Source organism: Dama dama, chromosome 12, assembly GCF_033118175.1.
Source record: "Dama dama isolate Ldn47 chromosome 12, ASM3311817v1, whole genome shotgun sequence".
Classification (NCBI taxonomy): Eukaryota; Metazoa; Chordata; class Mammalia; order Artiodactyla; family Cervidae; genus Dama; species Dama dama.
Genome location: NC_083692.1, coordinates 33,439,116 through 33,583,294, shown reverse-complemented (window position 1 = coordinate 33,583,294; position 144,179 = coordinate 33,439,116). Strand labels below are relative to the sequence as shown.

At 37.0% G+C, this 144,179-nt stretch overlaps 2 protein-coding genes and 1 non-coding gene across 5 annotated transcripts; 1 reads left to right on the top strand and 2 right to left on the bottom strand.

Annotated features, from left to right (window-relative positions):
* Window positions 1–55,769: 55,769 nt before the first annotated feature.
* EXOC5 (exocyst complex component 5) lies at window positions 55,770–108,327 on the bottom strand. Its single transcript, XM_061156970.1, has 18 exons — window positions 108,189–108,327; window positions 93,179–93,273; window positions 92,400–92,547; window positions 91,056–91,250; window positions 85,468–85,532; window positions 83,174–83,202; window positions 82,040–82,149; window positions 81,261–81,305; window positions 81,016–81,156; window positions 79,927–80,009; window positions 78,730–78,939; window positions 77,320–77,467; window positions 67,691–67,799; window positions 62,835–62,955; window positions 60,860–60,946; window positions 58,950–59,058; window positions 58,538–58,753; window positions 55,770–57,974 (listed from the first exon to the last, which is right to left on the bottom strand). Exons 1-18 carry the CDS (start codon window positions 108,213–108,215, stop codon window positions 57,786–57,788), a joined length of 2,127 nt encoding a protein of 708 aa, XP_061012953.1. The 5' UTR covers window positions 108,216–108,327; the 3' UTR covers window positions 55,770–57,785.
* A 243-nt stretch (window positions 108,328–108,570) lies between these two features.
* Window positions 108,571–133,495, top strand: AP5M1 (adaptor related protein complex 5 subunit mu 1). Of its 3 annotated transcripts, XM_061156971.1 has the most exons (10): window positions 108,571–108,934; window positions 114,842–115,487; window positions 118,841–119,068; window positions 119,636–119,775; window positions 120,501–120,586; window positions 120,679–120,797; window positions 122,578–122,622; window positions 123,825–123,921; window positions 126,950–127,028; window positions 130,232–133,495. In XM_061156971.1, the coding sequence occupies exons 1-10, from the start codon at window positions 108,861–108,863 to the stop codon at window positions 130,248–130,250; spliced, it is 1,533 nt and encodes a 510-aa protein (XP_061012954.1). In that variant the 5' UTR covers window positions 108,571–108,860; the 3' UTR covers window positions 130,251–133,495. The 3 variants fall into 3 exon arrangements, with proteins under 3 accessions (XP_061012954.1, XP_061012955.1, XP_061012956.1); XM_061156972.1 differs by lacking the exon at window positions 122,578–122,622 and having other exon boundaries at window positions 108,578–108,934; XM_061156973.1 differs by lacking the exon at window positions 122,578–122,622 and having other exon boundaries at window positions 108,580–108,934; window positions 126,950–133,495.
* Window positions 133,496–133,924: 429 nt separating this feature from the next.
* LOC133067545 (small nucleolar RNA SNORA72) lies at window positions 133,925–134,056 on the bottom strand. Its single transcript, XR_009695328.1, has one exon. It is a non-coding gene; the product is annotated as a small nucleolar RNA SNORA72 (small nucleolar RNA).
* Window positions 134,057–144,179: the final 10,123 nt, after the last annotated feature.

Genomic DNA, 144,179 nt, shown 5'->3' with positions numbered 1-144,179 from the left:
AAAAAAGCAAGAAAGGGAGGAATAGAAAGAAGGAAACAACAGAAAGTTTCTGGGAAACTTTGTTCAGGAGGTAGAGGGTACAAAAAAACAAGAAAGGGAGGGACCCAGAGAGCAGAGCTGTTGGTACCTAATTCATCTAGGCTGGGAGACCTTCGTTACTGCACACAGCTACCTGTTCTTTAGAGTCGCCTCAATGTCACGGGTTTCAGCTCATCATGGTCAGTGTTTGAGCTCCCTTACAGTCTAACAACGATCATGTTCCTTGATCCTGGAGAGATCATAAAATGCACGTGTGGCATGATGACTAATGACACCACACAGGAGAGAAACTCTGGGACCCAGGAGGAGAGTCCGAGAGAAGTGCAGAGGTGGGGAGGAGCACTGCACTCTGGGGAAGTTGAGGGAGTCTCCACCGAGGAGGGTGGAAAAGCTAGGCCAGGAGAGGTGACGACAAAGGGCGAGAAAAGATGAGGGAACAGGGACCTTGTCAGCCTCACGAAGGATGGCACCTAAGGACAACTTGATAATTGTGAAAATGAAACAAGGACATTAACAATGGCTAACATGGGGCACTTACTTTGAGCCAAGAATTGTGCTAAGTGTCTGACAATATATTAACATCTATTAATGTATGTTTATAAGAATACATATATATATATATATTCATGTATAGAATACAACTATTATTGTCACCACTTTACAAGAAGGAGCTGAGTCAGAGGGGTGAGCCTATTTGCCTGTGATCACTCTGTATGAATGGTAGAACCGGGAGATGAGGCCATGGGCGCAGGACCCAGGCAGTCTGGCCGACAAAGATTGTCCAGGAAGAGTGTAGAAGACAGCTATGTTGCAAAATACAAAACTTGCAGGCCTCAGGGATTACCCTGGGAAGCTGGGAGGAGCAGGAGAAGCCACTCCCAGAAAACAGAGATAAGAGGACGTGGATGAAAAGGATGAGGTCAGAGTTACTGAGCGTCCACCTGACCTCACACCCCATGTTCCTTCCACTACCTTTGACACAGAGACAGAACTTATTAGAATTCCCCTCCTACTCTGCAGGTTGAGGACATTTATCAGTCACGTGCCCCATTTATCTAGAGAGAGACACACACAAAGAAAGCAGGTTACTACCATGGAGCTGCCCAGAAGGAGGTCCCATCTCCTTGCACAGCAGAGCCAGCCCGGCCTCACACATGAGCGCTGAGACGTTTGAGGCCAAGCTTCTTTTTCCCTTGAATCCCTTTAGCTGGCCATAGCTCTCTTCTGCAGCGTGGTCCTGCTCTCTCCTCCAGTAACAAGCTTACAAACGTCACCAGACAAAGGAATTTTTGTGGCTAGTACCAGCCAACCTTTCGAGTAAGATTTATCTTCAAAAATTTGCAAAACTTGTGGAATGGCGCCATGGAGTTTGGGGATGGTGAAACTTGAGCAAGCATCTCTAGTAGACGCCATGACATGCCAGTCCACGTCCTCCTTCAGGACTGAAAAACTGAGTCCCCCAGTTGCTGGGGCACAGCGCCCTCTCTGGGAATATTCTGGCTGAAGAGAGCTTTACTGGGAAGCATATATCATGGGTTCGAAGGCCCTGTCCCCACCCAGGAGCACCTTGCTCTGGAGCTCTCTGGAGGCCAACTGAGACCTCAGTTGAGTCTGTATCACAGCTCAGCGTCACCCTCTGCCTAACCCTTGCCCTTCCCTTCCTCAGTTGTTAATCCCAAGAGCTCTCCTAATAAATGTCCTGCCTGCTAATTTCAGTTCCAGATTCCACTTTCCAGGGAACTCCACTGGGAAAGGATCTGATCAGGTCACCTTTAGAGAAGATATACTCTAGTTGCCTCTCTACTCATTGTCTTCCTGTGAAAAGTTAGTGCATTTCCAAAGTATGTTTCAAACGAAATATTTGAGAGCTGGAGGAAAACCTAACCGCTAGCCTATCTCATAAGGAACCATACACCACTTTCCTTTTTCTCCATGTCCCTGGTTCTCTTGCCTTTTCATTCTATTTCATTCTGTGAACTGCTCTAGGGCAGTGCCAACTCTGTACACCTCGTGGCCCCTTGGTACATGCGGAGATCATGAAGTGCTCAATACCAGAACTAATGCCTGTCTTCTTCTCTTATCCTTAAGTGCCCAGTGCATTCATATCTTACTCCTGCTACTTTCCCAGCAGTTCCTCACAAATAAATTACAGGTTAAAGTGCTTTAGGGGTGAATCATATGATAATCATTTATGTACACATTTAATCACTAGACTCAGACTTTGTATGTCACTGATTTAGAAATCTTGGGACAGAGATTAATGTGTAGTAGACCCTGATGCTGGGAAAGATTGAAGGCAGGAAGAGAAGGGGACGACAAAGGATGAGATGGTTGGATAGCATCACCGACTCAATGGACATGAGTTGAAGCAAGCTCTGAGAGCTGGTGATGGACACGGAAGCCTGGCGTGCTGCAGTCCGTGGGGTCACAAAGAGTCAGACAAGACTGAGCAACTGAACTGAACTGAAGGTTGACTGGTGGCCCTAAACAGATGTGCCCACATCCAAATCCCCAGAACCTACAAATATTACCTTATTTGAAAAAAGGATCTGTGCAGATGTAATTAAGCTAAAGATATAGAGATGAGATGGTCCTGGATTACCAGGGTGGACTCTAAATCTAATGACAAGTGTCCTCATAAGAGACCAAAAATGAGAAGATACACAGAGACAGAAGAGGAGAGCTGACATAATGGGGAGGGTGACGGCAGAGACTGGAATGATGACAGCTGTAAACCAAAATGACTGGGGCTACCAGAAGCTGGAAAAGGCTAGGGACAGACTCTCCCTAGAACCTTCAAAGGAAGGCTTCTTGATTTCAGAACTCTGGCCTCCAGAACTGTGAGAGAATAAATTTCTGTGGCTTTATGCCACCAACCTTGTGGTGATTTGTTACAGCATGCCTGGAAAATTAGTACATTATGCGTGGGAACTGGAAAATCCAGAGAGGTTCCAGCAGTGCTATAAAATCTCTGTGTTGGGACATGGATATCTACTCCAGCCACTCCCAGACAACACCCTGTGTCTCTCCCTCTGCAGATGACCTCAGCAGCATGTTCACAGGGAGGGCATTGAGGTCACCCCGTCAATTTGCAGCTGCCTCTGATGCTTGCAGCATAGCACTGTCCAAGCCAGGGGGTTAAAGAAAGGCCAGAGCACCAGATATGCCAGAGGAAGGAGATGGAGCTTCATTTGGGTGACTTTCTAACACTTAGAAAAATTTTATTGATAATAATAATCCAAGCCCTCAAAAAAAAAAACCCAAAGCAAACCTCAAGATAAGGCAATACTATTAGATAATGAATCATAGGCCTTGCTGGAGTAGAAAGTAATTTTTAACAACCATAAACCAAAACTGAGAAAACTGAGGTGGCAATGTCTTGATGGGCTATGGCCACATACCTAGTTGGAGCAGAGCCTGAAGCAGAACACAGGAGCAGGGATTCTAGCTCAATATTCTTCACAAGACTAACGTATAATCCTGGAACCTCTCTTTTTGGTTTGTTTTAACATTTCTAAATTACCACAGAGGATTACTTATCCATGCATTTCCAATGAGCCATATAAAAGTAAAATATTAGTCTCAATTTTGAAAATAGCTGTGTTGCCGATAGATATTTAGAATTCCACACCAGTTTGCATCCTAGTGACATTCAGCTAGATGGAAACAGAAGCAAACAAACAAAAGGAAGGCTTAAGAACTGACCTCCCAGCTGCATGGGAAAATGGCTTTGAGGCGGTTAACCCCAGCTAGGAAGAGCCGGGGGAAGCAGCAGGTCTACACCCTACCCATATATATTCAGAAGCTTTGTCAAAAAAGCTCAGTGCTGGAGCATTTCAATTAACAAAGTGGGATGGTTTACCTGATAAAATGCTCCCTGTGTGAGTGTAATTACATATTTATACCCCACAGAGATTTTTTAATTTCTGTTTGGTTTGTTTGCCTTGAAAGTGTTTGTCACTGGGAGTGTTCTTGATGTGCAATTTTAAAGCAGTGTTGGCCAACTGTGTGCCTTGTTTTCATTTGAGATTCATTACAGTTTGAAGATGATGCTTTTCCCGTTGTCTGCACACAATATTGATACTTCCACAAGAAGACAATGCATCAAGGAACGGGAAAAGCATTAAAGAGTACCGTCAAGTACCTGTCTTCTGGTTCTCCCCTAGTAGTTTTCTCTTTTTTTAAACCCACCAGAGGCTATTAATTGAATTGAAAATACTCGACAGTAGGTTTTCTTTCTTTGCAAGTTTGCTTGTTTCCTGTCGTCTGTTCGTAAAGCTTTTCCTTCACTCCTACCCCGCCAATATAGCAAACAACGCTGACAGAAAGCTGGTCTTTTCTCCACCCCTCCCTTCCCTGATGAATACACAAACACACAGATACAGATTGCTGATTAACTGGAGTTGCTTTCATTCCATCACTAAGCAGCCAAGTCCCTGCTATGGGCCGGGGACCACTGTTCGGCTTGGATATACAGAGCTAAATCTTTGTCCCTGATCTCATGGAGCTGTATGCTAGCAGAGGAACCAGGCATGGAGAGAAGCAATTATAGCCTAGCCTAGCAAATGCTGTCACTGAGGTATGCATGAGGCACCATGGTGGCACTGAGGAGGCAGAAATCAATTCTGCCCAAGGCAAGCTTCATGGAGAAGGTGGTGGCTCTTACAGAGATCTTCTTATACGATAGTTCCGTTTTTAGTTAAGGAACCACCATACTGTTCACCATAGTGGCTATTCCAATTTATGTTCCCATCAACCGTGTAGGACAGTTCCCTTTTCTCCACACCCTCTCCGGTGTTTATTGTTTGTAGATTTTTTAACGATGCCTAGTGTGATTTTTTAATTCTGCCTAGTGTGAGGTTGTACTTCATTGTAGTTTTGATTTATATTTCTCTAATAATTAGCGAAGGAAGTCCAAGAAAGAGGATATATATCACTGATTCACTTTTTGTACAGTGGCAACTAACACAACATTGTAAAAGTTTTATAAAAATTTTTGTAAAACCAATAAACATTTTTTTAAAAAGAGATTGCCTCACAGACATGAGAGTTCACCAACTGCTCAGATCAGAAATAAAGCTCTGAATATGATCAACACGGTCCCTGAATTCATTCTTCTAGAAAGGAAAGACATTAAGGAAGAGAACAGAAGAGATAATTGGAGATAATTACGATCAGTGCTGGGAAGGGACTATTGATGGAGATGCCATAAGGAAAGGGACTCCTTCACATGGCTGATTAGAGAAGACCTCTCTTAGGAAGTGACACTTGAGTTGACACATGAAGGATGACAAGGAACACGTCATGTGCAAAGCGAAGGGAAGGGCAAGTGCCAGGCCCAGATAAGGGTTGGAGTGGGCAAGGAGCGGACAGGCAGTGTTACCAGAACGGCAAGGCGCAGAAAGTGGGGAGCTCGGCTGGAGTCAGGTCCCATAGGGCTTTCAAGGACACCGAAAAAGTTCAAATTTTACTCCCAGAAATGCAAATCTAAACCACAGTGAGGTATCACATCACACATGTTTTGAAAGGCTATCACCAAAAGGCAAAGAGTAACAAAAGGAACAAAACATGTAAATGTAAAGAAAACAAAAATTGCAAAGAAAAAGGAACCCTTGTGTACTGTTGGAAATGTAAATCAGTGCAGTTACTGTGGATAATTCATGGATAATTTTTTGTGATTACACAAAGAATCAAAAATAGAACTATCATATGATCCAGCAATTCTACTTCTGAGCATGTATACAAAGGAAATGTAAATAGGATCTTGAAAATATATCTGCGCTCCATTGCTCATAGCAGCACTATTCACAATAGCCAAGATATGAAAACAACCTAAGTATTCATCAACAGATGAATGGATAAAGAAGATGTGGCGAGTGTGTGTGTGTGTGTATGTGTGTGTGTGTGTGATGGAACATTACTCAGCCATGAAAAGGTGGGAAATCCCTACCAATTACAACATCATGGGCATTATTCTAAGTGAAATAAGTCAGACAGAGGAAGATAAATACGGTATAATCTTACAAGTGGAATCTAAAAAAGCTGACCCATAGTAACAGAAAGTAGAATGGTGGTTACCAGGGGCTGGAGGGGTATGGAGAGGTGTTGGTCAAAGAGTACAAATTTACAGGTGCAAGGTGAATAAGTTCTAGGACTCTAACATACAGCACAGCAATTGTTGCTAACAATACTGTATTACAGTGTATTGAAAGAGAGTAGATCTTAAATGTTTCACCACAGAAAAGAACTGGTGATTATGTGGTGTGATAAAGATGTTAACTAACATTATGGTGGTAATCATTTTGAAATACACATCTATCAAATCAACACCTGGTACACCTTAAACTTACACAATATTATATGCCAATTACATGTCTAAAGTTGAAAAAAATTATTACAATAAAAAGATTTTATTTACAGAGAAATAAAAAAGTCATTGAAGGATTTTAAGCAGGAAAAATTATGTAATTTGATATAGCCTGCTTAAAAAAAATCAGTTTGGCTACTGTTTAGAGTATAGGTAAGGCAACAAAAGTTGATATGATAACAAAACTGAAAAGGTAACTGGGTAATTTTTGGTTAGTGTCTATACTCTCTTTGTTGTTGTTCAGTTGCTCAGCCATGTGTCTGACTCTTTGCGACCCCACGGACTGCAGCATGCCAGGCTTCCCTGTCCTTCACTATCTCCCAGAGTTTGTCTATACTCTTCAATAGATTGCAATTGCCATAGGGCAAGTGTAATTTAATGACTCATATCAACATACCAAACATATGGTAGAATTCAAGAAATAATTACTGAATGAATGCATGACATTCTGAGCCAAAACTAGCCTATGCAAAGGCAATGGAGCTTGCAGACTTTACAGCTTATCACAGACCAGACTACTTTCCACTCTGGGAGAATTTGTGCCATGGTCAGCCAAAGGCATTCCCATATATGTCTACAAGGAAGCCAATCTGCACCACACTTCTCTCATGAGCCCACCCCACTGACTCAAACGTTCATCAGAATGGGAAGGGGGAATGCATGTGGAGAGGAAGCAATCAACAGACTGAGTTGTGCTGGCCTAGACAAGTAGTTAGTGTCACTGAATGCCTACAACTAGATGCAATATGGTCACTAAGTCGGATGCACAGACCTTGGCATCCAAGGCTATGGTTAAGCTGCCAAGTTAGCAAAACAATCTGAGTGGTTGTTGGAATCCTTGTTTTGATCTGCTTGGTATTTGTCTCTCTTCCTCCTCCTTCCTTGGAAAAGCACCCCATCTCCTTGTTCATTTCAAACAAATTTTAGTAGAATTTTCAATCACAGTAAATCACTCCACTTTTGGTCACAGAGCTGAACATGTGACTCAGACTGAGCCAATTATGGTATCATCTCACCCTGACTATTTAGACTGGTCCAAGAGATACAACTTGGTTGCTAGTAGACTTCTTTATCTCCCCATGGTGAGAATTTTCACAGCAGGAAAGAATAAGACTGATATACAGAGAGAAGAAGAAATGCACAAAGTCAAAAGACAGAGAGGGACAGAACAGACCTCATCCCTGAGGTCCTGGATCCAGCAATGCCTGACTCCAGGTAACATGAGTCAATGGATAGGCATCTTTGTTTAATCTAACTGAAACTGGAGTTTTGTTGATTGCAACCAAAGAGTTCCTTTCAGTCCCCTCGCTGGCTCCACCCAAGTCTCCTGCTTTAGGAACCTAGAAAAGAAGTCATTTGCTTGTAGGCAGAGATTCTCAGTCAGAAACTACAAATCAGGTTGTGAATTCTAGCTGAGAGACAAGCTCCAACATAAAATCATGCCAATTCCATTTGTAATAGGTCTCTGAATTTCCAGCATTTTATATTCATAGGATAGCCTCTTTTATCATATTTAGAAGAGCTCCATTAACAGAGCACCCAACAGGAGTCCTTTACTGGTTACTCTATCCGGGCCCTGAGTTGCTCACTTCCTAGAGAATTACCTTTAAGAACAAGAGTATTGACTATTTTCAAACAGATGTACCAGTCCATGGTGAAGGCCCACTCTCTGGGAGTTAGATTCTGCCCTGACTGTCATGGTGATCATAAATAAATTACCCTCTGTCATGTGACCCCTGCTCCCCTAATTTTCCTAAACTTCTTTTTTGTTGTTGTTGTTAACTTTTAATTTCCCTTCAAATAAAGTGAGCATGCCATTGGATGTTCCAATAAGCTCATGCTGACTACTATGGAGTCAAATTAAGGGTCTCATTCCTATTTGATATAAAACTAATCAGCCAAATAAAAACATCTGCCAAAGAATAGAGAATTTTGAGATGGGGTGTGTTGTGAACTAGACAAAAGACTCCTCTCATAATCAGATCTTTATAGAGTGGCCTCACAGTTTAGTCTGAATTTTGATGCTGTGGATACCTGTAGCCTGAGGTACACTCATATATAAAGAACACTGAGGGACTTCCCTGGTGGCCCAGTGGCTAAGACTCCACACTCCCAATGCAGGGGCCTGGGTTCAACTCCTGGTCAGAGAACTAGATTCCACATGCTGCAACTAAGAGCTCACAGGCAGCAACTAAAAATCCCGATCCTGCAACGAAGATCCAAGTTCCCATGTGCCACAACTAAGACCCAGTGCAGCCAAATAAATAAATTAAATATTTTTTTTAAAAAAACATTGTGAACACGTGCATACTCAGTCATGTCTGACTCTGCATCCCCATGGACTGTGACCTGCCAGGTTCCTCTATCTACAGAGTTCTCCAGGCAAGAATACTGGAGTGAGTTGCCATTTCCTACTCCAGATCTTCCCAACCCAGGGACTATACACTCCCTCCCCATGCCCTACTCCTCCTACCTCCACCCTCACCCCCATGTGCCCCTTGTGTCTCCATGGGCACCACCAAGAACATACAAACCAATCTGATTCTAATGAAAACTTATTTTGGAGCCGCTTAACCTCCTTCTAGGCATTCTTCACTGTCCTTGATCTTTAGAGTTACTCTCAAAGTTTCACCTAATGTTAATTTTGCCTTAATTTTTCTTAATCATAGCTTGCCAGCCAATCAGTCAGTGAACATGGACTCGGAAGCTCCTATGTAACCATGCTCTGGTAGACCTTCAGGTAAGGGAATAAGGAACAGTCAAAGTAAAAATAGTCCTGAGCAGGAAGGGTGGTATTTGAAGTACAAACACTCCCAGAGTGGCAGCTTGCATGCCACCCCAAGAATCTCACTTACAAAGGGAATAAAAGAACCACATGGGATTGACCTTGAGACCATCATTTGGCAAGCCCAAAGCTGTGCATCTTTTTAACCTGGGGATATGTAGGGCTACCTGGAGAATGTCTCTGGGGAGCAAGAATGGTGGGTGGGAATAACTGGGCCGGCCAGCCACAATGGTTACATTTTAGTGGTTTCTTGAAAATCTCTCATAAAGCTAGGCTATATGATAGCAATTAATCACTAGGGTTTATTGAGCATTTACAAGGTGTTCTGTGCTATTCTAAAAGTGGTAAAGACATTATTTTATCCTCACGTATTATCCCTATTTTTAGATTTGGAAAATGAGGCAAGAGTAGGTAAGTGCTTTGTCCAAGGACAGTCAGCCAGTTGATAATTGAACTGAGATTTGAAGTCCATGTTGAGCCATACTGATGCTCACCAACCAGTTGGGATGATATAATTATCCACACTGTCACTCATCATCCATTCCTCTTCTTTGCATTTTACACATTTGGGGCTTTCAATTCAGCTATGCGACTGATATTTCCCAAGGAAAAATTAAATGTCTATATTTATTCCCTTTAGAGATCCTATTTCCCCTTTTAAAAGGTATGAAATTTAGACACCCACAGCTCTCCGCAAAAATAAACATCCATATGCATGTGCCCTTCTTTTGAATTTTCACGGGCTCTAGTTGTAGGGTTTGTCCCACTGACTCCAATTTGAGAATGTGCTCAGTGATCCAGTGACTATAGTGAAGGGTCAACTCAAGGTCTTTCCTGTTGGTGTATAGGTGTAACACATTGTAAATGGTGGTGTGTGAAGTTGAAATGTTTGGGAAGTTTGCTGCATGAACCATTAAAAAATTTAAAAATAATAATTGCCTATTTATTCACTAGGCCACCTGGAACAGAGTCATGTTACTTTAGTCAGCATTCCAGGAAATGCAAGGTTTTCATTTTTCTCTCTCTTTTCTGGAAGAAAGCATACTGCTGAGACTATTAGAGAAAAGGCAAATCTCCTAGCAGCTTGGGAAGCCTCCAAAAGAGTGAAAGTGAGCAGTTGTTAACAGCAGTGTTTGGATGAAAATGTAAAATCTTTGTCTTTAAAATTTTGTTTGTTTTTTAACTGAGGTAAGTTTACACAGCTTGTGGAGAATTATAGTGGAAGAAGAAATCACATTTTGCTTCTACCATTATTCATTTTCTCCACCTGCCAATTGTCCCCATTTCAGTCTGCTGGGGCATTGGCGATGCTTAAAATGATCAGAAAGAAACAACATTTCTTATTAAGATGAGGAAGAATGCAATTAGCTCAGGATGAGAAATTTGCATCCCTCCTGGTCCACATACATTTGGAATCATTTCTTCTAAAATAAGTTTGTCAGTCAGATTTTTATTCTGCTTTCTCCTTGTCCATTGCTAATGAACAGGGTAGTGAATATTTGGAAAGTTCTTAAAACCACTGACCCTTGGGCAAGAACAGAACTCTGTAACCTGTAAGTACGCAGTAAATACTTGTTGACTAAATTTTAAAAAGGAAGTTCTTATATAAATTAGTGATCAATTAGTGATTAATGATCAATGAATGGATTTATTTAGTTGCTTTTGGGGAAAACTCCACTTGAGGCAGAGGGAAGGTAATGAATGCTTAGGTTTCTCTGCAATATTCTCCTGTCTCCTCCTTCCTAAACTCCTTCCTCACTTTCAGTCAACCTCAGATACAGGCACATAGGTAGATGATGATTAATAATGGATGAGCAAAGTGTGACTGAATGGTCCCTTTGTTCCAAGTTTCTAGAGCTTAAGTCTTAGCATCCCCATCAACAATTATTTCTTCTTATATTAATATAGAAACTATAAATCCCAGGAATGTACATCTACTCCTTATCATATTGAGATGATAAACTGGCAAAAGGAAAGATACAAAATTACCACATCAGGCTGTCAAATTGAAGTTTAGGAGGCCTCTGATGGTTTCTAATCATGGGATTCGTGTAGGGAATCTTTTTTAAAAATCTCATGATTCTGGGGGCTGTCCTCGCCCCAAAATCTGATTAAGTGATCATGAGACCTGGGGATCTAAATTTTTTTTTAACAACTTCCTTTCTTGGTGTCAGCCATGTCTACAAACGATTTCTTCACATCACAACAGTACAGTCCCTAAGAAGTATTCAAGCACATGTAGTATTTAGATGACAAACAAGAATACAGGAGATATGGGTGTATTATAAAGCATGTATTTGGTTTCCTGTGAGGCAGAGACTTAGCCGACTAACATATTAATATTAGATTCTAGAATATATTCACTTTACATTGATTGCTCTACAATGTCCTGGAAAACAACTGAGTTGTTTTGAAATAAGCACCTTTCTACTCTATCAAGGTCAAACCTTCTACTTGATGTACTTAACTAAGCATGTAAAATATTACATCAGCAAGCCTACAAGGCACTTAGAGATATATTCACATTTGCATAATGTCCTCTGTAAGTTAGTCTTTGGTCCTTAAGGGTGTTTAGAATAACTGCATGCAAGAATATACTTAATCCAATCTCATTTTAGCTTTTGCTCTTTTAAGATTTCAAAATTAATAAATCCTCCTGATACTCCAAATTACCATGAGCTTTTATAAGCATAACTTTGTAACTTTAACCCATTTATGAACATACCCCACAGGCAAATGTACTAATGAATAAGAAATAACATTAGAAGTTTAAAAGATGGTCTCTTTATGAAGTAATGTAAGAAAATCCTGTTAGCTGGATCAAGTACAAAAGTGTGATTTCTTAAAAAATAGAAAATCCGTCACAAAATTACATGTAATTACAATAACCAAAGGATAGAAAGTAAGAATAGTTGAAGTACCATGCATTATTTAACTTAGTACATGTTATCACTTGCTTGCATATGGATGAAAGCAGGAAGAAAGGAGCCGACAAACTCTCTGCCTGTGGCTAAAGAAATTGTGGTATTTTGTACCTGACTTCCTGGTATGTGAATTCTTGACCCAAGCTATCAACACACCTGACAGGTAGGCTGTGCTTCAAGTTCCTTGTCATTACCTGCCCGTCCCCTGGCTTCTTTCACGCCCTCTTCACTGCCTACCTCATTACATGGTTACACCACAGAGTAAAGGCAGTACAAGCAGTCTCCTTCAGAGCCCTAAGAAATGCTAAAATCAGCTTCATTAACACATCAGACCCCTCCTTTGAAAGGGCAACAAGATTACAAACTATATATTATTACAGGCATGCATGCATGTGAATTTCTACCTTCCTAACCATTTTGTAGTAATCTCATTCACTACCAAAAAATGCCATAAACACCATATTGCAAAAAGACATATTATACACACCTCCAGTTGACTGATTAGGACACTGAGACACAGAGGGGATAAATCACTTCCCAATGTCACACAACTAGTCCCTGCCCAAGCAGAAAATATAATTTAGATTTGCTGAGATTCTAATCTTCTATGGTTCACTGAAGTGATATCCAAAAAGAGGATGAAGTGTTCCATAAAGAATTTGAAAGGAAGATTATGAAGAGCAAGAAATGATGTTAGATAAGCCCTGAATACAGAGCAAGAGTCCAGCACAGGCACCATCAGAGCCTTAACGACAAAACAGAATACCTAGTGTGCTATCTGCGGCTGAGATGGCCAGGCTCGGCTTGGCCCTGGAAGAGGTGAACCAGTGGCTGCGTCCAGACTGGAAAAGTGGAGGCTGACTTCTGAAGGCCATTCCTGGAACAGGCACTCTCTGATGTTGCCCAGAACCTTCCTGGAAAGCACCTTGGCAATCGAAAGTTTGTACGCTTCATGTTTTAAGTAAAACTGAAATGTGGGCAAAAACTTACCTTCAAAAGTTAAGTATAGACTTATATTGTGAAAAATTAATATTAAGGAATAACTTAAATATCCAACAAATGGAGGACAGTTAGGTAAATGATGGTATAGTTATGAGACAAAATATTATGTCATGAGCAAGTGATTTTCTATAATGTGTATTGAGCCAAAACAAAATACATACACTTATCTTATAAAATGATTCCCAATGAAAGGGCATTAAAATGTTAGTGATTTTAACTCTGATTGGAAGGGCTTTGACATTTTTGATGGTTTCCAGATTCTCCTAAAAGATGATGCTGTTAAAGTGTTGCACTCAATATGCCAGCAAATTTGGAAAACTCAGCAGTGGCCACAGGACTGGAAAGGGTCAGTATTCATTCCAATACCAAAGAAGGGCAATGCCAAAGAATGTTCAAACTACTGCACTATTGCACTTATTTCACATGCTAGTAAGGTCATGCTCAAAATCCTTCAAGCTAGGTTTCAACAGTATGTGACTGAGAACTTTCAGATGTACAAGCTGGATTTAGAAGAGGCAGAGGAACCAGAGATCAAATTGCCAACATCCATTGTATCATAGAAAAAAGCAAGAGAATTCCAGAAAAACACCTACTTCTGCTTCATTGACTGCTAAAGCCTTTGACTGTGTGGATCACAACAAACTGTGGAAAATTCTTAAGAGATGGGAATACCAGACCACCTTACCTGTCTCCTGAGAAATTTGTATGTAGATCAAGAAGCAACAGTTAGAACCAGACATGAAAAAATGGACTGATTCAAAATTGGGAAAAGAGTGTGTCAAAATTGGGAGAGTTCAAAATTTGGAAAATTGGGAAAGGCTGTATATTGTCATCCTGCTTATTTAACTTATATGCCAAGTACATCATGAGAAATGCCAGGCTGGATGAAGTACAAGCTGGAATCAAGATTGCTGAGGGAAATATCAATAACCGCAGATACCCAGATGACACCTCCCTTATGGCAGAAAGCAAAGAGGAACTGAAGAGCCCCTTGATGAACGTGAAAGAGGAGAGTAAAAAAGTTGGCTTAAAACTCAACATTCAAAAAACTGAGATCATGGCATCCAGTCCCATCACTTCCTGGCATATAGATGGGGAAACAAGGGAAACAATGAGAGACTTTATTTTCTTGGGCTCCAAAATCACTGCAGATGGTGACTGCAGCCATGAAATTACAAGACGCTTGCTCCTTGGAAGAAAAGCTATGACAAACCGATACAGCATGTTGAAAAGCAGAGACATTACTTTGCCTACAAAGGTCTGTCTAGTCAAAGCTATGGCTTTTTCAGTAGTCATGTATGGATGTGAGAGTTGGATCATAAAGAAGGCTGAGCACCAAAAGACTGATGCTTTTGAACTGTGGTGTTGGAGAAGACTCTTGAGAGTCCCTTGGACTGCAAGGAGATTAAACCGGTCAATCCTGAAGGAAATCAGTCCTGAATATTCATTGGAAGGACTGGTGCTGAAGCTGAAGCCCAATACTTTGGCCCCTTGATGCAAAGAGCTGACTCATTGGAAAAGACCATGATGCTGGGAAAGATAGAAGGTGCAGGAGGCGAAGGAGATGACAAAAGACAAGATGGTTGGATGGCATCACCGACTCAATGGACATGAGTTTGAGCAAGCTCTGGGAGACCGTGGAGGACAGAGAAGCCTGGCAAGCTGCAGCCCATGGGGTCGCAGAGTTGAACACGACTGAATGACTGAACAACAACAACAAAATTCTCTGCAAGGAGCATGTGTTACCTTTATAATAAAAAATACAACAAACATTTAAAAATTGCCATACTGGATTCTTATCTTCTATTGATGAAAAGACGAATTAGCAGTGTTTAGTGTGCAGGGGTATATGTAAGGATGTTCATTGAGAAATTATTTGCAAGAGTAAAAAATCAGAAGAAACGAAAGTCTATCAGCAGAAAATGGGCAAATAAATTAATAATAGTATTAAATCGCTTTTATTATTAAACAGGTAACATGTATTTATCCTTATCATGTGCTAGACACAGTTCAAAGCACTTCAAATGTCTTAATATTTTTAATCCCCACCACAACTCTTTGAAAGACATACTACTCTTATCCTCATTACAGTTAGGATTTTATATTCATATAATATTCATTATATGCAGCTTTTAAAGAATGAGATAGTTTGATGTTCTGGCATGGAAAGTTATCCATGATACAATGTTATGCAAATAAAGACATCATAGAAGAATATTTACGATGATTGGGGCTTCCCTGGTGGCTCAGATGGTACAGAATCTGCCTGCAATGCAGGAGACCTAGGTTTGATCCCTGGGGCAGGAAGATCCCCTGGATGAGGAAATGGCAACCCACTCCCATATTCTTGTCTGGAGAATTTCATGCACAAAGGAACGTGGTGGATTACGGTCCATGGGGTCACAACAACTGAGCGACTAATACACACACATACTTTCTTTGCTTTTAAAAAAGTGAAAATGAAAGTGAAGTTGCTGAGTCGTGTCCAACTCTTTGCGACCCCATGGACTGTAGCCTACCAGGCTCCTTTGTCCATGGGATTTTCCAGGCAAGAGTACTGGAGTGGGTTGCCATTTCTTTCTCCAGGGGATCTTCCCAATTCAGGAATCAAACCCAGGTCTCCCACATTTTAGGCAGACACTTTACCATCTGAGCCACCAGGGAAGTCCGCTTTTAAAAAATGTATACATAAAAATGCATGTAAGCATTTGTACATGAAGCAGTCTGCAACAACAAACTAAACTATTGATAGGGCTTTCTCCTGGGGAATGAGAGTGGAATGAAGAAGAGAGTGACATTTTCCTTCACATACTCCTAAATTTGTATTTAAAACATAAATATTTACTCTTGAAATTGAAATATGATTATAGTCTTAAAGAACAAAAAATAAAATAAAATTACCCTACTTCCATACAACTAATACTAAGGAAGACATAATAAAGCTGGAAAAAATCCACAAGTCACCTAACTAACAGAAGCTGATGGATATAAGCCGAAAGATAGTTACTATTATCTTAGCCAAGAGGGAATGCTTATGAGCAAATTACTTAACAAAGAATGATAACTACAAGTTTAGTGTGAGTCAGGAGAGCAAAGGGTTAAGCAAAGGGTATTTATCAGTAAACAGAGAAAATTAATTGATGAGGTGAGATAGTCTTATTATTTAGCATTGAATCCAGTGGGCATCAGGGTTTCCCTGGTGGCTCAGATAGCATCCAGTAACTACTTAAGTTCTACGGCAAGAAATGACATGGTAGGTCACAGAATTTAAGAAAAATTCACCTTATAGATGATTCAGATGACTTGGCAGAAGAAAAATGCACAGGTGGCTAGAGCTATTTCAGTATCAATATACAAGACAACCCGAAGCAGGACTAAGAAATGGAGAAGAAGAGACATATCAGGACAGTACCATCCTGACAGCCAGGCAAGAGAGTTGGGATCCCAAGCTTTAGAGGGCTCTATGTACCACAAAATTCAAAAAAATTAAAGTTAGTAAAAAGCACATGAATGGGTTTCCCTGGTGGTCTAGTGGTTAAGAGTCTGCCCTGTAAGGCAGGGGACACGGGTTTGATCACTGGTCCAAGAAGATCCCACATGCCTAAGGGCAACTAAGTATGAGTGTCACAACCACCGAGCCCATTGGCCCACCTCTACTGAAGCCCAAAGGTCATAAAGCCCATGCTGCACAATAAGATAAGCCATTGCAATGAGAAGCCCACACACCACAACAAAGAGTAGCCCCCACTTGTCTCAACCAGAGGAAGCCCTCGCACAGCAACAAAGACCCAGCACATCAAAAACAACTAGATAAATAAATAAAAAATTTTTAAAAGCACATGGACAAGTCTTTCTGGACCCAATGTTCTGCACCAGCATGGCACAACCAATATCTCTAAACATTCACTCTGCCAACTAACCCCTCTCAGGCCTGAGGGAGATGCTTTTCCACCTTCCTTGCCTACACCCTTAAAACAGAACGCAGTGGTGTTCAGGCACTGTGTCCAGCACCACGAAGGTGTGGGCTGCACTGCTGCTTGCACTGGAGGCAGACACTGCGTTGGAATACAGGAGGGCTTCAGCAGCAGGAGTGCTTAGATTCAAGAAAAGGTATTAATTTATAAAGCCTTCCTCCCAGCATGAATGCAATAGATTCTTGCATGAAAAATATCATTTCCTACTAGAGTTGAGCATCCATTTTCTTGCTTCTCCTTGTGTCCCAGTTAGTGGTTTCAGAGTCCTCATAAATAAGGGAATATTTAAAACAATGCACATGGAAGCTCAAAAACATTTTGCTATATTAAACAATTCATTTACTGTTAAATTTAAGTATCTAAATACAACATGTACATTAAAAAAATCTTTCACTGTTGCTAATAGTTCCATTTTTGATAACAATAGTTAATGAAATTGAATTCATTTTTAAAAATTAAACTAAAAAGATTAGCTTTATCTAAATAATTCTGCTTTAAAACTTTGAAATTCATTATTATTTGTATTTTACCTTTTAAACTTTCATATGTAAATTTAAATATTTTAGAAGAAAATAACTTTTTGGAAAGCTTATTAAAATAATTTTTCATATTAATGTTTCAACACTTATTTTTACTTTATATTTTTGGGAAAAATATATTCAAAATTTGTACACTTGAATTGTTTTGTTTTTCAAGCCTTTACATCATCCCAATTAATAGAAGACAAATTATGTGAAAATCTTCATTATAAAAACATAATTGGTGATTTTGCTGAAAAGAAGACAAAAATTTTAATAATACATCCACAGTAACTTATGAAATATGTATACCTTTATTTTATCACTCATTTAAACATTGTCAGACCATCAACAATACAGCCAGACATGTGCAATTATATTTAAATTCAGTTGTTTTTGACATTTTGCCAAATTTCAGTCACATATAAACCACAGCTTCACTCACACTTTTCTATTGTGTCATTATGAAGGTATTATTTGTCCAGACAAAGAGAACATTTGGTCGGTAGTTGTGAGCTTGATTTTTTATAACTTTCAAGTATCTAGGCAGAGGGCATATAGGCCACTATTATCTCACTCTTGCTCTGGGTCCCTCAAATAACATAGGCAGTCCTGGATTCCAGAGACATCAAAAAGAAAGACACAGGGAACTTGTAGGATATAGGTTATGGGGAGCAAAGGAAATAAAGATGTTAAAGATGAAACAGATTATGAATCTGGTGGTCCCACTGACAAGAAAAGGGAAGCTGAAGAGGGTAATTTGTATCCATCTGTTCTTTCATGAAGCCTGGTGAGAATGAGTAATTGCGATCAGTCATAAATGTGCAGTTGTAAACTGAGGCACTACAAATTCAGAATCAGTAGCATCAGTCAGGATAACAGGAGCGTACCCTCAGGGCATCAGCCCCATCAGGACACGTCTTGTACAGAAGCCCCTGACGGGCAATGACTAAATGAACGGAGTCTATTGGGTGAAATTAGATTTAGGTATTTCTATTATGGATAATTTCAGACTAACTCTTCAATTAAAGTTCCAGAAACGTAGGCATTATGTCAGAATTTCTGAATCATACCATGGGGTTTTTAGACGCAAATTTTACTAAATAAAACATAGATCTTTCTTGTTACTGTACTCTGAGTACAGTATAGTACTTTTTCTCTTAAGTAGCCTATGCCTCTAAGTATTGACTGACATTATGTGGGCTCCACTGCTCTCATCTCATGTTTCTCCATCTTACACCAATCTCTTAGATTGTTTAACACTTTAGAAAAAGGAACTAACCACCCTCTACTTGGCCTCAGGTCTAGGACTGGACTGGTCATTTTTTTTTTTCTCATAACACTCACCACCCAGGTGGTCACAGCCAATGGCTGTTCCACTCAGATTTCAGTGGAGAAAAAAAAAGGATCTCTGCAAAGAGCCACGAGGAAGACTATCCCAACCCAAACATAGAACGTAGCCTTTTCCTTCCTTTCTCCCCATCCCACCCCTAACTACCATCTCCCAGGTCTTCAGGAATCTCCCAGGATCAAAGAAGTGCTTTTGGCAGCTCTGACTCACAGAAGGCAGTCTTTCAACACTTTTAACGCTTAAATAGATTGTCCTACTCATTTATTGAGGTTAAGATGTAGCATCCCTAACCTCTACCCACATTCAATTTATGTTGTTTTATTTTTTAAAAAAATCAGTTCAAGTCAATTAATCATTTCTGGGATAAGACTTATTAATGAGAGTATTCTCAGTTTGTACCCCACTCTCCCACCCACTCACACACATACATTCCCCCCTTACCAACTAAAAGAATGTTGTCCACACTGCCTACTCCCTCATACTCTAAGCATATTAGGCATCTGCCAAACCAGTCTGGGCTCTTCTTGAGACAGAATTTGAGGAACGAGTAGACGGAAAAAGGACCCAAAAGAAAGGAAAATGGGGGAAGAATCTTCCTGGTAGGGCCATTTTAATTGCTCTCCTTTGTTGTAAAAAATCTAGGGGATGGGAAAAACAGAAAGGATTTCAGAAAAAGAATATAAACAGTTTAATTGGTCTACACAATTAAGAACAGAGTAAAAAAGGAGGTACAGAGAAAGAAAATACTACAGGATGGGGTGTCGAGAAAATACTACAGGATGGGATGTTATTTCTGGGGTAGGGTTTATAAGAAACTGCCACAGGATATGGGAGAAGGGGAGAGTGGATTTTTTTGTCACCATGAGATATGAAATATGCCTCCTAAAATGTTTTTAAGTGATTTAGGTAAGAATTAGACTTCTTTTAGTTTCTTGTGGTTGCCAGGCTTCTCAGAATATAATGCCTCACGGAGACTAGGTCACCTGTGCCTAAGTTAACATTTAAGTTACATAATTATAAGCCTCTGGTCAGAAAGGTACTATCGACTCCTTTTTACAATCCACGGGGTGAAGGCTCTCCACTCAGCAGGGAGAGAAGGGGCAAAGGCACAGAAATATGAGAAATGTTCAAGCAACAAGGAAAGTTCTAGCTGGCATGGAGATGAACTCAGCGTTTCCCATTGACATACTTTCCTTTGTTTCCCCCCTTAGGAATTTTTCAAAAATCAGCCTCAAACATTTCTTTAATTATTTTCCTAGGAAGAAGAAAGAGTTTAAAAATGATGGCCTTTTTCTACCTGAGAAAATTTGCTATACTCTATTCCTTGGCCTGGTGGTGGATCCACAAATGTTAATTATGATAGGTCACTGGGCTACACCTTATTTACTTTTGCAACTTTCTTATGTGTGTGTGTGTGTATTTGACAACGAAAAGGCTAAAAATTATCAAAAGCATTTCTTACTACTGTGTTGGTCACTAATAACTGCGATAACTCAAAATGCTGGGAGGAAAATGAAAGAGCACTTTGATAATCTGAGAGTTGAGGGAATTACTCCTCAACTGGGAAACACTTAGATTTTCACTTTCACTGTTCTTCTCTCACCCAGCTGAAAACATCAGAAAGAGATGGATTCATTTTAAAACTACTCTTCACAGGCTTCCCTGGTGGCTCAGTGATGAAGAAGCTGCCTGCCAATGCACGGGATATGGGTTCGATCCCCGATCCAGGAAGATACCACATGTCAGGGAGCAACTAAGCCTGTGCACCACAACTGTTTGAGCCGGTGGTCTAGAAGCCCACACATCGTAACCAGAGAGTAGCTGCCATTTGCTGCAACTGAAGAAAAGCTTGCAGAAACAAAGACCCAGCATAGCCAAAAATAAATAAATCAATAAAATCACACACAAAAAATCCTACTTTTTACATATTTAAAATAGAAGAAAATCCCGGAAATCCTTTACCAAAATACTACACAGTCCCATTATTGTCACTTCACTACTGGAATGCATAGATTTTTTTTAACTTAACAAGGAGATCTAGATTTTTGCTCATAACTCTGCCATGTGTATTACTTCAAGAAGTGTGGATTTTCACCTGTCAGACTTTGATATCGGATTCCAAAACAGGCCCAATTTCTGAACAAGAACCCATAGAAATTAAGACCCATTTCCATGAGGACATAATCCAGCTCTAGAAGCAGCCACAGTTTAAGTATGCCAGATTTGAGGATAAAATCCCTTCTGGTCTGTGAAGAGGGTTGAAATTTTAATCAACTGTTTTCTAGCTCACAGGATCCCATATGGCGTTGGGTCATTTTGAACACGGGGAGCACTCTGACACTGCACGGCACTTTGGTCCCCCCCCCCGCAGGAAAGCTGCAGCACCCTCCTCTATGTGAGGGGCTGCACTGGGGGGAAGCTCCTCCCAAGAGCCGGTTGCTGTGTGCTGGCAAAGTCACCAGAGCAAGTCACGCATCAGTGGCTTCCTTGCTGATGTTTTGGCTTGCCATACTCAGGCACTGCTAAGTCTTTGTTAGGAACGGACCTGTTGCCCATGTTTGCTGTTCATCCCTGTTGTTATTAACTTTCTTTCTTGCCCTCCCCTACAGCAATCACACTCCCTTGTAAATGGGAAGAACCAATAAGGAAGCTGAAGTTTGCTGTCCTTCCACTGGCTTGCAAGAGCAAAAGAAGAGATATATAGCAAGAGAGAGGAGAGAGGAGTGTATCAAACAACCTCAAGAATGGAAGTTCACTGGCATGAATTCCTATGTCTAAAGCAGTTGTACTCTACTTTGGTTGCATGTATAGTAATCACTGAGGGAGACTTGAAAAGACGTCTGCACCCCTTCCCCATGATTTAACATGTCTGGGGATAGACCTAAGTACTAGCAGTTTATTTTATTTTTTTTTAAGTTCATGAGATGATGTTGATGTGAAGTCAAGATTGAGATCCACTCTTCTAGACTCAGTGAGTCATCACAATGATGATTATTCTTGAACCCCTCCTATCTTCTACTCAGACTCATTGACTTGTCCCTTCTCCGTCATCATGGGACCATTATGATAGAGCCATTATGTCAGAGCCACCCAGGACCTGCTAGATCAGCTAGGCATGCCCTCTTTTGAGGAAGTTATGATGTAACAGGAAGAGCACTGGATCTAGGTTCAGGTGTCAGACTCTTCTGTTCATAGTTTAACTATAGAAATCTTGAAGAACAAGTCATGACATCTCTCTGCGTTCCCCTTTCCTAAGATACTGGACTCTGGGAAATCCAGTGACCATTATGAATATGCCTGACTCAGTTTCAGGCATATGGTAATGGACAGCTTGGAGAAGGAACTGGCAACCCATTCTAGTATTGCTGCCTGGGAAACCCCATGGAAGAGGAGCCTGGCAGGCTGCAGTCCGTGGAGTCGCAGAGCAGTTGGACATGACTTAGCAACTGAACAACAACGATGTACAACTGCCCAGTAAATATTTTGTCTTTGTTTCTGTTTTTATACAGGAGGGCAAATTGAAGCCCAAATAGATGAAATAACTGCTCAGAGATCTTTCTATTATATCTAAGGCCATCAATAGTTTTCTTGTTTGAGTGTATTTTTTTTTTAATAATCAAAGCAAATGAAAACGTGTCATTTAACTCAATGCATGGGTCACCCCTTACCCACTTCCTCTATCAACATACAAACACATATACTCGCAAATATGGTTCAAGAGGATCTACAGTCCAGGAGCAAACAGATATTTAAAGCTACCTCAGGATTTCTAGGGCTTGGACTGCTAACCAAATCCCAGCTCTGAAAACATTCCGCTTTGAAGTCCCAGACAATCTATCTATATCTCCTCTGCTATCTCCTCCATCTACAAAATGGAAAAATTCCACCAGAGATTAATTCTTGCCTGCATAGCACTTTAAAGATTAAAATGCACTTCATAAAAAAAGCAAAGCATTAACCATAGGGCGGAGTAGGAAAATCACCAAGGGAAGAGGTAATGGCAAACGAATCAACCAGAAGGAAAGCTATTGCTGACAGTGAGCTATGTAATTGATTTGAACTTAAATTTCCTGTTTTGATCTTTGGAGTATCTGAGGTATTCCTGACTGATAACTAAAATCACATAACTAAAATCACATTTCCAGGCAAAGCTTCTGTGTTTATACAAAGGACAAGCCCATTTTTTAAATTAGAAAAAATCCAAGGTAAGTTAATTCTTGGATGAGATTTGGACACTTTTTCTCTTTTTCTCCATCTCTCTTTCTCCCATGTGTTATCTTTACATTCAAACCTGTCACAGATGATGGTGTTTAAACCAATGCATTGGCACAGCTAAATATATATCTGTAAAAAAAGTCCTTTTCTCTAGTGCCAAAAGTGCTTAAAGGTCATCAAATATTTTGAAAACAGCAAGCACCATCAGGTACCAATACAGACTCTTGCCCCTTACTATTACCTCAAAAGATCCCAAAGTTCTCCCAATATATCTCATTTGGTCAAATACATGCTAAATCAGGTACATTTTCCCCAGAAAACTGCAAACTAAGCTTAGGAGAATATTCTCTATTTGATATTGTAAAGCTTGTCTTTTCTGACATACTATATTTTACATTTCAAGAAATCTTTGCTGCTACAATATACATTGGAATAACTACTCTCCAGGTTTGTAAAATGAAAGAATAACAAAAGATTTTTAAAAGACAATAAAAGGTAAATTTGAATATGACGAAATTAATGACTGGCTGCCATTGCCTGCCAGCCCTGTTCTCAAAGATGCTGGTGGATGGCAAGATAAGCAACTTGGAAGGGAAAGAGGAACCTAAGCAGGTAACCCCATCAGGAAGCAGGGAAGCCAAGGGTGGTATCCATGTCTCCAGTTTCCCTGGATTGAGCTAATGAAATGGGTGCCAACTTTCCGGGAGATTCCTGGAATCGCTGCCTCTTGCCTGGAAGTCCTGTCAACCACAGGGCCCAGAATCTTTCCAGGTACATTTAAGCTGGAGTGGACCACCGCCACCAGGTGGCACCAAACTGAGGCCAGGACCGGGGCAGATTCAGATGGCAAAGACCCCCGGAACTCCCAGAAGGCTTGTTGGACAACCTCACTCTGGTCATTTCATTAATCTTGCAATATGATGCCAGGTTTTAAGCAAATGAATTTGTTGGAGCATGCTTCTCTCGTCATGAAGAGAGTTCTACTCAACTTATTATTGTACTCATTTTTATTATCCAGTTATCTTCAAGTTTGTGTATTTGAACCCCCAGGCACATCGCAAGCTCATTGAGAAAAAGAACCAAGTTTTCTATCACTCTTTAACACACCGCAACATCTAGCATGGTATGGATGAGGGGTAGACACTCAACAACTGACAATTTTATTACATTGCGGAAGCTATAGTACAGCATGAACAGTCTCCATATAGATTTCTTTCACTGCATGGATTTAAACTTATCTACCATAGATGCTCTTCCTGAAAATACGTCTCCTCACACACAAGCGGCCCTGGCACTTGACTCTATCATTAGCCAGACTCTCAGGATACAAGCAGTTTATTCCTTTGTCAGGAAAGTTAACAAAGGAATGAAACATCTTTACTCAAAATATCTTTGGCTTCCATTGCTCATTTAAAAGCACAACTTTCTATTTTTTTTGGCTTTGCACAGAGCTACTTATCAGATGGCTATTTATTTTTTCCTATCTATACTTAGTGATCAAGGAAAATAGAAAATACACACACACAGACACACAGAGTATCCTTCTCGGAAGGAGTCACCAGCACAAAAGTCTGGAATGTGCTTGGCTTTGCACCCATCACAGCAAGGCATTAAAAAGATCGGATTTAGTGTTGTGTGTCCACAGATATAAAATTAGGCCGACAGAAGTCTGGATCTGGGCCTCACTCCACACCACTAACTTGTAGAGCACTGGTCGCCAAAAGGGTTTGGAACGGTTGTCTCTCTACAGATGCTGCCACTCATTTCTGTGGGAACAGACCACTTACATCTAATTACAGTTTCTGCTTAAATTAACAGGACAGATATGACAGCAAAAACTTCTTCAGACTAACTGGTGGGGAGACCTTTAGCTGACACAGCTTATGAAGTAGTTGGCTTGCAGCAAAGTAATGTCAATTTTAAAAAGTAATTTAGAATTCATATGATTCCATCCAGCAATCTGCGGCAGCCCGAGAAAAATATGTGGGGTGGGGGTGGAGGGGACGGGGCAGCAGAGGAGGCAGGCAGGAGCTCACATCATTTCAGAAAGAAAAATAGATTATCTTACAGAGTCAACAATTTTAGACAGATTAGCTTATTTTACACAGCACCATTACCAACTAAATAAGTGGTGAAGCTGACGTTTGAAACCTGACCGTTGAACTTCAGAGCCCTTGTTTTTAACCTTGACTGCCTCTGATGATATCTAAAGCTCTAACTCATGTTGAAATTGCCACTAACAAACAATGAAAGGGGATTCTGTGCCTAACGCTATCTGATGACAGTTTTACTGGTCTTCTTTCTGACTAGTCAACTTTATGCTGTGGGAGTCAAGGTGAACTGACCCTTCAGGACTCTACAAATCCCTTAGAATGGGTCACTAAGTAGCCTACAGAGTTCATTCACTGTTAAAATTGGCCTCCAGCCAGCAAAAGGTGCCAGGCTGCCCTTGAGAAGGGACATCTCTGTCCCAGGGTTCAGAGAATTTGCCTCCAAACTGCTTTCTTGCTTATTTGACACCATCTCTTTCATGCTCTAAATCTATCCTATCTACCTAACCTGCCAATTTCTGCCTTTGAGACCTGGGATGTGATTACCATCCTTCTTTACCTTAATCAAAACTGCTGACCAACAGTGGCTTTGGCACAGGGCAGCCTGAGAGCCACAGATTCCCATGTGCTGCCCCTTGGGCAGCTCTCACCTAGAATAGAACAACCCTGGAACTACTGACAAACATATGACGGATCGGGATGCTTATTTCCCTTGGAGTCTAGAGAAGGGCCAGAAGGAACCCGATCTTGTTCTTTGTGAAAGCAACCACTAAAAAGAAAGTTTGAAAAAGATATTGCAGAGTTTCACAGCATGCTAGATATATGTATAGATATATTGAATATGCAGTACAATATATGAATGTATATGCAAACATGCACATTTATATTGTCTCTTTTTATATTTAACTTTATGTATTTATTTATTTGGCTGTACCAGGTCTTATTAGTGGCACATGGTATCTTTAGTTATGGCATGTGGTATTTAGTTCTCTGACCAAGGATTGAACCCAAGCCCCCTGATTTGGGAGTGTGAAGTCTTAGCCACTGGACCACCAGGGAAGTCCTGCACATACTTATTTTCATGGGGAATATGTCTTATTTAAAAGTTGTATTTTAAAAGGAAGCACTTAAATTCTCTTAATTGCTCACCTTAACTCCTGATATGAGGACTGGAAATCCCTCACTTAAAGGTACAGTTCTGGAGTCCAAATCATAGGAGTCAGAATCATAAAGATTCTTGTCTACTACTAACTGATCCTTTTATTTTTTATCTGGTTTAATTGTCTACAGTTTAAAATAGCAAATTTATTCCAGGAAGCCCCCAGATCAGAGGTTAGCAAACCACAGTCCATGGGCCAAATTCTGGCCCACTACCTATTTTTGTAAATAAAGTTTTATTGGAACACCGCCACACCCATTTGCTTACATATTGTCCACATCAACTCCCACTCTACAATGACTGAGTTAAGTGTTTGAGACAGAAATCATATGACTCACTAAAGGAAAAACTGTTTCCCTTTTCTATTCATAACACTCTGACACTGAATGATATATGGGTATTCCCCCCAACACCAACCAATTCTCCAACTCTCCAAACACCAACTGGGTGTCCCACAATTGAGTTCTATCCCTCACTACCCAGAGTTAGTACAGACCCCCAGATTAAGGGCACAGTCTCATGAGACTTCCCCCACTTCAGAAGCCAATCGCAAGTCTCAGGTTGCTACCTGTGCTTCTGACCAACAGGTTATAAATTAGGGGTTCCTGCAAACCCTTCCTGAAGCTCAACAACTTACTATAATTGTTCATATGAACTCAGAGAAACACTTAGATCTACTAGTTTATGTATAATAAAGATACAGATAACAGCCAGATGAAGAGGTACACAGGGTGAGGTCTGAAGGGTCTAAAGCATAGGAGCTTCTGTCCTCAAGAAGTTGAGGTACACCATCCTCCCAGCATGTGGGTGTGCTTACCAACACAGAAACTCTCCAAACACTGTAGTTTAGAGATCTTTATGGAGTTTTCATCATGTAGGCATGACTAATTCCATTTCCAGCCCCAGAGGATGGAAGGTGTGGCTGAAGTTCCAAGCTTCTAATCGGGGCTTGATCTTTCTGGTGATAACTCCCAACCTGAAGCTATCAAGAGGCCCCCAGTCACTGGCCCTCTCATTTAACATACAAAAAGACATTCACTCCCAGGAATCCACGGTTTTTGGAAGCACTGGTATCAGGAACTTGAACCAAAGACCAAATATTTAGAACAAAGGCTGCTTCTAGCACCCCTATCATTCAGGAAATTACAAAGATTTTAGGAGCTCTCTAGAAGAGAGCTGGTACAAAGATCAAATATATTTCTTATTATACCGCACCGCAAGACCTGAGATATTTACTATCTGACCCTTCACAGAAAGTTTGATGACCCCCTGACCTAGATGAATAACTCGGGACAGCTTTTATTAATAGCTTTTGCAACAAATAAAATGAAGCCTCTTGATAGGTCTACTCTAAGACTAACAATAATATCATATCTGATGTCTGAATTCAGAACAGACTGCTCCAAAGAGCTGATTTTTAAATTCATACGCTTCACACTCAAATTGCTAAAAACCAAAATGTGAACTTAAATACCAAGACATTTTTGCCAGCTACTTTCTCCAGGGGATACTCAAGTTATAAAATCAAATCATCATTCTTTATTCACATCATCTCAGACTAGTAAGAGTATATATTTGCCTGGTCGATTTAAATAATGAAGAATAAGTGGGGGGAAAAAAAAGCAGTTTACAGGGTTAATACAAGATCTCCATTTCTTTGGAGGTAAAGAAAAAAGAGTTGGGGCAACAGTGATAAAACTTTATTTTTTGTTTGGGGGGGTGGGGTGGGGAATACTGCTTCCAAGTAATTTAAATAATTATTTAAGCAGCATTTGACTGCATAATGGGCTTCCCTGATAGCTCAGTTGGTAAAGAATCCTCCTGCAATGCAGGAGACCCTGGTTGGATTCCAGGGTCGGGAAGATCCCTGGAGAAGGGATAGTCTACCCACTCCAGTATTCTGACCTGGAGAATTCCATGGACTGTGTAGTCTATGGGATCGCAAAGAGTCGGAGGCAACTTTCACTTTGATTGCATAATAATGAGATTGATCTATATAAGTTTGTGGTTTCTGACCTTCTAAAATCTCTCCTAAACACAGAAAATAATTCTAAAACATGCACAATGAGCCAAATAAACACACTTTTACCTGTGAACTTCAGAAGGATGTGAAGGGAGCTTCCCAAGTTCACACTGCACCAGAGTCAAAGGAACAGAGCATGGGAAGTTAGGAAAGCACGCCCTGGGTTCAGGACTATGAATGAAACCATCTCTGAAAACTTGGGCATGTGTATTAAAACTGTCCTCTTTTGAGGAAAAAAAAAATTCGTCCTATTTTGAGTCTGAGTCTCATTTTGTTCATTTTAGTCTCTTTTCAAAAGATGTTTCTGTTTAATTGATGCTAAGCTATTGTGTGCATTGCTCTATTGGTTGAGGGGAAGGAGAACAAAGTTTGCAGTATCTTAGGTATGTAACTGCCACACTAACACATATTGCTTCAAGGGAGGTAGAAAAGGGTTTAGGCTGAATATCCAATCACTGATTTGGGTCTCGAAGCCCATTTCTGTTCAGCTGTGTGATTTTAGATCATTTTCGTTGCAATGGATTCTTATCTTCTCCTAGCTGTCATTCTCAGTTGGGGCTGGTTAAAATTCTAATCTTTTGAGGGGAGAGGGTGAGGCTTCAGGGAAAAACACTGGGAAGCTGGGAAGCAGAGACCTCACAATGCTATATCCTCCCACCCCATGTCCCACTACTGGGTAGATGCAAAGAAAGGCAATCATCTGGGAGATTTTTGGAATTGTCATTATAGTCTGTCAGTTTCAGAGAGCTATAAGACCTGGAATGATCTCCACTGATATGTAAGCCAGAGTGAAATATCGCCACACATGGTGCCAACAAAATTTGAGAAAGGGATGGATTTGGATGGTTCGTTTTTACCCAGAACCTGGCAGCTAGTTGAGCAGGCTTGTCCTGGCCACTTTCTGGTAATATTGTGATTCACATTTCAGCCAGTAGATTTTTTTCAGTCCTCACTTGTCACCTTAGGATGAGTAATGATAACAATAATTAGCTTACTCAAACAGGAGGGAAAGTCAAAGATCACTAGTCCTCCCGTGAAGTATTTGGTGGTAAGAATATGAGAGAATCTAGCATACTGGCTTTCATGGTAAAGTTTTGGTGAAGGGCTCATTGCCACACAGTAGAATCTTGAATGTGTGATCAACTGAAGAGGAGAGTGAGAGTGTTAATTGCTCAGTCGTGTCCAACTCTTTGCGATCCTGTGGAATGTAGCCCACAAGGCTCTTCTGTCTGTGAAATTCTTTAGGCAAGAATATTGGAGTGGATTACCATTCCCTTCTCCATGGGATCTTCTGGACCCAGGGATTGAACCTGCATCTCCTGCATTGAGATTCTTTACCATCTGAATTATAAGAAAGCCAACTGAAGAGGGGATCTTATTTAATATGGAACCTATCTCAGTGAATCCTAGAGTTGAATAACAGTCAGAAACTACCATTAAATTTGTAGGTCCTGAATAGGTCTTTTCAACTAGAACCTTCTGAGAAACAAACTTTTAGGGCTCAAGACCCCAAAGAAGGCCAAAAAAATATTTTTTCTTTATATTTTCCCAATATTACTATTCAGATATTAATATCATAGAGGTGATCATACGCAAAACAAGAACATATACAATATTGGCTATTGGTTAAAAATTTACTCAAATCTCCAGCACATTTTGAAAGTGAAAATTGACACAGACCCCTACTTAGAGAGTGAGTATGACCAACAGTCCCTCAGATAGCCACTCCAGTGGGTAAAGAAAAAGTGATAGAAATGGAAATTTTAGCCTTTAGCACACTGGTACTATCCTCCTTCAGGCCACCAATATGTGTTATGATCAAAGGAAAGGCAATTTAAATTTGTTGGGCAGAATTTTTTTTCCCCCAGCCTATGGGCAAGCCTGTTTTATTTGCTTGACCCTCTCTAGTCCTAAAACTATTTATGGTCAGATATTACCAAACGTGTGAAGAGCCACAGAACAAAATTACATTTCTTTTAACCAAGGGTAGGGGAAATAAGTTAATTTCATGCTATTTCTTGAGGTCAGATAACAAAATGCACATTTACCCAGGAAGAGAAATCATATGCTTTTCTTCCCAAAATTGTTAAGCCTAAAAGTAAAGGCAGCTGAATTCAGGAAGTTGATGAAGCAAAGCTCTGAGAAAGCAGTTAGCTGGATGGAGAACCCAATGCCAGCCAGCCAGGCTGCTTTCAGAGCACAGGCCCACTGATAATGGCTTCTTCATTGGGTGACTACAATAGAGTACCTAAGAGAAGCACCCAAGGATTGTCATTTCTACTTTCAATGAACCCAGGAGAGAACACAGGTGGTCACAGTTTCCTAAATCAGTAGTTCTCTCACTTTAATAGATCAAAATCATCTGGAGGGCTTTTAATAACAGATTGTGGGGCCCCACTCCCAGAGTTTCTAATTCAGAAGCTCTGGGGTGGAGCTGATGCATTATTTGCATTTTTAACAAGTTCCCTTGGTGATGCTGCTTCTGGGGAATCACACTTCGAGAACCACTGTCCTAAATCAAGACAAAGATAGCGTAATACAGAAACGGACAAACAAGCTCCAGTGTTTCCTATTGAATCATATTTGCATAGAAGATTCTACCATAAAACACTGATGAAGAATCACAAGTCCTATCAATAAAGCTCTTACTCAGAGAGTGTCTTGGGTTGATATTACGGGAAACTCACATCCCCGAGGAATTGCAGACAAAGGGGCCCTTTAAGGGCTTAGAGATTGGTGGACCCAAAGCTAAGATGGTGATCTTGAGAGGAAACTGTTTCTGTATCTTCAAAGTCACATGGCTCCCTCTGAGTATCACAAACTGAAGAGCCCTGGCTAAGGTCAGATCTGCCAACCCTCCCAGTCCATACAAATCTCTCTTATGTCAGATTCTGGGGCAGAGTACCCAATGAGTGATGTGCTCAGAGGCTGGTAATTGTGACTCTTGAGCTACGGCTACAGGAAGGCCAGATAATGATCAGCAGATTTGTTCTGAAATGATCCATAGACCAAGAGCAAATATATTTAAAATATCCCCAAATAATCCAATCCCTTTCATCCTATCCTGCTGGGCCTTCCTGGTGGTTCAGATGGTACAGAATCTGGCTGCAATGCAGGAGACCTGGGTTTGATCCCCAGGTTGGGAAGATCACCTGGAGAAGGGAATTGCAACCCACTCCAGTATTCTTGCCTGGAGAATGCCATGGACAGAGGAACCTAGCGGACTATAGTCCATGGGGTCTCAAAAAGTCGGACATGACTGAGCGACTAACGCTTTCACTTTCAACACTTTCACTTTCATCCTATCCTGAAGAGCTTTAGCAGGCTTTCCCTGTGGGAAAGCCATAGAAGGGGGAAAAATCCTTTGCACAGCTTGTTACATAGTTTATAAAGCAATTCTCACATATATTGTCATTCAATTCTCATAATTTGGCAGTGTATTAGCATCATTCCCATTTTGCAGATGAGGAAACAGAAATCAATCAGGTTTGTCCAAGGACAAAGACTTGAGACTGAAATCCAGGAAGCACAAGTTCAGTGCATGATGCCACACTGCCTCTCAGAGGCTGTGGATCAGATGTACCACAGAAGCCCTGGAAAGTGCTCTAATCAAAAGTCAGGACAACCAACAAAACCAATTAATATTCTTCAAGCCAAGTAAAGTGATAAGTGAACAGGGTGAGGGGCAAGCTGTTTAGGCTAGCAAATGATGAAGAAGCTAACTAAAGCAAGATAAAATTGGATTGGTAGGTTTTTTTTTTTTTTTAAAGATATTTACACAGTGAATTCACAATAAAAATATGACTTATTTCTCTAAGGGTTCTTCAAGGTTCTTTTTTTTTTTCCATTTATTTTTATTAGTTGGAGGCTAATTACTTTACAATATTGTAGTGGTCACTTCAAGGTTCTTACAGAAACTGTCCTAAGGGATCCTTAAGCAAACCCCTCACTCACCACTACTCCTATAGACATTTTAATACTAAATTTTGCACTAATTTTTATTTTATGATTTTCCAGGAAGAATCAGTACTACAGGAATTAAAAGTGCTTTGTTAGAGGTGGTCAATTTCCAAAGCCCAGTGATGTTGAGAATGCTTGTTGAGACAGTTTTTAAATATGTATTCATGAAGATGCACTTCTCTCATAAGCTCATTCTCCTCCTCGCCTCTTATCTCTCTTATGTCCTGGGTCAGAGCCAGCCCTAGGCAAAACTGACAAATAGAAGTTTATTTTCAGCACTACCTCCTCATTCCTAATCTCCACTCTCCCCATCTTCCTTTAAAAACCCCAGGTACTTCTTCCTACCTCCCTCTGCCCAAGGATTCAGTTTTCTTTCCTTTCCAATCAAAATCTGCCCTCCAGAAAGGATATGATCAAATTTTTCACACTCTAGACCAGTGAGTCCCAACTTTGGCTGCACATTAAAATCACCTTTCATTTTTTAAAATATATACCAATGCCAAGGCCCTACCCTTGACCAACTGAATCAGAATCTCCAACAATGAAGCCCTGGCTTCAGTATTTTAAAAACAAAAATTCCTCCAAGTGATTCTAACATGTAGCCAGGGCTGAGAATCACTGTAAAGACATTAATGGGAAGGCTTGTTACCCTCTATGGAAATAGTAGTTGTATTTTATATCAAATAACAAAACTTAAGTGATGAGATTTGCAGGCAGACCACAAGATTGATGCAGAGTAGAGGGAGAATCGGAAAGAGATCTCTGTGTTGAAATTGCCCCCCAGTATCCTATGGTTCCCATCTCCACTAATGAACTTCATGGAACTGGACATTGGAGGGTCCTTTAAACACGTGCATTTGGCCTAGGATTGTTCTATCTCATGCTCTACTTCTCAGAGACACTGCCCTTTGAGTGGTGTTCATGCCTGCACTGAGACCCTCCAGTTATCTTTATTTTGTCAGATATTTTCCTTCTTAGGTCTAAGTCAAATACCTGCCCATGATTTCCAGCACTCAGCTAAGGGAGCAAGAAGCTCCAATTTATTTAACATGGTAAATCCTGTCAGATGGTCTCTGGGTCTTCCTATAAAGAGACGGATTTAAAATGAAAGAGATGTTTCTTTCTGCACAAGTCTCATGGGGTGGCAGTTTGTTACGATCATCAAAAAAGATGGGTCTGGGTCTCGGCTTGGTGAGCTCTGCACCAATTCTATCATTGTACCTGAGAGTGATCAGGCCTTCATGAGGTGGCTCGTTCACAAGCTGTAATAACAACATATTCATTTTTATTGGGATCTTTGGTTGCCAAAAGGACTATTCCTGTTGGCTAGCATACACCTTAACTTAGGAAGTTTAATTAAAGTCAAGAGCTTTCTCAGGGAGAATAAAGGTAGAACAAAATACATAACAAAAAAGTCCCTCTACAAAATGCTTCCTGAGATCCTGAAATTCTAGAAAACCACAGATTCCTGTTTTAGCCATCCTCACGGCCCCTCCTTCTCCTTGCCTTTGAAACAGAGGCCTGCTTTCTGAGATTTAGGCTTTGGGAGTGGCAGAAGGATCAAACCATGTGAATACCTTATTTTAGACATATTGTAAAGAGTCAATTATCCAATATCCGATGCAGTCTCCTCAACTAGACCAGTGATTCCCAAGCTCCTCTGCATACTAGAATTACCTGCTAGCTTTAAAAAATCCTGATACCTACATCAACCCCCAGACCAATTAGATCAGGGCCCCTACGGGGAGCGGGGGGAGTCCATGGCATCAGTATATTAGGAGTTCAAAAAATACCACAGAAATGTGTTGCCAGTGAACTCAGGTTATTTTTTGAAACTACCCTGGGGTGAGTCCAAAGAAAAGTCAACTTTGTGAACCAATGAACTATATCTGTTAATCCAATTAGCATATCCACAGTCAGAGTCGCTTGTCCTCAGATAGGGCTGGAAATTCCTTACTCCCTTTTGTCTGCCATCCTGCTTAGGAGGGTTCAGGGTAAGGAAAGTTTATATTTTTATGACAAAGTCTTTCTGTACTTTGTTCCATCAGTTCTGGACATGGGTTGCACATCCCAATCCACAGAGCTGAGCTTCCTGAAATCACATATGCCAACCACAACTTTCCCTGGGTCTCCTTAAACAGAAACTCTGAGACTGGGTGCTAGGAAACTGAAGATTTTTAATACTCCCCAAATGAGTTGATTCAAAAGTAGGGTTGAGAATTGTTGAGCCATGGAGATCACCTGGAACTTGTGATATCTGTTGGCACTTTTCACAATGATATCCCTCTTTATGCAGAGCCAGATTAGACAGTGGACCCAACCAGACCAATTGGTATTACCAATATATCAGAAGTGCTAAAAATAACACAAAGTGTGTTGCAGTACATGCCTCCTAACATAAACAGCAAAATGGAACATGGTCCCATTTCCATCGAAGTACATACACTTTTGGAGAAGGAGATGGTAACCCACTCCAGTGTTCTTGCCTGGAGAATCCCAGGGATGGGGGAGCCTGGTGGGCTGCCGTCTATGGGGTCTCACAGAGTCGGACACGACTGAAGTGACTTAGCAGCAGCAGCAGCACATTCACTTTTAGAAGAAAGTGAAAGGGAGAAAAGGAAGCATTCTTGCCAGTGTGGACCCCTTCCCACTAAACAAATGTTGAACAAGTATTTTTGACATTCAGGGTGTTCACACATATCAGTCTCACCCTAATTTCAAGTCAGGCTTTCATTGATGCTATTTGTGTTGTTCGCTTCCAAATAGAACAGATGATTAAATAAAGCCAGTCGCACTGCCATTTCTTACGCCTTACTATATGACTGATGATGCTAAGTCTTACTTCAGCTTCTTACTTGCTTCTTTTTTTCCTTTTTTTTTTTTTCTTACTTGCTTCTTACCAAAAGTTCTCACATATAGGGAGAGTACACATTCACTTATTCATTGATTCATTCAACAAGTATTGACTACCTTCTGCAGGAAAAGGTAGTATTTGATATTTGTAAGTACACAGGCTTTGGAAAGAGACAGCATGAATTTGAGACCCCTTCCTCTGAGCTATTTGTTGTATGCCTTTCAATAAGTGATTTATTCCTTCTAAGACTCAGAGTTTCCTTCTGTGTGTATGTGTGTTAGTCACTCAGTTGTATCTGACTCTTTGCGACCCCATGGACTGTATCCCGCCAGACTCTCTGTCCATGGAATTCTCTAGGCAAGAATACTGGACTGGGTTGCCATTCCCTTCTCCAGGGGATCTTCCCAACCCAGGGATCGAACCCGGTCTCCTGCACTGCACACTGATTCTTTAGCATCTGCACCACCAGGGAAGCCCTTCAGTCTCTGTAGGATAGGGTTAATAATATTACCATAAAAGAGTAATTCATTAAAGCACTGGACACAGTATCTAGTAACTATTCAGTAAGAGTCATAGCATCAGAAACCATTATCACCACGATGCATGCTAACTAACTGTGCTGCTAGGCTGGGTGCTAGACACCTTTATCATAAGAGTAAATTCACTCATCTGTTTGTTTATTCAACTATTTAGTAAGTCAATCAGTCAACAAATCATTTTTTAATGCTGTGCTAGGCTGTGGAAGCTCACAAGTAAGGAGACAGACAGTAAATAAATGGGGGAAATGGGAGTTGATGAGAGCCGCAGAGGAGGTGTGTGTGTGTGTGTGTGTGCAAAGAACCCTGGCGTTGTGGAGGGTGTGTGTGTGTGTGTGTGTGTGTGTGTGTGTGCAAAGAACCCTGGCGTTGTGGAGGGTGTGTGTGTGTGTGTGTGTGTGTGTGTGCAAAGAACCCTGGCTTTGTGGAGGGAGGTGTCAGAAACCTTGCCAGGGGCAGGAGGCAAAGGTTTCATGGCACAGGAGACAAACGAGCAGCATCTCCAAGGAAGAGTGCAGCCCGTGATGTGAGGGTATGAGGGAGGGAGGCAAAGAGCACCCCAGGGAGAGGGAAAACCATGTGACAGGAATAGGTTTCTGGGATGATGGCCATCACTGACTGGAGAGGAAGGTCCTTGACTTTTTCCGGATTTGGCATTCTGAGGGCCTGGGATTTAATTTTTGAGCCTGTAGACTTAGGTCTATGTTCTCAGAAAATTCTCATAAAGATTTGATGAGTTAACCTATGCAATTCTTACGAATAAATTGAGCAAAGCTGTAGGCAAGTAGTGTTTTCATTTTTTGCAGTCACTCAATCACTTACTGGTAAGAAACTGAAGGTCCAAAGGCAAAAAGGAAATTTGGGTTTAATAACTGTTTGCAATGGATATTCCTAATATGATTTTCATACTATTTTTCTATCACTTGGGTTTATTTTATTAGCCTTTAAATATCAAACACATGATTCTGCTGCAAAAATGTGCTTTTGAAATGTTAACAGAAAGTAGTATCAACATTCACTTATTAGGTTAGAATATATTCTAAACACAAAGGTTCCTATCACTGGGGTTTCTATGAGAAGAAAGCTCTGCTACTGCAGTACAAAACACGGATCAAACCTATAGCACTTTGTGTCACTTACCCTGGCTCCAGACTGCCCGGGACCCTTTCTGAACACTTCTGCACACTCCCAGCAGCCAGAATGTGTCCTGGGAGGTATACTTTAGCCCTTAAATTTGGATTAAAGCAAGATAAGGGGAAAAAAATTGGGATTGAGGGTAATATTTATTTTCTGTTTATACTTTTCTGTATTTTCCAAATTTTTCTATAATGAATGTGTTTTACTTCTTACAAATTTCCCCCAAATTACATAATTAAAAACATCATAATAATGGGAATACAAGTTAAACACTAAATGATTTGGTTTCATAATAGCTTTCTTTCCCTTCTCATAAGCCCATCTTGCTTTGTTTAATGCATTGTGACAGAGACGTTAACGGTACTGATTAAACCTCAATGAAAACCACATTTGTTCTTACTATTGTCAAATTCATCTGTTAAATTTCATGTCTGTGAATTTCCTTTTCTCAGCTATACCATGTTTGAGAATTTATAACTTAATTCTATTTTAATACTGTGTTTTTAAATCAATTTATTGTCACAAATAATAAAACAATAGGAATACAATGGCTGAACATTGATCTTTTCTTACAAAAACTTCCCTAGAAACCCTGTAATAGGAGCAGGAGAATTGGAGGTAATTCTCTAAATTTTTCCCAAGGACTTAATAACAAATCACACGAAGCCAGTAATGAAAACATTTTAATCATCTGGAAATACCAATGGCTAATATTATATTTTAAGAATCAAATCAGGATTATAATATAACCTTATAGACTGCTTCTTTTCTCAAGAAATTAAATCATAGGGAAAAAACGTCATCTCCTGGTCATAGTCTAACACAGCAAGACACATTTTAATTGTAAATGTGTCTTTTAGAGCCTTTAAATTTCAAAAAGATGATGAGGAGGACGGATCCTGTGTACTTACTAATCTGTAAATAGAGTACCAGGCCAGGAATCAATTCTGAAATGCGGCATCAATTGCACAGGCTTCCACTTAGTTTTAGTTGAATAAAAGCCCTACTAGATACGCAAATAACATCAAACTTGCCAGATTAAAGAGAGGCCCCTCATACTCTAAATCATGATTGTCAATCATCACCCAGGATTAAGGGATATATTTTAAAAACCTAAAAGCAAGCGCTTCCTTTTAACTTCTGCCTACTGTGCATTTTGGATTATCGCCCAGAAATAGTATTACTTGAAACAAGACTGCCTCCCTCCTACCATCTATGAGAAGTGCATTGTTACCATCTGCTGTTGTCTATTTGGAATAAAACTCAGCAAGGCATGCAGCTTAATGTTCAGAGCCCTTCAGCAGACTCTGCTTGTGTTTAGAACGCAGCTTCACATTTAAATGGAGCTGATTTTTGGTTTAGTCAGTGTTTTCTCAACATTGCTATCCTCCCCACCAGAAAGAAGCAAATTAGTCTAAGGACTAAGACGACCGCAACATATTCATGTTGTAAAGTGGAAACTTCCTTTAAACCCTGCAGTGGCCAGTGAAGCTTTACTTGTAAACTCTCCAGGTTTTTTCAAGTGAATAATTTTTCCCATTTTGTATTTTCTCATTAGCATTACCCTCTCCAGACATCCATATTACTTTCACTATTACAAAATATTTTCTTGTAAAAGGCATATGTTCTTAATAAATAATACCCCAAAGATGTGATTATCAAAGGGCCTTGAATATAAATAGGGAACTTATAAAAAGAGTTACAATTGATCTAACAAAAAACAGATTTTGTGAATTTGTATGAAAGAGATGTGCAAATAATATCTCTAAAGTATACACAGGAAACTAATGACAGGTTTCTTTAGTTAGGGGTGGAGGGAGACAGAATATAAAGTAGGAAAGATTTACTTGTCTATATTATTTTATGTTTTTTATTTTTAACATATAAATATATTAAATATTTTTTATAAATAACCAATAATTTTAAATTGTGAAAAATAAAGAAATACATACTGATTCTTTAAATTTAAAACAAAATCATATTTTAGAACTAACCTTATCAAGAAACAACCTTTTAATAAGGTTATTAAAACAAAGTGTTAATTTATGAAAAGTTCAGCATTCTATTAAATTGCTAACAAAACACTGAATTACAACCCAACAGGTTGCTTCATTGAATTCATTCATCCACTCCTGGCAAAGACATTCCAAATTTGAACTTAATTAATATTCCTTCTTCTGGTTTCCATAGTTTCTTTTTAAACATGAGTACCAGTAGAAACTGGCAGTAACCTCACCCATATTCTCAATAATAACCCCCTCTGGCTGTCAATATGTATGAAAAGGATATTTTTTTCCATACTCAGAAGAGCTGGCATTTTCACCTCTATTGTTTAAAAATATGCTGGTAACATTTCTGTCTCCCTCTTTTTAACTTTATGTATGCAGTTTGACCTACTTAACTCTTTCCCTGCCTGTGGTTCTCACAATGCTCAGTTGAAAAGGGAATGCTCCAGAGCAGTGTTGCCATTCTGGATTGAAATATCAGCCTTCCATTCTACCTTCCCAGAACCTCAAAACAGCAGTGGTTGATGAACTGGGGCCTCACAAGTGTTCCGATAGAAACCAATATCATGGCTTAAAATTTACATGGGTGCAAGATTCTTTTGTTTCTCTTCTAACACCTGAATGAAGATCTCTCTTGGCCACTGTAAATTACGAGTTGGCTCCTCACCAATTCCTTTTTTTTTTTTTTGGCAGCAACTCAAAGTAGGCAGAACTTCCCCGACCTGGGATGGAACCTGCACAACCCCTGAACCACCAGGGAAGTCCCTGTCCCTGATTCCTTATTGGTAAGAAAATACATCCATATGAGTAAATGACATGGGGGTCTACTAAAATGGTTCATTTGGGTACAACTAATTTATTACATTCCACACATCTAGGCATTTTCCTATGGCCCAGAGCAGAGAGAAGCTGTCTCAGACTGGTGGTACCTCTTCTGTCTGCCTCATTTCCTCTTGGATCTGTGTTTGTCTTGTGGGGTTGGTTGATGCCCTCTGGGAGTCAGTGTCTCCAGAAGTATGCTCCTGGGTTATAGCTGCCTACTAAAACATCTCTGGTCCACTCAACTTTAGTCTAGAACGTTCACCTGTTTCTGCCATGATGCTGTTGCTACTTTTCAGATTTTGCTCTTCTTTTTCATCCATCTGTTTCCACCTCTGTGCATTTGCACATCCAACACTACTAGTGAAAGTATTTCTGCCGACTAAATGTGTCTGTTGACGTTTATGATAACATTTACAGACTTCTTGATCTGGAATGAGCTCCACTTTCCTTGGTTTGCACAAATCAGGCTTGGGCCACACATTCCATCGGCCCCTGTGGTCTCTGCTTGTGTGGCTCTTCACGTTCAGTCCTCAGTGGCCACTGGTGTGAGAGGTACATATGTAGACCCCACCCAAAGGCCTGCGGTCAGTCACCTCTCTGGCTACTTCTCTTTGGCCTTGCTGATAGCCACGGTTATCCCAACAAGCAACCACAGAGCAGCCTGATCTCATGGCCAGCATGGGCTTTGTCCTATCCACTTCTACTCTGAGATTCACCGATCCCTGTGTTTTTTCCCTGAAAGGGATTATTTGTCCAATTCCAATTGGTCTGAATGAGAAGAATAAACTTGTAAGCAAAGGAAGGGCAAAAATACAACACGCCAGGGAACAAAAGACTATTTTGTTCCTAGTTGTGTGCTTTTCCAGAACTTTCTCCCTTCTCCTATGATTTTAAGTCAAAAGACAAAATGCTAATTTTTAATATGAAAAAGATGTCCCTTGCATTGAAACTGCTGTTTCCCCAGAAAACTCCTAGGCATAAATTATAATAGAATTTAAATTTAAATAAATTAGAAATGTGCTGACCCTACGTAGAAAATATCTATATAATATCACCAGAGGACATTAAAACAGATAGAAAAGCACACCATTTTCTTTAATGGGAAGAACTTAATAATCTAAAAATGCCAATTTTCCCCAAATTAATATACCAATGTAATGCAGTCTCAATTGGAATCTCAACAGACATGGCAGACATGCACATTGTGCATACAGTATCTCCTCTGTTTATACACATATTCCATTGTCCCATCAAACTTCACTTAAAAAAATTAAGTGCAAAGATAAAATTATTAAGAATTTCAAGATGATGTGAACAGAACCTCAAACCTTCTGAGCCTGGGCCTTGTGTAACTGCACAGATGTCACACATATAAACCTGACCCTGCCATATTTGAAAGAGAAACTCTTCCCTACCAACTCTTCTTTCTCTTTATACTCTATTTTTTTCCCCCAAAGCTTATTACCCTCTAATGTACAGTAGAATTTACTTATTAATTGTATTGATTGGCTTCTGCTGCTAGAAGCTCAACAACATTTGGGACTTTGTTCACTGATAAATCCCATGTACCTAGACCTAGACCAATGCCTAGCACATAGGTGTTCAGAAAATATTGAACTGAGTGAATGAAAAATAAACCGTTGAGTGCAGATAGAGCCTTTATCCTAGGCTAGTAAGACTCTATGAGGTAGAGCTGTGTGGTGATTCATTACTGGAAATATGTCACGTTGACTTCTGAACATTGGACATCCTTCCATGAAGACCAAAGTAGACACTGAGGCCTCTCCACTCACATCTCATATTGCTGCTCTTTTGCAGGTTTGTCAATTGGGTCAGAACCTTAAAATTAGTTCAAGTCATCTTTATCGACCATCTTTGAACCTGGAGCAGACTTTGGGTCTGGCCTAGCCAAACACTGGACATGAACTTGGGCAAACTCCGGGAGATAGGGAGGGACAGGGAGGCCTGGCATGCTGCAGTCCATGGGGTCGCAGAGTCAGACATGACTAAGTGACTGAACAACAATGACCACCTAGCCTATGAATTCTTACCCACTGGCTCTAAATAACATAGGAAAGGCTCACTCCTTAAACTCTTCAGGGTTCAGGTATATTCATCCTCTGCTCATGCTCTGCTCAGGGTCACATCAATGCTTAACTTGCATATTTAAGTGTGAAAAGTATAGATTTCTTTAAGAGGAAGAACAAGTGTGACAAGCTACCCCAGTCAAAATTCATGACATGACTACTAACAGAGTTGAGCGCTGAGCAGGATTCTTAGAATTTTTCACTTTGTCAATATTTTTTTTTTGTTGCCAAGGTTTTGTGACATGACATGGGCTTTGGGGGTTGTTGGATAGTTTGGGTTTCTGATAGTAGATAAATCTGTTATATTCTGAGATATACCCTATGTTTGGGGAAAATTATCCAGGGTAGTCTCTCATTACAAGAAAGTAATAGTTTTTCAGATGATCTTGGAGAAACATGTGAAGTCATCAGAAGTCCAAATCCAGATGATATTATCTGAGCAGCTTATTTTCTAAGAAACGAAACACAGTGGTTAGGAGTACATGTACCAATGGCTGATGACCCATGTTCAATCCTGGTTCTACCTTCCCCTACCTGAGTGAATTTGCTTTGGGTTTCTTCACATCTCAACTCTTTTAATCCATAAGATAATAATGACAATATTAGTACCTACTTCATGGAGCTTTTGTGTAGACTTAATTTAAACTCACTAAAACAACATCTGGCATAAAGTAAATGTTCCATGAGCATTAACTACTATGAGGAGTTCTGTTTAGCAACCGATGCAGTGTTTCTTGTGCTGGGCATTTGAAGCACTGGAGAGATGCTTTCCTATATGTATATTTAGATAAGACTCTCAGTGTCCCTCTGTGGTGTTATTAAAATGAACCTACTTTGGCTTTGAGAAATCCACTCTACTGTGACTGACCATCTAGTTCCTCTGTCAATCATTTTAAAGCAGAAAAATGAACGGTCCTCGGACCAAGAGTGTGGGGATGGGGCAGAAAGAGATATCTTTGAGTCTGGATATGGAGCCTGAAAGCTCTTGGAGTTTTGTTGATGGGCGTTAAATTAGCCTCAACATCTGGGAGCCAGAGAGAAACTCCACAGGGTCCCTGATACTGAATTACAGGCACATGAACCTGAGAAAAATCACTGCCAATGGCAGAGTAAATCACTTTTGGAGCTGTTCTTTGGGTACCCCCCAAGCATGCAGTGAAGCTTTATTAACCACTACAGCCTTAGGTTTGAAGGAATTCAAGGTGTTGGATTTACATCTTCAAATTTTAGCATTTTTAAAAAATTGACCTTTTGCAATCCAAGTCAATAAAGCAAGGGTACACCACCTATATATATCTGGTTATATTACACTGTGTATTTATGTAATGTCTGGGGTATTTGTAGTGTGTATATATTACTTTATAAAAGAGGAAAGAAAAAATATTGTATATATATGCATGTGTTTTAATCCACCTACACAGGTGGATTAAATCCATCTAGATGTAGCAGATTAATCCACCTACTACTCTAGTAAGTCTTATCCTCTGAGGTCATATAAATTATTCAACAAACAGCACAAGCAAGGAGCTGTATTATATCCAGAAAGTTCTAGAAAATGTGCCTCTAGATTTTATATTATTTTAATAGCACCATTAATGGCTATTAATACAAAACCAGAGTAGTTCTGTTTCAATTATTTCAGTAACCTCTTAAATAGAATATAACTTAAATTCAGAAAAGTGTACACTCTGTAAATGTACTTCTCTGTGAATTATTACAAAGTGAACACACTCATGTAACTGTGCCCTGGATCAAGAAATAAAACAACCCTCTAGAACTTAAGCTCTTGAACTACCTCCTCAGATACTACTATCCTTCCCCTCAAAGGAAACAGTGGAATTGCTGGGTATGTACACTCAGTAGAACATAGCAAATAGCCACCCAAATAGCAATACATCTGTTCCTGCCAGAAACAAATACTGATCCCTCTTGCTTCACATTTGCCAATACTTGGAATTCTCAAGGCCTCTTAATTCGTGCTATTCTGGGGAATGCGTTAATAGTACTTCAATGTGGTTTTAATTTGCAATTTCCTGATAACCAATGAGGCTGAGTATCTTTTTATCTATCTGTTGGGCACTGAATATCTGCTCTTGTAGACTGTGATTCAAAATATTTTGCCAATTTTTCTACTGAAATATCCTTAATGATTTATAGAAGTTTATTCATGTTTTGGATACTAATCTTTTTTCAATTATGCATACTGCAAATATTTTCCTTACTCTGAGAGTTCCTAATATAAATGCAATTAATTTAAATGTAATTTAAATGTAACATAGAGGTAATTCTTTTTGTTACCTGCAAAGATTTTTTTTTCCCCTATACCACCACACAGATATTTGCTTGGTTATCTTCTAGAAGATTTATTGTTTTATCTTTCACACTTGGGTGCATAAACCACCGAGAATTCCTTTTTGTGTATGGTATTAAGCAGGGAAGGATAAAAATTCATAAATATACTACTCCTCAGCACCAACTTCATCATAAATGGAAGTATCCATGTATGTATCAGTCCAATCTATTTCTGTGCCCTTTATTCTGCTCTGCTGCTCTATTTTTCAATATCACACTGTCTTAACTCCTATAACACTTTAATGTGCTGAAAGTTTTCCGACTTTTTCTTCTCTTAGAAATTTTGGCTATTGTTGGATCTTTGCACTTTCGTATGAATTTTGTTGTTCAGCCGCTAGGTTGTGTGCCCAACTCTTTGTGACTCCATGAACTGCAGCACACCAGGCTTCCCTGTCCTTCACTATCTCCCAGAATTTGCTCAAACCTATGTCCATTGAATGGGTGATGTCATCCAACCATCTTATCCTCTGCCGCCCCCTTCTCCTCATGCCCTCAGTCTTTCCCAGCATCAGAGTCTTTTCCAACGAGTTGGCTGCTTGCATCAGATGGCCAAAATATTGGAGCTTCAGCTTCAGCCTCAGTTCTTCCAATGAATGTTCAGGGTTTATTTCCTTTAGGATTTATTGGTTTGATCTCCATGCTGTCCAAGGAAATCTCAAGAGTCTTTTCCAGCACCACAATTCGAAAGCATCAGTTCTTCAGTGCTTAGACTTCTTTATGGTCTAACTCTCACATCCATACATGAGCACTGGAAAAACCATAGTTTTGACTATATTGACCTTTAGCAGCAAAGTAAGGTCTCTGCTTTTTTTTAAGGTGGTCCCACCTCTTCAAGAATTTTCCAGTTTGTTGTGATTAGAGTCAGTCAATTTTTTCAACAAATGAGCTGAAATTTTGATTAGGATTAAGTCTACAGATCACTTTGTGGAGGACTGATTTATAATGCTGAATCTCCTGAGCTACAAATATGGCCTTTCACCCCCTTTTTCTATGTTTTATAATGTTATGCACAGAGGTCTAACGTGTCTTTCACTAGTTTCATTCTTAGATATTTGATGTTTTTGTAATTTTATCTTAAAATTGTTTATTGGTATAAAGAATAATTTCTAATTTGTAGTATAGAGTTTGTAACCTTGTTAATTTCACTTATAACTTGTTTGTAGACCTTCTATGTACATAATCACAATATCTGCAAATAATGAGTTTTATTTCTTCCTTTTTTTTTTTTTTTTTGCATTATTGTATTGGCTAGGATCTCCATTACGATGTTAAACTTAAGCGGTGGTAGCAAGCATTTACTGATCTCAGGAAGACAGTTTCCATTCTTACCAATACTAGCCAAGGAAGTCATCGGAGCCTAAGTTTCCTTCACAGCAAAGTCTTTAACGAAGTAATTATTTTTAATAGATACAGAATTGTTAATATTTTCTAGTTTATATCAGCATAAAGTTTTTAAAAGTTTCTGAAGCATAACCTTTATCTATTTTTTAAAGTTTATTGGCAAAGAGTTGGCAATATTAATCTTTTGTTTACTTTTTATTGTCTGCAGAATATGTACAGAATTTCATTCTTTCCTCAGATAAATTTGTGCTTTTTCACTTGATCAATCTTGCAGAGGTTTATCAGTTTCATTAGTCTTTACAAAACACCAAATTTTGTTTTTACTGATCCTCTCTTCTGTATGTTTTAATATTTTGTTATTTTCTTTCCTTCTTTCCTATGTGTTTAATCTGATGCTTTATTCTAACTTTTTGAAATAGATTTAAATGTTTTCTTCTTTTCTAATACATTCACACTAAAGGCTTCAAATGTTTCTCTATGCACTGCTTTAGCTGCATCCCACAAGTTTTGGTAAGCTGTATTTTTACCACTCAGTTCAAATATTTTTTAATTTCCAGTGTAATTTTTCTGATTCCTGAATTATTCAGAAATTTTTTTTCTAAATTGATTCTTTTATTTCTAACTTTATCCCACCATAGTCACAGAACATACTCTGAATGTCAAATTTTTGAAATTGTTAGGATATTATAGCCCTAGCACAGTCAATTCTGTAAATTTCCATGTGCACTTAAAATGAATATGTATTCTGTAGTCATATGTGACTATCATTTACTTTAAAATCTCCTTTATAGAAAAATCAAAATATTAAAATCTACTTTAAAAACACATTTCTCTTTATTGTGCTCGCTTCGGCAGCACATATACTAAAAACACATTTCTCTTTACTGATGAAAGTTAAATACGTATATCAAAATATTTTCTAAATTACAAAATTTTAAAGTGTATCCATAATTTTCTTAGGTAATAAAAGTACTCAATATTCTGTATCTCTCTTCTGATCAAAGCCATTAGTAAGCACAATAAAAATAATTTTATTTCATTGTGTTAATAAAATTGCTAAAGCAGACATAAAGGTACCTGAAGGGACTTCCCAGGCAGTCCAGTGGTTGACTTCACCTTGAAATGCTAAGGGGTGCAAGTTTGGTCCCTGGACAGGGAGCTAAGATCTTACATGTCTCATGGCCAAAAAACCAAAATATTAAACAGAAACAATATTGTAACAAATTCAGTCAAGACTTTAAAAATGATCATAAAAAAAAACACTTTAAAAAAGAAAGGCATCTGTAGTATAAGAATGACAATGTGTGGGTTTTTTTTTTAATCAAATTCAGAAATAAATTACTTCTAGAAGATTTTGCTAATCCTTTGGTTAACTAGTAGCCTGCTTCAGACAACTCAGTTATGTAAAACTTCCAAAAGATCCAAAAATATACCTTCAAAATGTGTCTGAAATCCATCAAATACAATTAATTTGTGATATATCCATAATTTGTATTCACGCTTTCCACATACTATTTCTAAGGAGTATTGTTAACCTTATTGAGATAAACATGCAGTCTTTGGGATTACAGTTAATATGATGGCTGAGAACTGTTACAGGGTCTTCCCTGAAGGGTCTTCCCAGAAGACACTTGATATTCCCCAGGTTAAAGATTAAAATTCTGGTTCAGAATTGGGAAGTTGGTCCTGAATATTCATTGGAAGGACTGATGCTAAAGCTGAAACTCCAATACTTTGGCCACCTGATGTGAAGAACCGACTCATTGGAAAAGACCCTGATGCTGGGAAAGATTGAAGGCAGGAGGAGAATGGGATGACAGAGGATGAGATGGTTGGATGGCATCACCGACTTGATGGACACGAGTTTGAGCAAGCTCCGGGAGTTGGTGATGGACAGGGAAGCCTGGGGTGCTGCAGTCCATGGGGTCACAAGAGTCAGACACAACAGCAACTGAACTGAACTTACAGTCCAGCTATAGGAAGTCATACTTCAACTTAAATTTTCGAGGACTGGTATCATTTGAGCCTACCAATTATATCCATACACTAAAATGCTATGAAGTTTTTATTTTTAAAAGAACAAAAATTCAACAACTATACATTTATCAAATAGTATTCAAATTTCAAAATCATTCCTCTGTGTTTCAAAGCCATAAAAAAATAGATGTTTTCTTTTGCCACAATAATTTCTAGTATTTTTGAAAAAAATGATTAAAAATGCATACTTTTGCTAATGTATATAATGTAAGTCAGTAACGTTAGTCTTCAAGATGTAAGAATCTTGGGATCATTTTGATTCCTTCTTCCTTGCCCTCCATATTCAATAATCAACAATATATGTCCCATTGGTTTAATCTTCCAAGTGTTTCCTGAATCCATTGCTTCCTCTGCATTCCTGTGCTACTCCCCTAGTTCAGGCCTTCACCATCCAGATTAATGCAGTAGCCTAGCTTTAGCTCTCTTCTGCCCCCTCAATCATGTCACATATTCCTATCAGCCATCTTTTCAGTGTTCATGTTCTTCACCTACTTATTACTGGTTGGTTCTTTATTATTTTTATGTAAAGCCCAAACAATTTGCATAGCACTTAAGATTCTTAAGAAACTAACCTTGATCCAAATATTCCAGCTTTACTTGCTTTTTTGATAGACCACATACTCTAAGATCTGCTCACAGTGAACACACCAGGGACTCATGCACCACACTTTTGCAAGTGTGAGTCACCTCTACATGCAATGCCCTCTACCTGTTCCATTTTCTGAAATACTCTGCGTTTTAAAAGCCTAGCTGAAATCTAACCTCCTTTTGTGAAATCTTTTTGGAGGCAGAGGTAATAGAACAAAGTGGTTAAAGCACTGGCTCTGGCAACCCATGGTTATAGTTTGAATTCTGACTCTGTTACTTTCTAGAAATGTAACCTCAGTCAAGTTAGCTATCTTCGCTGTGCCTCATTTACTTCATTTGTAAAATGGGGGTAACAACAGTACTTAGCCTCCATTATATTAAGTGCAATAACAAATGAATTATTAGTAAGGTGTCTGACATGTAACAGGGAGTCACTCAGTCGTGTCCGACTCTTGTGATTCCATGGACTGTAGACCGCCAGATCCTCTGTTCATGGAATTCTCCAGACCAGAATATTGGAGTGGGTAGCCATTTCCTTCTGTAGGGAATCTTCCCAACCCAGAGATCGAACCCAGGTCTCCTGGATTACAGGCAGATTCCTTACCATCTGAGCCACCAGGGAAGTCTGCCTGACACACAATAGGTGTTTAATAAAAGGCATTCTGTTAAGAGCCTATAGTGATGTCAGAAATAGATTAGTTTAAGACATCATGTCTGAACCCAAATAAGGATATCTGAGAGCTAGATCCTCTTACAATACTACCAGCTTGCAGTGACCATATACCACTTTGATTAAGAGCTAAGGCTTTTAAATCAGCCCAACTGACAGATGTGCATTGTGACTTTGTCACTATGTGACTTTTTGCAAGTGTTACAAAGTGCAGAGAAAAGATACTTGTGATTGTTTTTCATCATCTGTCAGTTTTTTAAAGGTATTTCCAGTCCTATGTGGGATCATCTCATTCACTTATTTTTCATCTAACAAACATTTATTGAAATGCTGTCCTTTGTTCAGTACAGTATTAGAAGTTAGGGATATTAAGGAAAAAGATCCTGCCCTCAAAAGTCTAGCCTACTGAGAAAGTTAAAGTATGCAGCCAATAATAAGCCAGTTATAAGTGTTATAATGGCAGCATGAAACTAAGTGCTGTAGAAGCCCACATCAAGCTGTTATTACATTTGTTAGCTGGTGGGGATGGTATGTAATTAAAACTATTAAAGTTACCTTTTATTAAACACCTGAAATAGGTCACAAGTGTCTTTTCTCCACACTTTATAACACGTGTACAAGATCACATAATTAGTAAGTGCAAGGTCACGATGCACATCTCCCATTGGGCTGATTTAAAAGCCTTAGCTCTTAATCAAAGTGGTATATGGTCACTGCAAGCGGTAGTATTGTAGGAGGATCTAGTTCTCAGATATCCTCATTTGGTTCAGACATGACTTCTTCAGCTAATCTATTTCTGATATCACTATAGGCTCTTAACAGTATGCCTGCATTTGGTATTACAGTATTTTAGCTTGCTATAGCAGTGATCACAGAGCACTAACAAGGAAGTTCAGGGTTGAACAATTTGCCCAGATATAGACTCCTATTTCAAATGAAATTTAACATGTAGCAAATCCAGTCTAGATACAGACTTTCTCATATAAAATTGATCTTACTTAAATGTATTTTTATTTATCAGCCTACACAATAATTTTATGATCATTTTCTTTTGAATTTTTTAGTAAAAATATTCTATTGGTAATTAGTCCTTAATGGTCAGATTTCCATTCTCAGAATTGGTTTCTCTGATGTACTTTATCATTAATTAACAACTACTCACAATAGCAAGGACATGTATTATAGAAAAACATATGACATGATTTCAAGTTCAATTCCTTCAAAATAAATACAAGTCTCATGTTTTTGGCATAAACACTTTACCCTTCTCAATTCAGTGTTTCTAATTTGATCACTACAATAAAAGAAAATACACCAAAAATTTGTTGTTTTTGAATAAAGCAATTACGAGTAATTTTTATTTAGAATTTTTAAATCTTTACATGTTTTCTGTAATGACTGTTTTCATTCCCCCTACCTTGTTCTATGGCCAAAGCCTCAGAGGCTGAGTGAAGTGAGGAAGCCCCCCTCTTGCATGGGGGAGGAAACACAGTATGGGTACTGGAGCTCAAATGAGGTAAAAAGGGTATCACGTAGGAGAGTGTATGTGTATGTAAATTTAAAACATGCGTGTATACACACACACACCCCACAGCACCATCCATTGAGGAGTGGTGGCACAGACATCTCAATTATAAGCACATCTCATGTACAAATTGTAGTTTCTAAATACCAATTTCCACTAAAAAGATGAAGAAAACAGCTGGTTCAAACTATGGGGCCGGCAAATACAAGATGAGTTTGGAGAAAGCTGTGTGCCCAATGTAAGAAAGTACTTAAAAAAGATGACAACATGTCAAAAGGACACAGGAGCCAACTTGATGGGGATCCCATTGACCAAATGTGAGACAATTTGAGATTCAAAATAAGCAACAGGTTACAATCCTTTGGCCAGAAAACCATTAATTCAAACTGAAATTTTGATTAGGAGCAGGAGATATACATAGTTTCGAACTACCTTCTCACAAAATTATTACAAAGGGAAAAAGTAATTTTACAGTAGAGAACCCTGATAGGTAGGTAGCAATGTAAGCAAGTGATTAAAATGAGTATTATCAAAAATGGTGCACTACCTCACAGGCTGCAATGAGAACAGAGACTTGCTTTTGTAATATCTCTGCCAAAAAAGCACAACTGGAATCTGTTCACGAGGAAATAAATTCAAATTTAGGAATATTTTACATAACTGGCTTATAATCTACAAACATGTCAAGGGTAGCAAAAGTCAAGGAAAGACTAAGAAACCAATCCAGAGTAGAAGAAAGTAGAAACATTATGACCTAAAACACCATATGATTTTAAAGTGGATCCTTATAAATCATTATTGGGACAATCAGTGAAACTTGAAAGGGGTCTTAGGATTAGATGGGAATAATATATCAATGTTAATTTCCTGATTTTGATTATTGTATTATGACTATATAGGAGAATTTCTTCTTGTTGTAAATACAAAAGTATTACAGGGTAATGGGGCATCATGACAGCAACTTACTCTCAAAGTGGAAAAATTTTATTTGTACAGTATTTAAAACCTTTCTGTAAGTTAGAGATTGTTTCAAAATTTTTTCCTTAAAAACCAAAAAACTAATCAATAGATTCCTATTAGAGAGTTGATAAAGGAATTCTATGAGATATGTAACCCTAAAAAACAATTTTAATTATGATGAACTCTTCTGTCCGGCTCCTGGGTCCACTGTGAACATACATGTTCTTCAAAACTGTTTTAGTTTTATGTCATTAATTCACCCAGATAATTCTTTTCACATAGGATTTTCAGAATCTTGAAGACACACACATACTCACACCCTCTTCCTGTTAGGATAGTGACATGTTCATAGGTGCTGTGAGAGAGAGAGAAGCTATGTGGGTTCTATTTTTTAATGGAACAAAATGTTTGTATTACTAGAAAAATAACTCCTCCCCCTTGTGGCAAAAACTGAAAATACATTCTACTGAAGAATCCTAATATAGAGGCACTTAGTATTATTCCTTATAAAGTATTTTCACATATTTTTATGTGAATCCTCTAAATAGCACACAGCATTTGCAAACAATATACTTAAGAGGTAGTGTCACAGTTTTCTTTAGTTCAGCACTGTCCAGATTCTATTTGGATAATTACTCTATAGCAAAAAGCTGAAGGTTTGATAGATTGCCACACAAAATGCCCGCGTTCAAAGAAACCAAATTTTTGTCCACAGTATAAAGGTTAAAATGACACGTAGGTAAAAAGGGGTGGCCCCATTCCAAGACACCTGTCTATTTAAGATTACAGGGGAATCAAGAAGGCTTCCTACCTCTCAAAATTTAATCTAAAAAATCTGAAAGCCTACCGCTGAAGATTAATTCCTTGGGGTTGGTTCCATCCAATCTTCAGACTTAAGTTTATTAACGTGAAGATACTCTGGGAAAAAGACATTTTCCTTCATTTAAGATTGCCAATGGTGAAAACAAAAGGAGGTAACCCATCTGAGCTATAAATGAAATTTAACTTATTTCAGATTCTTATCCCTACTCTTAATTATCTATATTTCTTCCTATTAAGTGACCAGTCACTGATAATTCTATGTTTTATTGACCTTCCAGTAATTATAAAGTAATTTAAGTGGTTTTTGAAAGTAAACTTAATTCCAGTTTCAGACTTTTAAATTAAAAGTGGCTCAGTTGGATACTGTCTCTTCAACACAGTAATATAAATATTAGTATCTCGGCTAAAATGAATTATTGACAATTTTAATACATGTTGCACAGTACATATTAATATAGAAAAATACATGTTATCAGCAGCATAATGTTGACCATGTTCTAATCCATTCCACCTGCTCAAATATTAGTGAAAATAATTATATATTTGTAATGCATCACTGCTGTCTAGCACAAATCTATGCCTTCTGAATAAATGACTTTCCTCTGAGCCTGTTTGCTGTTTGGAGTATGACTGTGATATATTCATATTTCAATTGGCTTTGTATGTACGGTGAGGCAGATAGCAACCTTCTAAACCACTTAGGAAATGAGCAAGTATGGTTAATTACTTGTCTCTCCCCCACCAAAGTGCTATTAATTATAAGAACTGAAGTTTAGCGTTACCTCCCAGGTAACAATGTTCAAGTATACAGAGAAAAAAGTGTTCATTGCTTAGTCGTGTCCGACTCTTTGAGACCCCATCGACTGCAACCTGTCAGGGCCCTCTGTCCATGGGATTCTCTAGACAAGAATACTGAAGTGGGTTACCATTTCCTTCTCCAGGGGATTTTCCCAAACCAGGGATCAAACCCAGATCTTCTACATTACAGGCAGTTTCTTCACTGTCTGAGCCACCAGGGTAAGTCCAAAAGTATACAGTGAAAGTTAAAGTTGCTCAGTCAAGTCCAACTCTTTGCAACACCATGGACTACACAGTCCATGGAATTCTCCAGGCCAGAACACTGGAGTGGGTAACCTTTCCCTTCTCCAGGGGATATTCCCAACCCAGGGATCGAACCCAGGTCTCCCGCATTGCAGGCAGATTCTTTACCAGATGAGCCACAAGGGAAGCCCCGAAAGTATACAGGGCCTCGTTTAAAAATGTCAGTCTTGTTAATTTGTTAAGCCCAGGGTTATCAACCTAGCTGCTTCAAATCACCAATTAAAATTCTTATTTTCTAATGTGTCAGATTTCTCTTCTACATACACTTGAGGGTTGTTTATCCCCTTAAATTAGGAAAGAGAAAGACTGATCAGTAGTGAAAATAAAAGTTAAGAGTTAAGGCAATTTTAAAAAGATTAAATATGCAATATTTGATTGCATGAAAATGATAGCCTATTGCTAATACACTGAGTACAATTTTCTCTTATGTTTTCACTCCAGTATTAGCTATTTTAAAACTATCAATGCACTTAATGATCAACAGAACTGGCAAACTTATGACATTAAAATAGTTTGTTTCTGAAAGCAGAAATATTGATTTCTTCATATCTTTATAAAGGTGGAATTGCCATTCACTCCTATGTTACAAAATACAGCACAAAATATCTGAATTCTTTCTATTGCAAAACTTATAACTCAAGTAGCACTATGATTACACAAAATAATACTAAAGAACTTTCTGAAAGATTTCTAGTAGGCACAAACTTAATATTCAATTAAATTGCATGACCACTTATAAAATTTTAAAACCAAATTTAAAAAGTATGACCACACACTGGACACATTAAAAAAAAGTCTAACAGTAAATTAGTTATTAGCTCTGTATCTCAACTTCATAATCTAAACACTACAATGAGAACCAAATATTGGATGAAAGGAAAGATTAAGCAAAACTATTAAGCCCATCAAACTAAAGGACCTATTTAATGTTACATAAGGATAAAAGTATATAAAACACAAAGAGAGAGAATGACTCGGGTTTCAATCTGAGCCTTTTACGTAGCTGCAGACCTTGAGCAGATCTACTTAAAACTTTTTGGGCAATGGGTATCTTCAAATGGAGATAACAGTACTCTGCTCTTAGGGCTGCTTTGAAACTAAATGAAATAACATATACAAAGGGCTTAGCACAGTGCACAGGACTTAAGTCAATAAATGTAGCTATAATTATCTTTATTATGCATTAAAAATATTTAAAGGCTGTTTTTACTTTATGTTGAATTACTTAAAGTAACAATATGGACTGGTTCTTTTCCTCCAAAGTACACAATGCATTTCAGGACAGACTTTCTCAAGCAAAGAGAAGTACCAGAGAACTGAATACAGCTAAACTAATTGGATGAAAGCACACAATGCTTTGTATGTCAAATTCTCCACTAGAAATTATGCTTCTAGAAAATATCTCACACTTCTGAATCAACGGGCAAATAAGTGTAATACACAGAATATCTCTGCATTTAAAAAAAAAAAAGCTAAACTCCAAAATGTGAGTTTTTGAAGTCACTAACAAATTACACACCCAGGGAACCTGACTCTCACATGCAGTTCAAGTATGCCTTAGGCAATATATAAACATGACCATCTTAACAGGTTTTCTGGCATTTCAGGAACAAAAATCTCTTTATCTAACTAGATGTATTAAATATTCATCATCATAGATGACCAAAAGGCATTTTTAAGGAAGCAGCAAATTCTCCACTTTGAATCTATCTACTAGGTGATAATTATTTTATGATGTGAAATATTTCAAGTGAAAGAGAAAAGAGATAGTCTAAACTATACCATAAATTAACTTACTTAGAAGCTCTCTTTAAAACAAGAAAGATGCTAGGGATTTGCAACAATGGTGGTACTCAAAATGAGGCTACTAATAATTGTCTTAAAATAGTCAGATAGCCAACTGTCTAAGGATGCAGCCAACCATTATTCAATAATTCCTCATAAGAAGTATTCATCTACTTTGGTTAGCTGTCATTTTCAATATCACCTGCATTCTGTATTTCACTTTCTGTATCATTTTATGAAAACATAATACACTCAACCTTTTTCTTGAGTATTTCTGCATATTCTAAAAATGCAGTGTTTAAGAGCATATTTTTAACTTCAAAATATTATCTAAACATTGCATGTTAGCTCATGCGAAACTGGAAAAATTATGAAGATTCTCCTCATTCAAATGTTGGCTAAAGTTACAAAGCTCCATTATCATTACCTAAAATTTTACCAAACGCATATGAAGACATTTTACTTATCTATCATCTCTTTTGAGTCATATACATTTTGGGCAAAATTTCATATTGTCCACTAATATGAAAACTACTTTAAAAATAAAATATAACGAATCCAAAGAATGCATACTGTTTTATACAATAAATTTTTTTCTTAGAGAAATTTTTTGTTCCTAATTTTGATTATGTAGTCAAGTATTTTTCTGCTTAAAAAGGAAGTGAGAAGACATATGCCATGAGAAATAAGGAACATCTTAAAAATTTAATAAAAATAATTTATAAAATTCAGTATGATGTCTTCAAAATGTAAAAATGGAGTGAAAGAAAAAAACAACTGCAGGGAATTTGTTTATTGAGCAATAATGGTAACACTTCTAAATTAAGAATTCACTTACGAGTTTTCTTTGTTAGTGTCCTGTAAATGGTCATAATGGAAAATATTGCACAGAACTCAAATATAAAAATAAAAATTAACAAAATAGCTAAGCAACAAATATATGCTTTATATTTTAAAAATTAATCCAAACAAAATAATTTGAAACACTTCTCTGATGTAGAAGTCTTATAATGTTCTCTCATGTTTTATTTGATATTTTTTCCCTTTTTTTTTTAAAAACAAATTGACACTGTGTACAAAGAGGTCAAATGGCCAGTAAAACTACTGCTTTAAAATTGTTGGCTTTAAGTAACAGAGGTATAATTTGAATTCACATCAGAGCTTTCTAAAATGGCAATAGTACAAGCAAGCATATGACTTTCTCTAATACCCAAAACTTGTTCTGGCTTTCCTTTGGCTAAGGAACAGAAAACTAGACAGCCTTCCAAAGCTGCCACAATTTCCTAAAATGCTTTGATAAATGCTGGCATACTTTATTTCTCTTGCTTACCTTGATAACACTGGGCTAAACAGAAATTGAAGAGAATTCAGTTAAAAGTAATTTCAACAGTAGCTAGCTCACTCTGGACCTGGAAGTTTTGGTAAAGTTGAACATTCAGAAACATATTCTTAAATGTAGTTTTCCAAAATTAGGCCAAAAAGCCTACATTAGAGGAAAAAGAAAAGCCAAAAATGAGTTAAACACTGAAGTTTATCTGTTCCTGGAAGACTAAGAACAATGTAAGAGAAGCCGAACCACTACATACAGCTAAGAATGTATTCTTGCAGAGAAAATTTATAGCTAATAATTTTTTAAAATTTCCACTTGATAATTAAAATTTTATAAGTGATTTATTATGTCACCATATTAAGCCAATTCAATTAACTACACTCAGTAGGAATCACGTCAGAAATGCCTTGAAAAAGATAATGACAGACACTATATATTTAAAAACTACTAGTCCTTACAAAGTTCATCTCTGGACTAGAATAGAATGCTGACTATTAATTCCCAATTCCTCTTAAAATAGAAGACTACCTGCATGTTTAGCCATTCCATCTTATTCCAGTTTAGCGTTAAGGATAAAAATCTTAAAGGATTGCATTGCTACTAAACACTGGCAATAATTCTCATATGCACCATTTAGACTATACCTCACTTTTTTACTTCCCTTATAATATTAAAATAATGAATAAATATGGTTCTTTAGTTAAGATCCTCTATTTTATCTTAAGTGAAATATAAAATAAGGTAGCTTTATTAATTTCTTGCTAGCATTGGCTTAAAATCTGTTTACCAAATAAGAAATTGTAAACTTTTTTTTCCTTTTACCCAGAAAGCAGATGTATTTTGATCCACTGCTAATACCGACATAAAATGTATTTTAGTTTTCTTTATAACATTTTTTTTGGAATAGCATTACTGCTGTACCTCAGGAAAAAATTCAATCAACCAACTACAGAAATTATGCCCAATTTTTAACCTTTGAAATAGGCAAAAAATTCTCCAGGAAAACTTAAAAATAATCTGATTAACAATTACCAGTGCTAAAAGGTCACTGAAAATTGATAAATAATAAATGAATCTTGCTGTATTTTACCCATCATTAGTGCAAAACAGGATGCTGAAATTTCCCGATGGACTATGTTAAAGAACATGAACTGGAATACGTGTAACAATCTCATTTACCTTCTGACACCAACATTTTCCAGGATGAAAACAATGACATATAGCTTCACAGAGTTTGAAATTTATATAAGTTCAGAAATGGAATTAAAATTCAACTTAAGGAAAAAAGCAAAATATTCTTAGTATTGTCCAAATTTCAAATAAATCCTCAAGGGTAAGTATGGCTGCTGTTTTTCCAAACAGTCATTTTTCAATAAAATGTTGGCTGTGTCATAAGAAACCTTCTGTGCTTTCTATCAACCAAGGCTTGCTGGAGTACAACACATTTCCCTTGTAAATTCAACCTCAGCTGAAATGTCGAGCAAGGCGGGCAGATCTATAGTCAGCACGAAGTTGTACGAAGGAGTGAAGAATGTTCTTGTCCAGATTAGCAAGTTGTTCTCCTGAGCAGACTTGCTTTAAATTATCTGGGTTTACTACCAGAAGATTGCAAAGTGCATGCAGAGTATCAAAAAGCTGTAATACCAGAGGAATCTGAGTTGAGATAAGAGAAGGAAAAAAATATTTTTAGTTTTATAATCAGTTTGTAAATTGTTCTCACTTATGTACTGTCAGGACTTAACCAGTGTTAAAGAGTTCAATGTTAGAATTTTTAAAAGCTACCAAAGTGTTAAAAACTAAAATCTTTTTGAAAAGATTCATATTGTGCCAATTTATTCAAACAGTAATAATCATTTATACTTTTGTGAAGTAGAACTAGTTATCAATAATTTACAGCTTTTTAAAATAATTTAAACATTGGATGGAAACTGATTTCAGAGAGATATACATGAAGAAAGAACATATTTTCTTGATATAGATATACAGCATTAGTTATGGGCATTAATAAGGTCATCTGGACTATGGAACTAAAATACGGCATTTTCTAAAAGCTCAAAGCAAAAATGTGTTAATACTGGAATTATGATTGGAATCTGTCTCATTATCGTATCAACTAAAGTTATAAACTTTCCACTAATGATTATGTCAGTACACATTTTTATGGTCTGACTGATGTTCTTGAACTTGTTTCCAGGTTACTACTTGTGAACACATACCTTGAAGTCTTTGGCACACTTCCTGTACTCAGCTACATCACAGATTGCTAACATGCCGCCCATACAGCTGTAGGAATATTGCTGAAGATGTTCATAAATGAGTCGATGAAAACGTACTCCAAGTTCCATCAAAACTGTATCCACATTCTTCCCATCCATGGAATTTTTAATCTTCTCCACTTGTTTCCTTACGTAAGCACAGACTTTAACACAGGCCTGTAAAATTTTTTCTACACTTATTACACAGTAATATGTATCAGCTTACCTAAGAAGAAAATACATATAATTTCTCACTAATCTCTAAGTATTAAAAAAAAAAAACTTGGAACATAATAAGATACATCAATGAAATGTTAATAAGAGTACAAATAAAGCAGATATTCTTACTAACATATTAAATCATTTTACTCACATTAGTATACTGAATCAAAACATTGTTTTCATCTTCTGGCTTAAAATCTGTTTTCTTTTGTTCTGCAGCCAAGATATGCTTCATTTGTCCAATCATACAATTTAACGTCCTAGAGAATTGAGAATACCATGTATTTGATCCATTTAATTTACTTTAATTTATATTATTTATACTAAATTAAAGTTATTTAATTTCATGTCACCATAAAACTATTTTACTATTGGTATACTTCAGATTTTAAAACAAGTAAATTCTAGATCTTGATAGCAAAGAGGTCTTAGTTTTACTAGTTTCCTGCTCAAAACACAGGGCAAAGATTCATTTGTCTATTACTTGATTTAAGTAAATCTTAAAGATCTTAGAAGACTGTCACTAATTCATTTCCTTCACCAAGTATATTTGGAGAATGCTTAGGAAGGGAGTAAGATAGAAGAACTTATAAGGAATAGCCAAAGTTTGGAAGAACAGGTAAAAAGAACCTGAATTTCATAGTTTAAGGATAAGCAGGAGGCTGAATAAGTGGTACTGAAGGCCCAGTTGAGAAATGAAGTATGAGTTTGTAATGGTATGAACAATGTCTGAGTTTTGTGACATTCTCCAACAGCAATGAGCCATCCAGTTATCAGAATAACAGAATCTGCATTAATCCAGAGTTTAGGATCTGTAAGATAGTTATGATCAAAGGAAATAAATTTTAGGGTAATTACGAAGGAGTAATTAAAGATATGGAACAAGCAATCTAAGCGTTAACAGTGAATAAAACAAAGATGGGAAAGGACAGATTGGTAAAAGGCAAAGATATTTAGAGCCAGAGTTCCTATAAGTAACTTATATTCGTATATGTCTTCTTGAATGGAAGAGAAAGGAGAATTAAAGTAAAAATATGCCCAAACCTGGTAGCATGGGCTTTAGAATTTTAGTTCCAGTTCTACCAGCATTAACTGTATGATCTCTAGAAAACTACTTCATTTCTTTAAGCTTTCACTTCCTCATCTGTAAAATGGAAATGGTATTTCTTACTTAAATGAAATTATACAGGTAAAGATCCTTGTACTGTGCCAGTGAAAGAAAGTGAAAGTGATAATCACCAGTCATGTCCAACTCTGCGAACCATGGACTGCAGCTCTCCAGGCTCCTCTGTCCATGGGATTTCTCAGGCAAGAATACTGGAGTGGTTTGCCATTTCCTTCTCCAGGGGATCTTCCTAACCCAGGGATCAAACCTGGGTTTCCTACATTGCAGGTGAATGAAATTATACAGGTAAAGATCCTTGTATTGTGCCAAGCATACAGCAAACGCCTGATAAATGCTTGATAAATAGATGATTATCATCATCAACACATGCTCACTATCATCTCAAAAGACAGAATCCACCACTCCATACTATGAACAGGTAACTAAAATAAACATCAAAAAATTTTTCAAATGTAGTTTTCACTCACTTAATGAAAGTTACTTTTAGAAAATTGGTATATTAATTTAATGCATTTCAGATATAAGCCTGAAATCTTCCAGGTTACATACCATTTTTAAGGAGTCCACACAGAGGAGAGGAAGAGGGAAAGGGAAGGGAGGAAGGCAGGGAGAGAGGGGAGAGAGAGGGAGGAGTGGGGACAGAGAGAGACAGAGTGTCTATAGGAGGCAGCATTTACCAAAAAAAAAGAAAGATTTTCAAACAGAATTGGTCTAAAGTTAATCTAAACCTGCTGGCTTCCATAAATAATTAATCTGGAATCCAATAAAATAAATTATTAGGATGAAATAAATATGTAAAAATAAAATCGAACATTATAGCAGGATAGTGGAATTCAAATAGACTTTTTTCTTGTCTGAAAATAGTTTTCATGTTGTTATAATGATGTTTTACAAATTAAAAAATGCAAGAGAAATAGTTAAAACTAAAAACTTGCCTATCAATGCCGGTATCCAATTTCATCTCCATCTGTTCAATTATTTCTTTTTTTTTCTGAAGGCATTCAGATAACTTAGGAGAAGAGCTAGTGAATGTTTAAAGGGGGAATAAAAATCATATTAGTAACCTTAGAATTCTAAAAGTTTCATAATTCCTGCTTATTGTTACATACCTAGATACACATACACACACATACATTATTTTAATTTGCTTCCAAATCCAAGAAGCATTATAAACAGTAATTATTTAGTATTCACTACGCTCAATTCATTACAACAGTCATGCTAGGAAAAATTTATCAGTTAAAAGAGGAGGATTTAGATTTATTATTTTCATCTCTGAGGAGATATCCCTTTAGAATATAAACATGATTTTGGAATTATTTGGTTTCCTTTTTAATTAAATTTCTGGTGTAATAGTAAGAAAAATAACAGCATTTTGAAACTACAGTAAATTCTATTAATGAAAATTTGTAAACTAACACTCAATCCAGTTGTATTTAGCTTTCCTATATTAAAAAACAAAAACCAACAACTTGGTAGTCTTATTGCCTTCTGAATATTACTTAAATGTCAAATAACACCCAAAATACTAAAGAATATGCAACCTTAATAGTTATATGTGAATTCTTCACTATGTGGCATTCAGTTCAGTTCAGTCGCTCAGGCGTGTCCGACTCTGGCGCAGCACACTAGGCCTCCCTGTCCATCACCAACTCCTGGAGTTTACTCAAACTCATGCCCATGGAGTTTTTTTCATGGGGTTCTCAAGGCAAGAATACTGAAGTGGTTTGTCATTCCCTTCTCCAGTGGACCACATTCTGTCAGACCTCTCCACCATGACCCGACCGTCTTGGGAGGCCCCACACAGCATGGCTTAGTTACAGCTCATTAAAAAGTAAATTTCCTCTCAAAATGTGATTCAGAGATCACAAGTAATCTATATCTTTGAGGTCATTTCTAGACTAATAATTTCTTGGTATGTCAATGTTTATAAAAAATGTCTAGAATTTTATCTTTTATATGAATTTTTTTCCTCTTTAATGATAGTACTACACATACAATTTTATAAAGCATGTTCACATACACACTACTTTACTTAATTCTCATAGGCTTCAAAAGTTCACATAAATTGACAGGAAGATATAAACCAAATCTTATTTAATATCTCATCAAAACTTGTCCTGCTGCTGCTGCTGCTAAGTCACTTCAGCCATGTCCAACTCCGTGTGATCCCACAGACGGCAGCCCACCAGGCTCCCCCATCCCTGGGATTCCCCAGGCAAGAACACTGGAGTGGGTTGCCATTTCCTTCTCCGATGTGTGAAAGTGAAAAGTGAAAGTGAAGTTGCTCAGTCGTGTCTGACTCTTAGCGACCCCATGGACCACAGCCTACCAGGCTCCTCCATCCATGGGATTTTTCCAGGCAAGAATACTGGAGTGGGGTGCCATTGCCTGCTCCAAAAATTTGTCCTACTGATGGCATAAAATTTTTACTGTATATCTTTTCATTATAACAAGTGGGAACAAGCTAGAAGTCACCTTTCATACAGATTTAGGATCATGACACAGTGTTTTCAAATAAAACAAAATTAATACCACAGAAGGAAGAGAATACAGAAAGGCAAGGAAGAAGAGTTTATGTTACTTTTTAAAAATTTTCTTTCAACTTCACATCTTTGAGATAGATATTATTATTTCAATACCAGTTACCACACTACATTATTTGCAAATGGTAAATGCTAAATACTTGATGTCAAATTTCTGCTGTGAGACAGGAAGGGGAGGGAAGAAGCAGGTTACAAATGCTTATACATTATACACATCCTGAGAGCAACTAGGTGGCTTCTTATTTCACACCCTCCTGTCCTGTTTGGTGTTTCAATGAACAGCTATTACTTTTAAAATTTAACATAAAGTAGAATATTATAATATTCTTTGAAATACCAATGAAAATCAGACAACTTGACTAACCTTATTAGTGGCATAAGGTGATCATTAAACTGCTTGTCAAAAAGATGAAAAATAGTATTGGCTTGGTGCACAACATCCAAAAAATAGAGATTTGCATTCTTAGAATCTGAAGAAGGAATTCCTAAAGTTGGAAGGCATGCATATGTTAGAATCATATTAAAGAAATTCATCTAGGCAACAGAAAAAAGAATGTGTTTTATATATATATATAAAACATGCATAAAAAGAACTGCTGTTTCAATAAGTCAGCAATAATTTTTGTGGACAAAAAGAGTAAAATTAAGCTCGTTAATAATAAAGTTTTAATGCCAAAATTTTCACCATATACTCAAGTCTTCATTGTTTGCTGAGATAAATCAAAAACTAAACTTGTAAGCGAATCATCTTGAACTATACCTTCTCCTTCCCCACCCTTCTGTGCCTAAAGATTCACATGAACCATGAACACACTTCTATTAATACCATTTTTCTTACAACCAGGCCTCAGTAACTCTGATAACAGTTAAAATAACTTTCTTATTAGTTCAAATCTCCTTATTTTTTTATGCTATATCTTATTGCCAGAGTAAGGTACTTAACATATTTCACTATGTTCTCTATCTACCATTTCCTAGAAAATATTCAAAGACTTCTTACTGTCAACAAAATAAATTCCTGATTTTCAGCATTGTATTCAAGCCACTTCACATTCTGACCACAAAACAGACAGCTGACCTCTTCAGATTTCAGTTTCCTCTTTAGCAAAAGAGGAATTCCATGATGCCTACTAACCACAGACATTTATGTTTCTAGCTAAAATTAAAAGGCATAAAGGGCCAGGAGAAATACTCAGAGAAAATGAGAAATTAAAAGTTTAATACCTAGAGTTCATTACAGAAGGATGATTTTTTTTCCCCAAAGTTTTAAAACAAGGTGTTTTATTTTCCCACAAATGACAAAATCACCAACTGGCAAGAAAACTAAAGCCTCCAACACAAACTTACAAGAGAAAAAAGTAGTCAATACACCTGTATTTATGAAATACTAATCCCGGCTACTGATGAAAGACATGAAAGGCAATAGTTATGTATGTCTTTAAATTACTAAATTATTAAAGTTCTTAGAGAAAACTCAGTAAGTGTAGAAAAATGGGTATAAGCACACACGCCAGTAGCAGTATAGATTAGTGGGGAAAAAAGTCCTTAGGAAAAGAGTTTATATGCACAGAAATTTTAAAAATTTGCAACACACTTATCTGGTAATTTTAGTTCCAGAATTTTATCCAGAGTAAATAATTCAGAAGAAGGAAAACACTTTGTAAGTTCTACAAAGTTCACTACAGCTGCATAGAAAATGCGTAGGAATAGAAGGCACATTCTCATCCTACCAGAAAATTTCCTAAGCCCTTCCAAATTATTAACACTGCTATTAAAATGAAGATGCTAGACTTCCATACTAAAGAACAAATCCTTACTACCATATGGAATCAAATTTGTTACATTTTTATTATCTTCATATCTTTGAGGTAGATATTCTCTCAATATAAATGACCAAATTAGGTTATTTGCAAATTGTTAATGTTAAATACTTGATGTCAAGTTTCTGCTATAAGGGGAAGGGTAGGCAAGCAGGCTACAAATGTTTATGCACATGCTGAGAGCAACTAGGTTAAAATAATAATAATAAAAAAAGCAGGGGAGGGGGAGAATAAACCACAAGGTTATTGAATTATGGGTAATTTCGCTTCAACCTTAGAAACTTTAAAGAAAGACGCTATACACAAACATTTTCCAGCATGTGCTATGTGCTTTCTAGTAGCTTCAGTTCAATTCAGTTCAGTTGCCCAGTCATGTCCAACTCTTTGTGACCCCGTGGACTGCAGCACACCAGGATTCCCTGTCCATCACCAACTCCCGGAGCTTGCTCAAACTCGTGTCCATCAAGTCGGTGATGCCATCCAACCATCTCATCCTCTGTCATCCCCTTCTCCTCCTGGCTTCAATCTTTCCCACCATCACGGACATTTTCGATGAGTCAGTTCTTTGCATCTTGTGGCCAAGTACTGGAGTTTCAGCTTCAACATCAGTCCCTCCAATGAATATTCAGAGCTGATTTCCTTTAGGATTGACTGGTTGGATCTCCTTGCAGTCCAAGGGACTCTCAAGAGTCTTCTCCAACACCACGGTTCAAAAGCATCAATTCTTCAGTGCTCAGCTTTCTTTATAGTCCAATTCTCACACTGATATATGACTACTGAAAAAACCATGGTTTTGACTAGATGGATCTTTGTCGGTAAAGCAATACCTCTGCTTTTTAATATGATGTCTAGGTTGGTCATAGCTTTTCTTCCAAGGAACAAGTGTCCTTTAATTTCATGACTGTAGTCACCATCTGCAATGATTTTGGAGCCCAAGAAAATAAAGTCTGTCACTGTTTCCATTGTTCCCCCATGTATGTGCCATGAAGTGATGGGACCAGATGCCATGATCTTAGTTTTTTGAATGTTGAGTTATAAGCCAGCTTTTTCACTTTCATCATGAGGCTCTTTAGTTTCTCTTCGTTTTCTGCCATAAGGATGGTGTCATTTGTATATCTGAGTTTATTGAGTTTTCTCTTTGCAATCCTGATTTCAGCTTCTGTTTCATCCAGCCCATCATTTCACATAATGTACTCTATATGTAAGTTGAACCAGCAAGGTGACAATATACAGCGTTGACACACTCCTTTCCCAATTTTGAACCAGTCCGTTGTTTCATGTCCAGTTCTAACTGTTGCTTCTTGACCTGCATACAGATTCCTCAGGAGGCAGGTAAGGTGGTTTGGTATTCTGATCTCTTTAAGAATTTTCCAGTTTGTTGTGATCCATACAGTCAAAGGCTTTAGTGTAGTCAATGAAGCAGATGTTTTTCTGGAATTCTCTTGTTTTTTCTATGATCCAACAGATGTTGGCAATTTGATCTCTGGTTCCTCTGCCTTTTCTAAATCCAGCTTGTACATCTGGAAGTTCTCAGTTCACGTACTGTTAATGCCTGCTTGGAGAATTTTGAGCATTACTTTGCTAGCATGTGAGATGAGTGCAACTGTGTAGTAGTTTACATTCTTTGGCATTGCCTTTCTTTGGGATTGGGATGAAAATTGACCTTTTCCAGTCCTGTGGCCTGAATTTTCTGAATTTGCTGGCATATTGAGTACAGCACTTTAACAGCATCATCTTTTAGGATCTGAACTAGCTCAGCTGGAAATCCATCACCTCCACTAGTTTTCTAGGTGCTAGACTATAATGCAATTAAGACAAATAAGATTCCTATCTACATGAACTTATATGCTATTCTCTCTGCCTAAAATACTCTTTCTCCAAATATTCAATTTATTCCTTCACTTCATTCAGCTGATTCATGTCTCCTCAGAGAGGCCTTCTCTGACCATCCTTTCTAAAAAAGTCCTCTTCCCCCTGAATTCCCCATTCTACCTCCCATTACTATTCTCTATTTCTTACTCAATTTTATTTTTATCCACTATACTTACTAGTCATTTGTCAATCTTTTCCATAAGAATGTAAGTTCATAAGAGTAAGCACTTAAGTATATGTTCAATGAGTGAGGCAAATACAAATGGATGAAAATTTTATTGTAACAAGTGCTATGAAAAAAGTTAATTCAATGATGAAATAATGAGTAAGTAGGCTGGGAGAAGTGGGTCACTTTAGCTAGGTTCATCAGCAAAAGACTCTCTAAAAATGTGGCACCTTAGTGAAGATCAGAAGGCTGAAAAGCCAGGCATAAGAAGAGCTGAAGAAGAAGAAATGGGGGTCAGGAGGCGGGGGACACCAAGTGCAAAGAACCTGAGTGAGGAAAAAGAATAAAGGCCAGAGTGGCTAGGGTAGTGAAGGGAAATGCAGATGAGATGAGGATGAATATATAAGAGGAGGCCAGATCAAAACTATGCTTTTGTAAAGAGTTTGTTGCTGTTTTCTGCCTACGTGTAGTAGGAAACCACTAAAAGGTCTTAAACAAAAAAAAATTTAAGACTCTTAAATTTATAACATGACTGCTACATGGAGTCAGTTATTTGGAAAGGTAAGAGACCAGTTAGGAGCAGATGTAGATCATGATGTTTAAGTCAGGTTGGCATCGATGGAGATGGAGAAAAGTAGGCGAATTTGAGTTATGCTGGACAGTATATAGACAGGATTTGCTGACAGACTGGTGTTCAGGCTTGATGAAAAGAAGAATTATGGCAACTCCTGGGTTTGGGGCTTGAGCAAATAGTAAACAGCAATGCCTTTTAGAGACATGAAAAATAATGGGAAAGGAAGAAGTGTAGATGGAAGATAGAGAGTTTCATTTTGGATACATTAAATTTGAGATGCACACACAACAGATGAGAGAAGTCAAGGAGGCAACTGAACTAATGGGACTAGAATTTAGGGAAGAGGTCATTATTATCTTATTAATATCAGTAAATCCAAAAGGCCAAAAACAAAAGAAAAAATATCATATGAATATATTCCTTTCCAGGCTTATTGATAAGACTCATTTTCCTTTCCAAACTTTACATTACTCAACTGTCTCAAGAAGAATTGCTCTCATTTCCATTTCCGCCCCCTTGGCATTTAGTAACTTACAGCATTGTATTACACTCTGCCATACACTGCTGTGACTTCTGTAGCTTATCCTGCCCTGCTCAATGTAAGCAACATGAGAACTGTCTTTGTATAGCTTTTAGCATCTGACAAATCCTTGCACTACAGGAAGTTCAAAAAGCATTTTGCTGCATTGACTGAGATGAATATATATAAAACAACAGTATGCATACAGTTTAACCAAACAGGGTCAAAGGAATTTAAGATGAAGTATAATACAAATATATATACTTACCAGCAAGTCCTGTTTCCAAGGCATAATCAATATGTTCAATACATAAAAATTCCACAAGAATGGTAAAAATTCTAAAGGCATTCCTTGGTAAATCAGAAGGATCAGAGAGCTTTAAAAAGAAAAACCAAATACATCACTCCTCAGGTTTACCTTTAAAAAAAGGCAACTTTTTTTTTTCTTTAAAGCAATCTACTTTGTATAAGACATATTGTTCTGTTTTCAAATCGTGACTTAAATCTCTTCCGCCCACCCAAAATGCATTTCTCATATACATATAGTTGCAGTGCTCCATATTTGTCTACAATTCTCCCAGCTGAAATAAGATTACTGTTTTCTGACCTGGATTGCAATCCATGTTAAACGTGACAGGAAAGAAAGAAGAGGAGAGAGATCAAATAGAAAATAAAATCTAAAGTACACATTAAAGCCAAGTATGTTTTAAAGAAATACACACAAACATAACATACACGTAAGTACATATAATAAATGTACTCAACTGCCATGTAAAATGCCTTTCTTAATGTCATAGTAAAAGAAGTCTGAGAGTCACCTACTGAATAAAAGCTATTCTAGTAAAACTCAGAACCAGAAAGGATTCTTCATTTTATTGGAGGGTGGGGACAGGGAAATCAATAACAGACACTATAAAATAGGTCAGGCTCAACCCCATCTTCATCACTCCCCACTGAGTGAACCCTTGAGATGTTATTTAACCCCACCAAATCTCAATTTTTTCATCTGTAAGGTAGGAATAGTAGTAATGGTAGTAATGGTACTCATATCCTAGCGCTGAGATGAAAATACATGTAAGGTGTTTTTAGCTTAGCGTCTGGCACATAAGTTCACAATAAATGTTCATTTTGATGTTGATGTTGCTGCTGCTGATTAACTACTTAGTAAAAGAATCATTAGTAGTTATGCTGAGAAAATTAAATCCCTCTTAAAATGTTGGAAAATAACCTCTCAACTTCTTGTAACTGCTGCCTACATTATTAATCAATTGATTGTTGCCTATTTGTCATCTCTATTCATGCTCCCTCTGACAGTAATGCTTGTTATCTGATATATACAGCTGGGTGTTAAAAAGTGCATAACCCACTTTAAATTCTCTAAATCTCTACTGCTTATAATAATTAATTTGGTATTACTTGATTCCCTTGCTGGTCTTAATACCACCCCAACCTTTCCCCTTCTCTATCACAACTCTCACCTCCCTTCTTTGCTCAATGATGCTTTACAAATGCCATTAGCAAGCCATTTTCCACATTCCTCCTCTCTACATCCATATATTCATGTATAATTGAAAGAAGCAGCAGACTGAAAACTTTGTAAGGATATACAAGATAAAAATCACTGTTAACCAATTGGACCTAAATGACATTCATAACAACATTAGGATATACATTTTCTTTAAGTATTCATAAAATATTTACCAAGATGGATCATATCCTGGGCTAAAAAACAAGTCTCAATAAATTTAAAATGGATTCACATCACCCAAAATACATCCTAACCACAACAGAATCAAACTGAAATCATTAACAGAAAGATATCTAAAAAATTCTCTAATATCTGGAAATGATATAACATACTTCTAAGCTACTCTTCGGCCAACAGAAATCAAAAGGGAAATTTAAAAATATTTTGAACTGAATGAAAATAAGCACAAGAAATAAAAATTTGTTGTATGAAGCTAAAGCAGTATCTTAAAGGGAAAGTTATAAGATTAAATCCTTATATCAGAAAATAAGAAGGGTCTCTAATCAATGATCTCAACTTTCACCTTAAAAAACTAGATAAAGAAGGTCAAATGAAGCCCAGGTAAGCAGAAGGAAAAGAAATAATAAAGAGTGGACATCCATGAAATACAAACAGGAAAATCAAAGATACCGAAGCTGATTCTCCAGGGAAACCAATAAACTGATAAACCTATATCACACACACAAGACACAAATCATCAAAAATAAATAGGTGACATCATTATAGATTCAACAGGTTTTAAAAAAGATAATAAGCTACTATATATGTAATAAATAAGAAAGTCATAGTGTAAAGTACAGTAAACTATATTCAATACCTTATAATGACCTATAATGAAAAAGAATATACATATTATATATAATATTATATATATTATATATATAACTGGATCACTTTGCTATACACCAGAAATTTTTTTTTTATACACCAGAAATTAACACAAAACTTTAAACAATCTTTTTCAATTAAAACACACACACACACACACACACACACACAAATCAACTGACCATTAAAAAAAAGGATAAGGCAATAACATGAACAACTTAATCCCAATAAATTCAACAATCTGTACGAAATATACAAATCTTAAAGGACACAAACTACCAAAGCTCACTTTAAAAGAAATAGGTAACTAAAACAGTTTCATATCTACTAAAGAAGTTCAATTTGTAGTTAAAAATACTCACAAATTAAAAAAAAAAAACCTCACAAATTTTAAAACTACAGGCACAAAAGACTTCACTAAGTTCTTCCAAATATTTAAGGAAGATAAAACATTAATTTTACACAAATTCTTCTAGAAAATGAAAGAGGAAGGAATATTTTCCAACTCATTCTATGAGGCTAACATTACCTTGATACCAAAGCTACAAAGACATTAAGAGAAAAAAATATGTATAAATCAATATCCTTTGTGAACAAAAACACAAAACTTCTTAACAAAAGTTTAGTAAACCTAATCCAACAATACATAAATAGAATAATACATGATGACCAAGGCGGGGTTTACTAAAACAATGCAAGGTTAACATTTGGAAATCAACGTAATTCACAACATTAACAGAATAACAACAACAAAAAAGCATTTGACAAAGCCTAATATCATCCTTATAAAAATACCCAGAAAATTATGAATAAAAGAATTACCTTAATCTGATAAAGAGCATCTATGAAAAACAAATGGGTCCTAATCAAACAGAGTTTCTCTAGTGGCTAAGTGGTAAAGAATCTGCCTGCAATGCAAAACACGCAGGTTCCATCTCTGGTCAGGAAGACCCCCTGGAGTAGGAAATGGCAACCCACTCCAATATTCTTGCCTGGAAAATTCATGGACAGAGAAGCCTGGTAGGCTACAGTCCATGGGGCTGCAAAGAATCGGACACAACTAAGCACACGCACACACACATACGTATATGAGTGTGTCTATGTGTATATGTATGTGTGTGTACCTAGAGGTTATCATACTAAGTGAAGTAAGTCAGACAAAGACAAATATCATACAATATAGCTTATCTGTAGAATCTAAAAGAAAAAGAAGACACAAATGAACTTATTTTCAGAACAGAAAGAGACTCACAGACACAGAAAACAAACTTATGGTTACCAAAGGGAAAAAGGGGATGGGGGAGGGATAAACTATGAGGCTGGGATTAACATGTACATACAACTATGTATAAAACAGGCAACCAACAATGACCTACTGTATAGCACAGGGAACTATACTCAATATTATGTAACAATCTATAAGGGAAAAAATATATATACACACATAAATATATGTGCAGCTGAACTGCTATGCTGTACACCTAAAACCGAGGCTTCTCTGGTGGCTCAGACAGTAAAGCCTACCTGCAATGCAGGGGACCTGGGTTCAATCCCTGGATTGGGAAGATACCCAAGAGAAGGGAATGGCTAGCCACTCCACTATTTGTGCCTGGAAAATCCCATGGACAGAGGAGTCTGGTGGATGACAGTCCATGGGGTTACAAAGAGTCAGACGTGACAGAGCTACTAACACACACACACAGACACACACACATTCTGAAACTTACATATTATAAATCAACTATATGTCAATAAAAAAATTTTTTTAAAAAGGAAAAATCTACAGTTGGAATCATATTAATGATAAAAGGCAACACTTTGAGATTAACGCAAGTTGCATGCTCTTGCCACTTATATTCAGCATTGTAGTAGAGGTTCTGACCAGTGCAACAAAGCAAGAAAACAAAATATTGAAAGGAATAAGTTAAAATTGACTTTATTGGCAGACAACATGATACTCTATACAGAAAATCCTATGGAATCTACAAGAAACATTATTAGAGTAAGTGAGTTAGGTCAGGTTGAAGGTATAAAATCCACATATAAAAATCAACTGTATCTGAAAACTCAGTTTTGCTAAAATGTCACTTCTCCACAAACAGAACTATAGATTCAAAGTAACTTCAGTCAAAATACCAAAGTTCTTTCCCCCCAGAAACTGACAAATTGATCATGTGAATTATATGAAAACGCCTCCTATGGAAATGTTAGAGGATTTTCACTACCTGATTCAAGATTTATAGTTATAGTGATCAAAAAAATATAGTATTAAATTCACAGAAGAAAACAGAGGGAGTATGCTCTTTGACATAAGTCTTAGCAATATTTTTCAGATCTGTCTCCTAAAGCAAGAGAAGAGAAACAAAAGCAAAAATAAAATGGCAACAATCAAACTTAAAAGTTTAGCATAGCAAATGAAGCCATCAGCAAAACAAAAAGGCAACATACTGAATGGGAAAAGATATTTGCAAATGATACGCAAGTAAGAGGTTATTAATATCCAGAAATATTAAAAAGTCATATAACTCAAGATTTTTTTTAAAAGATGATTAAAACTTGGGCAGAGAACCTGAACAGACATTTTTCCAAAGGTGACAGATGGCCAACAGGCAGATGAAAAGATCCTCAACATCACTAATCATCAGAGAAATGCAAATCAAAACACACACCTCATACAGAATGGCTATCAAGTCTACAAATAACAAGTGTAGACTAGGATGTAGAGAAAAGGGAACCCTAGCAAAATGTTAGTAGGAATGTAAATTGATGCAGCCACTATGAAAAACAGTATGGAGGTTCCTCAAACAACTGACAGTAGAATTATCATAAGACCCAACAATTCCATACCTGGGTACATAGCAAAAAAACAAAAACACTAATCCAAAAAGATACATTCATCCCAATGTTCACAGCAGCATTATTTACAATTGCCAAGATAGGGAAGCAACCTAAGTGCCATTAACAGATGAATGGGTAAGAATATGTGGTGTATATATACAGAATGGAGTACTACTCAGCCATAAAAAATTGAAATTTTGCCATTTGCAGCAACGTGGAAGGATCTGTACAGCACTATGCTAGGTGAAATAAATCAGAGAAAGAGAAATAGTGTATGATATCACATATGTGGAACCTAAAAAATACAACAAACTAATGAATATAACAAAAAAGCAGCAGACTCATAGATACAGAGAACAAACTAGTGGGGGGATATGTGGATATGGTGTAGGAGACACAAACTATTGGGCTGGCTCAAGGTATTGTACAATGTGGAGAATATAGCCAATATTTTGTAGTAATTGTAAACAGAGCGTAACCTTTCAAAATCATATTAAAATTTTAAAAGTTTTTTTTTTAAAAGAAAAAAAACTTAAAGGAAACAAATACAATAAAAGAAAATATAAAAGGAAATCTTTGTGACCTTAGGTTAGGCAAGGATTCCTTATATATGATACCAAAAATACCTCCCATAACAGAAAAGTGTCAAAATTAATAACTTCTTTTCTTTGAAATACTGTTTAGATATGAAAAAGACAAACCACAGACTGAAAAAAAAAATCTGCAGATTAGGTATCTGATAAATGAGTTTTTCCCTGGTGGCTCAGATGGTAAAGCATCTGCCTGCAGTTCGACCCCTGGGTTGGGAAGATCCCCTGGAGAAGAAAATGGCCAACCACTCCAGTACTCTTGCCTGGAAAATTCCATGGATGGAAAAGCCTGGTAGGCTATATAGTCCATGGGGTCACAAAGAGTCGGACACAACTGAGCGATGTCACTTTAAAAAAAAAACTAGATATACAACTGTCAAGAAATAAGAACCCAATTTTTAAAAATGTTACTAAGGAGAAATGAAAGCATATGTCTGCATAAAGATATATACAAGAATGTTCAAAGCAGCTTCATTTTTAACAGTCAAACACTGGAGCCAATCTAAACTGCCATCAATAGGTAAGTGGATAAGCAAAACTGTGAAGAATCTGCCTTTAATGCAGGAGACCACAGTTCAATCCCTGGGTCGGGAAGATCCTCAAGAGAAGCAAATGGCTACCCACTCCAGTATTCTTGCCTGGAGAATTCCATGGACAGAGAAGTCCATGGGTCACAAAGAGTCGGACATGACTGAGCAACTAACACTTTCACTTCTTTTCCATGCAATAAAATACTATTCAGCAATAAAAGAACATACTAATACACACAACATGAATGAATTTCAAAACATTTATGCTGAGTTAAAGAATCCAGAAACACATGTATATACCATATTATAATCCCATTTATTAAAAATTCTAGAAAATTAATCAACTTCTTGAAAAATCCTATTTAGTTTTCAAGATTCATTCCTGAGTCTCGACAACTTCTTTTTGACAGCTAATCTATAGTGAAGGAGGTCACAGTTGCCTGAGGACAGAAACAGAGGGAGGAGAAAAGGAAACTTTGCAGGTGATGATCTGTTCATTACTTTGATTGCACTATAGCTTCATAAATGTACACATAATTTACCAAAGTTATCAAATTGTACAGTTCAAATACATGCAGTCTACTGAATGTCAATTATATCTCGAAATTACTAAGTTTTTTTAAGAAAGAAAAATACACCCAAACTTCTCATTACACTACCCTGTTTTATATCCTTTAATATTTCCATCAACATCTAACAAGGTCAAGTCCAAATTTCTAAGTATGGCATACAAAGAGTTTTTGTCTACATTTTCAAATTCCTGTCTCATTACTCTCCCATATCCTTTTTCAGTTCAAGCATTTCATGCTGCATGATTGTTCTCTGTATATGTCTTTGTGCATGTAATATTCTCTTTTCCTGAAACCACCTGCCAGAATCATCCTCTTGAAGATACCCTATTTATCTTTCAAGACCCAGACCTCAAATGTCCTCTCCTTTTTGAAATCTTCCCTGAAAAATACTCATCCTCAATTCCTTAACCAGTTAGAACTGGCTGCTTCCTCTTTAGGTCTCAACAGTGTATATCTGTTGTGCTGTTCAGTCACCCAGTCCTGTTTGACTCTTTGCAACCCCATGGATTGCAGCATGCCAGGCCTCCCTGTCCCTCACCATCTCCCAAAGTTTGCCCAAGTTCATGTCCATCACATCGGTGATGCCATCCAGCCATTTCATCTCTGATGCCCTCTCTTCCTTCTGCCCTCAGTCTTTTCCAGTAACAGGGACTTTTCCAATGAGTCAGCTGTTCACATCAGATGATCAAAATACTGGAGCTTCAGCTTTAGCATCATTCCTTCCAACAAGTATTCAGGGTTGATTTCCCTTAAGATTGACTGGTTTGATTTCCTTACTGTCCAAGGTGTTCTCAGGAGTCTTCTCCAGCACCACAGTTCGAAGGCATCAAATCTTGGTGCTCTGCCTTCTTTACAGTCCAGCTCTCCCAACGGTACATGACCACTGGGAAGACCATAGCCTTGACTATACGGACCTTTGTCAGCAGAGTATATACTGGCTGGGTCTGTCACAGCTTTCCTGCCAAGCAGCAATTGTCTTCTGATTTCATGGCTGCGGTCACCATCCACAGGGATTTCAGAGCCCAAGAAGAGGAGCTCTGCCACTGTATACACAGTGAATGGTACCTGCACTAATTCTTTATACATCTACCTCTTTGCTCACTATGCAAAAGTAATGTGTATGTTTTGTACTTAGAACCCTAATACCCAACATGGCAGGTAGTACAAAATAAACACAAAATAATGTTTGTTAAATCAGACTGCAAAGAATTAAACTGATTTTCAATTTTGTCATTATCCAGACAGAAGGTCATGATTTAGATCTAGTTACTGAGTGTGACTCAAGGGCTTCCCAGGTGGTGTTAGTGGTAAAGAACTTTCCTGCCAATACCGGAGATACAAGAGACCTAGCTTCAATCCCTGGGTTGGGAAGATCCCCTGGAGAAGGGCATGGCAACCCACTCCAGTATTCTTGCCTAGAGAATCCCTTGGACAGAGGAGCCTGGCGGGCTGCACCCCACAGGGTTGCACAGAGTTGGACACGACTAAAGTGACTAAGCACACACTGTGACTCAAACCAAGGAACATGCTGACAGCTTCAGGTCTGATGATGTGACGGAGCAGAAACATTTTAACATATTTCCAGTATTCAGGAGAGTAGAGCTGTTACTGTATCAAATATAGTCATCACATACCCTGAGGTGTCATATCTTAACATTTTTCCAAATGTACTTCAGATTTTTTTCTTCTGTGGTGGCAGGGGCAGTCCAACATTATAAAGTGCCTTAGGTATTCCTCCCAAGACAACCACTACTCTGAAACTGTTTATCACACCCATGTTGTATATGCTCCTGAACAAAATATTTTTACTTTTTAAAACTTTATATTGTGGTATAATGAATATATCTTTCCCCATCTTGCTCTTTCCACTAAACATTTTATTTTTGAGATTTACTCATGCTGATACTTGTAACTCTAGTTTAGTCATTTAAATTGGTATATTAGCTTTCTAGTATATGAACACTGTCACTTTATCAATTCTTTCTACAGCACACTTAGTTGGCTTCTAATTTTTCACCATGACAAACAATGTAGCTTATGATGTTAGACATGTCCTGTGAACCTACAAATTCTCTAAGAAATTAACAAATTACCCTCCAACGTATACTGATTATTACTTCCATTGGCAATGTATAAGAACTTCTATTACTCCACATCCTTACCAACAGTATCAACAAAATTTTTGCCAACCTATCGAGCATTAGTATTTTCCCTGTCTTAAGTTTCATTTCCCACCAGTGAGACTAAATATCTTATTGATAACTCACATTTTCTGTATTTATGTATAGCCTTTGACTTGTTTCCTATCGATTTATATTTATATATACAGTCTATATTGATCCATCAATATAAATATATAGACCACATACATCATACAAATAAAAAATTAAGACCACCTCAACTCTCAATTTCATACTTAAGAAATATGTAGCTCAGTTTCTTCCTCTGTAGAACAGATATAACAACCTCACAGAAATGTTACAATGACTAAATGAGTTAATGCATACCTAAAGTGCTTGGAATAGTGCCTGGAACATAGTATGTGCTGTACAATTACTAATAAGTATTATTTGTTTTATAAATCTTCTGCTAGTAAAACTGGTTAAAGCCTTCTTTTCACACTCTGGCTTAATTGTTTACTTTGTTAAAGTGTGTTTGTTGAAGACATTCTAAATTTTTAATGGAGACAATTTTTCCTTTCCTTTGATCTGTTCTTAAAACATCCTTCTCTCCCTAATGCTAATGTATTTCTTTATGATCTGGTTCTAACCCTCACTTTCATATCTTGATTTAATATCTCATTGAAGAAAATTTGGTATGCTTGTTTAAAATCATATTAAAACATACTTCTAAACAATTTAAAAATAATTATGTTCCCTAAACAAAAATCCTATTTTTTTATTATAATACACAGGTGTTCATAACCAGAGGGTAGAGCTACATCTTAGTATAAACAAGCAAAACTTAAAATACACAGCTATATATAAATTAAATAAATGTACAATTCTTACCCTATGACATCTTTCGAAGGCTTGTTTGGTTTCTTGCAAAAGATTAACCACCACTTCCTGGGACAGGAAAGTCTCTCCATGAGTATCGATACTTGGCCCCAGTGGTAAGTTGGTACGCTGTCTAATTCTCTCTTTCAGATCTTGAATACTAGTGCATAATAGAAACAAATGAAAAAAGAAGACTACTATACATAGATTTCAATTTCAAGTACTCTCAAACTTAGTATACATGAACTAATAAAAAGAAGAAAAATGGACCAATAGCAGGAGACCTAAAACTTCTGATTTCAATTAGTAGTTCTGTCAAGTGATGCAAGCATTAATCTCTAAATAGAAGACTGTCATATGAAAAGTGAGGAGATCTGCAGTTATTATCTCTAAAGTCTCTTTTAGCTCTACAATTCTGACTCGATAGTTAGCTCTACAGTTCTGATTCAATAGCCAAAAACTCTTTGTTTGGTTTCCTTAGGAAGTAGGCTATTCGAAGTAAGTTAATATTTCAGATAATTAAATGGCCCCGCTTAAAACAAACTTTAAAATTTTAAAGCTTTTTAAATATACTAACTACCTAAGCATATTGTACATTTATTACTATTAAACATAATTTAGCTTTTCTAAATGACTAAGGGTTATTAAGAACATTTATTATAATATAGAAGGCTAGATTACTTTTGTTCCTATTAATAGAATATATAGCTCCAGACTATGAACTTTCAAAAAAAATTCTTATGGCTGTTTTTTAGCTTTTTCTTTTACTTGCTACTGCCTTTCAGATGTCACTTCTTATTCCTAATTATAATCTCCCATGATAATTATTTAATATATAACAAGCTGGGAAATAAGAAGCTGATTTAGCTGAATGCATATTATATGAACCATCAACTCTGATGGTTCACAAAAGTCATTTTGATTCATCCTAGAATCAACTAAATTCCATACAGGTAAGATCCAGATTACTGAGCTGCCACCAATTCTTATAGCAAATCATTTTATTTTCTTCTAGGATATGAGTAAATTCAGGTTTTAATGTATTACTTAAACAAGCTCATGTCCAAGTCCTTTAAAAAGCTCAGGGTATCAATTTGCAGGGGTTTTTGTTCTTTTTAACCACACCTGCAACAGCAGCAATAAAATAATTTACTTCCTAATTAATAACCTGGAATAATTAACTCAGTCTGAAAAAAGGAAAGGAGGGAGGATGGGAGGAACTCTTTATGGTACTGGTATTATGTTTCACATTTTAATAATGTTATATTAGAATATTTCAACATGTGGCTCAAAAGACAGGATTTGATGAATGGTATAAAAAAACTTAATTAAAAGAATTCCTCACAGAAAATTCTAATGACTATATTTTACAAATTATTAATATCTTTAGTTTTAACTGTAACATTTAACAAAAACACTTACCCTCCTGTGCCAATGGATCTCTTTTGATGGTTTTTTGAATCATAATAGCGCTGTAGGATCGTACCACTTCTGCTTTTCAAATAGCTAGTCTCTGTTTCAATGTAGCTCTCCAAATAGGAAATGAAAATGGACTTGATAAGCTTAGACAAGAAAGTCTGTTTATCAGTACCTAAGTTAAACTCCATCAACTTGCTGGAAAGACTTGCGGTTCTTTTCATGGAAAAGAGGGGAAAAAGATAAATGTATATTTTAGGTATAGTAATAATATTAAGAAATACATATTTTTACAATGTGACTTTTGAAAAACTTACATTAAACCACCATTTCTTAAACCCTGGGAAGTTACTCAGGATGCAGAGAGCAACTGTATAAGGTTATATACATATTTTAAGTAGAATGTATATTACAAATAATATCATGGTTTTGAAAACTGCCATAAACTCCTAGAGACAACTCAACAAGAGAAAACAAAGGCAACCAACCAGTCTAGAAATGGCAATGATGGCAGAATGGCTTCAAGTATGCCATTCATGACATGGTACCAAGTCAAAACACTTCCTCTGTTCATTCTCTTCTCTAGACTTGCCTCTAATTTTCTGTTTCTCACCGCTGAAGACAGACTCACAATAGTGCTGCTGTTGAAACCGACTTCCCGATTATAGTTACTTTTGAAAACGCTCTTCTCAAAATGACAATGAAGAAAAGCAACAGGATTGGAAAAAAAACTCCACATAAAGCTTCTACAAAGTATAACACTGCCATTTACAAAAACACAAGACAAATTTTCACATCAGACTTAAGCCTGAAACTGTCATTTGTTAAGAATTTGTCACTCCTTTTCTCAACTTCTAAAGCTTTAACTGGAAATAAATGTAATTATTACTTGTTCTTAAAAAAAAATTAAAGAATAATGAACTAGTTTACAATTAAGACAAAAAATATAATTCTCAAGTCTTAGTTTAAACAAGGTTTTATACTTCATTAAAGTATATTAACATAAAGCATAATATCTAATAGTTAACATGCTAAGAAAGATACTCTTATACAACACTAGTCTATACAGCCAAGTAGTTAATGCTAAAAGCTATATTGCTATCTGATAAACTGTTATTTAAAAACACCTGAATACTTCCCAATTTTCTATCTGAAGGAAAGAAAATGTGAGATATTACTATTTTCTAATAATTAAAAATATACCTTGTGTATAAATCATAGAGACTTTTGAGATACTGCTCTGCATCAGACTTCCAATATTCTTGTAACTGGTCTTTCACAAAGCTCTAAAAAGAAAAGTCAACATTCTGTTAATTAAGTAAATATTAAATTATATAGTCAATATTTTTTTCCTCTAGAGTTACTCTACATTCTTGAACTGTTCTGACTTAAAATCCAGTGGAAAAGGCAATGCAAAAGAAATAGACCAATATAAAAAAAAATTAGAAAATAGTTTTTTAGTTTACTGCTTCTCATATTTACTTGTACATTTATATCAGCATTGGGATTAAGCATTAAGAATCTCAAATATCTTGTCTTTTGAAAAAAATTCCAAAAAACACTTGAAGCTATATCAATATGGTCAATTCTTTAAAGCAGCATTTCCCAAACTGTAGTCTAAGTAACACTAGTGTCTTTTGAGACACTAAGAGACATTACTATAAAATTGGGAAAGGCAGTACATTACATTTCCACTTCTAGAGGATCACAATACATATTAGTACCTTTAAAGGATATTAAAAGTCGTGTTTTTAAAATAACATTTATTTAACACTGCTGAATCCACTGGTAAACAGTTTAGGAAATGTTGCCTTAAAGTGCAGAGCTATGGAAGTAAAGGCTGTAAACAAAACGTTCAGAGTTTTTTCTTTTCATGTCAATGCCATATGATAAAAAATTCTAGAGATCTCGTAATTCTTGTTCACATTTACTTTACTAAGGTAAAATAAGGTAAGCAATGTCAATGCTAAGTATCATTCTTAGCATTTCAAAAATGCTATCAATTGGTCGAGGTGAGAGCCCAGTGAATATTAAATTGAGGCTAATCTATCACACTACTGATACACACTGATACACACGTAATTTCAAACACATGCTCTGATGACCGTGAGTGGCACCTTTTAATATTTTGTTTTAAAGCTTGACACTGTCACTCCTTTCCCCTATACTTAATAAGTGAATTCCTGTTCCTAAGAATACTACACAAATAAACTCAATTTTTAAAAACTTTTAAAACAGAGGGTAAAAAACACATATTGTCTTAAGAACTACTTAGTCACTGTTTAAAATTACCTGTAGTTTGATTTCAAATACATTTTGAATAAGTTTAGCCAGTACTGTTTCTGGATTGCTAAAGATATCTCCAACTTGTTTGTTCACCCGTTGACAGAGTACTGCTGCATCTTCAAATATATCATTTCTCAAGTAAGCACCCTAAAGAGTACAGGAATTTTATATAATGAATATATAATTTAAAATGTTTTTTAAAATACAAATTAGGATAAAATAAAATCAAATGAAGTGTACTGTTATGTTACCTCCTGGCACTGCTTTATATAAACATCAACACAGTGAGAATAACCCTATGAAGAAGAGAGAAATACACATCACTGTTTTGGTTAAGTTATAACAATAATAACAATGTCAATAAAAGAGGTATTATATATAATAAAGCTATCTCTATGCCTCAATAAATGGCCAGCAGTAACAGCTACTCTCTGGTTTCTGTATTCCAACGGACACTTAAGGGCAAGCCTTCTCGCTTTTGAATTATTTCATAAAATGTTTGACTAAAAAAAACAATAAATAGAAGGGAGACAAAACGATTTTCTACATCAAACTATATAAAAATTCAGTGATAGCTTTATTATTAATAGTATTAATATTAATAATAAAAAGTATTAATAGTACTAAATATAAGATCCTAAAGACCTAGGATTTAATATCATTTCTGCAGAAACATAAAACATATACATTCAAATTATTCCAAACAATGAAAATTAACACTGTGATACACTAAAACAACAGGGCAAAATCACAGACTGTAATACACCCTGGTGGCTCAGTGGTAAAAATCTGTCTGCCAATGCAGGAGACATGGGTTCAATCCCTGGGTGGGGAAGATCCTCCAGAGAAAGAACAGCAACCCACTCTAATACTCTTGGCCTGGGAAATTCCATGGACAGAGGAGCCTGGCGGGTTATAGTCCATGGGGTCACAAAGAATCACAACTTAGTGACAAAACAACAACATACAGAATTCACATCATCTCTACATTCTTTAAGACTCATCTGCACTTTAAACTTTTTCTATGTACCTTAAAATGAAGTAAAACAGCTGCTACTTCTCTCATTCTGGAGATTTCACCTCTTCTTTGAGCACCAGTAAACTCCTGAATCAACTGGCATTCTAAATCATGGTATTTACCTAAAAACAGAAAGTCATTCAGCTACAATGAGACAAAGTACACAGATTATTTGTAAGTATATGGTTTCTTTATAAATATAATGACTATGAATCTAGCTTTTTTTTAAAAAGAATTGTAAAAACCATGAGATTACAAGTAGTGGAGCAAAACCCTAAGGTATATAAATCTATGTTTTCAACACACACAAAAAATCTTCCCAACTGGCAAAACAGATCAGCTCTTACAGTCTGACTTCCATTTACAACTATGTAAAAAAACAGCTGGCTGGGAAAAACCTCCTGGATGTCATTTCTGAAAGCAAGAGACAGGAAGAGTAAAGAGACTTTAGAGAAAGAGTAAGCCTCAAACTCTTTACTAGAGTTAAAATGACTTTACCGTGAACAAAGGCAGATTCAAAACCAAATTACACTTTAAGACAACATATGGTATTTGATTTACTACATTCTTGGGGCTATTACGGTACACTTTTGGCAAAACAGGTGATTTTTGAACTTCAATGAGTTCCTGAGTAGTGACTTAGAGCCTACAAATATAGTGGCTATTCAAGAAATCTGGAATGATCTGCCTGAAATACAATCTAAAGAACAAGATTCAAGCTACCATGTAAGGAGTTAAATAGGTACTGAAGTGGTCATACTAGCTTTTTTTTTTTTTAAAAAAACAGACTGGTATGTATGGATACAAAAACAATGTCTAAGATATGTTTTTAAAAACATAAGGTATCAAGCTATTTGTATAAGATGCCACCAATTTTAAAATACATGGGGACCACAGAAAAAAATTCTACATATTATATACATGATTTATGTCCTATGCTTATATCAAGATATCCATAGAATACTATGGAAGAATACACAAGAAACAGATAATATTTAATAGCTGTTTCAAGCAAGAGGAATCAAATTCACGGATGGGGTGGGAGGATGACATTGTTCCCACTCTCTTCTTTTACGATTTTCTTTCTTTTATAAAAGTAGTTTGCTCACCTATTCAAAACAGTTAAATAAATAGAACCCCACTTACTTGCAATTTTAGATTTAACTTCTGAAAATCTGCAAGATAAAAACCAATGATGAAGTTCATTATTTGTGACAAATATACCATAGTAATGTAAGATATTAATAAAGGGGAGAATGAGGATACATAGGAACTCTCCATACTAAATGTCTTCATAAAGGAAGGGAGGGAGGGGAGGGAGGAAGGGAGGTGAGAGGGAGGGTGTGACCAAGGAAGGAGGGCAAAGACAAGGCCAGAGGAGAGAGAGTACTGACAGGAAGCATGCCATTTAACAAAACTGAAACTGGGCAATTCAGATGGAGTATCTAGTTCTCACTGAGGAAATTCACACTGAATAACCAACTCCCTTTTAAAGAGGGAGGAATTCTGAACAAGACATTAATTAACTGAGCCAATCCCAACAACTGAGTTATTGTCCCTACTCATATTCATTGCCATTTTAAATTCACTTGATATTTGTCTCTTTTCCCTTCTGTTGGGATTTTTTCACATGAAGTTTCATTATTGTCACTTAAAAGAAAATAAACAATAAGTATATATAAATAAGCTATTTTAAACCTGGAAAAATAAAATAGAAGCCATAAAAAGGACCCTCCGTGTTAGACGCCTAGCATTCAACCTCTGCAAATTCAGAAATTAAAATACCAATTAAAATATACTAGAACTTTTTCAAATCATAAATATCAAGGGGGAATCACAACATGGAAAATTAACACTGAAAGATCTCACGTAATTAGTTTAAAGTGATAGGTGAGGGGATGGCAAAAAAGATGCCAAAGATAGATAAAGAGGGTAATAATTCAAACAGCTATACAAAATTGATATGGGCTTCCCAGGTGGCTCAGTGGTAAAGAATCTGCCTGTCAAGCAGGAGATGTGGGTTTGAATGAACCCTGGGTTGGTAAAATCCCCTGGAGATGAAAATGGTAACTCGCTCCAGTATTTGTGCCTGGGAAATCCCATGGACAGAGGAGCGAGCCTGGCGGGCTATAGTCCTCAGGATCACAGAGAGTCAAACACGACTTAGCAACTGAGCACACAGACAACAAAACTGATATATCAAAGTAATGGTGGATCACAGAGTACAGAATACATGTCAGGTTATATTGATCTCTGTGAGAAAATTAAATTTGATTAGGATGTAAATTCAATTCTAAGGCTTGGGAGACAGGTTAAAACAAAACTATAAGAGAAGTATGTAACTGAGAAGTGGGAGAAGATGAGTATATGTCTGATGTTTGTATGGGTGGGAGAAAACTACCATGTACCCATTGTGAGCCATACATTTTATCCATTTAAGTAAATGGTTTAACTCTGAAATAAAAGCTTTTTTGTGGGTGACATTAAAAATCATTGCTTACGTTGGACAAGCATGAGAGTATCAATAATAGCTAAATGATTATTACTGCTAACTCTTTATGATGACACAAAGTTCAAAGTAAAATAAAATATATTTACGGGTAGGGAATTCACTTTCACTCTATGTTTGGGACATAATGGGCAAACTTTAAGTATAGTAATACATTTACATTCTACCTGTACCTAAGGATCTTCAAGTACCACAAAAGGAATAAGATACATTATCTGTTTTAAGAGAAGATATGTTTTTCCAGATATTTAAATGGGAGAACCACTATTAATAAAATTTAATTAAAGAGTCTGACATTCCATGGACTAAAGGAAATCATGAAAGAATTTTCTTCTCATTGAAGCTTCTTTAAGGATGAGACTATTAATACCTGACTTAGCAACGGTCCTAAGGCCTGGCATATAAAACAGGACTTTGTAACTTAAGGTCCCTAGGAAGGAGCCTTCAGATAGGTTAAATGGTCTAAAAGACCAATAAATTGTATACAACAGTCTGTTTATCTGAACTTTTTAAAGGCAATTTCATAGCTTTTACCAGCTTTTCAGAGGTGCCCAAGACTCCCAAAAGCTTAAGAACTCTCATCTAGAGGAAAAAGCAACTCAAGAAACCATGTTTAATCTTTCTCTGCCCTTCTACACTGTTATCAAAGTCCAAAAAAAAAGAAAATTCAAAATGTCACTTGTCAATTTCAAAATTCTCCATCAATTTTTTCCAAAAGAAAAAGGATTGAGATTATTTCAACATATATCATTAAATTTAGTTGCTAAGAGACCACATTTTTTCAATCAACTATTGCATATTGTATCTTTTAAACACAGTCCTCGGTAAGTTCTTGTTGAATTAATGAGTAAAATAATACATGTAAAAGTACAATTTTATTCCATACATTACACACCATATAGCCAAATTAACTCTTGAGAAATAAACTTGCCTATCAAAAGGTAACTCTTGGGCGATTAGGTGCAACTTCTGAATGATGTCTGCTGCCTCCTTTATCTATTAAAAAATAAAAGCAATAATTTTTAAAAAAACCTTTATATGTATCAAAAATAATTTTGTATTTAAAAATAGTAATATTCTCCTATGTATGTCCACAGACCCTCACCCAAACCATTTTAAGATACACAACAAAATCTTGTGAGCAACAGGAATACATCTGGGGTATCACCAATTACGAGTCATTGAAATATAAGCATTTGTCATTATGGTATTTAAATCTTGTGATTTTATAATTTTAAATTTTATAATTTTAAAATTATAATTTTATAATTTTACAATTTTACAATCCCTTCTCAATGAAGCCTGCAGTTCAAGTCTACTCTGAAAAAGTTCAAATAACTGACTGCCGAAAGCGAGTTTAAGTATCTTCTGAGTTTACGAACAGAGAGACAAGATTTATGAAAATAATTTAGACCATACTGGTGCAAACACCCCACTTTAGGCGAACAAAATAACAAGATGCTTGTCATTTAGTGAACATATCAAGTTTTAAAACGTGTTAAGATGAAGTCTTCTGAACAGAATACAATACAAAAATGTTTGTACTTATTCAAGCTGTGTAACTAAAGGATTTAGACAAGGGGTCTAAAATTTTTTAAATGCAGAAATTTGTGCTTATTCATACTAATGTATAGAGAGTTATATATGCTAACTTTTGAAAACAAATTTCAAATAAGCATTGAGTTTAATTTTGGCACACCTTTAGTAACTGATTTTATCATTCACTTTCTTTAACACTAAGGAAAAAAAGAAAAAAAGACACAGACTCCCACAAACGTTGACAGAAGAGCTGAGAACCTTCAAACAGACCTTTCTAAAGTGAGTACTCATGTGAAGTCTGGCAAACAACAGTGGAAAACAAGAGCAGGGCCAAATGATACTGCTGATGCCAAACAAGAGTGAATATAGGTAGCATTTCTGCTTCAGCTACTTCTCTCCTAGTCAGCATGTCACTCCAGACGCTCACTCTAATTCTGCTGCACATGAGCACAGATTAACACTGCAAGATCACTTTTCAACATGCCATTTAGTGGTACTAGCAAGGTCCGCCATTTTCTCCTCACCAATCTCCCTTCAGAAGGAACCTGCCAGGTAGATGCTTTATGTTTCCATCAGGAGTTTGTTCTTGTTAAAAGATGGAAGTCCCCATTATGCAGTGTTTGCAAACTTCACTTAATATAGGAAGAAGTACAGCAGAGTAAATAACACATGATTTTATGGAATTACCAAATTATTTTACAAAAACTATTTCACGCACAAGTAGTCCTTAAAGTCATCTGTCAGTTAAAATATACTCTAGGCACAGTTTTCAAAACCACAATCTAATAATTGCATATATCTGCTACTGATGTCAGCGTGAGGTGAGAGACCACACAATGCTAACATATTAAAGATAATCAGAGCCACCAGACATTATCTACATGGAGAACATTAAGTTGTGATTCTAAAAAGAAAAACAACTAACATACTTTGTAAAGATGGAGGTAAAAGGAAATACATACTATGGACATAAAATGTTTTTTTCCCCCCAGAGAAGAAAATTAGAAGATTCTGAAAAGCAAAGATTAAAAAAAAAAAAAAGCAAAAATGACTATGGAGCAGGAAGAAAAAGGACTAAGATGTGTTATCTTTTCCCATTCTAATTCCTCCCACAATCACACACCGACATGGGTGATTTTCCTTTTCTTTCCACTGGGAAGGTAGCTGGTACACAGTGCAGAAACTGAAACAGTCAGAAGTTTACCTAATAATTAGCAATCTAGTACCATATATGAGGTTCCTAAGTGTACTTAACTGTGACAGTACCAGGCCAAAAATAATGACTCAACAGTAACCCAAAATCTATGGGAGACATGAGAGAAAAAGAAGACAACTGTGAAAAGAGGACTAAAGTATAAGAAAAAAAGAAACAAGATGAAAGAAAATGAGATATGGGAGAGAGTGAAGCAAAGGAAAGAAAATAAGAGGAATTAGCTTAAACATTGTTAAGTCTGTACTTATTCCTCGAAAATTAGACAGCTAGTGACCAAGTGAATGAGGTAGCAAGGATATGAAGATTTGTTCATCTTTTAATAAGAATCTTAAAAATTAAGAGACAATAGTAACACCATGAACTACACAATTACTTGAGGATAACTAAAATGTTTAAACTGTAAAGAAGATAATTTCATCATATAAAACATTATAAGCAATACAAATTGGGTTAAAATATGTGTGCAATCACTATCAACATCATCACTATCATATCAAGTTTTAGGGATCTACTCATTTGTAACCTAATATATATACATAACAAGCCTGAACTTTTCATGTCTTTCTAGAATGCCACAATATTCATCATTGAATTTAGTTGAAAGTAAACTTCTTGAAAACCAGGGCCAATGTTATTTGATTCTGCATAGTTTTGGTGGCTCAGACAGTAAAGAATCTGCCTGCAATGCACAAGACCTGAGTTCGATCCCTGGGCGGGTAAGATCCCCTGGAGAAGGGAATGGCTGCCCAGTTCAGTATTCTTGCAGGGAAAATTTCATGGACAGAGGAGCCTGGTGGGCTACCGTGTATGGGATCACAAAGAGTCGGACATGACTGAGCGATTAACCCTTAGCAAGATATGGAGAGTACTAAATACTCAGTGATGTTATTTAGAAATGAAAAAAATAAAAACAGATGGATGTGTGAGTAATTGAAACATTCTATACTTAACTACTTTCAACTTGTGCCCCACAAGATCTTCCACACAAAGAAACAATACTTTGCAATAAATAGTAAAATCATTCTTTTTCATTAAAAAAAATACATGTGGCACTAGTGGTAAAGAATCTGCCTGCCCATGCAGGAAATGCAAGAGATGCAGATTTGATTCTTGGGGTGGGAAGATTCCCTGGAGAAGGAAAAGGCAACCCATTTTAGCATTCTTATCTGGGAAATCCTGTGGACAGAGAAGTCTGGTGGGCTACAGTCCACAGGATAGCAGAAGAGCAGGATACAACTGAGTGTGCACACACACACACACGTGTAATCAGTCAATTTTAAAATATTTACTTTTCTCTAGATTCTAAATGGCTGCCTTGAGCTGCATGAAATAAACAGACCAACTCGCACCGGGTAAAATATCTGCATTTTGTTTATAACAAAGCATAAATATACTCTACAATCCAACAGGTATAATCCAAGGTAACCCAAGGTATAAGACTTGAATTACACACAATTTTATATATATATAAAACAATTTTTAAAATACATATAAGTATCAATATATACTTTTATAATACATTAGAAATATGTATGTTTCATGTAGGAAACAAAAACATTCAAACAAAACAAAACTGCACCCTGAAAAAGAGTTTGGTGTTCAAGCCCTGTGTGTTTGTGTGTGTGTGTGTATGTGTGAGAACCACATGAATGTATAAAAGTTAGATATTGCCAGTGTTTTACAAGTGTTTAGGTATGATTATGTTCTTGATGTTAATCTTATCAGCTCTACTTTACATTATAAATATAATTCCTGGAACTCATTATTTAAAATACTGTCTTTTCTCAGCCCTCAGATTGGGAGAAAATAATAGCAAATGAAGAAACAGACAAAGGATTAATCTCAAAAATATACAAGCAACTCCTGAAGCTCAATTCCAGAAAAATAAATGACCCAATCAAAAAATGGGCCAAAGAACTAAACAGACATTTCTCCAAAGAAGACATACAGATGGCTAACAAACACATGAAAAGATGCTCAACATCACTCATTATCAGAGAAATGCAAATCAAAACCACAATGAGGTACCATTACACGCCAGTCAGGATGGCTGCTATCCAAAAGTCTACAAGCAATAAATGCTGGAGAGGGTGTGGAGAAAAGGGAACTCTCTTACACTGTTGGTGGGAATGCAAACTAGTACAGCCACTATGGAAAACAGTGTGGAGATTTCTTTAAAAACTGGAAATAGAACTGCCATATGACCCAGCAATCCCACTTCTGGGCATACACACTGAGGAAACCAGATCTGAAAGAGACACGTGCACCCCAATGTTCATTGCAGCACTGTTTATAATAGCCAGGACATGGAAGCAACCTAGATGCCCATCAGCAGATGAATGGATAAGGAAGCTGTGGTACATATACACCATGGAATATTACTCAGCCATTAAAAAGAATTCATTTGAATCAGTTCTAATGAGATGGATGAAACTGGAGCCCCTTATACAGAGTGAAGTAAGCCAGAAAGATAAAGAACATTACAGCATACTAACACATATATATGGAATTTAGAAAGATGGTAATGATAACCCTACATGCAAAACAGAAAAAGAGACACAGAAATACAGAACAGACTTTTGAACTCTGTGGGAGAAGGTGAGGGTGGGATATTTCAAAAGAACAGCATGTATACTATCTATGGTGAAACAGATCACCAGCCCAGGTGGGATGCATGAGACAAGTGCTCGGGCCTGGTGCACTGGGAAGACCCAGAGGAATCGGGTGGAGAGGGAGGTGGGAGGGGGGATCGGGATGGGGAATACGTGTAAATCTATGGCTGATTCATGTCAATGTATGACAAAACCCACTGAAATGTTGTGAAGTAATTAGCCTCCAACTAATAAAAAAAAAAAAAGAAAATATAAAAAGAAAAAAAATAAATAAAATAAAATACTGTCTTTTCTATAGAGGAATTTTCTCTACACATAAGCATTTCTTTCAAAGATCTCTAAAAATTATAAACTCTATAAACCTATATATTTCCTACTCACAAAACAATGTGTTGTTTAATTCAAAGTGAACGTCAATACAACTTAGCTTTTAACATTCCACTACCTGAGATGTCCCATGGAGTAAACCTGGAAAATATTCTGGAAGATTGTATTCAACATATTAATAGACAATGTTAATACTATGTCCATATACTATCCATAAGAATGTCTATTTTTTCATGCACTTTTAAATTTTTTCCCCCTGAGGGGAAGAAAAGGAGCTGAATAACCGTCTCCCAAGATTGTAGAGTAACCAATATTAGACAACCTTAGACCAGAATTAAGTCACTAGTGCTATGAAAAAGATTAACATGAATAATTAATTCAGATTTTTCAATTCTTTTTGATCTGAACTATGCCTTCATTTTTATAAAAGAACTTTATTCAAGTAACAAAAACTAGAAGCTCTGAATTCCTTGCACAGAAATATACTTCAGTTTGTAAATGATTTAGGGTTACACCACCCCCTCACCCAGGGGAATATGACTATTAAATTCTGTTAATATTAAAAGTCAATTATGAAAAAAAAATACTTATTAACATAGTTAACTCAATATTTCTAAACCATACACATCTCATAAACAAAATGCCAGGCAATCCAACTAAAAATCTGAATATAAATTTTGTTGGCAAGTATATTTTTCAGAATAAAGACTTTTAATAAGTCAACTACTCAGTGATTTGAAGTCTGACTCTGGAAAGCAGCAATTGTTTGTTCATTAGAGCATTGTTAGTAATGTTATTATATGCTTTTATCCTTCTGACAGTGCTCACCTTTTCAGAATTTGTAAAAACATCAGATTTCAGTTCTCCATCTAGAAACTCATTGAAGTATTTCATCAGCTTCTGAGCCTCTACTGCCCGTTGTCTGGGTGTGTTTACCCCCTCCAACTGGTCTCCAAGGTGACAGACTTTGGTTGCTACATAGCTGATGTGCTCATCAAGTTCTTGGAAATGTTGGAAGGCAACCTAGGAGAAACATGCATAAGCATAAAATACAATCAGAGAACCCAGATTAACTATTAATACTATTATTATTACCAAGGGAATTTGCATTAGAAGTATTTTGAATCTATTACTTTAACTACTTAAAAATACATGATCTTATGTAAATTACTGAGTTTATTAAATATTTTATAAATATTTAAAGTCTATATATTCTAAAATCTATAAATATTTTTTATACAGGCTTAAGGGAAGGAATCTAAACATATGAAAACTGAGTAGAAATCAGCTTGCTAATCCCTAATACTAAAGAACAAACAACCCCTACAAGGCAGCAATGCTAAACAAGCTCTTCTAACTACACTTATAAAGGTCAATTAAGTCCCACATCAGGCCCAGAATGTGAAAGAGGTTCAGAAGTTCCTGATTAAGTCTAGGGCCTAAGAAGTAAGAATGGCTAAGAAGTTTGGCCTGTGTACCCCAGAATCAGCCTAATGGTCCAGTTTTACTCCAAAATGGATTTGAGGAAGAGTTCTGCATCTGCTTTTCCCAGTTACATCGGCATTCTCATTAGGGTATCTGCCTCATGACTTCTGTGAAACTTCCCAGATCAGGTTTCCTCTAGGGAAAAATCTGATCCAGGCAATAGCTGGTCTGGTATTATTATTTCGCTCTATGATTAAATGAGAATGCAAATAGATACCTAAATATCCAAGCTAATCATGACTCCCTAAAAATACTGGTCTGCTGAGGTATCATTCTTAAAAATTTGCATTGTTAAGAGAGGAAGCAAGGACCACACTGTACTGAATACCATCCCATCCTAAGAAGGGAGTACTCTGACCCCAAACCATCACTCAGTAGCAAACAAGTGCACCAAGAGTGCCTGGTAACAATCCATTAACATTTTATGACATGAGATGGGAGCAGTATAAGGAAACCTCAACAATTACTACTTGACTAAGTTGCCTCAGCTGTGTCCGACTCTGTGCGACCCCATAGACGGCAGCCTACCAGGCTCCTCCATCCATGGGATTTTCCAGGCAAGAATACTGGAGTGGGGTGCCATTGCCTTCTCCGACTATTTGACTAGACTTTTTCAAAAAAAACTTAAAACTGAAAGGATATAAATATATTAAAGTCTGTATATTCATTATTTAATTAATGGTTTACCTGATTGCTTTTCTGGAGTTCTTGTACCTTCCTGGCAAATTCCTTAGCTTCTTTCTGACACTGCTGCTCTAGTTTCTCTACTTTCCTTTGAATCCTTTCATCCATTATCTGGAGCTCCTGAATATGATTTACAAATTCTTCTAATAATCTAACAAAAGAAAATTAGAATATGTATCAATCCATCTATAATTGATCACTCGGAACTGATCAGTTCACTTATAATTGTAAATAAAGCATTAGTGAGCATTCTTTGAGGTAGGGATGAACATGTTAATTTTCTCTCTAGCATCATGTTAAAGATTATCTCTGAAAGAAATGAAAGCCTCATAGGCAATCTCCAGATTAACCCCCAGAAATGAAACCAACTTTATAGAAATAGACAAAAGGGTAAAATGTACTATATAAACATAATACTGTGCATTCCGGGGTATGGTGAATTTTTGTTCCCCCCATTTACAACAATACTTAAAACAGCATACTCAACATGTTTTATTTTAGAGGTATAACCAATAATCTCTAATTTATTATTAATTGGAGAAAATATTAAATTCTCATAATGCAATAAAACCCCTTCCCCCATATCACTTAAAAGTACTTCTCTAAAATAAAAGAAACATAAAAGGAAAAAAAATAAATCTCAAGCTTCTAATGTTTCTTCCTTTTATTGGCCAGTTGTTAACTCCCTTTTCATGAATATTGAAAGGAATTCCAACAGTCGCCTCTATTCCAGTCACAAACTTGTACTAGATTGGGTCTATGAAAAAAAAATTTTACTTCACCTTTTAGGATCAAAAGCTTCAGGTCCCCCTCTAGAGCCTCCTCCCGGGGTTCTCCATACAAGACGTTCAATATACTCATCTGCCACAAAAGGCTCCTAGTTTACAAAATAAATGTTCTTTTAAAAGTTTCACATGTCATAACTTACTACTATTTACAAAAATGAAATAGGTTATACTATGTGAGAACTGAAATTAAACTACTAATTAAATATATCTAATTATTGAAATGTACAGGCTTTTTCTATTCAAAAAGTCTTTAATAAACAAATCATTTAATGAAAATTAGGATATTAAAGAGTTTGATAAGCAGGAACAAACTAATGGAAAAGTGAGCAAAGGAAACAATTTATAGAAGAAATAAAAATGGCCAAGAACTGATTCAAACAAATTCTTTTTAATGGCTGAGTAATATAGCCCATTAAACAGAGTGAAGTAAGCCAGAAAGATAAAGACCAATACAGTATACTAACACATACATATGGAATTTAGAAAGATGGTAACGATAACCCTATATGCAAAACAGAAAAAGAGACACAGAAGTACAGAACAGACTTTTGAACTCTGTGGGAGAAGGCAAGGGTGGGATGTTTTGAGAGAACAGCATCAAAACATGTATATTATCTATGGTGAAACAGATCACCAGCCCAGGTTGGATGCATGAGACAAGTGCTCGGGGCCTGGTGCACTAGGAAGACCCAGAGGGATCGGGTAGAGAGGGAGGTGGGAGCGGGGATCAGGATGGGGAATACATGTAAATCCATGGCTGATTCATGTCAATGTATGACAAAAACCACTACAATACTGTAAAGTAATTAGCCTCCAACTAATAAAAAATAAATGGGAAAAACAATGGCCAAGAAACATGAAACATAAAGCTTCAATAGTAATCAAATGAGGTCAAGTTATTACTTTTTTTTTTTTTTGGCCTCACACTGGCAACGTTTTTTCTTTTTCCTTAATTACAATATTTAAATACAATATTTCCTTAATTACAATATGCAATGCAGGAGCAGGTAAGCTGAAATTCACACTCTCACTATTGTTAGAAAAGTTAAAATGTACAATATTTTTGGAGGGCAAGAAGCAACATTTTGGTAACATCAACAGGTCCAGAAATGCTCACACCTGTTTAACCCAGTAATTCTATTTTTAAAATTCTAAGGGAAAAAGAAGATATGAACGCAAAATTTCTGTATTATGTATAATGCTGAAAAGTTACTTACATAAATATAAACAGAATCATTATTGAAAAGTTATAGTCAATTTATAGGATAAAAATTATGTTCCTATTAAAATCATGTTGTAAAAAAATTTAATGAAATGAGAAAAAATGCTCACATATAATATCTAATATTAAAATAGCAAAACAAAATTTTCTAAACTTTATAGAAAAAAAGAGTTAAAAAAAAAGAATATCAGAATAGAAATCCCAATTAAGAAAATTATCATTCAAATGTTCACCATCAGCTGATAATGTGTTTTTTAGACACATAATATTAACACATGAATTTACATATTTTCCATATTACCCTATTTCATATAAATAGATATCATATATATTGCCTCACATTTAGCATATAACTTAAACTGATAGCATTTGTTGGTGATTTCAGTTTGAATTCTTGTATCTGTAAAACTTTCCATTCTTAATCATACTTTAAAAACATATTTTCACTGATGAACATTCACTGAACAGTAAAATTTCCACGGCCAAGCAGTCTGTTAGGCTTTGGAATAAAAAGATGTATATAACACAAATGGCACCCTTCAGAAACTTACAGCATGAACAGGGAAAAAGTATAAAGAATACAGTAATAGTATGTGACAAGTAAAATTTAAAATTTGTGCACAAGCTTCAGTACTAACATTGCTGAGGGAGTTGTTAACTCAACAGGTAGCTGAGTGATGGAAACAGGATATTTCTTAATTCAGCAAACATTTAGTAAACAACTACTCTTGTGTTGAGCATTGTGGCAGGTACTAAGAATACAGATGTGAATTCAATACAGAAGTCTCTGCAAGTTCTCACAGAAATGATCTTCTACTAAGGATACAAACCTTAAACAGTAATTACAGAAATAACTAATCACAATTGTGATAAATGTGGGGGAAAGAAATTCCTGAATGCTCTAAAAACAGCAACAGAGATGAAGGGAAGATGGAAATGAAAGAATACTGGTAAAAAGTGAGTATTGCCAACAGTCTTACTTTCTGAGAGCATGACACTTTAGCTGAGTACAGAGGAAAGAAGAAAAGTCAGCCAGAAAACAATGGAAGTTTTCCAGACCATTAGGGAAAGAGAAGATAAGAGCTTAACCCATTAGAGGAAAATGGACTAGATCACAAATACCACATATGGAAGGATGTAGAGAGAAGTGACAATTAAAACCCATAGATGATAACCTGTCCTTTTATCATCATCATCATCACATTGGAATTTGAGAGAATGGCTGATGAGTCTGATGTGAGAGGAGGACTGAGAGAATAAGCTTCAGTCAGAACAATAACCATAGGAAAAAGAGGAGGAACACCAACAAGAACAACAGCTCACATAATCATTTAACATTCACTGTGTGCAGTTAAGACCAGAGGTCCTATTTTATCCCCAGTTTATAATGAAGAAGCTGAGATTTAGAGAGGATACTTACTTGCCCAAGATAACACAAGCTGTATATGGCAGAGCTGAGATTTAAACTGCTGTTTCCACTGCTATATAACACTTAATAGTAACTTTGGGAAACTACAAATAGCTCCTTGTGCCTTAAGTTTAGGTGGTGAGAATAAGAGGTGAAGCTAAAAAGGTGAAAACATGCACATCACTGGTTCCGTCTTTTAAAATTTTTCCTTATATTCATATGGCATCAAAAATACAAGCCAATAATTTTATCAAACAATTGATAAACTGTCGCATACCTTGTGTACATAAAATCCATGATCAACTTTCAAACTGTACATATTTTAGAAGAAAACCGTATCATTTTTTTATTGTTAATATCAGCTATTGCTAAAAAATAAACACCAAGTAGCAACAACACGTAACAATATAAATAGGTTTTTTAAAAAATTTAAAGACTCTTTTTAAAAGATTCTTTTATAGTAGTCAAAATAACTGAAAAATAGCAGCCATCATAATACAGCTCTAGGAAATATAAACATCCAATATGATCAAGGCATGAAAAGCAAACAAAACAGCTAGCTACTTTTAAGAAATTCAGTTCAAACCAGATTTAAAAATGGGCAGAAGAAATGAACAGACATTTTTCCAAAGAAGACATATAGATGGCCAAAAGGCACATGAAAAGATGCTCAACATGGCTAATTTATCATCAAAAAGAACACAAGTAACAAATGATGGCCAGGATGTGAGAAAGGGAACCCTTGTACACTGTTGGTGGGAATAAAAATTGGTGCAGCCACTGTGGAAAACAGTATGGAGATCTTTCAAAAAACAAAAAATAGAACTACCATGTATGTTAGTTGCTCAGTCATGTCCAACTCTTTGCCATCCCATGGACTGTAGCCCACCAGGCTCCCCTGTCCATGGAATTCTCCAGGCAAGAATACTGGAGTGGGTTGCCTTTTCCTTCTCCAGGGGAACTTCCTGACCCAGGGATCGAACCCAGGTCTCCTGCACTGCAGGTAGATTCTTTACCATCTGAGCCACCAGGGAAGCCCAGGACTACCATATGACCCAGAAATTCCATACCTGGGTATATATCTGAAAAAACAACAACAGTAATTTGTGAAGATACATGCACCTCAATGTTGATAGTAGCATTATTTACAATTGCCAAGATATGAAAGCAACATAAGTGTCCATCAACAGGTGAATTGATAAAGAAGGTGAAGTATACAGATACAATGAAACACTACTGAGCACATAAGAAAGGATGAAATTTTGCCATTTGCAGCCACACAGATGGACTTGAAGGGCATTATGCTGAAAGTGAAATATATCAGACAGAGAAAGACAAATACTGTACGAAATCATTTATAATGGGAATCTAAAAAATACAACAAATTAGTGAATATAACAGAAAAGCAGCGGACTCACAGGTATAGAGAACAAACTAGTTGTTACCAATGGTAGGGAAGAGGACAGTATCAGGGTGGGGTAACGGGAAGTACAAACTATTGGATGTAAGATATGCTACAAGGATGTATTACACAACATGGGGAATATGCCAATATTTTGGAATAACTGCAAATAAGTAAATAAATTCAGTTTACCCAGGTGCTGACATGATTGATGATTAAATCATAAGGATGAGTTAGATAGTCTGCAAAGTAAATATTCTGACCCTCTAAAATACAATTTACTCATTTAGCAAACATATTTATATAATCATACCTGAGACTACCTCACTTAAGACAAGAGTTGACATGTGTAACAAATCTTAATTTAAAAGCACAAATTGAGAAACAATGACTCAAAGGAATTTATGCTTAGAGCTACATAGAACTTTAGAAAAGTCTGACAAACACATGAAAGACTTCTAAATAAGACGGTAATGACAGCTAGTTTTTAACAGTGTTTACTATGTGCCAAATATGCGCCTAGCACTTACAATCTTATTTAATACATACTTAACAAGTCTATGAGGTAGGTTCTATTAATATAGACTAGTTGTATGCCTGAGAAATTGTGATACATGGGGTATATTTAACCCAAGGCCACACTGGTGAGCTACAATCCATGGGGTCACAAGATTTCGTTGGAGGTCTGGGTTCCAACAGACTCAACAAATCATGATGTCAAGCAGATCCAAGAACTATTCATCGTAAGATGGAAGTAGTAACCCCAGGATCAAACATGAACAGAATCAGAAAGCAAACTGCATAAGCAGGTAGCCCATGTTTTTCACTACTATTGCACTAGCATGCTTCCCTTAATTCATATGTATGGCCTTATAGGAATCACTTAAAACCAGATGATAGAGAAGAAAAAAGCATAAGCTTGCTTCATGAAGAGTTGGCTAAGCATGTTGGTGTCAAATAAAAATGAACAGCAACTGCAATCACAACTTCCCTCAGCAGTGGCCTTAAAACTCGGTGACAGGAAAAATATCCTCCCAAAAGGCAAAGACTGGTCATCCTCATGAGTGGTCAGAAAACTGACCTAGTTAGAATATACATGGACTCATGGATAGTGGCCAAGGACCTAGCTATCAGAGGAAAAAGGACTGGAAAAAAGAGAACAGGGAAATCTGGGGTTGACGCACATGAATGGACACATGAGACTGGGCATGAAGTATGAAGATCTTAGTATCACATGTTAACATCCACAGGGAGACATTTACTATGGAAGAAGAATAAATAGGTAGACAAGATGACTCTGCCACTCATCCCACTTCTGATTTTCCTCCAGGGTAAGAATCATAAATGGAGTGCTAGAGGAGCTACCTGCCTCCTCCCCCCGCCAATGTATATGAAAACATGGAGCTTAGTGGCACAGGAGTGTTCTGCAGTGAACACAGATGTGTAGTCCAGATATCCCGTCAAGAAGGGTCTTGCTCTAGCCGCTAGCAGTGCTGTCAGCAGAGCATTCACCTGGCAGTATTTTCAGGGATCCTTCAGCTGCACAGAGCCGCTTCACTCAATGTCATACTTTTCCCAATGTTGTCTGTGTGTGCTCAGTTGTGTCCAACTCTTTGTGACCCCATGGACTCTCCTCTGTCCAGGGAATTTCCCAGGCAAGAATACTGGGACAGATTGTCATTTCCCACTCCAGGGGATCTTTCCAACAAAGGGATCATACACGGGTCTCTTGTGTCTCCTGCACTGGCAGGCAGATTCTTTACCACTAATTTCCCAGGCAAGAATACTGGGACAGATTGTCATTTCCCACTCCAGGGGATCTTTCCAACAAAGGGATCATACATGGGTCTCTTGTGTCTCCTGCACTGGCAGGCAGATTCTTTACCACTGTACCACCTGGGAAAGCCAATGTGGTCTCTATCTAATTACTAATTAAGATGGGGATATAAATGCCTGACCACTTCAGCAAATATCAGGGCAACTCTTGAGAGGTAATTTTAGTTTCAGAACTTCCCATAGGAACCATCACCACTGTCGCTGGGTCAGCACTGTACTGCTATTTCTCCTAAGACCCACTTTTGCTTATCTACCCTGTCCTTTCACATATACTCACCCCAAGGGTGGACATAGAACAACAGACTGGTTCCAAATAGGAAAAGGAGTAAGTCAAGGCTATATATTGTCACCCTGCTTATATAACTTATATGCAGAATACATCATGAGAAACGCTGGGCTGGAAGAAGCACAAGCTGGAATCAAGACTGCCGGGAGAAATATCAATAACCTCAGATAGGCAGATGACACCACCCTTATGGCAGAAAGTGAAGAGGAACTAAAAAGCCTCTTGATGAAAGTGGAAAAGCAGAGTGAAAAAGTTGGCTTAAAGCTCAACATTCAGAAAACTAAGATCATGGCATCTGGCCCTATCACTTCATGGCAAAAAGATGGGGAAACAGTGTAAACAGTGTCAGACTTTATTTTTGGGGGCTCCAAAATCACTGCAGATGGTGACTGAAGCCATGTAATTAAAAGATGCTTACTCCTTGGAAGGAAAGTTATGACCAACCCAGACAGCATATTAAAAAGCAGAGACATTCCTTTGCCAACAAAGGTCTGTCTAGTCAAGGCTGTGGTTTTTCCAGTGGTCATGTATGGATGTGAGAGTTGGACTATGAAGAAAGCTGAGAGCCAAAAAATTGATGCTTTTGAACTGTGGTGTTGGAGAAGAATCGAGAGTCCCTTGGACTGCAAGGAGATCAAACCAGTCTATCCTACAGCAGATCAGTCCTGAATATTCACTGGAAGGACTGATTCTGAAGCTGAAACTCCAATACTTTGGCCACCTGATGCGAATAACTAACTCAGTGGAAAAGACCCTGATGCTGGGAAAGATTGAGGGCAGGAGGAGAAGGGGACAACAGAGGATGAGATGGTTAGACGGCATCACCGACTCGACGGATGTGAGTTTGAGCAAGCTCCGGGAGTTGGTGATGGACAGGGAAGCCTGGTGTGCTGCAGTCCATGGGGTTGCAAAGAGTCGGACACGACTGAGCGACTGAACTGAACTGATACAGTGAGTGAAGTGAATGCTAATAAACTGGCTGTGGGAAGAAATTTTAAAAGGGAATCATGATGACTCATAGAGGTTGCAACCAGAACAACTGTATGAACAGTGAGTGGTACCATTTACTGAGATTGGGAAGGAGATGGAAAAGGGAGTGGGGAAATAAGAGCTCTATTCTGCATATTATATGCTGAAGATGCCAATCTGAAATACAAGTGAAAATGTAAAGCACATAGTCAGAAAAATAAGCTGTATTACAGGGAAGAAACTGGTGCTAGATATAATTTTAAAATTATTTAAAACCTCAGAACTGGATTAGGTCACCCAGGAAGAAGGGCATGCCAACATGTGGAAATAGGAAGAGGAAAGGAAACCATCAAGAGACAAAATGAGAGGCACCAGTAAAGGAGAAGGAACTATTAGGAGAGAACAGTATCCTTGAAGTGAAGTACAGGTTTTATCTTCAAAGGCAAATTATCACAAGAGTTAAAGATAAATCAGTTGCTGATTTCAAAAAAAATGGAAGTTTTGGGGGAAAAAAAAATCTTTTCTGCTTATAAAACTAAATAAATCCCAGTAACTTATTAATACTTAGCACTGCAAAGGCATTTACAATGAGAAAAAGACAGGCAAATTAACAAATTCCTCAAGACCTCTAAATGACCAACTCCTCCTAAGAGGATTCTCAAAGATACCTGTAAACAATTCCCCCCAAAATCTTCTAGAATATCATGAATCTAACAAAGGTATATCTTAATCTCTATTTTTCTATAGTAATTAAAAGCAAAATCAGCCAAAACGATCTAAGTATGTACTACAAAGCTACTATCATGTCAAATTCAACTTTGCATGCATGCTCAGTCACTTAAATTGTGACTGATTCTTTACTACCCTATACATTGTAGCTCCCCAGGCTCCTGTCCATGGGATTTCCCAGGGAAGAAAAAAGGAGTGGGTTGCCATTTCCTCTCCACAGGACCTTCAGATCCAGGGATCAAACCAGCATTTCCTGCACTGGCAGGTGGGTTCTTTACCACTAAGCCACCAGGGAAGACAAACTTTACATAATTTATTACTGTGTTTATCTGTTAAACTGATTTCATATCCTTGTAAGTTTCATATTCTTTATTACCAATTGTAATAAAAACATGGAGTTTGTGGTCATTTCTATTAAAAATTAAGACCTCAAGCCCTTGAACAGGAACATAAATTCCTAGTTTAACACTTTCCCCTTGAGAAAATCCAACTAAATTGTCTCAAAAAGATCCAATAAAATATGTTACAGCCACCTACATACTCAAAGAACCTATAATATTTTCACTTACCTAGGTAAAAAAAAAAAATAAGGCTCAGAGGATTTCAGGAAGAAGTATTTCTGGGTCCTATTAAAGCAACTAACAGGTAGCTTCAGGTACTTCCTGTAGAAAGTACTTTTCTTAAATTCACTATCAAATGTGAATCTATTAGTAGACCTGTCAAACTAATCTTTAAAACACTATTCACTTTTAGTCAGAAACTTCCCTATGCAATTTCAAAACTATGATGTTCACCCTCTTAAATCTACCCTTTTAAGTTCTTATTTTACACTACCTAACCAAATTTATTTGTAGCCCAAAATGAACAGGCACACTACCACGAGCATACACTAGTCTTCTCTTCAAACTCATGTTACTTCTGCTTCCTTACCTGTGACCAAGTTACTCAATCCACAAAGATACTTGTGGGGAAAGGGTTCTTTCCCTAGATTATCTCAACTGATTTCTTCACTCTTAAACAATCCCCATGAAGCTGAAAGGGCTCCCCTCGTGGCCCACTTCGTAAAGAATCTGCCTGCAATGCAGGCGACCAGGGTTCAATTCCTGGGTCAGGAAGATCTCCTGTAGAAGGAAATGGCAATGCACTCCAGTATTCTTGCCTGGAAACTCCCATGGACCAAAGAGCCTGGCAGGGTACAGTCCATGGGGTTGCAAAGAGTTGGATCTAAGCACACACACACACGTGCACATGAGGCTTAAAAATTCAAATCCCCACACAGAATAATATTTAATACCAGTTAACACTTCCATTTTGTCATTTATTACTTTATACTAACATCTGTGGGAGAAGGCAATGGCAACCCCCTCCAGAACTCTTGCCTGGAAAATCCCATGGATGGAGGAGCCTGGTAAGCTGCAGTCCATGGGGTTGCAAAGAGTCAGACACAACTGAGCAACTTCACTTTCACTTTCCACTTTCACGCGCTGGAGAGGAAATGGCAACCCACTCCAGTGTTCTTGCCTGGAGAATCCCAGGGATAGGGGAGCCCGGTGGGCTGCCATCTGTTGGGTTGCAGAGTCGGACACGACTGAAGCGACTTAGCAGCAGCAGCAGGAGTAACATCTCTAAGTTTCTCTCTTCTTACACTTAAGTTGAAAGCAAGGGCAGATTTTGTCATCCATTTCTCTTACTTTCCAGCTGTGGTCAACAGAACAACGTTGAGCACATCACAAATGCACAATAAATCAAAACACTTGCTTGCCCATAGCCAAATCCCCTGCTGTTGCTAAGTTGCTTCAGTGGTGTCCAACTCTGTGTGACCCCACAGGTGGAAGCCCACCAGGCTCCCCCGTCCCTGGGATTCTCCAGGCAAGAACACTGGAGTGGGTTGCCATTTCCTTCTCCAATGCATGAAAGTGAAAAGTGAAAGTGAAGTCGCTCAGTAGTGTGTGACTCTTAGCAACTCCATGGACTGAAGCCTACCAGGCTCTTCCATCCATGGGATTTTCCAGGCAAGAGTACTGGAGTGGGTTGCCATTGCCTTCTCCGAATCCCCTGCTGAGGACCTTGAGAATCAAGATTTGCCCCTTATATCCAAAACCAAAAAAGGCAGGAGCACCATGCTCCACTCCAGAAATAAAAAATAGGCATTCTACAGTGCTGTAAATCTAAGACTCTACTAGAAATCAAACATGAGCTTTATGCAATTCCAGCACTGAAACTAAATGAATTTTACCCATTTGGCTTCTCCTTTTAACCACATTTGATTTTATTTTCATGAGACTACGTGTTTTGTGGTGGATTTAAATGAATTACATTTATTGAACACTGATTCTTTTGAAAAGCACTACAAATGTTTTGTTTCAGGTTAGCAAAATGGGATTCATCCTATCCAAGGAAAGGCTGAAAGAAAGCACACACAAAGACAACGAAGAGGCTAAGTGATAAGCGTGCCAGGAGAGCTTTTGTTCCAGTGGTCTTTGATCCTGGTTCCTGACACAGCCCTCCTAAAATCTTCTAATCTGCTGAGTGATGAAGTTGATAGGAGTGGTTTACACAGAACTCCTAAATCTCTTGAAATCTCCTGGGAGCACCTTTGGCTCTACTGAAGCAACTCTTGGTGGGTTCCTGGGTGGGGGCTGGTCACCAGAAAAATAAAGCATGACTAGAAGCCCAGAACTTTCAGCCTCATCCTCTATACTCTGTGAAGAGGAGAAGGGTTAGAGATTGAATGAATAATTGATTCTCTACATGATGAAATCTCCATAAAAATCCCTGAAGTGTGGGGTCCAGAGAAATTTCTGGTTGTGGAGCACATCAAGTTGCTAGAAGGGTGGTACATCCAAGGAGAGAATGACAGTGCAGTACTCCTCCATATTCTGCCTCATGCACCTCTTCCCTCTGGTTGTTCCTGAGCTTTTTAATAAACCAGTAATCTAGTTACTAAATTGTTCTCCTGAGTTCTGTGAGCCGTTCTAGCAAACTACTGAACCCAAAGAGGAGGTCATGAGAACCTCCAATTTATGGCTGGTCAATCAGAAATAGAGATGACAACACTGGTATCTAAAGTGGGGGCATTTTTGTGAGACCGAGCCCTTAACTTCGAGCCCTCTGTGGGACTTAAGCTAACTCCAGGTAAACAGTATCAGAATTAGAATGAATTGCAGAAAACCCAGTCAGTGTCTGTTGCAAAACTGAACTGTGGGAAAAAAATCCCCATCCCCATACATCTGGTGTCAGAAATGAAGCAATATTGAGAGTACTGGTAAAGTGTTGAGAGAAGAAAGGTGGTGTTTTTGTTTTTCTTTCACTCCCTCAACTAGATTTTTAACTCAAACCATTTTTTAATTCCAGTACCTGGAAGGATTTCTGGCCTAGGGTAGGTAAGATAAGGAAAGCTAAATGTTTACTGAATGAATCCATTTTTCTCATATACATGATACTATAATCGGTGGCCAAGTTCCATAAATATGTATTTAATAGCTAATATGGCTAAAACAAGTAGCATATCAACATCTTGAAAGTAAAGGAGTGGTCCTTACTTGTATATTTCATGTTCATTACTAACTAGTTAATTGAACAACAGAATAAGTCTTTTTGAATAAGTCTTCAGTCTGTGTAACTTAATTTGTAAATCTAAGAGACATAAATATACAAATTTTTATACAAATGTGTTCTTCACTATTCAAATTCTAATCTGGAAGTCAGAGAGCCATTGTCACCACAGTCAAATTACCTGACTTCAAACACTATTATTAACACATCCACATTTACAAAAAAGAAAAAAAAAATCAAATTCCTAATCCTGGTATTTAGAACCTCGACAATTAAAGGCTCCAATTACCTTACATGCCACTCCTCTTCATGCATACTATACTTCATGAACTAAGATGATCTCTTCCCTTGTTTTGGGGGTCTACACTTGTATGGTCTGCTTTATTGGAATGTCCTTCCACCCAGTTCTACAAACTCAAATTTAATTTATCCTCTGTATTTCATTCAAATGCCACCTTCTAATCCTTTCCCACTTCTAGAGGTAATCTTCCTATCCTTTCAACTTCTATAGCACTTTACCTAGACCTCTGACACCATTTACAACTTTATTTCAAGAGTATGTAGCTATATATCTATCTTCTCTCCCCCTATTTAACATTAAGGGCAAGTTCTACAATAAATTCAACATTTTCCAATGTTCCATGGAATTCACAAAATTAACAGTAGAAAATAAAACATTCTCATAGTCAAAGAAGTTTGGGAAATGAACTTCTTAAAATATTTAACATACCAAGGAATATTGTAAATCTCTAAGGAAACGAAGCATGTCCATATCCAAAACTTCTTCGGGCTCTGAACCAGTTGTGTTTTTTGCTTCACATCTCATAGGATTAATATGTCTATAGCAAATTCTTTGAGACATGAAGCCTCATTAACTTAGTAGGTACTCAACAGACTCTGCTTAACAAAGAATCCTCCCATAAAAGCAACTTGCCCAAGCAGAAGGGAAAACTCCAGAAAAATGACAGGAGAGAAAAATACCAAGTGAGAAGGGAGTACAAAGTTCTCAGCAGTGCAGTGAAAAGAGGAGAATACTTATGACAACAGAGAAAAAATTTACTATCCCAGCCACTTTTTATGTGTAGAGGACATAACACAAACCACATATGAACTCTTTTTAGAATGTCCATCCTGAGGTGATCATTTAGAAATACTGCAGACAGAACTTTTAAATCATTTCTGTCAACTGAGGAAATATCTTGTAGTTCGCTTTTGTTATATGAAGGTGTTTATGTTAAAAAGGAAGTTTCGCAGGATCAATAAGACTTTAAAAGAAACAGGGTTAACACTTAAGACATTTCACAGATTAAAAGCATAATTTTGCTTTAACTTCTTTTTCAGTGTGAAAAAATTAAGGCACAATTCAATTTACTGGTGCATGAAAGCCAGGATGCATAAAAACTAAATATCCTTGACTACATCCTAACCTGTTTTCCCTAGTTCTCCAGCTGTGACTAAGGAAGGAAAATAAGAGAAAAAAAGGCACTCCCTGACTTGTCCTACAACCTATGTTCTAAAGGCAATAGCAACAGGAAATGGCAGCAATAACTACAGTTTGGTTCTTGTTTTCTTTTTTTCCTTCTCCCTGTAAAGCAAAGAGACCAACTTTTCACTTGGTGGTGAAAACTTATTCAAGGGCAGAATCCACTATAGGGCTGAAAAGATAAATATATTTATCATCCCTATTAACATTTAATTGTAACTATTAATGTAATATGCTTTTAATTTTGATGAAGCAACAAGCTACACATGGTCAGCAAAGAGAAAGTCCCATGTGTTAAGACCCACAAGCATGTTCAATCAACGGCACTCTATAAACCCCGTGGACATAGGACTAGCTGTCTGTATCATCACTGTTAAGTATTACCTGCTCTCATAACTGAAGTCATTGCATTAACTCAGACCCTAATTTAGTTTAACTACCTTACTAAATGGCAAGACATTAGAAAGCAAAATAAACTACACATATTTCTCTACTTCCTCTCCTTCCCCCATGTGGAACAAAAATCTAATACATTTTCAAGGAAGTATATGTGGACTCATACAATCAAACATTTAAAGAAAAAAAGACGACTAGGAATTCAAAGGTTAATATCTTATGAACAGTATGACAAAGTTAACAGTTTTCTGTATATTAACAGCTAGCTGGTTCCCTATTTCATTAAAGATTTCAACTTCATAAATTAGTATCTGGCTCAGGAACACACAGTAAAAGCTTTTAGCAAAAAGAATGTCTCCCTGCTCTTGTCAATCAATAAACAAATGGCACAATTTTGGAGTCAGAGAAATTAATGCAATAAATATATGTCCCTACACTTAAATCTGAGGAAATATAATTAATATTTCCCAATTCTTTCTAATAATTATACTCTTTCACTCACAAATTACTATTTTATTACAATTTATTATAACAATAGCATACACTATTCCTCAACAAATGCATTATCTATCCAAAAGCTGACAGAAATCCAAAATATAGTTTTATTAACACAAATGAAAAGTTCCCAGTTGTTACAAAAGCTGTGGCATTCAAATTTTAAGCCAAAAAAAAAAAAAAAACCCACAAACAAACCCAAAATAACAAAACAAAGCCTGCAGAATCTTACACAGAAAAAAGAATCCAATTGTCACCTATGGAGAAATTATCTATTGTCAACTTAATTATTGACTTAAATATAGTCTTCTTAATTATTACCTACACTTTTGTTACTCAGTATGAAACATAAGCACACACAAAAAGGGTCCATCCTTCTCTTTCCTTCACATCTCAGCTTTTATTTCTTTCACAAAAGGAGATACCCTGTTGTTAGGTGGTCCAATTAGAATTTTCCTCTTCTATTATCTCAAGCATCACAGCTTCTCACACTGGATTCCCCTTAGCTCAATTTTAAGTTTTAGAGACTGAAAACGGTCCAGAAAACACATTAGAATGTCAATGTCTCACGCGTTAAGGATTCTCTAACTAGCAGTTGAGGGGGGTTATGTTACACTTCAACTCCTCAAGATCCGAACACAAACGTTAGTTTTAGTTTTGACTTTCTTCAGTGGGAAAGGTTTAGTAGGCCTCTATTGTCCTAAAAAAAGACTACAGCCTTCTCAAACGAAAGGGTAAACTGGTAAAGTGCCGCTTCCAACACTGGCTAACCGAGTCATCACTCAATCACGAGAAGCCCCCTGTCGTCCCAATCTCAAACCCCCACCCCCCCCACCCCCCCGAATATCATGCGGGGATCCAGGCGACAAGACGGAACTCGCCAGACGGGTCAGCCTCCTCTTTCCGCGCCCTAAGTCAGCCCGTCCCATCCCCAGTTCATCTTCCAAAGCCCAAACCCCGAGGCTCCCTTCCAGCCGACGCTGCTCTGCTAGGACTCCTGGCTCGCACCCCTGCGCACCTCCCCACCCGGGGCCCCAAGCTACCCCTCCCCCCTTTCACGCTCCGCCTGCGCCGACACCCGAGCCACCACCCCACTCCGTCGCCTTCGCACCTTCCTTCCGTTCGGCTGCTCCCGGGCAGCGGCGAACGCCCACTCTTCTGCCCACCCACCTCGCTGCCTGCACCCCGGGCCTGCCCCTCCCTGAAGAGCCGTGGGAACCCACCTCGAAGAGCTCGGCCGTCGTGGCCATCCCGGCCGGCTGAGAGGCTCGCCTCGCACTAGATGCCGTCTCCGCTTCACATGCTGCGCCTCAGCGGCGCGGTACACAGGTCCCCGTTCGGCTCGCCAGCTCCGGCTCCCGGCCGCTGCGGGCCGCCCCGCTCCCCACAGAGCCCAGGCGGGGCGGGAGAACGGCCATGAAGCGAAGCCGCAGACGCCTGTCAGCTGCCTCCCGGCGCCGCCCGCGCCGCTCCCATTGTCACCGCCTCGTACGCCGGAAGTGGAGCTGCGCGCACCCGGGTGACTGTTGGGAGGGGCCGGCGAGGAGGCGAGCAGCGGGCGAACTGCAGAAAGGTTCCCCGCGCGAGCGAGTGAGGAATCATGATCCTTGCGGGCCACCGTCCCGGAAGTGGGCTCGGGAGAAAGAAGGTAGTTGGTCTGGTGGAGATAAGTTTATGAGGAATTAAAGTGCGGATTCACAGAACTTTTTGTGGCGTGTGTTGTCCCGGACAGACTCGAAGGTTTTAGTCACTTCACCTGAAGGAGTTAGCTTCTCTGCTGAGCCCAGTCTGTTTGCAGTGGAGCAGAAGGTGGCTCTGAAGACGCCTGAGAAAGCCCGTCTGCGCTCTGCCTCGGTGGCCACCTTAGTGATAAGCTGATGCCTTAGTGGCTTATCATGGCCCAGCGGGCAGTGTGGCTTATAAGCCACGAACCAGGAACTCCACTTTGTGGCATTGTCAAATTCTCCAGGTAAATGCAAATCTGTATCCTTAGGTGTGATAGATAGGATGGATGGATAGTGTAGCATAGTTTTGTGATGCTGTGCATCCCTGGTCCAACACCTGGGCAAGTTACTTAACCCTTATAACAAGTGTTCTTGATAAGTGGAGACTGTGATACTACCTCATAGTGTTGTGAGAATTAAATGAGTTGATGCCTGGCACATTTTCTCCTGAGTAAAGTGAAGTGAAAATCGCTCAGTCGTGTCCGAGTCTTTGCGACCCCATGGACTGTAGCCCGCCAGGCCCCACTATCCATGGGATTCTCCAGGCAAGAATACTGGAGTGGGTAGTCCGTTCTCTTGTCCAGAGGATCTTCCCAACCCAGGAGTCGAACCCAGGTCTCCCGCCTTGCGGGCGGATTCTTTACCAGCTGAGCTACCAGCGAAGCTCTGCCATCTTACCAGCCTTACCACCTGCATAAGATTGGTACAGAGGTGACCAAAGGAGAGCAAACTTTCTGAGCAGTAAATGTTTCAGATTTTTCTACTTTTGTTAATAAAAATCGTGCAAGGACATTTTAATTCATTCTTCAGGAAAGTCCTTGCTGGGCAGTATCAGACTGTTACTTTCAGCTTCTTATGTTTAATTCCTAGAAATTCTGTTTACTTCTAAACTTCCTAATTGTTGAAAATTGAAAAAATACAAAAATATTAAACTGAATTCACTTTTTTAAAATGGTGTAAGCTGATCTAGTGCCACTTATATAAAATTCGCCACGTTTTATCAAAATAACTGTGAAGAGAGTTATACATACAGTAACTCATTGTAAAATATGGACGGCATTTGAGTAACTTGTTTCACCTTTTATTCTCCGTGGTGGGCAGTTTTTGTAAACATTCATTCTTCCCTGAGAAAAGCTCTATAGTGAAGTATTAATAGCTAGCTCTGAATCTAGATTGAGGCTGATAAAGATGAGTGTATTTTAAGTGAAAAGTGGTAGGCAATGTGAATATGAATAATTCCCTCTTTCCTACCTAAACTATTTCTGTTACTGGAGACATAGAGACTTAGAGTTTACCATTTTCTCAGGGATATTTGGCTTACATTTTTTGTTGTTGTAGTATCTCAGGAGGTTATTTATAATCTTTAATATGGTTCATCAACCTTTTTGGTCCATCCTTTCCAGATACTCCTGCTTAATTATATATTCCCTTTGGTATCTTTATGTCTGACATTTGTCTACCTCATATGATTGGTGTTATGCTTTTGTGTGTTCATATATATTTAAATTATATAATTTAACAATACAGATGTCATTCCCATTTCTTAACATTTGTCAGATTTCTCAGGATAATTTTTTTTTTTGGCTGCACTGGGTCTTCCTTGCTGTGTGGGCTTTCTTTAGTAACAGTGAGTGGTAACTACTCTCTAGTTGTGGTGCGCAGGCTTCTCGTTGTGGTAGCTTCTCTTGTTACGGAACATAGGCTTTAGTAGTTGCGACTTGCAGGTTCTAGGGCACAGTAGTTGTGGCACAAGGGCTTACTTGCTCCACAGCATGTGGGATCTTCCCAGACCAGGGATCAAACCTGTGTCCCCTGCATTGGCAGGCAGATTCTTAACCACTGGACCAGCAGGGAAGTCCTCTTGGCCCTATTTTTAAGAAATATCCAGGTTACTTTGTGTTCATCTTGGGCATCACTGTCCACCACTTCAGTGATGGAAATAGGAAAGTTCTAAATCTATAAGATTTAATCTAAATGTCTAAATTGTAGCCACTGGCCACATGTAGTTGTTGAATTTTTGAAATGTAGTTATTGTAACTAAGGAACTCAGTTTTTAATTTTGTTTCATTTTAAGTTTAAAAAGCCATGTGAGACTGGCAGCTACTATACTGGATAGTGCAGATCTAGGCCATTGTTTCTACTTGCTCTGAAGTACTCCAGGGTTTCCATCTGCCACATTTTACATATCCCCTTCTCCTGCTGATGATCTCCCAAATTGCCTCCAACTCAGCTATCAAAACCATGCTGCAGTAGATAACCTCAGTTACTTGAGACATAACTATACTGATTTTGACTACTACCAAATAATTAGCTCCTCAGAATACTTTGACCAGTCTACACTCTCACCATCACTATCTCTATTCTTTTCTAACACTTACTGCACTTTTTGCCAGTATTGGTGTAAAGAATATCTTATTTTCATTTGCATTTCTCTATGGCAGCAATGATGTTAGCCCTTGGGCTTTCCTTTTCTGTGAATTGCCTATACATATTCTTTGTTTTTTCTTTGAGATTTGCTGGCTTTTTCCTGGTAACTTGTGGGAGTTCTGTAATCTTGATATTAGTCCTATGTCATTTTTTGCTATTACAGATACTTGATCCTAACTTATTATCATGGTCAATGAACTTTTCATTACTTTGGTTAACCAGAAACCCTTAGTTTTGTTACATAGTAGTTAGCCCTTTAGGGGATTTGTTGTAGTCTTTCCCTACCCTTATAGCCCAAGGTGTCTTCCTACATTATTTTCTCTTGACTTTGTCATTTTACTTATTATATTTAGGCCTTTAATCCATCTATGGTCTGTCTTTGGATGTGACATTAAGTAGGAATCTTACTTTGTTTTTCTCTGTACTATGGGCCAGTTTTTCTGAATCATCTTCCGAACAGTATGTATTTTCTTCATTGATATGTGGGCTGTTTTGATAGTTTGTTATGTCTTCCATTGGTTTGTCTCAGTTCTATTTGTTCTTCTGCCAGCACCATACTGTTTTTATATCTGTGGCTTTGTAGCTTATTTTTATATCTTATAGAGGTAAGATTTTTGTACTGCATACAATAACTAGTTTCTTGAAGAAGTTGTGCTTGTTTCAGAGTTTTTTCCCACCATTCTCAGAATATTTTGGAACAAAACTTAAGATATGTTTGGGTGGACTTTTCAGCATCTCTATGAAGGCAGCAAGTTGGGTTCAGATAATTCATCTGTCACTTGTTTATCTTGTATCATTGAACAAATTAATTAGTTTTTTTTGTTTGTTTGTTTTCTGACCTCTTGGGGGTAGAGTTAGAGTGAAATGGGTATGTGTGTTATCCACATATTTGCTAAAGGATAAAGGCCATCACTTAAGATTTGAGAATCCAAATGATCTTTTCTCTAACTACTTTTTTCCCCACAACAAAACTTGACTTAGATTCTGGTTTAGAGATTTGCTGTCTGGATAGACAGTAACAGCACCACTCAAGTCCAGCTTAAGTGAAGTCTCTCAGTCGTATCCGACTCTTTGCGACCCCATGGACTGTAGCCTACCAGGCTCCTCAATCCATGGAATTTTCCAGGCAAGAGTACTGGAGTGGGTTGCCATTTCCTTCTCCAGGGGAATCTTCCTAACCCAGGGATCGAACCCTGGTCTCCCCCATTGCAGGCAGACGCTTTACCATCTGAGCCAGCAGGGAAGCCTCAAGTCTAGCTTAGGTTGGTATTTTTCCCTATAGTTGTGGGGCCATTTAAAGTTCAAGTCCTACTTTACAAAAGGCCTAGAATAAATCTGAAAAGACAGATTGAGTCGTCCAACAAAGTATTTATTGAGCACATATTGAGGTATCATAAAAGGACCCAGGGGGCTTCCCAGGAAGCACTACTGGTGAAAGAACCCACCTGCCAATGCAGGAGACTTGGGTTCGGTCCCTGGGTGGGGAAGATCCCCTGGAAGAGGGTATGGCAGTCCACTCCAGTATTCTTGCCTTGAGAATCCCATGGACAAAGGAATCTGGCAGGCTGCAGTCCATAGGGTTGCAAAGAGTTGGACACAACTGAAGCGATTTAGCACCACACATAAGGTCCCAGACTGACTTATTTTTACAATTTCAGTCATGAAATTCTTGCACTTAGAATTTTAAGAGAACACTTAAGAGCTTAATTTTCCCTTTCCTCAATCAAAAAAACACATCAAAATGTAAATGAGTGAGGTTCACTATTACATGAATAACTTTGAATACATTCTCATTTTTCTTTTTTAAAATTATTTAAACACCAATTTGTCTCAGTTCTATTACTTTATCTGTTCTTGTGCCAACACCATATTTATTTATATCTGTGGCTTTGTAGCTTATTTTAACATCTTGTAGAGGTAAGGTTTTTATACTCTGTACAATTGTTTCTTGAAGAAGTTGTTCTTGTTTTCAGAGTTTTTTTCCTGCCATGCTCAGAATATTTCAAAACAAAACTTCAGATATGTTTGGGTGGACATTTCAACATCTCTATGAAGGCTATAAGTTGGGTTCAGATAATTCATCTGTCACTTATTTATCCTATACTAATAAAATATTAGTAGCATTAGAGAATTAGTAGAAAAACATTTTGGCTAGGAGTGTTCTTTGCTTGTATGTTCTTTAGCCATACTTTATTTTACAAATAAGGAAATAGACTTTGGGAAGTTAGGCAGTTTATACAAAAGTTTTGCTGTGCTTAGTCTCTCGGTCGTGTCTGACTCTGCGACCCCACGGACTGTAGCCTGCCAGGCTTCTCTATCCATGGGGATTCTCCAGGCAAGAACACTTGAGTGGGTTGCCATGCCTCCTCCAGGGGATCTATGCAACTCAGGGACTGAACCAGGTCTCTCACATTGCAGTCAGATTCTTGACCGTCTAAGCCACCAAGGAAACCCTATACAGAAACCAATAGCAAATAATTGATTTTGTTGTGGACTTTGGAGTGGAGAAATAAGGAATAGGGGAAAGTACTTTTATTTTTTTATTAAGAAAATGTGATCTAACATTTTTGTAAATGAGCAAAAAGTATCTCCTGTTTCTCCCAAACAGGGATGAATTAGTAACTTACTGTTCAGCATAGAGCTTGCAAACCATAAAAGGTTCTTCTTATTTTATTCTTTTTGTTACCTCATAGTATCTTCCAAGGCCATATAGATAAACCACTATTACTAAAATGCCCTTACATATTTTTGTAGGGGTTGGCAAGAAGACTCAGGGTACTAATGAATGCCTAATGTGGAGGATTAAATTGAACCACTTTTTTCTATCCTGCTCTACTAAGATAGAATCAGAAAAAATATCCTGTGGTGGGGTGGGAAAAATTTATGAAGGGAATCAAAAGGTACAGACATGGCTATAAAATAAGTAAGTCATAGGGTTGTAATGTACAGCATGGTGACTATAGTTGAATTATACTGCATTGCATATTTGGAAGTTGCTAAGACAGGAAGTCTTAAAAGTTTTCATTATAAGAAAAAAAAATGTGTAACTATATAAGGTGACAGATGTTAACTAGACTTACTGCAGTGATCGTTTTGCAACGTATACAAATATCAAATCATTATGTTGCTTCCCTGAAACTAATACAATGTTATATGTAAATTATACTTCAATTAGAAAGAGAAGAAGGGAGGAAGGAAAGAGAAAGGGAAGGAAAAACAAGAAAATCTTTGCAGTCTTACCTGTAATAACAAAAGTGATGTTTCTACCAGTGGGAATCCAGATAGATCATACTTCCTTAACCCAACAGAATACTGTACAGCTGTAGCTTCATGTATATTAACTTGGAAAAAAGTGAGTTTCACTGCAAAATGTATCATTGTTTTTTGAAAATGACAGTGTGTTTATGTTTTAAACATAGACATGCCTTGCTTACCAAGTGGGAATCTGAATACCCAAGAGACTAGGATTTTGAATTAGAAATATTTCTATTTAAAAAATGAACTAAATTCAATTTTTAAAAATAAAAGAAAATAGTACTTTATCATTTGAGATATATCAAGTACATAAGAGTTTAACGTTAATATAATATTTTTTGGTTGTGATTTTCATGTGTCAGTGTATGTATTTGTTTGTTATTGTGTGTTTTGTTAGTATTTGCCTTGTGTTGGTTTTGGACTTCCAGTTTTTGCAGGAATTAATTATGTTTTTATTTCCATCGATGCAGACGGTATCCAACTGTTGAAAAAAGAGCTAAAGTCTTCAATGGAGCAAGTTATGTGCCTGTTCCTGAAGATGGTCCCTTCCTGAAAGCCCTGCTTTTTGAACTGAGATTGTTGGATGATGAGAAGGACTTTTTGGAGAGTCGTGATAGCTGCTCGCACATCAATAAAACATCCATTTATGGACTCCCAGTAGGAAGTGAAGAACTCTGGCCAGTTGTTGCTTTTCTAAAGAATGGCATGATATATGCTTGTGTTCCACTGGTTGAACAAACGTTGTCCCCTCGTCCACCATTAATTAGCATTAGTGGAATTTCACAAGGCTTTGAACTTCTTTTTGGGGTACAGGATTTTCTTTCCTCAGGTCAAAAAAATGACACTGAGCTAAATACCAAATTGAGCCAGTTGTCTGACTTGCTTTTACAAACTTGTCCCTTTGGCACTTTGTTAGATGCCAACTTACAGAATTCGTTGGACAATATTAATTTTGCTTCTGTTACTCACCCACAAAAACAGCCAGCCTGGAAAACTGGAACATACAAAGGAAAACCACAAGTTTCTATTTCTATCACTGAAAAGGTAAACTCCATGCAATATGATAAACAAGAAATAGCAGATACATGGCAGGTCGTTGGAGTTGTCACTTGCAAGGTGAGATTTTCTCTGATACTTGTTTTATCATACCACTTAATATTTATGGAGAAAAGTAAATTTTGCTGACTTTATTTTACATCATAATGTAGCATTCTTGATTCTTACCATAAACAGCAGTCATTAGATGTTATATTCAAGTGAAATTTTATAATGTTATCTTTTTGCATGCTTTACTAAATATACTAGCTGTATGCAGTTGACCCTTGAACAGCATGAGATTGAACTGCATGGATCCACTTATATACAGATTTTTTTTTTTCATTGAATATGTACTATATTCAGTCCCATACTATCTGCTACTGGCTGAATATACAGTTAAATCCATAGATGCAGAACATGGGATACAGACTGCTGACTGTAAAGTTATACATGGATTTTTGACTGCACAGAGGGTGAGCTGCATTGCTGTGTAATGAATTAACCTGTCATCACAACCAATAAACATCTACAATACTTGTAGTTTTTGTAGGTCAGGACTTTAGGATCAACTTAGCTGGGAATTCCTAGTGTGGATGTCTGTCACAGTCAAGATTTCAGCTGGGGCTGTAGTCACCTGAAGGTTTGAGTGGGACTGGAAGTTCTACTTGCAAGGTGACTCAGTCACATGGCTAGCAAGTTGGCACTGATTATTGGTAGGAGACCGCAGTTCACTTCCACATGGACTTCTCAACAGGCTGCATAAGAACATTCTCACAACTTACTGACTTCCCTTTGATCAAACAGGCAATTGAACAGGCAGCCAGCCAGCCACCTGAGGCACAAGTGAAAGCTATTCTTCTTATCACCTAGACTGAAAGGTCACATAGCATCACTTCTACCACTTTCTGTTCACCAGAAGCAGATCACTTTGTCAGTCCACATTAAAGGGAAGTGGAATTAGGCTCCATCTTTTGAAAGAGTAATATCAAAGAACTTGTGAAAATATTTTATAGTCACCCTACTTATTTTCCATTTTTTCTAGAGAGGGTGAAATTGACAAATCTTTGACTTAATATCTGAAATCATTTTCAAGGACTCATGTTTTATTTAAACAAGTCACTAGGTTAATATAGGGTTCTCTGGTTTGAGGTTAAATAATAGGAAAAGACAATGAAAATAACAATACAGTTAGCAGTGATAAGTGCCACATTCAATAATGATCAAAAATAGAAACCCTCCAAAAAAAGAAGGCTTATACATGTATATTAATATTCTGAGGTGTCTTTTTCTGTTTTCTTCCTTTATTTTCTGAACTAATAAGCTTTTCATATATCATGTTAATGTTGAGTGAGTGAAAGTCACTCAGTCGAATCTAACTGTGACGCCATGGACTATACAGTCCATGAAATTTTCCAGGCCAGAATACTGGAGTGGGTAACCTTTTCCTTCTCCAGGGGATCTTCCCAACCCAGGGATTGAACCCAGGTCTTCTGCATTGCAGGCGGATTCTTTACCAGCTGAACCACAAGGGAAGCCCAAGAATACTGGAGTGGGTAGCCTATCCCTTCTCCAGTGGATCTTCCCAACCCTTCCCAGTCCCCATACCGGGGACTCCTGCATTGCAGGCAGATTCTCTACCAACTGAACTATACGGGAAGCCCGTATTAATGTTGAGTAGCTATGTAAAAATCTAATAGATAAAAAGTAGATTTCAAGAACAGAGAATTAAAACAGGCCTGGCAGACAAATTGAGTCTGTATTTTTCTTTTTAACCTTGTGTGCAAGCAAAGTCACTTCAGTTGTGTCCAACTCTGACTCTTTGAGATCTTATGGACCGTAGCCCACCTGGCTCCTCTGTCCATGGGATTCTCCAAACAAGAATACTGGGATGGGTTTCCATGCCCTCTTTCAGGGGATCTTCCCGACCCAGGGGTTGTACCTGTATCTCTTACTTTCCCTGCATTGACAAATGAGTTCTTTACCACTAGCACCATGTTGGAAGCCCCTTTTAACCTTAAAGTGACCTAAAAATGTATGTGTTTGCCTTACACTCTCTTCTATTATGGTCAAAAATACATTCCAGTTATTAATTTTAATGGAAATAATTATCATAAATGTCTCCAACTTAAGGTGTTTGCAGATTATGTCATTCACACCTCTTAAAAGTTGTTGAATGCACTTCTCTCTTAAGTTCTGTAAAATAAAAGTAGGGAAATTCACTATGTGTTTTTTCATTCTGTGGTAATGAACAGGGAATATGTTATATATAATTTAATACTAATTCATATCATGGTATTTAAATAACTCTTTAGTAGACTGACCCAAGTTTTATGCTTCTGGGAATTTTGAATTGGCTCCTATTCTTGGTCTAATACAGATAGATGATCATGATGTTTAGTATAGGAATGACAGTTTGTTTACTCAAGTATAAGAGGAGCTGAGAGAGTAAGTCTCTGATCCTCTGACAGTCACTAATGACTCCAACCTAGAGACGAGGATAGACAGAGAAGCCAGAGTTCACGGGAAAGCAGCCACATCTGTGTTACAGCCCCAAAGCAGCAGTTCATGGAAAAGTCTGTGAAAGTGCGGTGTCTGGCCACCACTGCCTTCAAGCAGAGCTCAGAGTGAGGTCTGTGAAGCTATCATATCTGGTTTCCATGACTTTCCTGCTATAATGACTTCCCTTTCCCTTCTATCTCCTAAATCTCTCATGAGTACCTCTCATTGGCAAACTAACCCAGACCACATAGGGAAGAAGGTCCTGGGCTTCTCTGCATAACAAAGGTAGGCCACGGAGGTGACAATACAGAATATAAGGCTTCACACAACGCATGTAATGAATTGACTTTTTAAGAAGGAAAGAGCATTGTTGCTGGAGGGAATAGCACTTACAAAAGCGTAGATACAAGATATGATTTATTCAGGTAAATTCAAGAACCCAGTAAGACTAGAGCATTACTTGTGGGGTAGAAAATGGTTAAAGAAATAGGTGGGAACCAAATAGCAAAAGGCTTTAAAAGTAATATAAAACTGAGGGGCAACTATTGAGAGGTTTTGACATGGGTACAATAGAATTAGAATTATCTAATTAAGATAGCTCTGGCATTGATGGAGAATCTATTGATTAGAGGAAAGTGAGTAGATACACATAGAGGGCTGTGACAGAAATATTTTTTGTAACATGAATAGAGAAAAGTAGTTTTTTAAGGATTTTAAATGGAAGCAGAGGGTTCTAGGAAGGCTCTCCTGGTCTCTGGCTTGGGTGTCTGAGAGCATAATAGAATCATTATCCAGAACACAAAAAGCAATGAGAATAATTCCTTGAAAGAAAAGTGAGTTAAGTTGTGAAAAGTACCTCAGATAAACTAAGAAAAGCCTCATCCAGAAGATGACTTCTTCAAAGCTCTCCGTGATACCTGTTTGTGTTGCAGTGTGATCTAGAGGGAAGCATGCCAAATGTTACCATTAGCTTGAGTCTCCCTACCAATGGATCTCCACTTCAGGATATTCTGGTTCATCCTTGTGTGACGTCTCTTGACTCTGCCATTCTGACTTCTAGTAGCATTGATGCAATGGATGATTCTGCATTTAGTGGACCATACAAATTTCCGCTCACTCCACCATTAGAGTCATTCAACTTATGCTACTACACTTCCCAGGTAAGCAACCTTGGAAAAGTTGGCACTTTGGTTATCTTTATATCTATGAATTGTGTTGCTAGGAAATCACCATACTTTTGGTCCAGACGAAACCTTTTCATGAATTACTTACCAGAAGATTCAGATTGTTTCCCCTTAATCAGCTTTTTCATGACCAGTTTAAGTAACTGCTAACCTGGGAGGGTGAGGGAGTGAAGATACAAGCAGGGCAGCAGGAACTGTGGGCAGGTGTCAGGGGTCAGTATGTCTAGTGCATGTTCTGTCTTGTACGTCATAGAGCACCCAGAGGAGGAGAATCTGGACAAGCAAGAGTAGGAAAAAGAATGTATCACACACCTTTGTAAGGTACCTTTCTGGAAATGGAAAGAGATGGAAGAATCCCTGTCCTTAGAAGGAATGTAGCTCCATCATCTATTGTCAGAATGGCTTAGAGTAACCTATTAGTCATTAAAGGCGTATGTGTATATAATGACTATATTACTGCACAGCTCTTTCCTCAATCACCATTGGCATTTTAGACCCATTAACTTGAGAATCATGTAAAAAATGTGTTTGTTTTGTTTCCAGGTCCCTGTTCCACCAATTTTGGGTTTTTATCAAGTGAAAGAGGAAGAAGTACAACTAAAGATAGCAGTTAATTTGAAACTTCATGAAAGTGTGAAAAATAGTTTTGAATTCTGTGAAGCTCATATACCTTTTTACAACAGGTAGGAATAAAATTACATGATGCCGTGATTTCTGCCTTCCTCAGTACGTTTGCACTGCCCTATAATAAAGTTGTCTTAGTTTTTACCTTATTTTTAAGATCTAAAAATTTTGTGTTATTCAAATATATGTTGATTCTGAACCAAAACATAGTCGTAAAAATAATCTCTTTGTTTTTAAATGTCACCATTTTTCTGGTTAAATTTGCTAGTAAATTATAAGCTTCAGCCAGTATAGCTTCCTCGGGGATTATTTTTCTACTGGCTTTATTTCTAGCAATTTCTCTGCACTGTACCTATATTAATAAGTTAAGCCAATGATAAAACCTGGTGAATTAAGTCAATTACAAGATTTTTCCTTACCAGTTTTACTTTTAAATTTGTTCTACAGCACAGTTCTTTTCAAAGGCTATATACTATATAGTAAAAATTCATAGTTTTAATGTTATGTCAATTCATGTGCCTGTATTAATACATTCTGTATGACTTTGTAGTCATCTTTAGAATTAATAATGAAATGTATAGCATCACCAAAAAGGTTTATTGTGTTCCTCTGTTTTTTGAGATATGATACTCATTATTTATTCTGCTCTATTCTGCAAACTTAAATGCAGATCTGCTTTATGTTGTCCTTGTATTAAGTGACAGTAACAAGATTTGACATATATCTCTTCAAACTTAAATCTGTGATTTTTTTTTTTCCCATTATCTCCATTTCTTTTTTAAAGAGGTCCCATCACACATGTGGAGTATAAAGCTAGTTTTGGCCAGCTTGAAGTATTTCGAGAGAAAAGCTTATTGGTCTGGATTATTGGTAAACTAGGTTTTGTGTTTTTTTTTCTTTCATTCATTTGCTGTAGAACCTATTTAATTTATAATAGTTGATTGGTGTATTTCTGTTTTTAGGACAGAAGTTTCCCAAATCAATGGAAATTAGTCTTTCTGGAACTATAACTTTTGGAGCCAAGAACCATGAAAAGCAGCCATTTGACCAGATTTGCATTGGAGGTACAGCATATTTAAAGGTAAATATATTTATATGGCTCACTACATTAGAGATCTTTCCTTTGTTTCTGAAGTGCATGTATCTAATTGACTTTTAATGTTTTCTAATCCTTTTGGGGGTAGGAATTCTTTTTGTCTAAGTCCTCTTCTAGATTTTAGTAAAATTTTATTTATTAATCACTTTCTATTTCACATAATACTTAAATATTTTAAGGTGAAAGAATTATGTAAAATTTAAAACACTTCAATTTTTCTACCCAGCTCTTAAGATACCACATTTGAGATTTGTATACAAAGAATGTAAGATACAGGCTTTGCGCTCTGTGGATTTTTCAGTGATGCTTGTCAGTAATTAATCAGGACTGCCTACTTTTGGACTTTCAAAAAAAGACTAAGCTCTTCCAACCAAAGTGGTCATGGAAAGCTTTGTAGTAGCAATGAACTTTAAGGAAAACTCTGAGGCCCAGATAAGCATGACTATGAAGCGTTGAAGATGGACTAACATTTGTATAGGTAAAGACATAGTTTAATCATGAGAATGAAGGATAACTAGGCATATTTAGGAACCCGTGCTAGAAACAGTAGTCACACAGAAGGCTGGATAAGTGATTTATGTCTGGACTGTGGAAGGTTTGAATCTGGCTTTCACTGCTTGTTAGAAAATGTTATACTTTTTTTTGAGTATGGGAGTGGTCCCTTCAGAAAGTGGTGCTTTATGAGGATCAGCCTGAGATGGATGTGAAGAAGATGAGAGAGGAAAAAAGCTAGAGACAAACTTTTTTAGTATTTCAGATGGAAGTTGACAAATAAATGATGCTGAGCTAGTTTAATGTCACAGAAAGAGAAAGGGAAAAAAAAGAACAGAGCTGTGATAAGGGTAAATCCTTTAATCTCACTAATTAAGTAGAAAGATAAGAAATAGTTTTAAGTCAAAGACGGTGTCATTAAAAAAAATTGGCTTAAACCAGGGGCTTCCCAAGTGGCTCACTGGTAAAGGATCTGTCTGGCTAGTGCAGGAGACACAAGAGACATGTGTTTGATCCCTGGGTTGAGAAGCACTCCTGGAGGAGGAAATGGCAACATACTCCAGTATTCTTGCCTGGGAAATCCATGGACAAAAGAGCCTGGCAGGCTACAGTCTGTGAGGTCACAAAAGAGTCAGACACAACTGAGTGACTAAACAACAACAAACCAGGCTTGAAGCTCCCGGAGAGCAGAGACCATGTGAATCTCATTCATTCATTATTCTATTCTGAGCATCTAGTTCAGTACCTCACACATGAATATTTGATGAATGGATAAACATACTTCGAAGAAAGTTCTATTTCTTAGAAGAAATATAGAGAAAGTTGAGAGGGAGTGGGCTTCATATCACATTGTTGCAGGTAATAGCAACTTATACCAAGGTGGGTGTCTAGTAGGGGCTAAAAAGTCTAAAGTTGATTCTTAAGAGAAAGCTCAGCTGTTCTTACGATCTAGGAGTTATCCACGGAAAAGAAATAGTTGAGGCAGTTGAAATGAATAAGGTCAGAAAAAGATAAGAGAAAATAGGAAGATTCAGGAGAATCAGTGAAGGAAAGTGAAAAGGTGGTCAGAAAGGTAGCAGGAAAATCTAAATAGAATTAGTATCAAAGAAATCAAAGAAGATAGATTTCAATCTATACATAAAAGTGACTAGGGGAAATAGTTGTGAAATCAGAAGTACACTGATGGTATTTCTTCTGTATTGACTTCAACTGTGTCCAGGAGGTTTGTTTCAATGATGATTAAAAAAAATTCCCACTTCTGTATGTTTTTCAGAAAAGAAAAAGTGGGATGTTAACTATGTTATATGTTTTTTCAAAGGTAGGGACTATAACTTTTCTATTCATTTTTATCACCTAACCCGTTACATAAAAAGTAACAGTGTCGTAGAAAGCATGTAATACATATTTGTGTTCACCAAATAAATTTATTTTTACAATATCTAGTTTTGTGGAAATCTGCCTTGTCATAACTTCCAGCATCCAGAATTATGCCAAACAAGGAAGCCAGAGCCCTTTACTGTTAGATAATTTGAGTGGCAATAGGGGAAAAAATTGCTGAGGAGACCTGAAAATTATATCTGTGCATGTGATCAGTTAGTTTGACAATCAAAAGAAGAAAGATAGGAAATGAGAGAAATATTCAGGGAAAGAAGAAAGAAAAAAGTATAGGAAAACTATCAGGTTATTGCAAATTCAAAAGCTTTTAGCAGCAAAGGTAAGGAGAATCACAACAAAAGAAGGCTGGTCTGTGATAGACCTTTCATAGTTTATGTGGCTATCACTATGCCTTCAGAGAAGGTACTAATGGCCCTCTCTGTTATAGCACAGTATATTAACTGGCACTTATACTAATGACACTACATGATCAATTAAATTCAGGAACTTACATTCATTGATTACATTTTAGAAAAGTTAGTTCTCCATAAGTTAAATTTTAGTTTTCTGAAAAATTAAGTAGAGCATTTTATTCCCTCCAAAACCAGATACACTGGTGTTCCCTTTTTAGTAATTACATGCTTGTGTTTTGCTAAAAGGTGTGTAAAAGTACTATGATCTGAACTATATCACAGTCACCTAGTCTTAGAGATAGAAGAGAACATATAGAACAACAGACACCACTGGGAAGGGCCAGCAACATTTGCAGTCAGTCAGTTCTGAGTTCAGATGCCAGTTTTACTACCTAAGTATTTCCATCTCTGAACCTTGGTTCCCTTGTTTGTGGAATACAGATAACTTGCAGTGTAGATTAGACTGTATATTAGTGATGGGCCTGGTATGTGTTAAGCACTTCATAATGGCAGCCTTACAAAGAAATGACTCTAATGCAGAACGGAAAGATTAGTGTATATGTGTCCATATGTACACTTGTGTACATACGCACACATAAACAATATTATTTGTGATTTTTATTTTGTGAATTGTGTGAAATAAGTTCCTAAAATTGTGTCAAGGGAAAAAAATGTGACCATCATTTTTACCAAATAATCACCTTAACTTGGTACATTTCTCTTCTTGTTCTAGCTTCATTTTAGAATCTTAGATTACACACTCACTGGATGTTATGTTGATCAGCATTCGGTTCAAGTTTTTGCATCAGGGAAACCAAAAATAAGTACACGTAAGTTGTACAGATTCAAGCCAACTTGGGGGAATTAAAGTGATGTTATGTTATTATTAACTAAGATAAAATTAAAATGTGAAAGAAAAAGATCAGAAAATAATCCCAATTTATAAAAATTCTGGCCTAATCCATCCTGTGTTAATAGTTATGTACATTGTCCTCTGCCTTCTATTTATAAAGTGGTCTGAATGAGCAAGGATTGACATAGAGGGCTCTAGTCTAAAGTTGAACTTGCTTTGCTCAGTTTATAATATACTCTTTGACTCTTGGGCAAGTTAGTAAACTTCTTAAAGTTTTCATTTCCTCATGTATAAATTGGAATTAGTAGTAGTATTTCTCTCAGGATTGTTATGAGGTTTAAATAAAATTTATATTGATCAAGCACTCAACATAATATTTAGCATGTGGCATGGATTCAATAAATATTAAGTATGAGTATTAAAATTTGAAATATTTTTAGCCAGTGTCATAGTCAGTGACCATTACTTAGTACCCTGCTTTACCAGAAGGAGAGCAATAGAAAGTTTCCTGCCTTTAGTGAGTTTGTTAGTTTTTATATATATATGTGTTTCATATATATATATAGTGTTTCATATATATATAAACACATACATGAAAATATAGGTAGAGGAAACAGCAATTTAATTAAAATTATTGAATTAAAACTTTAATTTGGGTCAAATACAGACATATGGCATAAAGCAAACAAGTAGTTAGAATGAGGGTAGAGTTAGCGGAACGTAAGTAGAAACCTTTTTGCCTCATATGTTAAGAATAAAACTGTCATATTTAGATAAGTATATCTAAATCATCAGGGCTTCTCTGGTGATTCAGTGGTAAAGAATCTACCTGCCAATGCAGGAGATGCGGGTTCAATCCCTGGTTGCAAAAGATACCCTGGAGAAGGAAATGGCATCCCACTGTAGTATTCTTGTCTGGAAAACCACATGGACAGAGGAACCTGATGGGCTACAGTCCATGGGGTCACAAAGAGTTGGATCCAACTTAGCAGCTGAAAAACAACAATCTTAAACTAAGGGTTAGGGTCCTTAAAGTAGGAAAGATAGGACAAGACTTTGTAATTTGAAAGTTTCAAAAGATTATAAAACTCCGAACTACTGAATTCTAGGCAATTACTTGTGAATGGCAGTAATAAATTCTATGAGGTCTAACCAGAATAAGCCATATTCTTCACTGCCATAGGTTTTCCCTGTGCTTTCTCCTGTATCACTTTTTGTTTTGTTTTGTTTTTTAAGAAATTCATACATATGAAAGAATCTTCATAATGCTTTTTTAAAAATTTTTTATGAAGGCACAGTATAGTTGTCATTTTGGACAAACCAGAAGTATTGTCTAAATGTAAATAGACCAGTGTTTCTATGGGAAATAGTTGTCTCTTTAGATAAAATCTAAAATATTTTAAGCAACAACTATAATATTACTAAACATAGTAATTTTCAGAGAGCATAATACAGAATGGAATGTTTCAGTAATATACCTGCTTCTTAATATATGAATGAAAGAGGTTATTTTAAATGGATAATTATAAACAATCTTTTATTTCCTTCTTTTAATTTCAAAATATAGCTATCACTGTGCAGCTATGTGAGAAACTTTATTTTGCCATCATCTTGACAAGAAAACCTATATTCATAATATACAATTTAGTTCTGATAATAGTTTAATAATGCTAATGATGGTAATTTAAATAATAATAACTAATCTTTATTGCTTACTATGTGCCAGGCTAGTTCTGAGTACGGGCTAGCTCATTAATCCTTAGAATGCCCTCTGTAAGTGTTATCTCCATTTGGCGGATGAGGATGCTGATGGAACGGAGAGATTAGGATCACATAGCTAGTAAGTGGCGAAACGGACTCCAATCCAAGCAGTTAGTCATAGAGCCTGACCACCTAACCAACGTGCTGTTGCCTCTCAGTGTCACTAGATTCTCAAACTGAAGTAACAGCGAAAAAAGGCCACAAGGTAATGTATCGTTTTTCAGTCACCCAGTGGTGTCCAACTCTTTGTGACCCCATGGACAGTAGCAGCCAGTATCGTACACTTATCCTTTTCATTATGAAGAAGATGCATGAAGAGGTATTGTAGAAAAGGCAGGATTGGATAAATAGAGATGTATGGAATAAGAAATTACATGTGTCTAGCTCCAAATGTGGAGAAGGCAATGGCAACCCACTCCAGTACTCTTGCCTGGAAAATCCCATGGACGGAGGGACCTGGTAGGCTTCAGTCCATGGGGTCGCTAGGAGTCAGACACGACTGAGCGACTTCACTTTCACTTTTCACTTTCATGCATTGGAGAAGGAAATGGTAACCCACTCCAGTGTTCTTGCCTGGAGAATCCCAGGGACGGGGGAGTCTGGTGGGCTGCCGTCTATGGGGTCACACAGAGTCGGACACGACTGAAGCGACGGAGCAGCAGCAGCTCCAAACGAGCATTATCATCTCAGTTTTACGTGTCAAAAACCTTTAATTCAAAGAAGTTGTCATTTGTTCAAAACTATTAAAACAGAAACCTTAAATCTAATCAGAACTATAAGAAACCACTAAAGCAACCTTTGTAAAACATTACTAGAAAGTTGACAATGTATTTCTGTCTATGAAACTTTGAATGCGTAAAGAATAGCAAGAACAGACTCAGGACTGTGATGGAGAGGTTACAGAAGGAAACCAATAAAAATATTTTTAATGTTTCTGTAGCTGAAGTAATGGTCTATAAGAAACAGAATTTAGGGAAGATGTGAGAAAACAATTAGCAGGTTTAGCATGAGGGATATCAGCATAAATTTGGCATATATAGGCTAAAAGATGGATTATTCATGTATTTAATAAACCCATACTTTTAAAGTGGTAAAAGTTATAATAATGCCTTGATAAAAACTGAATTGAAATGACTGTCTCCAAGAATTTCCTTCCTTGAAATAATAGTGTTCCAAAATTTTAAATACCATGACTTTGCTTTCTCATTGAATTTTTGTTAATATAATCTTATCTTTTTTTTTAGACCGGAAGCTAATTTCTTCTGACTATTACATCTGGAATTCTAAAGCTCCTGCTCCAGTAACATATGGATCATTATTACTGTAATTGTCTCATTTTTAAATGGGATTTATACACTAGTAACAAGTTAAATCATATTCTTTTATTTTTAATGCATATGCACATAACCTGTAATTGAAAATCATTTAATTATAAATTTTTCTTGTTCAATGTTTTTAGTCTGATTTAGTTTGAAAGAACATTTTAAAAACTAATATATCCAGTTTTTTTTCCCCTTGATTTTACTTAAGTATGATTCAGAGCATAAAATCTAGTGATTCACTTTGATCTCATTTTAGACTAGTCTTGACTTTCCTTGCCATATGTGCTTCTTCCTGCCCCTGTGGCAGACATGGCTAATCAATCACAGCCCTCTTTCTCCATTGGGCATTCCTGGATTTGGAATCAGGCTCCTTCTCAGTACAGAGCTGCAGGCTGCCACTGCCAATGAATTGTAGATGATGTGTAAGATTAAAAAAACTATTTGCTCTTGCAAACCTGAGTACTAAGTGCTAGTACAATGCTTTGTAACAGAATACCAGAGAACACATTAGAAACAACTGTAAATCTCTTGAGAAAATAGCCAATGAAAATGAAGGAAAATCATTTAAATAGTAACCTGTTTTTCTTTTTTTTTTGGTATCTCATTGTTTTATTTTATTTTTTTTTTTTTTTTTTTTATTAGTTGGAGGCTAATTACTTCACAACATTTCAGTGGGTTTTGTCATACATGGATATGAATCAGCCATAGAGTTACACGTATTCCCCATCCCGATCCCCCCTCCCACCTCCCTCTCTACCCGATTCCTCTGGGTCTTCCTAGTGCACCAGGCCCGAGCACTTGTCTCATGCATCCCACCTGGGCTGGTGATCTGTTTCACCATAGATAATATACATGCTGTTCTTTCGAAACATCCCACCCTCACCTTCTCCCACTGAGTTCAAAAGTCTGTTCTGTACTTCTGTGTCTCTTTTTCTGTTTTGCATATAGGGTTATCGTTACCATCTTTCTAAATTCCATATATATGTGTTAGTATGCTGTAATGTTCTTTATCTTTCTGGCTTACTTCACTCTGTATAAGGGGCTCCAGTTTCATCCATCTCATTAGAACTGATGATTCAAATGAATTCTTTTTAACGGCCGAGTAATATTCCATGGTGTATATGTACCACAGCTTCCTTATCCATTCATCTGCTGATGGGCATCTAGGTTGCTTCCATGTCCTGGCTATTATAAACAGTGCTGCGATGAACATTGGGGTGCACGTGTCTCTTTCAGATCTGGTTTCCTCAGTGTGTATGCCCAGAAGTGGGATTGCTGGGTTATATGGCAGTTCTATTTCCAGTTTTTTAAGAAATCTCCACACTGTTTTCCATAGTGGCTGTACTAGTTTGCATTCCCACCAACAGTGTAAGAGGGTTCCCTTCTCTCCACACCCTCTCCAGCATTTATTGCTTGTAGACTTTTGGATAGCAGCCATCCTGACTGGCGTGTAATGGTACCTCATTGTGGTTTTGATTTGCATTTCTCTGATAATGAGTGATGTGGAGCATCTTTTCATGTGTTTGTTAGCCATCTGTATGTCTTCTTTGGAGAAATGTCTGTTAAGCAACTCTTGAAGCTCAATTCCAGAAAAATAAATGACCCAATCAAAAAATGGGCCAAAGAACTAAACAGACATTTCTCTAAATAGTAACCTGTTTTTAATAAGAACTATCCTACTGACTAATAAAGAATCTGCATAATTCTATTTACAGTGCTTATCTCTGTTCTGGAGTTACTTTTCAGGCAAACTTATTAAGCTGCAACAGTAACATCTTGTTTAGGATGTCAGTAAGCATATTAGGAGGTGTGGGATACCTTCTGAAGATGAGCATAGTGTTTTGTGATTACTGAATATCTGCAGCCAAATTTTTAAAGATAAATTTAGATATAGTATTGGCTTTTCTCTGTTTTATTATAATTCATTAATGGATGAATTCAGGTTAAAATTGAAAAGCTATTTTATGGGTGTAGAGTACCACTTAATCATATTTCAGTTTCATGTAGCACATTGTCTTTACATCTGTCACTCTTGTTTCCTTATTGGCATGCTCTGGGTTTCTTTAGGAACCATCCAATCATACTCTATCCTCTACCTGTTTTTACAATTATGTATCACATTCTGTTTTCATAGTAGCTTATTGTCAAGTTGGACTTTAAAGGAAAGATGAAATGCAAGAAAAGATGAAATCTCAAGATCCTCAAAACTTACTCCATGTCAAGTTTCTTTTTACAGAACAGAAGAGTTATAAAAAATATGCATCACAAATTAATCAGTTAAATAGTATCTTAGTTTCTTTTTTATGAGTCTCTTAAGGAAAAGCTTAGAAAAAGCTGCAAACTTCGTGAAAGCTATGATACTTTGAAATGAGATTGCATATTAATTTAGGATTTGAAATATGATTTTTAAAATTAAGGTCAAAAATAAATAAATAAAATTGAGGTCAGTCCTACTCATTATAAATTCCTTTTCTGCAAAGCATTATGGCATAATGTTCTATGTTCAAAATTATCCCAAGTAATGAAAATAGAGTAAATTCCAGACCAGGACTTTAGCTTGTTATTCTAGGCTAATCACAGATAATCAGTAGTGAAAAACTTTCCTTTTGAAAGAAGAAATCATTTCCCTTAAGTTTTTTTTAATCTCTTAAACTCAAGCAAAGTTTAACATTTCACTTATATTAATGGAGCTATTTGTACATCTTGATTGTATAAATGTTTATCCAAGTATAAAACAGGGAAGAGGCATTTCTCTAGTGAGTGGGCTGAGATTCCATATAATAAACCACTAGGTAAAACTTTATAAGCAATCGGAAAAACCAGTGAATCTTTGCTCTGACATTTCTAGAAACCTGAGGAAAATCTAAGAAGTACTGGAGAAGTATAGGGACGATGGGGAACCTGATGCCATCTGTTGCCATTCCATTCTAACATACCGCTACAGAACTTAAACTAACTCATGTTTTCATCCTGTTGAGATCAGCTGGGCACACTGTGATGCTTTTGATTTTGTCTAGAAACCTGTCACTTCAGGATAATTTCTGAAGACAAAGTCTGTTTCCCGTTTGGTAGGTGACCTGTTTAATGTTTTCTCTGTGTCTGGGAACTCCTTAGTGTAATTAGCGACCTTTGAACTCCACAACTAATCCTGAGCTATTTTGTATTCCTTACTCATCTTTAAGGCTGGACCTTTCTTTTCTTCAGAGTCCGCTGCCACAATTAAAGAAGAAACAGCTGCATTTCAAAGGGATTCCGATTCCAGAAGCTTAATCGTGATTGACATGTTCTTATTCTAAGCTATAAGACACTCTAAGAGTCCTTTCTTGGGTTAAAACTTCAATCATTTTCTAAAAAATTATCCCACTATGGATTTTATTCATTTTCTTTGATAACTATTCTTTGCATTTTTTAACTTGAAAGATGCTGTGCATTTGCACTGAATATGAGCACCTACTTCCAGTTGAAGATTTGGATGGTGTCAGACCTACTCCAGAGGCAGAATTGCTAAATTCCCTTTTAGTGCCAAAATATGATTATGAAATCTGATGTCTATCATATGGGTGATTATTCTTCAGTAGACCCAAAATATACAAAAAGTGTTAAATTTCTGAAAATGTACTCCAGAAAAGATAGTTCATGATTTTGATAAAACTCTTCATTTCTTTATTTTTTACAAACAGTATTTTTTAAACTTTTTAAAGTCAGTAGTACCCTTACAGTGTAAATCAGTCCCCTCACAGTGGTGGGCAATTTTTACCATTTACTTTTTAAATAATTAATTCAAATGTCAGGTTTGAAGTAAATAACCTGTCAGGAATTCTTAAATTATTTGTTTAAAAAATTTTTAATTAAACATTAGTCTTATAAAGTTAATTTATTCACACTAACTCAGTATTTCTAGTGATTTAAAACTGCAGTTTTATACATCATATGGTTTAAGGTGTTTCAAAGCACAATTTTATACATAGAACAACTGCTAGTATTTTTCTTCTAGTTTTTATTGTCATATTTCAGAATCCTTTATAGACATTCATGGACTCCTGCACCACCCCTGGGAGGTAGGTAGGTCGAGTTATCATCTAGAGTCTCTGTTGGGACCGCTGCCACAGCACAATGGTTGTTTCTAAGACAAAGGTCAGAAAAGGGATGTTAATAAACAGTCCTCAGGTTTAAGGGACTTTTTTAGGATTACATCTTAAATTCCAACAAATCAGATTTAGGAGTTACTGAAAGTGAAATTGATCCATCCCTCATCCAAACTTTGCAATACTTTCCTGTTCTGACATCATTTAGATAGTTAGCTGTATTATCAGATTAGAAACCATTGTACCAGCCTGCTGAAAGGAAAAGGAGGCAAAAAGCTAAACATGGGATGAATTCTGAACCTTTTAACCTGGCTGAAGTACGTTGGTCCCTGTTATGCAAATACCTTCAATCCTCTGCTAAGTTCAGTGGAAATAATTTTCTTGAATGACAGGTTTATTCAGCAAGGATTCAGTTGGTGATTAATCCCCCTTTGATCTAGGGTATTTCACTTAACTACCAGTTACCTCGTTCTGACAAAGTGCAACTGAGATTAGGGAGATCACTAGAACACTACCAGGGTGTGCATTTATTCTCCATAACCTTTTAAAGCAAGGGCCAAGAATGCAATTTATTTTCAGTATTTGAAGATGTAAAAGTCCTGCCTGCTAAGTTAGAAAGTCAATTGAATACCAAATGAAGTTTATTTCTTACGTAATAGAACAAACGTTTCTTTTTACTTTGCCCAACAATGATTTTAGGAAACTTAGGCTTTGAAGTAACAAAGACTACATTCTAAGTATATCTTCTAGTTTTGTTTCATATACTAGAGTGTATATACATCGGCCCTGCGATAACCCAAAAATCAAAGCTGCAGCTTAGGCTAAGAGAAATGCTTCTATTTTATGAAACTGCACAGTTTCTCCCCATCTGCCCCCATTAAAAACTGTCATGGAATGTGGTAAATCCAATTGGGGAAAACACGTCATGATATACAATTACTCATCTTAAGACTTCTGATTTCAGAGCTTTATTTAACTTCATCCTTTCTTGAAAAAGCTTATGTTCCCATCATGAATCAGATCTTTTTCATAAAGAAAGATACCATTACAAAAATACTTCAAACTCATTATTTTAAATTTATCAAAATAACTGTTTTCCACAGTATTGCTTACTGTTTTACTAATTTTTCTGCCTTTTTCTTGCTTAACTGGGTATCCTTCTTCCATAACTTTCACCTTTGAAATATTCTATGAAAATATGTACAATATTTGAAGGATAAACTTGTAAGATGTTTCATGCTAGATTTCTCAAAAAATTCACTTTGTAAAACTATTATCAACATCAGTGTCAGTGTTTACCTTGCCAGATGTCAAATTTGGAGATTTATCTCTCGAGTATATTTTGAGAACCTTAAAAGTAGGAACAATGATGAATAACAAAATTTGTTTTTAAATAGTAAATTCTTAATGACTAGTGTTATTATTATAGACAAAGCTTTTTTAAACACTTTATAGTTGTTCATTATTCTAGTATTAATTTGTAGGTTATATATTTGTATTATTTTCTTATACATCTTTTTGGCTCAGAATTTTATATTCCAATTTCTAAATAGAAACAGTGACTCAAATAAAGGCATATCTAACTTACATTGGTGCCAAATGAGCATCTCTAATTTTAATTTGATAACTAAACTTTCTGAATATCTTTTAATAGCAAGTTACTTAATCATGGTAAAACTGAGGATCATAAAAAATATAAGATAGAAGGCAGGATCCCTGACCATGTTGCTAAGAAACTACAATAGTATTTTTAATAATTATACAGTAAATTTTTAGTTAACATTGCAATATATTTTGAAATATGCTATCAGAGAAAGAATATATATAAAACATAGATGTTTATGTGCATGTGTTTATATAATTAGATGTTAGTGTGTCCAACTTGGAAGGTTTCCCTATGAAATAATTCATTAACGTGTCAGGAAGAAGAATATTCGAAGCCAAATATTCAAATTTCTTCCATCTCACCACACTTACTAGTAATGAAGAGAAGCATAAAATGAGTATTGCCAAAGAACTCTTGAGGTTACTTTTATAAAATGGTTAAAACTAGTATGAGTTGAAAGTTTCTCAACTATTATTATCAACAGCTGTTTTATGGATATGATAACATTATTGTCCATAAATAGGTTGGAGCAGTGGAATGCCTTACCTGTATTACTAGTTTACTGCTTTGAAAGCAGATTTTTCTGAGGTCCAGATTGACTTCTCTCAGGCCTTGGCCAATCTGTGTAATTGATGGCAGTGTAGTGTTTAATATTTGATGCACAGCATTTACAGATGGACAGATGTCATGGAATGGAAACCACCTGCTAAATTGTTTTTCCAGTAGGACATGTGAAAATTTGTATATCTTAATATTCCATTAAACATTTAAAATGAAGCTATGTTTTGTTTAAATGTCTTCTTTTTAAATGATGGTTTCTATAGAAGAAAAACAGACTGTTTAGTTAACACACTACTAATAAATAAAAATGAAAACCTCTTAAATTTTTTACTTTTTCTTTCAAGGGACTTGAGTGCCCTCTACAGGTTATGGAGATAACCAACGACTGTAATTTAAAAAACAAAACAAGCTCCAACCAGTTTTATTAAAAAGAAAAACTGTACATGATTTAGTTTTAACCAGTTTGTTCCAGTCTTCTAATGATATCAGAATCACCTAGAAAATAAAACACAATAATTTTTCAATTCATTTAATGGTAACTGGTTATCATCAAACTAGCAATGGTTGTCTTCAAAAGTTATCACACTAGCTGTGCTGCCATTTCTCACATTTCTCACACAAGATGCAACATATAAATTGGACTTGGTTTATCACCAGCATTTATAAAACCAGACCTAGGTAAAGAACTAGGTCTGGGAACACATGCACAGTCTTAACATAGTGAACATTTGACCTGCCCTAATTATTACAAAATCAGAACAGTGAGAATATTCGCAGTGACTGTATTTTTAAACTCTGTGGGTTTTCCCTTTTACAACCAAAGCCTGATGTGATCTAGTTTTATTCATATTGTTAACTTTGTTAATTTGCCAGTGATTGAAGTAAGAGGTTTTTTTTGCGGGGCGGCAGGGGGGGGCTTGCCAGTTTTATAGTTTAGTGTGAAGAATATCATGTTAATACCATTGAATTTTCCAAATCACTTAGCTGGCTTTTTTTTTTTTTTTTGGTGGAACTCTTTAAATGTTAGAACTATAATAATACACATTCTCTTACAGAAAGCAGATTGGGAAAATATTCAGCTATTTTGAAATTTACTGAAAATGTGGAGAAACACTTGATTATTTCCAATTACATTTTTAGAATATTATACATTGAAATAAATAAGCCTTTTTGAATATGCATCATGTAAATTTATTAAATTACATAAGTTTTATTTCTTAATCTTTTTGGTGAGTGGTGATTGGGTTCAAGCTCAAAACATAAGGCCAATTAGTATTTATTTAAACAAAGTTAAGATTGAACAGATAATGCTTTGGTGTTATTGTTGCATAGATCTACTAACTAGAAAGAGTATTTTTACTTAAAATGCAGAGGTTTCATATCTGAGTCACTCATTTCAAAGTACCCATACTTTCTCAACAAGTGTAACAGATTTATTTCGAAAGGATATAGGAATTCTTTTTTTATATGAAACTATAGAACTGGAGCACTGGTGGCACTTCTGATTCACTTAAAACTGCCAGGGAAACTAAATATGACGAGAACTAGAGGAATGACTGGATCAAGTTAATAGAAATAGATCCTTTTGCAAGCTACATAATGATCCTGATCATCAACCTTGAAAAGTAAATTAGAACAAGCAAATTGCTGTTGAAAAATTCTTTCAGCACTGTGCTGTTGCTACTCAGCTAGTCATGGTTCAGCCAGAGGCAAGGAAAAAATGCACTCGGTTTTGCATTAACAAAGGAAACATTATTAAAGTGAATGTTTACATTCTGTTTATTGAAGTGTTCAAAGAATGTTTGTTGCATCTTCAAGCAACCTGCTATTCTCTGACTATTACAGTGCATGAGTGATAATAAAAATGAATCATTTGTACATTTTAGAAAAATAAGTAACATTGAACTTAAGTGTTCCTGAGCCATCTTCAAAATATTCAAGTATCAAAAAAAATAAGTATCAATACATTCTCTTTTAAAGATTTTTTTGTCACTAGGAAAAGTATCCTATTAAAAAAAAATTCATTCACTGGAATACACATTCAAATTATTTCCAAATGCTTTATGTAACTTTCCTCCCAGACTCTGCAATGCATGAGACATAATAAAATAATTTTTAAATAAAAAGTTATGAAGTTACTTAAGTGAGTGTTACTGGATATATGTGTATTGGAGAAAAAGTTTGATAATTATAAGAGCTTTTTTGAACTACCTCATAAAGAGTAAGTTGAGAGTTAAACAAGACATCAGTGAAAAGCAGGAATGCCAATCTCACATTTAAAAATTTAGTATTATATGTATTGGTAAAATTGAGGAAAGCAATAATTAAAAATTCAAAATTTTAGCTTTCATTCATGGGAAATGAACAATGTGAAACACTTTTAGAAGCAGAAGTGTAGTATTTAATAGGGATCTAAGTATCATACTTTACTTGGTATCTTAGCAGATGTTATGGAATACAATTCAGTATTCTGTAATCTGATGGATTGACTCATTTTTGAGGAACAATTTTCTTAGATTCACCAAGATAACAAGTTGTCAGTCTTCTGTATTTCAGCCTGAAAATCTTTCTGTTATACTTAGCAAAGATTATTAAACCATGCTATAGGCTCTTGAGAACCTCTTTGTCAGATATTTTATTATTTACCATTTCCTATGGTATTTGCAGAGCAGCATATATTTTTTAAAGTCTAGAAATGATTAAAATTACTTGAGTTAAACTGAATATTTTATATTTAAAATATCCTAAATATTTAAAATATCCTACGGAACTTCAATCTTTGTCCATAATCTTTAAAAAAAAAAAAATTTGAATCTAAAATAAAGCAAATGCCAAACTTCTAACTCTGCTTTTGCTAAAGAAATCACCAGGAGAAGTGATTAGTAAATGCTTTCTTAACTGGTAGCAGCAAGAGGACTTTTTAATATAAGTGGCTTCAGGCCCATAATTAACATATTTCCCTTATACTTAAAATAGTCATATAATTTAATGTCACATTGTATAAACATTAAATTTTATAATTTAATGTTAAAGGCCTAAATCAAAAAAAAAAAAAAAAAAAGTTGCTGAGTGGGCTTCCCTGTTAGTCTAGTGGTTAAGAATCCTCCTGCCAGTGCAGGGGACACGAATGCAATCTCGGGTCTGGGAAGATCCCGCACGATGTGGAGCGACTAAGCCCGTGTGCTACAACTATTGAGCCCGCACGCCCTATTACTCTGGATCTACAAGAGAAGCCACTGCAAGTGGAGAGTAGCCCCTGCTCACCACAACTAGAGAAAGCCCATGCACAGCAACAAAGACCTAGCACAGTCAAAAGTAAAATAAATCTTAAAAAAAACTGCTGAGTAATCCGGCTGAAATTGAGACATTAGTCAAGGAAAATGCAAAATTAATATTATACTTTTACTGTGTTCCTATTGTATGCCACTCCAGAACTAGACAAAAAGACAACAAATAGTACCTGATTTTGAATGGTACATAACTCCTGCAATGTATTAGCACTGTAATATGGAAGACTATACATTGTACAGAAATTGTCCAAAGAGGTGTGATGGTTGAAGTTCACCAGGCATACAAAGGAAAGAGGACATCCCAGAGACAACGTCATAAACCTGGATGTCTAGTTCTCTGAAAAGAGCATCCCATAAACCTGAGCGTCTAATATAGTAAGTATGTACATGTGCATACAAGGGAATATTTTATCCTTCCAGATGTTCAATATTTGGATATTTAGATAGATATAAATTTCTAAGGAAAGCAATTACTATATTTAATTTCCACCTGAATATGCAGGCATGTGAAAACATTCCTAAAGACAGATATACACTTCCACACTCCGTCTCCCCCTTCTGCCTTCCTTCCTTGCTGATAATTAAATGCATGTTCACATATGTTCATATGAGACTTAGCTCTGCATTATCAATGAAGAAAATAAATGTATAAATAGGACTATACAGAAAATACATGTGAAGAACTGTTATATAATCTGTTGATACATTAATATACAGCATACTCAGTCAATTGATAAGCTAAATTTTTTAGTTCACATCCCATAGAACTACCATGGAACACTTTCTTAACCATGTTTCATTTGGGTATATACACATACATATACACACGAATGGGCATATGTGTGTAAGTAAAACAAAAGTGCCTGCTCCAGAGCACTGCTCTTACATACTAGTTTGCAAATTTTACCCCAGCTCTCATGCTAATATTTTGAACTTCTTGAGGACAATGACATTCATCTCTTCACATCTTTGTATTCCAAGTGCCACTAGAAACACAAAACAAGCTTAATCTTGATTCATTAAGTGAAATGTTAAAAAATGAAGTAAAGCAGGTTATTCTCTCACTTCACACAAATCAGTGATGTCTAGTGATTATGGTTTTATGCAAACTGTGATTCCATCCACATTCAGCACAGGTGATTTCTGCCCTGTGATTGTCATCTCTAACACTATTTGGAGGATTTATTGCTGTCCATGACACTACCCTTCAGACACACTGCAGAGTTTTGGCTCAGCCTGTTAAACTAGCAACAGCTGAGGTCTGCATTTACTGCCCATCCTAGGACACATTCTTTGCAATTATGCTTCAGTGAACCCTAAAGCATTTGGCACTCTCATCTTAGGAATTCTCTTCTGGAGCTCACTCTCCAATGGCTTTGTGAGCTCCCCACTATTTACCAGAGTTGATCCTGATTTTGTTCAGTATAATATGACCTGATATGCTATGATTCCCTTCACCCCATAAAGCCACAGCTTTCGGTGAGTCCCATGTACTGATAAAATAGAGTTGCCTGTATCCAAGAATTCCAAGTGATTATTTTGAAAATTTCCATTTATCATAAAGGCAGAATGGTAGGAAATATACAGTCTTTGAAGTCATACGGGCCTGATTTCAAATCCCAGGCTCTGCCATTTACAAGCTGGGTGGTCTTGGATAAATTAACGTCTGAGGTCGTCACTTTTATCCAAGCTTCATAGGGCTACTGTAAGCATTGAATGATGCAAATTTCTAACTACATATGTATTCAATTAGTGTTCATTCCCTTCCATGTCAAAGATTTAAAATGGCCTTTTCATGCAACAAGTTATTAGATAGTTATGCCTTCAGACTATCAAAATTTTATGTATTGTCCATTTGCCCTTGGTTTTAAACGTTCAGCTGTATATTACATTGCAGGAATGCCTACTCCATTGCTTGAATGGGTATTTGGGATTTAATAAAATGGCTGTAGAACTGAGTAGGTGTAAGTGTTTAAGTTTGCTAAAGTTTAACAATTTATCATTATTCATGGAAAGACATTTACTCAAAATTCACATATTAAAGATGACTGAACAGCCATATTCTGCCAAAAGTGGGATTGAACAAAAATAAAATTAATCCACAGGAACACTGAACAAATGCAGTAATAACACAAAATATTAATGGAGCTCAATTAACTTCTGGAAGGCTTTTCTTTATGTTGTCCAAGATACAGTCTGTACCATTCATAACTAATTGCTACATGTATAAGTCATTTCTTAAATTTTCTTGAAATTTTTTTCCTAAAAGTAGAAAAGTTATTTGACAGCATAATAATTTTTTTAAATGTCAGATTGATTGGTTTATTGATTTAATGAAACATTTAAATTGTCAAATTTAGCTTCCTAGAAATCTGAAGTTTTAGATCATGGCACTTAAATCTTAGTAATGCTAAAAAGAGTTGAAAATAATTTGTTCTCTTCTCACAGGATAGTAACAATTTGCTTTGTGTTATTGCACTAGCCCTTTCGCCCAAATTAGCTTTATGAATAACGTACTCTGAGTTGCAGCTGCAGATTTCTAATACCAGTGGGCATACTCCTTCATCTTCCCTAGGCCTGAGTCTCTACCACCACGCCACGCTCTCTTGATGTCTGAACGTAGAAAAGTGAGTGTTGTGTTAACATCCTCCAGGCCTGGAGGTGAGCCCCAGGAAACTCCTGCTGAAGACCACTGCCCACAGCCAAGGGGGGAGGAGCTTCCTAACTCCCTAGTCCTGCAAGGAGGCCACCCTTTGGATTCTCTGCCGGCAGTGCCTGAGAGCTTCCTGCTGCTGTTGCTAAGTCACTTCAGTGTCCGGCTCTTGTGCGACCCCATAGACAGCAGCCCACCAGGCTCCGCCATTCCTGGGATTCTCCAGGAAAGAACACTGGAGTGGGTTGCCATTTCCTTCTCCAATGCATGAATGTGAAAAGTGAAAGTGAAGTCGTTCAGTCGTGTCTGACTCTGCGACCCCATGGACTGTAGCCTACCAGGCTCCTCCATCCATGGGATTTTCTAGGCAAGAGTACTGGAGTGGTTTGCCATTGCTTTCTCCTGAGAGCTTCCTAGCGGCATCTAAACTCACATCTCTTAATAGTTATTTCTCTGAGTTTTTATTTCAAGCAAACATACTGGTTTTACATTTTTAATGGTAATAGAAAGTGTCTTCCTTAAAGCTAAATTTAAAATGAATATGTATAAAGAAAAATATTGTGTAAATAAGAGTTCAGGTGTTAAACGACAGAAAGGTTGAAACTCAAATGAATGCACAAAAGTTATCTGGGGGTGGAGGCTTTTTGAAAATGAAAGATTGGATGCTCAGGGAATCTGAAACTAGGAGGACTCTTCATTGTGCTACTGAGAATGAAGAAAAAAAGTGAAGGTGTTAGTTGTTCAGTCCTGTCTCTTTGCGACCCCCTGAACTGTAGCCCACCAGGCTACTCTGTCCATGGAATTCTCCAGGCAAGAACACTAGTGTGTATGTGATCTTAGTTACTCAGTCCTGTCTGGCTCTGCAACGCAATGGACTGTAGCCCGCTAGGCTCCTTTGTCCATGGGGATTCTCCAGGCAAGAATATTGAAGTGGGTTGCCATGCCTTCCTCCAGGGGATCTTCCCAACCCAGGGATCGAACCCAGATCTCCTGCATTGTAGGTGGATTCTTTACCATCTGAGCCACCAGTGGGTAGCTATTCCCTTCTCCAGGGGATCTTCCCAACCCAGGGATCGAACCCACGTCTCCTACATTGCAGGCAGATTCTTTACCATCTGAGCCATCAGCATAGTTTCCTAGGAAAGCCCTGGGAGGGGTTAGTAAACAGCGTGGTCAGTGGAGTATATAGTGTGGCTTTCAGGTTAGGCAGACACAGTTCAAAAGCCATCTCTTTTTTAAGGAAACCTTGGCCCCAGCGTCCTCATTTGTGAAATAGGAATCTTCATAAGAATTGTATATCAATAAAATGACACAGCTCGTATAAAGTGAACGGTACATAGGTGATGGCATACATTCCCTTGACTCTCCCTCCAATAAAGATATCAACTGTGTTACCAAAGACTTAGGAACTGGAAGTAGGTCACTATTATTTATAACCCAAGTATTTTTTTTTTTTTTTTGTAATGTGATAGCACAATAGGAAAAAGTAAAATATTAAATTTTAAGTAGAAATTTAAAGTTTGTGTTAATAGCAAAGTTAGCTTTAGATTTCCATGTAGTTAGATAACCAACCCCACTGCTTCTTCTTAAACACACACAAACACACGGGATCAGGGAGAGGAGGAAGTGGGGAGTGAGAGAATGAATTCATACACACACATATATATTATTGTTCCTGTAACAGGTCATTTTCCTCTCTGGTAACTAGGAAGCTGAGAGCTGAAATCTTGACCTTTTTTTAAAGAAGTGCAGAATTTTTCATATATATTTTTGTCATCTTTGTATTGAATCATTTTACTATTCTAACTTTACTTTCCCTTTGCCTCAATTTCTCTATCATTTTATCCTACTATATCATATTGTACTACCCTAGCCTTTATATGGGTCTTTACTAATATACTGTTATATCCTTTACTTTTAATTTCTTCAAATCATTTTTGGAATGAGGCTGAGAATAATTATATATGCAAAAGGGTGTCATTGATCCACCACTGATAATGTTCCTGGCAAAATTTAAGAGAAAAGGATTGGAGAAAATTTAATGTGATTCTGAAACTGATTATGTCAGACAGTTTCCTGGTGACTTCTAACATGAAGTATTTCACTTGCTCAAACACAGCTAACTTAGTTATGCCACCTGTCATTGTTTTACATCAAAAGCCATTAGAATCCATTTGGCTATCTTTTAAAAATGGGACTTGCATCATCAATAACACACCAGTTCCAAGTATTCAAATATATACATATTGTCTTTTAGATTAGTCTTCTCTATAGGTGATTCTAATGAAGCTATCAGAAAGAGAAAAATATTTGGAGGAATTTCTTTGCAAAAGCCTTCAAAGCTAATTTAAAAGCGGCAGACGGAAAATGGACCTTATGATTGTTGCTTTGTATTAAATACAAAAATCATTTTATCTGGCTTAATCAATCATCTTATAGTCATGGGGCTTAAATTTAAGAAATCAAATATTTGGAAGAAAATGCCACATGGTTTACAGGCTATTCACACAAAAAAAGGAATTCTCAGGAAAATCTGGCACAAAGACAAAATCATGGAGTAAGTGTATAGTTAACCAAAGACTACTTTGAAGCTCAATTGCAAATTCTAGTGTGTTTGTTTTTAAACGAGTCTCAGTAATAAGCACACCCTGTACAGCGTAATCCTGTCTACTTCTAGCAAGCCAAAATATGTTCAGTATCAGGGTTTATTTGGGTTCTGTTTGTATAAAGCATAAAGATAAATTTTTAAAATAAAAATAATAATTTGGGAGTCTTTCATAGCAAAGTTCTATTTTGACAGGAAAATTACAGCAATTGTACCTGTAGTATAAAGGACTGGGACTGCTTAAAATGAAAGAAAAATAAAAAAGAGTATTTGTGCATGTGTTTTCATATTCTAATGTGGCTACTCTATCAAGAGAAACTAAAAATTATGTTTGATAGGTCATTCTCATTTTTTATGACAAGCTTTTGACTACTTGTATTTAAGGTTAAATATTTCCTGACATTTTTACTTCAATTATTTTTAGCTATTCACCCACAAATGCAGGAAGGCTGACATAATTACCCCCTTTTAATTCACAAAAGACGTGTATTTACCTATTTGCTATAAGGCTTTTCAAGCTAGCATGCTGTTACTGTGACAAGACTACTTTGAACACACAGTAGGTAAAATCATATCGTATTGCACAGCAACCCCAATAGCTGAATGTTAATTTAACCAGTAAAGACAAAGTAATTACAATAATAAGAATTCTTATCTTTTGATGGGGTTAAAAATGGAACTCAAATTGTTATATAGCCCATTGGCTTAGTAATCACTAGAAAAATTAACCAAAGGACAAAGTATTACTTGCAAAGTTACTATTTGTTACTAGAGATGCTAGTAGAAGATCTCAGTGTAATGTCAGGTGTGAATATTTGTGGCATATCTGGAATATTTAATATATGGAGTGGATCATTTTTTAACACTTCTCACAAATGACAAATTTATTTTCTGCAAGATCAAAGGGACAAGAATGATGGCCAAAAAAAGGGTGCAGGTAGTAAAAATTGTCTCTCATTGAATATATATGTACATATGTGTGTATCTCATATATGTATCTATATGCCATGTATATAATAATAATCATAAAAATACAAAATGAAATATTTATTACAGAATAGATTAAAATGTCCTTACTTTTAAATTTCATTAATGTATTTTTAAAGGGGGTCGAATTTATACCTACTTACCAGTCTGATACACAAATAATAACATTACAGTAATTGATAAGTGAATTTTAATTATTTATAATTTTAATATAAAACCAAAATATATTTAAAAAGGTACAGTTGAGACAACTAAATCTTACCACTGATGTAACATTCTATTTTCTCAGTATTCTTATTTTAAAACAAATATTAACATGAAAATATTGTTCTAATTAGTAGAAGATTTGATGTTTGAAACAAAATTTACGCTTCTCAAACATGATACCATTCCTCAGAGTTAGCATGCTGTCCTACTATTGTAATAGAAGCTGCCCAGAAAGACTGAATCGAAGCAACTCAGGTTCTATTTCTTCATCTTTCTAGTCACTGTGCGAAACTATTAATTTCAAAAAAATTACTGCTTAAACACAGGATTATGTAGTGCTGCAAAGCTTAGACAGAGAACTGCTTTTGAAGGAAGCTTCAGCAATCCTCAATTGTTATTACTCTGGAAAAGGAATGGCCGCAGCCAGCTCCACATGTGGGGCCAACAGTGTAATCAAGAATTGTCCAAATTAATTTACATGCAGGGTACAATGTTTATTAAAAGATAAGTTATCAAAATGTGCTCATTTAAAACTTCAATATAGTCTATTTCAACTCAACAATAACCACAGCAAGTTTTTGGTTTGAATTGACTAATTCAGCCTTCAACTGAGAATGTCAAAGCAGCCCACCTGAGGACCTTTAAGACGTGCCCTGGGCCCTGCCACACTCTCTCTGCCCACACCCTGACTCGACTTCTCCTCATGGACCCTCCCCGTGGGTCATGTACCTCCCCCAGGACCTGTGAGTAATAAGCTTCTCTATTTCACTGGTGGTTTTCACTGAACCCCTCATGGCTCACCATCTGACACCCCAGGCCCCTGCTTAACAAATCTTAGCTAAGTCATAACAATAGGTAAATATGGAGTCTGTTAATAGCGATAAATTCTTCAAAATTAAAACAAGGGGGTAGGAGGACTTCTCTGGTGGTCTAGTGGCTAAGACTTTGCACTCCCATTGCAGAGGGCCTGGGTTCAAGCCCTGGTCAGGGGCCTATATCCTTCATGCTGCAACTTAGAGTTCATATGCCACAACTGAAGATGCCCCAACGAAGATCAAAGATCCCTGAGTGCTGCAACTAAGACCCAGTGCATTCAAAGAAATTAATTAAATAATTTTTTTTTTTAAAAAAGGGAAGGAAGAAGGATGCAGAGGTCCA

What these genes read in the sequence shown, in the direction of transcription:
- EXOC5 (XM_061156970.1), bottom strand. Translation starts at nt 108,215, where the DNA reads ATGGCCACGACGGCCGAGCTCTTCGAG. An exon ending in CTCTATGATTTATACACAAG is followed by an intron (nt 78,940 to 79,926) that starts GTATATTTTTAA and finishes TTCCATGAAAAG; the next exon opens with AACCGCAAGTCTTTCCAGCA. An exon ending in AGATCCATTGGCACAGGAGG is followed by an intron (nt 77,468 to 78,729) that starts GTAAGTGTTTTT and finishes ATTATGCACTAG; the next exon opens with TATTCAAGATCTGAAAGAGA.
- AP5M1 (XM_061156971.1), top strand. Translation starts at nt 108,861, where the DNA reads ATGGCCCAGCGGGCAGTGTGGCTTATAAGCCACGAACCAGGAACTCCA. An exon ending in CTTATTGGTCTGGATTATTG is followed by an intron (nt 120,587 to 120,678) that starts GTAAACTAGGTT and finishes TTCTGTTTTTAG; the next exon opens with GACAGAAGTTTCCCAAATCA. An exon ending in GAAACCAAAAATAAGTACAC is followed by an intron (nt 123,922 to 126,949) that starts GTAAGTTGTACA and finishes CTTTTTTTTTAG; the next exon opens with ACCGGAAGCTAATTTCTTCT.